Here is a 144179-nt window from a genome sequence, read left to right on the forward strand (position 1 = left end):
GGGCCTTGGCCTGGGCCCCACCTGTTCCAGCACACAGCATTCCAGGACAGGTCTGTTGAGGCCACACCTGTCCTCAGACTCCTCTCAAACCAAGGAGGAGAATAGTCTTCTGAAGCTGACACTTGAGTCACCTCAAGGCAGCTCTTGAGGTGGGGAGGAGGGAGGGGGAGGGCAGCTCTTCCCTCAGCCCCTACGGCAGACCCTCAGTCAAGCCCGAGCCTACTCCACTTTAATCCAGCACCCACATGCTTTCTGAGTCAATGCTCTGAGTAAACAACATCATAAAAATCAACTTTTGGTGTCTACTTGGTGCTGGGTTGACTTCTAGAGTGTGGTGTGATTTTCTATTCAGACTGACCTGGATGAGGGTCCCATTAAGCAAATTCCTTAACCTCTCTTAGCATCAGTTTCAACATCTTGAAATGGAAAAACAAACCTACCTTACTGCATTGGTGTGAAATGATATTATAAAGTACCAGACACAGTGTTCAGCACAGACACAGTTTCCTTATCTTCCTTTATCAATCCACAAATTCTACTTTTCCTGTGCCAACCTGACTATAAGGGGCTACCCAACCAACCATTCATCCAGCCATTCACTGTTCCACCCATCTACCCATCCATCTACCTATCGATCTATTCATCCATCTACTCATCCATCTATTCATCCATCTACCCATCCATCCATGTATCTATATTACATCATTTTTTGAGCACCTTCTACGTACAAGCCACTGCAAGTTGTCCACAGAAGTAGATATAGTAATATACAACCTAGAAGCGAAAATTAAATATTAAGACCAAGATACAAATGACTTGGCAGAAAATGAAAAGTGTCTTAAGGGAGGTACAGAGAAACTGTTGGGAGATTAAACATTCCCAGACCTCTCTTCAAGCTCCAATAGAAGGCAATTGCCAGGATTACATCTGATTTCATAAAACAATTCCTTCTCTAATGGACACCACTAGGACATTTTTCTCCTCCTGCACAAGGAAGAAGCCTCAGAGTCTCATTTTCCTAACCTGGGCCCTGGCTTTGTCTCGGCTTTCAGTTTACTGTGTTCAGCTCTCAGTTGCTCCACTGAGGACAGTGTACAGAGTCCAGATTCCTTCCAAGATTTTAATTGGACCGTCCATGAGGGAATTTGAAACTACCAGGAGGTAAATGAGGAGATGATGGATACATTAAAGACAGCTGCCTCAGGCTAGGCATTCCCTACACAACAGCCTGCCAGAGAGTCCATTAAGTGAGGGCTTTGCAGCACCTGCAGCCAGCCTCCACCTCCTTAAAAACTTCTCCCTGCTAGACATTTCTCCAAAGAAGATATACAGACTGCCAACAAACACATGAAAGGATGCTCAACATCACTAATCATTAGAGAAATGCAAATCAAAACTACAATGAGGTATCACCTCACACCAGTCAGAATGGCCATCATCAAAACATCTAGAAACAAATGCTGGAGAGGGTGTGGAGAAAAGGGAACACTCTTGCACTGCTGGTGGGAATGTAAATTGATACAGCCACTATGGAGAACAGTATGGAGGTTCCTTAAACAACTACAAATAGAACTACCATATGACCCAGCAATCCCACTACTGGGCATATACCCTGAGAAAACCATAATTCAAAATGAGTCATGTACCAAAATGTTCATTGCAGCTCTATTTACAATAGCCAGGACATGGAAGCAACCTAAGTGTCCATCAACAGATGAATGGATAAAGAAGATGTGGCACATATATACAATGGAATATTACTCAGCCATAAAAAGAAACGAAACTGAGTTATTTGTAGTGAGGTGGATGGACCTAGAGTCTGTCATACAGAGTGAAGTAAGTCAGAAAGAGAAAAACAAATACCGTATGCTAACACATATATATGGAATCTAAGAAAAAAAAAAGGTCATGAAGAACCTAGGGGTAAGACGGGAATAAGGAGGCAGACCTGCTAGAGAATGGACTTGAGGATATGGGGAGGGGGAAGGGTAAGCTGTGACAAAGTGAGCGAGTGGCATGGACATATATACACTACCAAACATAAAATAGATAGCTAGTGGGAAGCAGCCGCATAGCACAGGGAGATCAGCTCGGTGCTTTGTGACCACCTAGAGGGGTGGGATGGGGAGGGTGGGAGGGAGGGAGACGCAAGAGGGAAGAGATATGGGAACATATGTGTATGTATAACTGATTCACTTTGTTGTAAAGCAGAAACTAACACACCATTGGAAAGCAATTATACTCCAATAAAGATGTAAAAAACAAACAAACAAACTTCTCCTCTCCACCTGAGTTCTGCCCAAACTTAAGTCAACCCCTGGAAGAATTAGGGGAAAAGTACCTCCCTACAGAAGTGCCTGATAAACAGCGTGGGGCAGCATTTCTCAGATGATAAAAGAGGAAAATCTTACAAATTTTGTTGCCACAGTGAGAAACAAGGACCCATCAACATGATGAACGAAACACCCCATCATCTCCGCAGGCCACTACCCACCAGGAATTTGATCGCAAGATTCCAGCAGAGACATTGCTGAGCAAATGCTGCCAAATGCGGCTAGTGGGGTTGTTCAGGGTTTTGCAGATTTAGAGACAGAAGACCCAGTTCTGCCACTTACCAGCCGTGTGAGTTTGGGCAAGGCCCTTCACCTCTCTGAATCTCCATTTACTAGCGGGTAAGTAGGAAAAGCACTCACCTCGCCTACATCAGCCGGCCGGCTTGCTTGCGAGGGAGCTCTCTCCGGGCGCCAGCTCACCGGGGCGGGAGGCATGGTGGGGACGGCCCTCCCATCTCTCGTGAGCTCAGTGACCTCGGGCAAGTAGCATCCCTTTCCTGAGCCTCCGCTTCCGTGTTTGTGTAGATTACAGGTTTGCGTGTGGATTTTAAATGAGACGCGTGGCGCACGCCAGGTGCTCATTGGTTTTTGTTCCCTTCCCCCGCCCCCCTTCCCCCCCACCCCCGTCTTTGCTGTCTACACTTAGCGGAGTCCCCTCAGCCTAGAACAGGAGGCACAGGGTTCCCCTGGATCCCGAATGCTGAGGCCAACCAAACACTCTCTGGTGCCCCCCTCCTTGACTAACACCTCTGAGGCCTTAGGATGACTTCCACTTGGAAACCAAGCCAGGCTCAGTAGCTTACGGCTCCTAGAAAATGATTTTCTGAAACCCTTTCTCCTTTCACTGCACCACCAGCCACCAGTTCATGCCCCAGTTCAGCATCCTTTACCAGACTTGAGAATCACTTTCATTCTTTGTGCCTCAGCACAAAGAGATCCCCTTCTCCTCAGAGGCCTTTGTGGTAATGAGAACCAGACGCCCCTCTGAGCAGATAAAGGCCAGACCAGGGCGACTGGTGGAGTGAGGCTGCAGTGTCGCCCCCTCAGCCACGAGCTGGCCACCCCCATGCAAGGCGCAGAGCTGCCACATCACTGTTCCTGTTCCTTCCGCTTTCTCCCCTTCCCCCTCCCCTGCCTCCCTCCAGCGGCCATGTTAGCGGCAGCTGACACTTATTGAGGGCTCGCCAGGAGCCAGACACGCTGTGCTCCGTTTTTCCCGAGTCATGTCTCTTCTGATCCTCGCAAGCCTCCAAAAAGAAGTGTGTGGACGTGTGCCCTTTTCTTCAGCCCAGCACCCCTTCTTCACTTCCTTGCATCATGGTACTGCCCCCCATTTCCTCTAAGAAGCCCCTCCCCCATGCTGCATGGTTCTGGGGGGCTGCCCTGGTAGCCTTTGCCTCATGTCAAGGTGATTGAAATCCTTCCTGGGACTTCACATGTGGACCCTGAAGAGAGAGGCCCTCTTTTCTCTGGATTGAGAGCTGTAAGGGTATGACCCTGTTGCTGTTTGCTGGTGGCCATGTCCTCCCCGTCACATGAAGGAACCTGAGGACGAGGCCAACACCCAGACAGGCAGGGATGAGGGAGGGAGGGAGACCAGCCTGCACTGCTCCAGTTTCCAGCAGCTCCAACCCCAGATGTCTCTTTTTGTATAAATTGGCATAGATTGGCTTTCTCTCACCTGAAAGCAAAAAAGTTCTGATTATTCGTAGATAGGTATATTAGATAAATTCTATTATTATCCTCAATTTACAGGTGTGGAAGATGAGGTTAAGGTTCTGAGGTCCAGAGGCAGAGCAAAGATTTTTGCATGAATATGTTTCATTCTAAATGAGTGCCCAATGTGGCCATACACTGGATGCTGTGCAAATACAACAGTGGAGAAAGGGTTGTTCTTCTCTTAGAAGTAACAGCCTAGGGAAGAGGTGTAGTCACAGTTACTGATATAACCCCACTTTATTCAAATCCACGTATGCAAAGCCATATTTACGGTCTGCATGATGCTGCAAAACAACTCACAGCAGAGTTGCCCGAAACAGTGGATGCCTGAATAATTCACAGAAGCATGAGTCTCTTATGTCTCTTTTGAAGCCCATTAGGAGTTGGCTGTCATGGGTTTTCACTCTGGCTCAGAACGAAATCTGTGCATGAATCATCCAGGGACCCTTTGGTCACCAGCAACAGAAACTGCACTCAAAGTAACTTAGCCAAAAGGGAATTGGTTGGCTTGGTGACTCGGAGCCCAGGGGTGGAGCTCCCCTCAGAAACCCCAGGGACCACAACATGGTCAGCCTGCTTTTGCACCTTTCCCCCACCAACATCTAAGAGATCTCCTCTCTCTGGATGTTGACTCCTGCTGCTGCTGGGCTCCATGTGATGGTGGCTGGGTGGGTGAGGGAAGATGAAGGGAGGGGAGGGGCATGCCCACAGACAGTTCTGGGTAAGCAACATCCCAAACCATCTTGGAGGAAGGAGAGCTTCTCATTCCCCAAATCTGTATAAACTCTAGTAGGAAGCTTGGCTCATTGGCCCACCTCTGTGGCCAGGAAAATGGGTCCTGTGACTGGCAGCCCCTTTTGAACTACATAGAGGGGCTTCACCAAGAAAGGTGAGGAGGGAGGGGATGGTGAACAGACAAAACATGACATCGCCTCACTGTCAAAGTGGATCAGAGTTTGTGGAAGGCTCAGTGGAGGACGTCCAGTCCAGCCTCCCCGCAACAACACCCTGCGATGGGGGCACACAGCTGCTTACCATCTCCATTCCTAGCAATTCCACTTCATACCACCTGTGTGGCCTCGGTTCCTTGGTTTCCTCATATCTAAATCCAGCGTTTGAACTTGGCAGAGTTGTCTGAAGACCCTCCCAGCGCTGATCATCCAAGGACTGTCACAGCGACAAGACATGAAGCCCTCCTGGGAAAGGGATCCCTGCCACAGCCTGAGCCCCGAACTGTGCAGGAGCTGGTGCTCAAGTAGCTAAAGCGGGGGGCTGGCCAAAGGCAGGGGAAAGGGCCAAAGCCAGGACCGGAGGCCAGCCCTCGCAGAGCAAAGATCAGGAAGCAGCTGGGCTTGGCATCACTGGAAGATCAAACTGCTTGTGGGTGAGGAAGAACTGGCGTCAGACTGTTGGAAGTGGTGAAGGTGCTCCAGGAACTCGGTCCTCAGTCTGCCTGGACTATTGGGGAGAATGTGGGGCCGGGATGGCAGGGATCTGGAAGCTCCAGGAGGGAACCAGAGAGGGTAAAAGCTACATGTATAGAGGAAGCAACTCAGCTTCAGACCAAGGAGGTTGGGCCTCTTCTTACTTGGCTGTTGTGCTGCCAGGGCCCAGGTGGGAAGTACAGAGAACATCTTCAAGCTAATGAGAGACCGAGTCCCCAGGGCTCCCAGGGGATGGTGACCTCTCTGAGTTGTCACCTGGGACCTCTGGTGACCACAGAATCTGGGAAGGAGTCACCATCGGACTAGCTCCAGGGGAGATTGTGATGCCTCCATGTCCCTCGCTAGGTAGACAGAATTGCCCACCAACCCCTGAGCCTCGGAGAAAGGGCTGCCTTTAAAACCTGTGAAGCCAGTTGAGAACAGGAGTCGACTTCACATAAGGAGGAACCAAGAGATAGATGTGGGTTGATTCCAAGTGGTCTGAGAGACAATATCATTAAGAGAGCCACAAAAATCTACTGAGAAAAGTCAGAAGAAAGCAGAAATGGCCTCAAAACACCCTTGGAGGTGACCTGCGGCCTCCGTCAGCAAGACTGTGGGAAGGAAGGAGTCTGGCCAGTGACTGTAGGTCCTGAACTGGCCACTCTGCCCTGGAGCCTGCCCGCCAGTGAGTGTCCTTGAAGCATGATGGCTTCCCCAAAGGCAAGATGGCATTTCCAGCGCTGCCCTTTAGAAAAAGGACACAACTCCTAGAAAAAGGAAACTATTCTTTCTTCCAGCTCATTTATTTTCTGGCTTGTCAGTTCTCACACCAAGGGGAAAACTGGGAGAGTAGGGGAGAGAAAAGGATCATCTTAGCAAGTATTACGGTCTCTGGAAAGTCTGCAAACAAGGTACAAGTAATTTCCACTTAGACCTGGTGCTCAAAAATCAGTTCAGAAAAAAAAAAAAAAAAAATCAGTTCAGGTTCATTATTTCCAACTAAGTTAATCAATCCCAAGAGGAGGGGAGGAGAGAAACAATTTCTGAATACATAAAAATTTATCATCCATTTCTCTTTTACTTAATGACCCTGTGTGAAGTGGCTCCACCTGGAACTCAGTGTCTGATTGAGAAGCTCTGTGGTCAGAGGTGCTGGAGGGCCAGGAGGCTCACCCTCCAGGACGGCTCTGCCACCAACCAGCCATGAGGTCATCGGCGCATCACCCGCCCTCTGCATCCTGTGGAGGGTGATCTTGTTCATCTGTGCCAATGTTCAAGTGCTCCGCTACCCTTCCCGACAGCACAGAGGGAGAAGTGTCTGCATGGGGCCACATTAGAGTCCCCGCTCCATGGTGTCAGTGACCCAAGTCCCCAGGGAGCTCATGCTCTGTGCACAAGTCTTTCCTAAGAAACTACTCCATGCCTGCTGTGCTGAGGTCCTGAGTTTTTAGTTTAGTTGGGTTCAGTGGAAACAGGATTACAGAACAGAGTGGAGTCCAAAGAAGCTATTATTTGGGAAAGAGAAGGAAAGAACAGAAGCCAAGACATGCTTTGAGAAAAAACAAATTAAATAATAGTAATAAATTAACATTTAGACAGGGTGGGGCTTTGAAGATGGTAGGCTGAAGAGGAAAGAAACATCAGCATCCCAAAGCACCAAATCCTTGCCGTTCCCAAAACACACTTTTCAAAATGAGTTTGGTCCAACTTTCCCCTATGAGGTAGGGAGGACAGCCAAGACTCCATTTCCTGGCTTTCTCTGTGTGGACACATGACTTGATTCTGGCCAAGAAGATGTAAGTGGAAGCAATGTGTACAATGTCCACGATTTCTTAAGGCTAGGAACAGCATCCTTACACATTCCTCCTTCCTGCTGCCTGAAATGTGGGTGCACTGGATGGAGCCCCAGCAGTCACCTTGGGCCATGAGGGGACCTCGGGAAGAGAAGCCAAGCACAGTAGAGACACAAGCTTGAAGAATCAGGGTCCCTGATGCTCATACAGCCACCTTACCTAGTCTTCCTCCCTCCAGATTTCTTTCACATGAAAGAAAAATAACTTCCACCCTCATCTACTCATGTCTGATGATCTTTGGCGAGTCGCTTATCTTCTCTACACCCCAGCTTCCTCATTTCTAAAATGAATAGTATTTACCTAACAGGTTGAGAATAAACTGGGTGCCAGACACATAGCTATTATTACATCTTATTGAAGCTACCATTTTTAACAGCTTTATTGATATATAAACTTACATACCAGTTTGCCTGTGTGAAGTATTCAACTCAGCATACTTATAGAGTTCTTCGATTATCACCATGATCTCATTTTAGAACATTTTTATCATCCCCTAAAGAAAGCCTGTACCATTATCAGTCGCTCCCCATTTCTGCCTCTGCCTCCCCAGCCCCAGGTACGTTTTGTTTTTAATAGTAAATTCTCTTTTGTCACAATTTTAAGGGTGCTTGAAGATATTCTGTAATATTAGATAGCCCTTGATTTAAGATAAGACAGTCATTTTCAATTTAATATTGATTTTACCAAAGCAATATAGTTTTAAAAGATCAAATTGGAGCATCATGAGGTTTATAATAAAAAATACCAGTCCCCCCTCTCAAAGCTGCCCTGCTCACTTTCAGCTCTCTTAGAATCCTCTAGCATTTATCTCCATATTTTTAACATGCTTATACTGCTATTTCTTTATTTTCCAATTTTAGACATTATCTTACAGAAAGAGTGGCAGATTTATTCTCTTACACCCTTCATCCCAAATATAGTTTGTTTGTTTGTTTTACTATTTTTCTTAAATCAGTTGTCGGTGTTTATCACTAAATGAGTAAAATTCGTAGTTAGGATAGGCAGTGTACTATCATGATACGGTTTTGATATTCCTGGAGTTAATAATCCCGCCCCCTTTCTTCTCAATCGCTCTTCCTTTGCAGCTATTATTAACTCACCCCCACGCTCCCCTCACTGCACTCAAACACGGCAGGTCCACTCGTCACATTTCTTCCTCGAGTCCATCCTTCTGGGGATTCCCGTCCTCGACCTGGTTGCTTTATGGACTTACTTCAAGCTACTATTTTTCAATCTTGAAAGTTACTTCAGTCATAGCCAATTCTGAAGGCAACAGCCCGCTTTATCTCATCCCCATTGCCCCTAAAACCTAGACTTAAGCTCACGGAGCTGAAAGAGGCTTGGAAGTGCTACTTTGGTCTGACCACCTTGCCTTTCTTTCCCTTCTCAGGTAACCAGACTCCCCCATTCTATTTGCTTGGAATTCATTGGACCTTTTTTCTCCATGTCTGATTCTAGTGAAAGGGCCACCAAAAGGGTTTCAGGGAAAAGCATTATCAATGAATATTTCTAGGCCTCAACGTACTTGTATGCTAAGATCACAGCTAAAAATAATAAAAAATAAAGCAGCAAAGTGCTCTGTTGCTGATTAGAGAATTACGAGCTGGATGACTGACATGGCACTTTGAGGAGAGCGGGTATCACCTCAGGGTGGCTCTTTGGATGCTGGCTTAGACTAACTGCAACCAAGGCTTAAGCCCTTTTATAGTACCTATGAAAAAAATCATTTGTTTTTAGGTTGGGGCATTCACCTTAACCCTACTATTCTCTGTACTCTGCACCTGCCTGGCCCTGAAGGTGTGGCATTTGAGAACTCTAAAAAGCCAACCCCCTTAAATTACAAAAGAGGGGAAATCCAAGGAGGGGCAGTTTCTAGTCACACAGCTAAGTGGCCAAGCAAGGGCTAATCCAACTCAAGCAGCCTTCCTGATGCGCCACATTGCCGCTCACTTTAACTCACCCATATCTTGACCTGTGCAGGCTTACTCAGCACTTTACTCACTAGGCACGAATTCAGAGCACAGCGGTGGAGAAAACCTCCGGGGTTATTCCCCACAGGCTGGATAAAACTTTCCTGGCTCAAGAGAGAACATACATAACCTCCAAGTTAAGTGATCCGAATATCTGAGTGTGCCAGATTCGGTGTCCTGCTCCAAACACTGTTGACATTTAATTCCATCTCCTCATTTTGCAAGCTTCTGGCTGACTGTCTCTATTCTCATTTAAACATAATCCTTTGTCCAAACGGTTCAGTGTAATCCCTTGGCCAGACAGATGTTGGCATTTGGTGACTGGTGAACTTCTGAAAGAATGCAGCTGCTGAGCTCCTGTTTCCTTTGGGGTATCAAGCCCCAGAGAGCAGCCATGTAGTTGCCACGAACCAGACGGGTGGCAGGGCCCCCGGTGGATGCTTCTTGCTGTGTCCACAGCCCCGAGAGAGAAGCCTTCCACGGGAGAACCAGCTTCCACAAGAGAACAGACATAGTACTTCTTAATGTCTGCACCACAGCTCCCGTCTTCCTTAACTCCTGTTGCACTGCCGACATCACTCATTCTGACACTAAATAATATTTAGAAAGATTAAATTTGTCACATGCGCATCTCAGATTCCTAACAATATTTTAAGCCTTTAAATGCAAAGAAAAAAGGTACGGATTTTGGAGACACACTGCTTGGGGTTCAGACCCCAGCTCTGGCACTTACTGGCTGGGTGCCCGGGGCCAGTTACTCAACCTCTGAGCCTCGACGTTCTCATCTGTGAAGCGCAGGTAATAGAAGTACCCACCTTTCAGTATTGCTGAAGAGGACGAGTCTTTTGAGGAGCCCAGCACAGCACCTTGCCATTTTCAGATATTCACAAAGTATTTAATGTTGCCAAATCGCGCATCTACTTTGTAATATTAAGGATTCAATGCGGAAAGTCATTTTCATGATGGATTTGGCTGAGCCAAACAATGTTTAGCAACAAAACATCACATTAGAATTGATAATAAACATGAAGTCCTGATCATTATGTGAAGAAAAAACTGATAAAACACATCTTGCTAGATGGGCAATGCACCATAAAATTTCAGATTAGTGGCTGAACTGAAAGTAGTTGCACTGCCTTAATTAGATTTAACTATACTTAATCTGGTTTTTAAAACGTATTAAGATTATTCATAAAATTAAACTGCTAATTATAACAGATAAGTGTCAACAAAATTCTAGGAAATAAATGCAACAGTAATATTGTGATAATACAGTTTAATCCCTATGGTCTCATTTACTGGTTGATTCTGAACACTGAGGAATTCACTGCCATTGTTCTTTTGCTAGAATAAGAAATTGTCCACTGACAGAATTATCCTTTCTTCTAAATTTAACAAGTTTAGGGAGTTTATAATTTTCTCTCTTTGAGGTGAAGCAAAGGCAGCAGCAGTCTGGTCTTCTATTTACCAAGTCTAGAAATAGGATGGGAATGGTCCAGTGAAGGCCACCCAGCATCCAGTATCATTCATGCCACTGCTGAGTTCCCCACATAGCTGGATGAAAGATGTGTGTGGGCACTTGTTTGGACAAACCACACGCCAAAGCAAAAATATGCTAACATACATTGAATTTGGATCATGTTCTGAATGTGGTCTGACACAGGAAACACTGTTGCTTCCAGGACCGTGGGAAAGCTGCTGTGTCAAAGGCAAGGCGAGGGCTCCCCATTTTCCTCCTCAAAGAACAGGAGGCATTGCTACCTGCAATGAGACAGTGTCTGCAAGGGACTACTTCCTCTGGATACCCTGGCTCTGTACCACAATGTTCACAGACACCTGAAAGCTGGCCAAATAGGTAAATTCTGGAGCAGAATAATAAGAGAAAGCAGTGGCTCTGTCTGTCAAGGGAAGCGGAGTGGGGAGAACATCAGGCAGGAAACTATTATTTTAAGTTGGGCTCCACTTCCAGTTTTAGTCAGAAAATATGTGCAGCATTCTGGGCACTTTCGTCATCTCTCCCGGCCACACCCTATCTCCTTATCCCAAACACACTGACCGACCCTAGGAAGGCAATAATAGAGATTTCCTTTGTATATGAAAATTCTCTTTACTCATTTGTTCTTCCCCATAAGCTGATTAACATGGTTTAATTTATTTCAGACCAGACACTGGTTTTCCTTCTGACTATTCTGCACACCAGCTTAATCAACAGAATATAACTAACAAGCTTAAAGAACCGCTCAGCACTGAATCAGCAGCTCATACCATATGCTGTGGGTAAAAACATACTTCCCAAAAAAGCTAAATGCAGAAAGACTAAGGATAGAAGATGCATTTAATACTCATGAAGTCTAACAGGATGTGCTTAGTATGTGGAACACTGAGATTTTACAGGGAAAAAGTTATTCTTTAAATATATCCTAAAACATCTTCCTTCTGTTCTAATTTTTACCCTCAAAAGAGTATTTTAAGGAAAAAAAATCTAACTACAAAAACAATTGCATCTTGGATGGATTCTTAGTGCTAACTTTTTTAAAATGCAAAAACGCCATGTATTTTCTCAGAAACGTGGTTATGTGGCCAACAGATTTCATGGTAACAGTATGGCTGAGTTCTAAATCTTGGATAATATTTATAGATTCGGCTTTATTCTGGTATTATCCAAGTTCGTGTTTGAGTGGAGAAGGAAAACCAAGCCACACTGCAATTAGAATTTTAAAATGCAACTGTCTTTTGACAGGTCAGAAATTAGTTTATCTTTTGCTTTACATCTACCATTCCAAAAGGAAGGAGGCCGGTTGCTTCATTAGCATATTCATGTAATAAGCACAGTTTAAGTCTGAAACATCTTAAACAACGGGTCTATTATGTTTTTTTCACTTTCAAAAACATCTTAGAACTAAACATTAAGTCTCTTTTAGAGAAATGAAAGCAGCCTGATTTATCAGAGCTTGAGAGACTACATGTTTTCTTAGAATCAACAGCTCCCCCCCCTCCATTTCTCGTAGCCCTAACAACTAAAACCATGGGCTGATCTCCATTTTATACATGCTTTTGTACAGCAATCTAAAAACACGCGCTCATAGCTAACCAGGGGATAAAATATTTCACTAGAATTTTAAAATTGCCTTTTAAATTATATAAAAAAGTCTTCCGCTTATAAGCAGCTACGTGATTTTGTTAAACCAATAAAAATGTCCACATTTAAATTTTTTCTCTGTTAAGTCTGCCTTCTACCCAAGCATTCGACAGGCAGAAAAGAAAAGCTGATGTATCTTACTCTAAATTATCAGTGATGAAAAACAGTGTGGTAAATCAAGATGAGCATTTTAAAGGGTTTACTGGCATTAAATTTTCATTTGTTCTCAAACCAAATTAAGCGCTTAACACATAATTGCAGAGTTTAGCAATAATCATAAAGCAAGCACCTGCATAACCACCACTCAGGTCAATAACCAGAATGCTGTAGCACCCCAGAAGTCCTCTAGAAGCCCCTCCCCATCAGCACCGCCACCACTCTCCCGACTTACATAGTCAAGTTCTTGCTTTTCTTTATCGTCTCACCCCCATGAATGCACCATAAAACAGTATTTTACCTATTCTTCAACTTCATATGATTGGGAGAAAAATGGTATTATTTGTTATCTGTCATTTCTTTTGCTTACTGTTTTTAAGATTCCATCTATGTTATTTTGTGTAGCTATAGTTTGGGTTGTTTCCAGTTTGGGTCTATCACAAATATTCTCGTATACCATCATCGTACAGTGTGTATACGTATCTCCACAGTATGCACCTAGGAGCAAAACTGCTGGGTCATGTCTGTTTTCAACTTTACGAGCTAATTATTCTCACCAGCAGTGTTGTGCCACATCAACAAATACCACCAATAGTTGGTATTGTCACATTTTAAAGGACTGTCAATCTGATGGGGAGGGCAGAGTCAGGAGGGTGTAACCCAGAATAGTTTTCATTTTCATTTTTCTGACTGGTGATTGAAGACCTTTTCATGTGTATGGATCATTTATATTTCTTCTCCGGTAAAGTGCCTGAACTTCTTTTAAAACAAGTTTTGTTGGAGAAAAGGGAACTCTTCCCTACACTGTTGGTGGGAATGTAAATTGGTACAACCATTAAGGAAAACAGTACGGAGATTCCTTAAAAAGCTAAAAATAGAGTTGCCATATGATCCAGCAATCCCACTCCTGGGCATATATCCAGAGAAAAATAATTCAAAAAGATACATGCACTCCAATGTTCATAGCAGCACTACTTACAAGTGCCAAGACATGGAAACAACCTAAATGTCCAACAACAGATGAATGGATAAAGGTGTTGTATATACAATGGAATACTACCTAACCATAAAAAAGAATGAAGTAATGTCATTTGCAGCAATATGGATGGACCTAGAGATTATCATACTAAGTGAAGTCAGAGAAAGACAAATATCATATATCACTTACATGTAAAATCTAAAATATGATACAAATGAAATTATTTACAAAACAGAAACAGACTCACAGACACAGAAAACAAACTTATGGTTACCAGAGGGGAAAGGGCATGGGGGAGGGGTAAATTAGGAGTTTGGGATTAGCAGTTACAGACTACTGTATATAAAATACACAAACAACAAGGCCCCTACTGTATAGCACAGGGAACTAAATTCAATATCCTGTAATAAACCATAATGGAAAAGAATATAAAACAGAATATATAAATATTCTGTTTGAGTGGAGATATATATATATATAAAAAACTCAATCACTTTGCTGTATACTAGAAACTAACACAACATTATAAATCAACTATACTTCAATAAAAATTTTAAAATTAAAAAATGTTTGAAATATAATTTACATTGTACAGTGCACCCATTTAAAGTGTATACTTCAATGGTTTTTAGGTATATTCACAGATATGTGCAACCATCACCAATTTTAGAACATTTTCATCTGAAAAAGAAACCCCATATCCTTTAGCTATCACCTCCCTAGCCATCCATGCCCTGCCTGCCAGCCCTATGCTAATCTACCTTGTTTCTATACCTTTTCCTATTCTGGACTTTCACAAGAACGGAATTATATATTACGTCGGCTCTTGTGCCTGGCTTCTTCACTAATGTTTCCAAGGCTCATCCTAGCTTTAGCATATATCAGTCCTTCGTTCCTTTTATGGCCAATTAATAGTTCATTGTATGTGGCTTCCCTGGTGGCACAGGGGTTAAGAATCCACCTGCCAATGCAGGGGACACGGGTTCAAGCCCTGGTCTGGGAAGATCCGACATGTTGTGGAGCAACTGAGCCCGGGTGCCGCAACTAAGGGGTCCTCGTGCCTAAGAGCCCGTGCTCTGCAACAAAAGAAGCCACTGCAATGAGAAGCCCGCCCACCACAACAGAGTAGCCCCCGCTCGCCGCAATTAGAGAAAGCCCGCGCACAGCAACGAAGACCCAACACAGCCAAAGTAAAAATTAATTTAAAAAATAATAATTCTGCTATAAACATTTGTGCATACGTTTCTGTGTAAACATGTTTCTCTTGGATATATATCTAGGAATGGAAATACTGGGTCATCTGGTAACTCATATGTTTAACTGAGGAAATGCCAGACTTTTCCAAAAGTGACTGCACCATTTTACGTTTTCATAGCAGTGTAGGAGAGTTCCAATTCCTCCATATCCTCAATACTGGTTTATCTGATTTGGTTTTAGTATCCTAATGGGTGTGAAGTAGTAGCTCACTGTGGTTTTTATGTGCATTTCCCTGATAACATCTTGCATCTTTTCATTTGCCTATTTGCATATGCAAATTTTCCTTGGAAAATTATCTATTCAGATCCTTTGCCTTTTAACTGGGTTGTCTTTTTGTTAATGAGTTGTATTAAGAATCGTGTCTGTTTAGTGATTTTTATAGTTCTTTCTATATCATGGATATAAATTCTTTGATATTTTATGTGGTACCAATATGTTCTCCCATTATGGATCTACAGTTGACCCTTGACCAACACCGGTCTGAACTCTGTGGGTCCATTTATACTTGGATTTTTTTCAATACATACTGCAATACTACATGATCCACATTTGTTTTGAATCTATAGATGCAGAACTGTGTATATGAAGAGACTGTAAAGTTATATGTGGATTTTCGACTGTGCAGGGGGTCAGTGCCCCAGACCACTCGCTGTTCAAGGGTCAACCGTACTCTTAGAACTTTGTGATGCCTTTTTATGAAAATAAGTTCCTAATTTCAATATTGCTAAGTGTGTCAAACTTTATGAATGGTGTTTGTGACTTAAGAACTATCCTTCCCAAAACCAACTTCATATTTCCTATATTTTTATAGTCGTAAAAATATTTCTCTATTTTATTTTCTACAGAACTACAAACACTAAAACCTTGGTAGTGTTGCTTTGTACATTTAGGTAAAAAATTCACTGGAGTTGATTTTTCGTATAGAAAAATATGGATATGGAATAGGGATCCAATCTCATTTTGTTCCTATATGAATACCCTATCATCCCATCACCATTTATTAAAAAGGCTATCCTTTTCCTCCCATGTTCAGCAGGACCAGCCACTATACTCTTAACCTCTCCATCTCCCTGTAAAATAAAAGTAGACTAAATCAGGGCTTCCCTGGTGGCGTAGTGGTTGAGAGTCCGCCTGCCGATGCAGGGGACACAGGTTCGTGCCCCGGTCCGGGAAGATCCCACATGCTGCGGAGCGGCTGGGCCCGTGAGCCATGGCTGCTGAGCCTGCACGTCAGAGCCTGTGCTCCGCAACGGGAGAGGCCACAACAGTGAGAGGCCCGCGTACCGCAAAAAAAAAAAAAAAAAAAAAAGGTAGACTAAATCAGCATTCTCAATCTGAAAGATTTTGTTAAAACCCAGATTTCTAAATCTCATCACAAACTTGGGGTGGGAGAATGGCAGATGGGCTGGAGGATTACACTAGGACCCTGGATTTATAGTAAGTTCCTTGGCTAACGCATATGCAGCCAACCTGGCTCGTGCCAACAGATGGACACTGTGGGGAATCACTGGAAATGGGTTCCATGCTTCCTTCTAGCTTTAAGACCCCTTACTTTTTTACAAAGTCTCTGGGCTACTTGTTTCTTCCACACCATTCGGGAATATGTGTAAAAGTCTTATCACAAAGAAATACAACACATATCAAATTCTAAAAACTACATGATTTTATTTGTAAAATTCAACATATTGCCTACTATTGCCCATGTCCATTTAAGTATTCCTCAGTTACAGCTCTCATTTTTCAAAATAAAGATCTTTGAAAATATACTCAGGTAGAGCAAGGTATACTAAGTATTTTATTAACTTGATATCCCATGGACATCAATTGCTAACACTATGGAAAAAGGGTTAATATAAAACAGTACAAAAGCATTACAGACAACAGCTTATCAATACTATCTTCATTCCATTAGTGGAATTTACTCATGTAGTTACCTTTATTCTTGAAATTATTTCATTTACAAAACAATTATTCTTTGCTATCACTTCAGCTTTCAGCTGTTTTAACTTCATTATGATGTTTTCTTCTGACATTTCAGTAAAGGGCACTTGCTTCACCTTGGATAAAAACTCTTGAATAATTTTTTCACCTTGCTGAAAAACATGTGAACGTTTCATTAGTCTTTAAAATGACTTTTCTAAAAGTCACATTAAATAGTAATGAATTGTCCCATTATAATTTCAATCTAAACACTCCACCCAATATTTAAACAACATTCTTTAAGTTTTAAGTGTGCACCATCTAGAATTTATAGCAAAGACCTTAGTTGACTGTATTTCTTCATAGCAAGTCATTAAAAGGATATTTATAAATATATTTTCAGCTGCTAATGCCAAAGAAACTGAATATTTTAGTAGTTCCCAAATCCCTCAGCTTTTATAACTGATATATAAACTTAACCTTCTGGGGGAAAAAGAACTCAAGGTTTACAAACACTATAAGGTATAAACAGTCACTGAAAATTTAATACTCATACACACATGAGATGTTTCTTCTTTGTTTATTTTACTGCCTAGTTATTGCCATTCTAAAGAACGTGGTTATTGCTTGCTATGTGACCCGTGGGCTAATTCCTTAACACACATTCCTCATCCGTAAAATGGGGACAATAATATTACCAACCACACAGGGCTGTTGTGAGAATTAAAGAGTTAAAGCATGCAAAGTGCTAAGAACAGTGCCTGACAAAGGATATAATGTTTATTACTGCATGTGAAGCTGAACTGAAAAGTCTGCTTTTTACCAGGGAGCCAGTTAGTAATATGTACCTTAGAGGTGAAAGGTAGATAATCCAAATGATAAGATAGAGAAGAAACACATCTCTATTAAATAACAAGTGCCTCTTTTTCCCAAAAAAATAAAATCTAGATTGAGTAACATCGATAATTCTGTTATATGTCTCCCTTAGCTTAAAATTTTTAAAAAATTCATTGTAATTAATATTATCAATGGTATATGACTTCTATTCTAATTGGGAATCATTTACATAAAGGAGCCTACCTAATCCTGGATCATGGATAGCTGTGGGGCTGATACCAAGACCGTTTCATATCCAGGATGGCAACCTTCCCTAGTTAAAACTAATAACAAGTTATAATACATATCTCCTGCTTGTATAGGTACAACAGATAAAACCTTATCTTTTAAGCCCCAAAATCATACACATCATCTATTATTGTAACATCATCTATCCTTCAAGTAAGAACAACAAAAAATTCACCAGGTAAAAGCTAACAATGTGGGCTTCTCTGGTGGCACAGTGGTTGAGAGTCCACCTGATGATGCAGGGGACACGGGTTGCTGCCCTGGTCTGGGAAGATCCCACATGCCGCAGAGCGGCTAGGCCCGTGAGCCATGGCCACTGAGCCTGCGCTCCGCAATGGGAGAGGCCACAACAGTGAGAGGCCTGCGTACAACAAAAAAAAAAAAAAAAAAAAAAAAAAAAAGCTAACAATGTGACAAGAGGTTGTCACAATGCATAATCACAGTAAGTGCTGCCAGGACCTAGATGTAAATTAAGATTCTTTTATTTTCATTATTACAAGAAACTAATAATCCTTTAATTTTTAAAAAATCCACTGGGCATATGCTTATACCTTTCTGTGTGAACATCTAAATTTCACCCACCACTCAGAAGGCCTAACTTAAGATCCACTGCTCCCACAAGAACTGAAACATCCTGCCCACAGAGAGCTTTCCTGAGTAAACATTTGTCATAATTCTCTATGACATGCTCACTATTACTACCTCCCCAACTAGTTTCTAAACAACTGGAGGGAAGGAACTGTGTTCATTTCTTCATCATCTTAGCTAAGCACTGAGTAAATATGTGATTTAACTGAACTCGATCTATTTGTTTACAAGTAATCAAAGATATGTGCATGGACCTCTATAACTCCTTTGAATTATGTATTTTAACCTATACTAATATTCCTATCCTCCTACTTTTGAAATCTGGTACTTGAAATGCTATCTTTCAATTGTACAGATGTGTGCAGTGGTGAAACCAAAATGATACAGACGGATTCTTTACAGTGCAAAGAAATGTAAGTGGAAACCAATAATGAATGTTCAATAAGTAAACAATAGAATCATACAGGAAAAAAACAACTACAAAAATAATTTGACAAACCTCTCTTTCCAGATAGCACCTCTTTGCGGCTGGTTCCATTTCATCATATTCCTGTGGTTTCCCAATATTCTGAAATTCCTCTAGTTCCAGGGCTTTTTGTTTAGCACACTCTATTACATGCCTGGGGAAATTAGCAAGCTCGGCAACATGAATCCCAAAACTCTGATCACAGACACCTGTAAGAAATTTGAGGCACGTGAGGGACAGGGTAGGAAGAGACAGCAATTTATGCAAATGGAACTTACTTTCTCACTTTGTCATTAGGAAACTTAACTTTGTATTATTTCAAATACATTAGCCAAATGTTTCAGAGTAACTTAAGGAAATTTTAATTAAGCCTCCAGTGAAAAGTGGTTATGACTTGGCACACAGTGCTATATTTTATCCTCGACAAATGTAGTAGGAAAAATAAAAATAGCAGAGAAAAGCCTTGACAGATAGTCCTCAAAAGCCTAGACAAATATCTGAATCGGAAGAAAAATTAATCAACACAGTATCTCTGAGGTTTTCTCATTTCATAAGGGAGGAACTAAAGTACTGTGGGGAAAAAAAAGATAAATGTAAAGTGTCACTAATTAGAAGGAGTATTTAGTTCAAAATGTATTTCAAATGACAATGAAATTTTTGACCCAAATCTAGTCTAGTAAATTTTTAGACTAGGTATGTTAACTTCACCCACATTTGCAGAAAATAAACTGACTTAAGACATTCCTTCTAAATGTTAAATACCAGTGATGCTCACAGTGTTATCATGGAGCTCCCATTTTTGCCTCAACCGTAAATTTTCCTTTAGCCTAGTTATATATCCCATGCATTCTGGAGCTGGATATTCCGCACAGCTTAGAGAAACAAAAATAAAATAGAAGCAAGTGCTTGATAAACATCCACAGTGAAGGAGGAACCTGTTCCTATCGACTCCTAATTTCACCTGGTCTTTTTTAATACTTTGAACCCATTTCTTTTTTCTTTCTTTTTTTTTTTTTTTTGTGGTATGCGGGCCTCTCACTGTTGTGGCCTCTCCCATTGTGGAGCACAGGCTCCGGACACGCAGGCTCAGCGGCCATGACTCACGGGCCCAGCCGCTCCGCGGCATGTGGGATCCTCCCGGACCAGGGCACGAACCCGTGTCCCCCGCATCGGCAGGCGGACTCCCAACCACTGTGCCACCAGGGAAGCCCTGAACCCATTTCTTTCTCACACAAAACACCTTTTAAAAGCAAAACCTCAACTTCATGCTAAATGCCATGTCCAACCAAGAGTATCTATATTCTCTATCAACAACAATGCAAACAGTAACTCAGAAGGATTCCTAAGAAGCATAAGCAACAAAGAATCAAAAATAATCTCATTTATCTGCAACCAACTGATGCAGAAAAATGCATTCATGGAAAATCAGAGAGCCATCTGAAAAAGCTATTCTGATGACTGGTGAAATGTTAAAGCAATAAAAACTTTACAGTATGTTAATCTCATCAACGCAGTCATCTGATTAGCTGCCAGGTCCACTAATGACAAACTTTTCTCAAAGGATGAAATGCCAACAAATAAGTCATTCCTTACCTGATAACTACTAACAATTTCAAGGTTTCTGGAGACCCCAGCTTTAAATGAACCTGTTACATAACACATTCTTAAAAATATAATCAGATGATTATGACAGTTTATTGAACAGTAACAGCTAGAGCCTCAGAACTTCAAAGCTTATTGTTACTATCAAGTAGCTAATTTGACAAGAAAACATGCTGCCATGGGAGGTAGAACAAAACCCCTGTGACGATGTTCAAAAGTGCAGATCATTCTTTCTGTGACCTTTTTAAAATGAGTGGTTCTACCATGACACATAGAAATATAGATAACACACCACGTCCCTGTCCCCAGTCTGTAAATTAAGAGGTAAATGTGTTCTGTAAAAACATCAATAATTCATCCTAATGCAGAATAAGGCAATTACTAATGATTCCAAGGATAGGAACACCAAATTTACAGTACACCAGTGGTATGCACTCACCTTTCTTCACCTGATAAAGCATAGTTAAGGTCTCTTCAGTAGTTAGTGCTGTGACATGTAGATTATTAACAGTTGGTATCTGATTGGCCAAGGCAGTAAGTTCATGAAAATGGGTTGCAAACATGCAAAAAGCACGGATCCTTGTTGCAATGTACTCTGATATAGCCCACGCTAACCCAAATCCGTCATAGGTAGAGGTTCCTCTTCCCAATTCATCTATGATTATTAAAGAATCTTTGGTTGCAGACCTGAAACACGTAATTATATGAAAATTTCCCATGATATAGCATGTGGTAATGCAAACAACAAAATTAAGGCAATACAATGGGAAAGATGTGCCACAAATGTAACAGATTAATTATCTTAATATATACAAAAATTCAATGAGGTCAATGAAAAGCACTAAAACTTCAGTAAGAAAATGGGCATGGACATGAACAAACAACTAACATAAGAGGAAACAAATGGTGAATAAATATTTTTTAAATTACCAATCTCATTAGCTGTAATCTAAAAATTTCCAAATAAAGCAGCTATCATTCATTTCTTAACAATCAAATCAGTCAAGATTAAAAAAAATAATTCCACAAGAAGATGGGACAGGGTGTGGTGACACGAACACTCGCATACACGGCTGGTGGTCACGTGAATCTGTGTGCCTGCCACAGCCCTACCAGCACCAGATATTAGCATTTTATTTTCTCTTTAACCAAATGAAAGGAGGGGAACTTTTTTTTAATTAGAGAATTTGACAGTTCTTCATATGCTTATTGGTCATTTCTTTCCTTCTCCATGAAATGCCACTGACACCTTTTGCTTATTTCTTTAATTTTTTAAGTTATGCATATTAACTTATTGACTAATTACTGAACATTTGTATTGCTTCTATAATTCCCCACAAACAATAATCAAAGCATAATTTATTAAGGATCTACTATATGCAAAGTACTTTAGAAGACTCCAAGAAATAGAAGGCATAGCCTCCCTGTCTTCAAAGAAGCTCCTAAAAATGAAATAAAGACAAGAGATTTCATAAACTCTAAAATTAAAAGCTAATAAATTACAGGCATGTCAAAGAGTTTGAAGAAACACCCATGACCTTAGGCACACGTGACAAGGAAAGTCATCAGAGAAGTAGAATTTCTGTCATTACGGGCCTGTAAAGAATAGAAAGGACTTGGGTAAACAGCAGGGAAGGACCATTCCGGGTAGTGTGAACAGCGTAAGCAAAAGCATGGCAGTGGGGAGATTCATAAGGTGAACAACTACCAGAAACCTTAAGAAGACAACATTAAAAATCAAAGAAGCTTTCCACAACTATCGCCAGTCACCCTTTTAAAATAATATAAAGTGCATAAAGCTCACAGGAAAACTATTAAACTAGATAAAAGATCACAGATGTTTTATAGATGAACCTGCAAATTTACTTTTCAAAGGACAGAGACATCCATTTCCATTTTCAGGAGACTGGGAAATGAACTCACCTGAGAATAGAAGCAGTTTCTAACATTTCAGCCATGAATGTGGAGACTCCTTTCAACTGACTGTCACCAGCCCCTACCCGGGCCAAGATACAGTCCACAATGGACACTTCTGCTGACTCACATGGCACAAAACACCCAATCTGGGCCATGAGAACTACCACCCCAGTCTGGCGAATATATGTTGATTTACCTCCCATGTTGGGACCTACAAAACATGATATCAACAAGCAAGATTATTAACTTATTTTTGCAACTAATAAATTGAATATTACTCCTAAATTGCACATCGGTGACTAATTACCTAGGTCATGTGATATGACATACAAGAAGCAGACCACAGGCTGCCCAAAGGCATGAACAGAGTTCCTGCCTTATACTAGTCCCTGAAACAATGCTATTTTCTCTTCAGACAAGCCTATGCTGTCCCCTTCTTCAAGAGGACCCATGAAAAATATATCTTACCTATAATTTGACTATGGTCTAGAAAGAACATACAGACCACTTCCCCACAGCTCACAAAGCTGCCTGCAGGATAATTTTATGACATTCAGAAAACAGTACAGGCCTAACTGATTAATTAACTAAACACTATAATTCATTAATAAATGCATCTATCAGAGAATGAATCAGTATGATCAAGTCCTTCAAATCAAGTAAATTCCACACTAAAACCCAAAGACATGACCCTACTTTTGGAAAATGTGCAATTTACCAACTAATGGTGTTAGATTATATGAACAACTTGAAAATCCATTTGGGGAAATAAAATACAATCACTGACTGTTTCCCAAACACATTTGCCCAAAGACTCCTATCACCCCTGCACCCTAACACTTTTATTTTCTAGAATCTCGTTAAGATCTCTCAAAACCCTTTAGTTTGAGACAAGCTACCTTAGTCTATATACAAGTCTACTTTTTTCGAGTTTCACATGAATATAGTATCATGTCTTTTAAAGAATTGCTACCCTAAGCTGAGGTCATTCCAGCACCTAATTCTGTTTGACTTTCAATGACCTCACTATTGAAAGGTTTGGCCCAAAGGTAAGCTTGGAGGATGAAGAGATGTTCATTTTTAAATGCACTGAACCCCTGGAACAGAGGTTTCATTCTGTTCACATATATTCATTCATTCATTCATTCATATATTATTAATATACTACTAACTAGAATGAACAACGTTCTTTTTCTATCATCAAGGACTAGGATTTTCTTCATCAACTTAAAATATATTTCCACTCCAACATAATAAATGGGAAACATTACCCACAAAAAGCCCATAAACTAGGTTTTTTTACCAGTAATGATGTGGAACACCTGTTTATCTTTTTCAAAGTGAACATCATTAGGAATAAATGCAACTTCATCTTGAACTTCAACACAAGCATGTCTGGATGCTTTCAGTATAATTCTCCCTTGTCCTTTCTCCAAAATGACCGGCCGTACATATGGAACAGGTGCTCCATTGGACACGTGAGCAAAGCTGACAACAGCATCTAGCTGAGCTAACACATCATTTAGTGTCTGCATCGGTTCTACATAGCCTATATAAAAACAGAAAAGGTACACAGGAATATTGGATAAGAAAAAATACATATAAGCAGCTGTAAGAATAAATTCAACCCTCCTCCATTTGGGAATTCAAAAACCATTTCCTAATTTATATAATTTTTAAAAACTAACCGAGGTTTGCCATAACTAAACATGAAAGGAACACCTAAAACTTAACATGAGGTTAAAATGTGTTGTCACATTTTCCCTTACTATGAACAGATTTCAAAAATAGAGTATGATGCCCTCCCTTACCAAGATCCATTAAAATATAAAAGTGCATAGATGCTTGGACTTCCCTGGTGGTGCAGTGGTTAAGAAACGGCCTGCCAATGCTGGGACACCGTTCAATCCCTGGTCCAGGAAGATCCCACATGCCGCAGAGCAACTAAGCCCATGTTCCACAACTACCAAAGGCGGCGTGCCTAGAGCCCGTGCTCCGCAACAAGAGAAGCCACCACAACGAGAAGGCTGCACACTGCAACGAAGAGTAGCCCCCAGCTCACGGCAACTAGAGAAACCCACACGCAGCAAAAGTTAACATCACCAATGATACGGCAAAAGACATCATGTGCCCCTTAATATGAATCCACAGACAACAGTAACGTCTGCGTATTCCAGACAAAACTGTATCACCTGAAAACAATCATGAGGAAACATCAGACAAACTCAAACTGAGAAATGTTCTACAAAATAAATGGCCTGTTCTCAAAAAAAAAAAAAAAAAAATGTGCATAGCTCCTTATATAAGGAAATGAGGTAGAGGTTAAAAAAAAAAAACTAACAAGAAAAAGCTTCTATGGAAAAGCTTTCATGATATATTGATAAGGTAAGAAAAGCAGGGTGCAGTGATATGTGAGGCACAATTCTAAATTTTAACAGTCTGAAACCAGGATGGCATTTCACAATTATCCTAAGAAACGTGCAAACACTAGGTAATAAGATATAATGTGACTGTCAAGATTGTTACTTGAGGTTTTTCTCCCATGCAGTTAAATTTTAGCATAAATTTAGTTCCATAACTGTTTCTTAAAACACTTTCAACAAGATTCCACTCTGCTAGAGCAGTAAAACTAAAAGCTATTAAACAGTCCCTGACACATGCTAGGCAAAGCATGATTAGGCAATAAATATGGTCAAAATTTTCAGAATAGATTCTAAAATTTTAATAGGTCGGAGGGGCTGGTATAACAGACACATGGCTCACACAGAACTATCACATGGACATCAATGTGTCAAAAGCTTCAAAAGACAATCAAGAGAACACTGTTTAGTTTTAGAAAAATACAACATTATGAGTTTAATCAAATGGCAGAAAATCTGACTAATCTCTGATTCCCTTGTTCCCCATAAAAGTGATAAAATATTTTTTGAAAATAAAAATTAACTTATGAATTTAAACCACTTTTAAATTTATTCCTGTTTTACCTAACATATTAAAAAGGGGGAGGAGGGGGAGAGTTTATCATACTACCCTACCATATAGCAATAGGAACCTGTGAGAATTACTTAAATATTAGTGGAGTACTTACATAATTACTTTAACTCATAAAATTTCTAACATACCAACAAGAATAGGTTTATAATAAAAGAAAACCAAAAGCCTCTTAATCAAGAGTCTATATTTGGTATCTCACAACACCTGGCTCTTCACAGCATCACCTTTTCTGGTTTAAGAGCAAGATAAATTACAAAAATGATCTATTACATTTTTAATAAAGATAGTTTATAATGTGTATATTAGACCAAGAAGAGGTTTCATTTAAATTCAAGGTGAATCCAAATACAAAACCTTCAATTTAAATGTTAAAATCTAGCAGCTTTAACCTACTAGGTATTTAATGAATATTAGTTAATATTATTTTGGGTTTGAATATATGTAGTGTTTTTTAGGGTCCTTACAAATGCAATCTAGGCTAGGAACATAATTCAACTAGAAGATTACCATGCTACAGCAATCTGATACCACCAAGCAAAAATGTAATCTTTACAAATCTCATTCATCTCAACACAAATATATAAAGTATACTAAAATCCTTTAAAAGTTTTATGTTTCTTTCTGATTTACTATAAAAATTCATAATAGTAAAACAATTTACAGAATTATACATGTTTATACTTTTTAAATGACTTGCTACCCCTAAATAATCCAGCACACATAACCTGAGAACAAGGACATCTTCCTACTTAATCACTATGCACACCCAAGAAATGTGACACCAATATCATATTATCTCATATTAAACTTTGCCAATTTGTCCCAATACTGTCCTTTATAGCTAGTCCCCAATTCCAACCCCTAGTACTAGATCCAATCAAGGATCATCCTCTGCCTTTGACTGTTCTGTCACTTTAAGTATCCTTTAATCTGGAACAGAACCTGCCCATTCCTTCTTTGCTTCCATGACACTGACATTTTTAAAGAGTGCAGGCCTTAAAAAGTATGTGCCACAATCTAAATTTATCCAATTTTTTTTCTTCTTGTTACTATTCAGGTTAAACATTTTTTTTTCTTTTTTCTTTTTTCTGCGGTACGCGGGCCTCTCACTGTTGTGGCCTCTCCCGTTGCAGAGCACAGGCTCCAGACGCGCAGGCTCAGCGGCCATGGCTCACGGGCCCAGCCGCTCCGCGGCATGTGGGATCTTCCCGGACCGGGCACGAACCCATGTCCCCTGCATCGGCAGGCGGACTCTCAACCACTGCACCACCGGGGAAGCCCCAGGTTAAACATTTTTTTTCAAGACTACTACAGGTATACCTTGGAGATATTGCAGGTTCAGTTCCAGACCACCGCAATAAAGGGAATATCACAATAAAGCAACACACAAATGTTCTGGTTCCACAGTGCACATAAAAGTTACATTTACACTATACTGTAGTCTATAAGCAATAACAAAAAAAGTATATACCTTAAATTAAAAAATACTTTATTGCTAAAAAATGCTAACCATCATTTGACAAGGTAGGGTTGCCACAAACCTTCAACATTTAATGTATTGGTTCTATTAAATTTACCTGAAGAAATATTGACAATTTCTTTAACAATGGCATCCTGGGCTTCCTCATATTCGGTTTTATTTTTGGTATACTCTTCATTGAGAGAAGTCAATTTACTGCAAATCAAGATAATGGTATTATTAAAAATATTAAAACATCTACTGGAGATAATGTGCACTATATAAAATATATCCAGAGTATTATCCTATAAAGCATCAAAACAATTAAAATCGAAATATCAGTAGAAGATGGGCAACTCATTAGGGGTGGATGTGGCTAGAATTCAGTGTATTAACATTTATGCTGTTTGGAATGGCCCAATGGCACCAATAGTATTCTTGCTATAACAATTATTCCCTTGAGTAAAATTCTGGTCTGTGACCTTTTCTAAAATATTTAAATGGAACCTAAAAAATAAAACAAATGAATGTATACAGCAAAACAGAAACAGACACAGATATAGAAAACAAACTAGTGGTTACCAGTGGGGAGAGGGGGAAATTAGGGATATAGGATTAAGAGATAGAAACTACTATGTATAAAATAGATAAGGCAACAAGGATATATTGTACAGCACAGGGAATTATAGCCATTATCTCATAATAACTTTTAATGGAGTATAAACTATAAAAATACTGAATCACTATGCTGTATTCCTGAAACTAATATAATATTGTAAATCAGCTATACTTCGATTAAAAAATAAATAACACACACCTCCACACACAGTTTCTCTCATTACTGTAGGAAACGGTCTTTGATACTGAAAGTTGTCGAAGTAAGGTAAATGTTTTGAAAACAATCTTACTGAGCAATTTGAAGAGTAAATGAAAATTAAAGGTTGAAATAAAAATTGCTGAAGATGAGAATAGAGAAAAAATATTCACTGGTATCAAAGGAAGGGAATGAAATTAAAAACAAAAAGACAAGATGAGGGGGTCACAGAGGATACAAGAAAGAGGGGGAAGTACTTATCAGAAGGAGGGCGGTATTAGTCAATCAAGGCAATAACTGTGAACATGATGGAACCAGCGAATGCCATAACATGCATATACAGCTTGAGAACAGTACATTGGCACAAAAAGACTATGAAACAGGCAACTGGAAAGAATTAAAGGAAGAAAAGAAGCAAAGACATTATAAAAGTGAGACTGCTGTGTGACGGGGAGAGCTGACAGAGAGAAAAGAAGAGGTGGGCAGGAATCAGATTGTACGGGTTATAGTAAAGATTTAAAATTTTTCTGGATGACAGACACTGGAGGTTTTTAAGAAGGACAATTATATGATCTCAGAGTCAGATCCACAGCAAGCAATCTGTTGACAACAAGCAATGAATGAATGAACGAATGAATTTTTCACAACTTTTGGAACCACTGTGGTCAGTTCAACCTCTATATATATTTTGGCTTAGGTAAGACTGAACTTTTGAGGTGTTATAATCATCTTCCAGTCACCCATTGGTTAATTATAACATATATAAATTTCTTGAATCAGGGATATAGTGTGATTGAGAAAAGCAACTAATAAATTTGGCAACAGAAGATCCAGGTTAGAGTATCTATTGTTACTAGCTGTCCAATCCTGGGGAACTGGAGTTTCAGTTTCTCCATCTAAAAAGTGAGAGAACTTTAACGTGTCCTGTTTATCTCAGAGAGCTGTTATGAGAAACAAACTAAACAGACCGACTGTTTTCATTACTAGGTTGTCTGAACACCTAGAATAATGTCTACATGTAACAGACACTCAAAACACTTACTAAATAAATGGAAAGAGGATCATATATACAAAAGTTAGCTGTAAATACTAAGAATATTCAGGAGGGTGGGAGTAAGGCTGGCCATAAGTTCTAGAACATTACAGAAGAGAAAGGATAAATGCCCTCACTCTACTAGTCACAGAAGATTTATTTTTAAATAATTCTTTTTTCACCCATGAATAATCTGCCTCAGGAACTTCCTAACATCAGCAAGAGAAAACGCAGAAAAAAACTGGTAAGATTTTTTACAACATGGAACACATTTTTTTTTTTAAAAAAAAGCTGTAGTCTAATGAATGGCCTTATTAAGGCTGGTAGACATCTCCCTAAACTAAATGATACAACCAACTGATATACCAGAAGAATTTAATGATCAAGGATAACAAAGTTTTCTTAGAAAAAATAAATGTGAAAATAACTAACAGAGATATGAAGGGGAACTAACTGTAATAGATATGGAAACATAAAATAAATGTAATACAATGTATTTCATACTGATAAAAGGATGGTAAGAGACATACATGAAAGAATAATCTTAAAAATAGACCCAAAGTGCCATTTCAGTCAATGAGGAAAAAATGAATTACTTAACAAGTGGTGTTGGGATATCTGACCAACCTCTTGTAAGGGAAAAAAAGCTTCAATCTTATCTTATGCCTTATATTAACAATAAATACGGTAAAACTTCCTTACCATAGAACATTCACATTTCATCAGAGAATAGTTTCATGGGGCTAGTAAAGACTTAATTTAACATAGGCTTACAAACCTGTTCGTAAATTTAACACCATTCTTCTGGATATCTACTGTACTGAAATTTTTATTATTACGAAGGACTTTTTCTTCCTTGCATGTTACGCGAAAATAATATCCAAATTGTGTGTTGGAATCCAGTTTAATCTGTTTGCCAGGATCCAAGCCTTCATGATCAGGAAAAAAAAGAAAAAGTATGTCATAGATATCTACAGCCATTTTCAATGTAAGTGTTTAAAACACTTAAATCTAAATAGTGAAAAATACCCTTTTATTACATGACAGCATACTGGAAATTATTAATATTATCCAACTGGGAAAGATGCACATCCTACTTCACTTACTTCACTCAAAAAACTACATGAAAATACTTAAACCCCCTTATTAATGTTAGCTTCTGATGCGGAGGCCTTTCTAGGTAAACCCAACCAAGGCTGCAGAGCACCAGCAGTGGGTGGCACACACTGTTCTAAGATGCTGTGGGCATGAGGGTAGATAAGAAATGGTCACTGTCCTTGAGGAGTTCTGCTGAGGGTTCTTTAGTTAACCAAAGCATTTCTCTGGAACTAATATAGAGTATAATTAAAGAAAACAAATATACTTTCCAAACAAAAACTTGAGACTCTGACAATGAAGCCCTAGAAAAACTAGGACATATACTTCATGTTAAGTGTAGGAAGCTTCACAAAACAAGCAATGACCAATCAGCTAGACTTCATGCACCTAAGATTTTTGAGTTTTTATGTTTGTCCTGTCCTCATAATCTCATTCATCATTGTGATCTTTAGACCCCAAACCAGAAGAGAGAGATACTGTCTACAAATTTATTTGCTAAAGCATGACTATGGAATGTTAGAAGCAGCGAACAACTAAAGACAGACCTCACTTGACCAGAGAGGAAAGAGACATAGAGAGAACATGGAGAGAGCTATGAAATGAGGAGGGTAAATTTCAATATCCTTCAAGGCAAAGATTCTTAAATCTAGGATCTAGTTCATATAAGGACTCTCCAAGGAAACTATTTGTAAAAATTTTTATATATATTGGTATGGGCATATACAAGAGTACTGCTGCTCTGAGGGGTCTTCTACTATGCTAAGATTTATCTGTTCAACATACATGTGAGAGAGGCTCAGAACAAAGAGGTTTATAAATTCAGAGCAAAAGAGGACAAAACAGTGTAAGACTAATTAGTGAACCGATAATCCAGGGAATTTAAATCTAATAATTTTTTTTAAGTTGATATTAATGAAGTGCTTGGGAACCCCAAAGCCAAATCAATGAACTATTCCTAGTAGAATTAGGTTTACAGAGGAGGTAACATTTAAAACAGGTCTTATTTAAAAGACACAATGCAAGGGCATGTAGGGTGATTTGTCTGGCAGGAACGTGGGATTAGGGAAATTAGTAAGAGAAGAATCTGAAGGGGAGGCCAGGCTCCAGATGTAAAGAACCCTGTATGTAGACTTTATGGGACTGTAATTTTATTCAGTAGAAACAAGGAAGTGGCATGATCAATTGTGTCTTCTAGGAAAGCAATTCCGGCTCCAGTATGGATACTGTGTAGACAAAAGAATTATTCAAACTTCCAAGAACCCATTCTTACCTAGTTCTCTAGCTGCACTTATTAATGTTGACTGCATCTTCTTTTCTAAGTCATCCATTATTTCTCTTAATTCACTCAAGTTAGGATCAAATGAAGGTTTTACAAGGAATTCATGGTTTTCCACCTAGAGACAGAACGAAGAGTAGCTAAATTTTATCAATGATGGGTAAAGATGGAAGTCATGAAAGTATTTTGCTTAATTTAAAATTCACTAATGTTTTGAGTTAAGTGATTCACTATCCATAAGTTACTCAGTCACACTATAAGGAGTTTCTATATATTAACAGATATAAAGAGTTCTGTTTATTAGGAGCTTAGGTCTCTGGATATAAAAAATTATTCATATGAAACATAGTGCTGATGATAATTTTGTCCCTAACAGTATTCTTTATTTTTATTTATATTTTTCCCTAAGCAATATTTAAAGACTGTAACAGAATGTGTAGTTTTTGCCCAAATCAAGGATCCATCTTAGGAATCTCGAAAAGTTAGCTCTTGAAATCCCTTTTTGAAACAAAATGACTAAAACTTGAACAGACAAATTATGAAAGAATATTTTTTAAAAAGAATGAATCCTATCCTTATAGACATTAAGAACTATTGAAAAGACCTAATTTTATGTAAAAATATGAGTCAGTTTTCTAAAACAAGATTTTTAAAACTTCAGTAAGTGAGATTGATATAAATTCCTCCCAATCACTATTCACTTAATCAGAGCACACCTTCTTCACATACCAAAATTGAACACAACACCACAATAGGGAAATAAAATCACAATACAGAAAGCTAGCAAAAAAAAGAGAATAAAACGTTAATCAAATAACTTTCTCAATTTAAACCAACAAAAGATTTAATTATATAATACACTAAAATTTAAAATTTCAAATAAACCTAATTTTTTAAAAGGCAAAAGATTTGTCAAAATAGCTTTGCAAAATATAAAAATGTAAAGGTTGACATTTTCTTTTATAAAACGGCACTTGTTTGCATGTATGAGAAAAACATCAAGTCATTAAATGGGCAGGCATAAAAACACACAACTCACAGATGAGAAAATAAGTAGTAAACTAAAGCCACAGAAAACTGCTAAAGCTCCATAATAATAAAACACATGAATATTTAAGCAACCTTAAGATATTATTCTATAGCTTTTTTTTTTTTTTGCGGTACGCGGGCCTCTCACTGTTGTGGCCTCTCCCGCTGCAGAGCACAGGCTCCCGCTGCAGAGCACAGGCTCCGGACGCGCAGGCTCAGAGGCCACGGCTCATGGGCCCAGCCGCTCCGCGGCATGTGGGATCTTCCCAGACCGGGGCACGAACCCGTGTCCCCAGCATCGGCAGGCGGACTCTCAACCACTGTGCCACCAGGGAAGCCTATAGCTATTTTTTTTAAGGAAAAAGAAAAACCCTATCACCAAATACTAATGAGGCTATAGTGAAATTAGTATACTCATTCATTTCTGGTGGGAATCTAAGTTGTTATAACCTTTAAAAAAGAAAAAGCAATATGAGACAAGACTCAGAGATATTTGTTATACTCTGACATAGCAATTCTACTCCTGGGAATTCAATCTAAGGAAATAATGCAACAGAAGCAAACAACACAGGGATGAATAAAATCTCTACAGATTTATCTGTTACAACAAGACCTGGAAATAACAGAACATCACAATATTTGCACAATCATACATCACTAGAATATTATACAGTTATTTAAACAAACAATGAAGATGATCTAGAAACAAGGACCAAGACTTATGATAATCCAAGGAAAAAAATAATGCTACAATGGTGGATTGACAGTGTTACAGAACTGCCTTCTTCCAATGAAACTTAAAGAGAAGTGAGGCTGAGCCAGGCTTAGTTCCCATCCTCACTCCCACCTTCCAGAAATCCTCTGGTGAGTCAACAAAACCCTGAGAAATCTCACTAAGAATCCCAACCTGGAGAGTAGAAAGTTGAGGGGTGCCCTTACAGTTTCCTTCCGCAGATGGGGGAATACTATTCTGAAAATGCTGCTGGGAGACCCCAGTGAAGCAAGGGAAAGTGATGACTGAGCTCTAACTTAGTAAACACTCTTAGGTCACACACCAAATGGAGTATCCTTCATTAATGCCTTACTCCTCCCAAACAATGGATAAGAAAATATACCACCCAACTGAGTGTTCTAACCTAGAACTGAGGTATTCTAACAAACACAACATAATGACCTCTACGAGTTGTCTTTCAGATTATCACCCACCTAGCTCCAGAAACACACACACCCATTACACCAGACTACACAAAGGAAATGGAACAAAATAAACCCAGGCTTAGAACTCCAAAACGGGATAATGAAATCAAGAAGCAAGATAAAAAGAATAAGGAAGGGAAGTTAGATCCTAGCAATATCATTAAAATACAAATAAATACAACATAACAAAGAAGAGGAGAGATACTGTTGAATCAAATTACCTGTACTGACATAGTAGAAAAGACTTGATATAATCAGAGAGAATTCACATGAAAGAGATTAAAGTAATTAGAGAGGAGAAAGTAAGTATGGAAGATACTAGAAATCTTCAAAAACTCCACTATCCTAGAAATACTAGATAAAATATTATAAGCACTTTTTCAAATAAGTGTATAGTTGAGTTAGGGAAAACTATGTCTGAGCTCCTGCAAAATGGAGAGTCCCCAGCATAGAGCAAGGCTGGGGGACCATGTTAAAAACCTACCTCATGAGATATGGTAACAATTAGGGAAACGTGCCTCTATCAGCCTGGGCCCCTGGAAAAAGGAAGGCAGGGGCAGAATCTCCTCTCTGACAATGTGTGACTAAAAGCCAACCTTTACTATATATAAAATAGGTAACTAATAAGAACCTACTGTCTAGCACAGGAAACTCTACTCAGTACTCTGTAATGACCTATATGGGAAAAGAATCTAACAAAGAGTGGATATATGTATATGTATAACTGATTCACTTTGCTGTACAGCAGAAACTAACACAACACTGGATATCAACTATACTCCAATAAAAATTAATTTTAAATAAATAAATAAAAGCCTGCCTTCACTGGAGTTGGGATTTCAAATGTCTGCTGTATGTCTCAGCAGTGAAAAAGGCTGCTGGGTATGGCCATTTCTATTATCCCCTCCTTCTACAGTGACAGAACTGACAATTTTTCATGAGACACGTAGCTACTAAGAACAAAGACTACATTTTCCAGCTTTGCTTGCAGCTGGTGTGGGCATGTAACTAAATTCTGACCAACAGAATGTGAGCAGGAATGATGTGTACCATTTCCAGAATGTGTCCTCATCTTCCCCTTTAGTCCTCTCCCATTGGCTGGAATAAAGATAAGGTAGTAAGCCATCCTGGACCTTGAAGATGAAGGCAACACCCTAAGGATGCTAGAGAAGTAAAGGGGAGACAGGGTGCAGAGACAGTGGGGCTGCCCTGCCAGCCCTGTGCTGCTATGCCTACACTGTCGTGATAGAAAATGAAACCCCTATTCCTGTTTAAGCCACTGTTATCGATTTATTTGAGGTTTCTTTTTCAACAGCTAAATCTTTGCCCTAACAAATGTAGAAAGCTACAGGCTGAGAAATAAATGTGTTATTGGGTTAATTACATTTGTAGGGTATAAGGCAAAAGCAAATTTTATCTGAGAGGATATATGATTTGCACAGAAGGAACCCAGATAAATGAGAATTCATAATCTAAACATACATAACAGACAAGGAAACAAGCCACCACGAGTAAGAGAGTCAAAAAAAAAAAAAAAAAAAAAAAGGGGGAAAAACAAAAAAAAAAAAAAAAAAAAATTAAAAAGAAAAAAATTTTCGAGATGGAATATTAAGAATGGGAATGGAACACCTGAGCAAAGAACAAGCTACTACTTAAAAAAAAAAAAAAAAGACTAGGCAGACTTAGAAATGAACCAAACAACCTCTATAAATGAAAAATATAATCATTAAAAAAAAACAAAACCCGGGCTTCTCTGGTGGGGCAGTGGTTAAGAATCCGCCTGCCAATGTAGGGGATATGGGTTCGAGCCCTGGCCCAGGAACATGCCACGGAGCAACTAAGCCCATGGGCCACAACTACTGAGCCTGTGCTCTAGAGCCTGCACCACAACTACTGAGCCCACGTGCTGCAACTACTGAAGCCCACCCGCCTAGAGCCTGTGCTCTGCAACAAGAGAAGCCACCACAATGAGAAGCCTGTGCACCGCAACGAAGAGTAGCCCCTGCTCGCCACAACTAGAGAAAGTCCACGCGCAGCAACGAAGACCCGACATAGCCAAAAATAAATATAAATAAAATAAATTTATTTTAAAAAACCCAATGGGATTGTTAAACAACATATTAGAGCTGAAGAATGAGACCATCTGAAATAATCACAAAGAGAGCAGCACAGACACGTGGCAGAAAAAGAATGCAAAAGTCTGACACATGTCTAATCATAGCTTTAGAAAAAAAGAGTAAACACAATAGTCAAAGAGATAATGACTAATAATTTTCCAGAACTAATAAAAGACATGAATTCTCTGATTAAGAAAACACAGCAAATCCAAATAGGAAAAATAAAAAAGAAATCCACTTTTGGGCCCAGTGTAGTAAAAGGAACCAATATCTGGGATCAAAACTTGTCAACAATAATAGTGCAAGCCAGCAGACAATGCAACACAATCTTACAGGTACTAAGGAAAAGTAGCTGTCAATGTGGAATTGTACACTCAGATAAAATATCCTTCAAGAACAAGGGTGACACCAAGCAGGGGTTCGGGGGTGGGATGAATTGGGAGATTGGGATTGACATATATACACTAATATGTATAAAATAGATAGCTAATAAGAACCTGCTATATAGCACAGGGAATTCTACTTCACTCCACTGTACAGTAGAAACTAACACAACATTGTAAAAACAACTATACCCCAATAAAAAAAAGAACAAGGGTAAAATACAGACATTTTCCAACAAACAAAATCTGACTAACAGACTCCCCCCCCATCAATAAAGGAACTCCTAAAGAATATCCCGGAAGAAGAAATGAACAGCAAAGAAAATGGTAAGCAGATGGGCAAATCTTAACACTGACTATAGAGAAATCTAAGGGGTAAAAAAGATAGAACTAAAATATCAACCAGTAATGAAGAAATATAATCTGATCTAAGGTATTCTAAGGTCCTAGTATTCTGGGGGAGAAGTAAGAAGATGCTGACAACGTTTTTGACTTTGATGAGTTATGTATACACATTTTTTTTAAAAATTTGTGAAGAACTTCAAACCAGTGTGTGTGTGATAGGATAGAGGAGGAGCATAAGAGGGAAAATGGGAATTTTTAAAACCCAATCAACATAAAATTAAGAAAGAACAGGTAAGGGGAACCAGGAACGATAAGAATCACAAAATAATTCGGTAGAAATAAATCCAAATTGCCACTTTAAAAAAAGAGATTATCAAATTAAACTTTCTTTTTTTTTTTGGCTGCTATGGGTCTTCGTTGCTGCGTGCAGGCTTTCTCTAGTTGCGGCGAGCTGAGCCACTCTTCGATGCAGTACACAGGCTTCTCACTGCGCTGGCTTCTCTTGTTGCAGAGCACAGGATCCAGGCACGCGGGCTTCAGCAGTTGTAGCTCATGGGCCTAGTTGCTCCACGGCATGTGGGATCTTCCCACACCAGGGATTAAACCCACCGCCAGGCAGATTCTTAACCAATGCACCACCAGAGAAGTCCCTATCAAATTAAATTTTTTTTAATTTTTTAAAAATTTATTTATTTTATTTATTTATTTTTGGCTGTGTTGGGTCTTTGTTGCTGCCACGGGCCCCCTCCAGTTGCAGCGAGTGGGGGCTACTCCTTGCTGAGGTGCACAGGCATCTCACCACGGTGGCCCCTCTTGTTGCGGCATGCGGGCTTCAGTAGTTGTGGCACACGGGCTCAGTAGTTGTGGCTCGTGGGCTCTAGAGTGCAGGCTCAGCAGTCATGGCACACGGGCTTAGTTGCTCCACGGCACGTGGGATCCTCCCAGACCAGGGCTCGAACCCATGTCCCCCGCACTGGCAGGCAGATTCTCAACCACTGTGCCACCAGGGAAGCCCTCAAATAAAATTTTAAAATAAATAAAATCCAGCTGTAAGTTTTTACCTAAACCAAAAAAACTCACGAAGGATGGGAAAAGATATACCATGTAAAAAACAAAAAAGAAGGACTCTGGCACTGCTTTCTTATGATCAGACAAAATAAATCTGAGGCAAAAAGCATTACATAATAATAGCATTACTATTATTTAAATATCCCTAAGAATGATAAAGGTTCAATTGCCCACACACACACACACAAAATGACAGCTCTGTGCCTTGAAAACATATGAAGCAAAAATGTACTGAATTTATGAAGACATCCACATTTCTCTCAGTAACTCAGCAGATTAAAATTAGCAAGTATCCAGACAATGTGAACAAAACAACTAAAGCTTTATCTAATGGACATATAGAGAACTCTGCAACCAAAATTAGGGAGCACTCATAATCCACACACACATGGAGAAGTTTTATGAAACTGACACACACCAAGCTTGGAAATTTAAAAACTTACTTCTAAACAAAAACTTACTTCTAAACAAATGACAAACCAAAGAACAAATAAATGATAATGGAATAAAGGACTTAAAACTAAGTAAGAAATTGTACCTCTCAAAACGTATAGGATTCAGTCAGCTAAAACAACACAATGAAAGGAAAGTATAATCTTAAGTGCTTACTAAAAAAGAAAAGGCTGGAAAAGTAGTGAACGCTCAACTAAAGAGGCTGAAAAGAGACCAAATTTAGATGAAATATATATGTAAGAATGGAAATTAATGGGAAAAAAAAAACCCAAAGATACAAAAAAGGATTTTAAAGGTAGATTTAGACAAGTTGATTCTCTAAAAAACAGACAAACTATGGAAAGGAAGAAGTGTCAAGGAAGGCACAAACAAATTATATTAAAAATAAACAGGAAATCTATCTGCAAATACAGCAGTCCTTTTAAAAATAATAAGCAATCACTATGAACAACTTTTAGCAATTGGAAAACTCAGAAATATATATCTACTAGAAATATATTCAGAATATAAATAGAACACTTACAACTCAACAACAGAAAGACAACACAATTTAAAAATGAGCAGGGCTGCGCTGGTGGCGCAGTGGTTGAGAGTCCGCCTGCCGATGCAGGGCATGCGGGTTCGTGCCCGGGTCCGGGAGGATCCCACGTGCCTCGGAGCGGCTGGGCCCGTGAGCCATGGCCGCTGAGCCTGCACGTCCGGAGCCTGTGCTCCGCAACGGGAGGGGCCACAGCAGTGAGAGGCCCGCGTACCGCAAATAAATAAATAAATAAAAATTTTTAAAAAATGAGCAAAGGATCTGAAGAGACATTTCTCCAAAGATATAAAATGATCAACAGGTACTTCCCTGGTGGCACAGTAGTTAAGAATCCGCCTGCCAATGCAGGGGACACAGGGTCGAGCCCTGGTCTGGGAAGATCCCACATGCCGCAGAGCAACTTAGCCCGTGCGCCACAACTACTGAGCCTGCGCTGTAGAGCCTGCGAACCACAACTACTGAGCCCGCATGCTGCAACTACTGAAGCCCACACGCCTAGAGCCCATGCTCCACAACAAGAGAAGCCACAGCAATAAGAAGCCCATGCACCACAACGAAGAGTAGCCCCCCCTTACCGCAACTAGAGAAAACCCGTGCACAGCAACGGAAATCCAACGCAGCCAAAAATCAATCAATAAAATTTAAAAATAAAATAAAATGATCAACAAATACATGAAAAGATACTTATCATTAGACACCAGGGAAATGCAATTCAAAACCACAATCAAATACAACTTCATACCAACTAGGATGGCTATTAAAACAACAAAACAAAACAAACAAAAACCACAGAAAATAACAAGTATTAGCAAGAATGTGGAGAAACTGGAATCCTCATATATTGCTGGTGGGAATGATAAATGGTGCAGGGACTATGGAAAACAGTGTAGTGATTCCTCAAAAAGTTAAACATAAAATTACCATATGACTCAGCAATTTCACTCCTAGGTATATGCCTAAAAGAACGGAACAAATTACTTGTACATGACTGTTCAAAGCAGTACTATTCATAATAGCCAAAGAGTAGAAACAACCTTTAAGTCCATCAACAAGTGACTAGATAAACAAAATGTAGTATATACATATAATGGAATATTACTGAGTCATAAAAGAAGCCAGTCACAAAAGGTCACATATTGTATGATTCCATTTACAAAAAATGTCAAGAATTGTCAAGTCCATAGAGATGAAAAGTAATTAGTGGTTGCCAGCATCTAGGGAAATTGGGAAAAGTAAGTAACTGCTAATGGGTATGGGTTTTCTTTCGGTGGTAATGAAAATATTTTAGAACTAACTGGTAGTGGTTGCACAACAGTGTAAATGTACTAAATACCAATGAATAACACGCTTTAAATTGGTTAATTTTATGTAAATTCCCCTCCAAAAAATGTAATCATTGGAAAGAAAAAAAAAGAAAAAATATATTTATGGATAGAAAGACTCAATGCTGAGAGGGAGGAGATATGGGGATATATGTATACGTACAGCTGATCCACTTTGTTATAAAGCAGAAACTAACACACCATTGTAAAGCAATTATACTCCAATGAAGATGTTAAATTAATTAATTAACTAATTAATTTTAAAAAAGACTCAATGTTGTAATGATGTTGATTCTCCCCTAAGTTAATCATTAAATTAAATGCAATTTTAATCAAAATACTTAAGACAATATTATTTATAAAGTTTAGAAATAACCAATAGCACATATTAATGATATGATGAAAATATTAACATTAATGAAATGCATGAAAATTATAATAAACACCAATTTCAGGATAGCATGTAATTCTGTGGAGGGATGTATGCAAACAGGACTTTATAGTGTGCATACAAATGTTGATTATATTAGTATGACAAGTATTTTATAATCAAAATTTTAAACTTTTAAATACCTCAAAAAGGGGGAAAGTGGATGGAGAAATTAACAGGAGAAAGAATGTGGATAGAAAGAAGGGGAAAGGAAGGAAAAGGGGTGGGAAGAAAGAAGGAAAGAAAAAGAGGTCAAGGCCCAGAGGGGGCCAGACAGAGGAAAAGGGGAAGGTGAAAGTGGGGAAAGATAAAGGGGTGAAGGAAAGGGAACAGGAACGAAGAATTCTTCAGGCATCCAGGCAGAGCAGATTACCTGGAATGCGGGGATGGGGAGGCGGGTGGGAGGACAGGGCGGTAGTAAATCAAAGTGATAACAGACATTTCATTGACACTGAATGTCAGAAGATAGTGGTGCATCACCATTAAAGTTTAGGAAAGCTGTAACTATAATAATAAAGATTTGCTCGAGAATAAAGCTAAAAGACAGATATGCTTATCAAGCATGAAATAATTCAAGGACTATAATATCCATCAACCTTTCTTTTTAAAAAACCCATAACACCTGAAAAACAGATCTAGCCAAATAAAAGTGGAATCAAGCATTTTAAGGCCAGGAATGAAGAAGCCATGGTAAAAGGACATGGTAAGCACTGAATCCATTTACATATAAACATGAACATTAAACAGCCTGGAAATTGGAATTAAGGCTACAGACATGTTGTGCATATTTTAGCCCTGGCCAGTGTAAAAATATAACTATTAATAAATACCAAGAGGTATGAAGGGAGTTCTACAGAAGCACATACAAGAGTGGTTAACTGCTCAACTTTCAGAGCAGGTAATTAATACTCCAAAATTGAAATATGTCCTTCAAAGAAATCTCCAATCTCCTCATATTTTTCCTAATGTAAGTTTCTTTAACCTATGTTTTAGATTATTTTCCCTCTCTTATGGTAAAAAATTATTCATCTGAAGTTCAACAATTCCCATAATTTTTTTTTTCTGTTACACTGAAAACCATTAGGTTGGACCCTCTTAAAATTAGAAATTACGTCTATAGTATAAGCTCATTTCTCTATCTATGCATCTGTCTGTACATAACCATAAAAAGACCATTAGCTGTACCATTAGCTGTGTCTCAATGGAGGCACTACTAGGATTTTGAGTGGGACAATACTTTATTGTAAGGGACTAAAACACAAAATTTCAACATCTGTCCTCTAAACCTTCAATACTGCCCATACTTGAGAAAAGACTAAATGTTAGTTAACAGTTATTTCTGGGTGGTAGATGTGGAGGATATTTTTAACTACCATCTCTCTACCTTTCTGCATTGTGTGAATGCTATTTTATATAGGTATCAGTTTTACAAAAACAGTGTTTTGTTTTTTATAGGACAACAATAAGAAAAAATGCCAACATTTTGACAGTTAATTCTAGATGGAAGAATATGAATACTTCCGTGTTTTGTATTTCTTTTTCGTTTCCGAGTACAAAAACTTTAAAGTATTTATATTTAATTTAAAGTTATAGTTAATTTAAAGTTATAAAGTATCTTTATAACTTACATATACTTATACAATAATGATATAGTTGTATGAGGATTATTTAATTGTGGTTTTTTAAAAACTATTTCAATTTCTTCTGTCCCAGTATTTTCAATAAAAATTTATCTAAAGTCATTACTTTTCCAATAGTAGATGAATTATCAGTAATAAGTGTATGTAAAAACTAAGATTCAAAGATAAAATGGTCCAAATACATACAGAAAGGTTTAAAAATTTAATACATCTCACTGAATCACCCAATAAACAAATATTGTTTACATTTTTGTGAAAAATCATTGTTTTTTTTGAACCCTGTCTTGGGGTAGTTTTGCTCTACATTTACTTCAAAAATGGAAAACCCGGGGCTTCCCTGGTGGCGCAGTGGTTGAGAGTCCACCTACCGATGCAGGGGACACGGGTCCGTGCCCCGGTCCGGGAAGATCCCACATGCCGCGGAGCGGCTGGGCCCGTGAGCCATGGCCACTGAGCCTGAGCGTCCGGAGCCTGTGCTCCACAATGGGAGAGGCCACAGCAGTGAGAGGCCCGCGTACCACAAAAAAAAAACCAAAAAAAACCTTTCTATAAGATTTATGGAAAGCTGCCACAAAAAACACCCAACACATTTATATAAAAAGCTAAGCCTAGGAAAAAACAAAAATTAACCCAACCACTCATATAAATGACTGCTCCTCTCATCACATGAATTCTTAAGTGCACAGGTAGAAAATATGAAATCATACATGAAATGATTGATATCCTCTTGAGGTTTTCTCAAAGTGGTTCTGAGTCACGTAACTGAAATACCTAAATTCACTACAAATATCTACAATGACAGTGAAGGTTTGAATTCACCTCATAACCTGAGCTAAGTTTAAAAGTTTGTAACTGAGAATAAAGACAGAATCTTAGGAGACACTCCTGGTGGTCTTACAACAGTTATTTCCCTCCTTCTCCCTTCCCAGTAGTGCTCTTATTTTGTGTATCTCCAACTAGAGAAATAACCTACCCCTTGTATCTTAGGCCAAACATCCCATTCTATTTCTCTGGCCACAATCATTGCTTAAATAGTCCCATCAAGGCAAACTTCAGGACTCTTTCTTGGAATATGGCATGAACTGCTACTGGTAGGTAGCCATCCTAGAGCCAAAAGAGGAACCAGCCTTAGGTCAAAATTTAAATCATAAAAAAATAGAAGAGATCAAGAAATTAGGTCCTTTGGATGGCCTCACAGAGCTGCTGAATAAAGCGACTCTAAATAAAGCCTACCGTATCTCTAGACTTAGAATTTCATGAGCCAAGGTATATTGAGAGTTTAGATTACCTGCAAAAATAAAGAGTCCTAACTGATATTAAGTTTAACCACAAATAATCTACTCAGAAAATTTTAAAAAAGCAAACCCATAACTCACATCTTACTGGCACAGTACTTAATGTTGAAGGGGTCCACAACATGTCACTGTGGCATAAAAATTATATTGAGATGAAAGCATGAGAGTAGACTTTGTTTCTGAACTCTCTTATCTCCCTAAAAGCAGAGCCTCCCCAAAGAACTCAATTGTCGTTAAGTCCTTTCCCAGGGAGATTCACAACCAGGGAAGTCAAAACTATCATATCTTCCATCTGTTCTCCAAAGAGCTCATTTATCTTTCCTAAAAGCCATTTGTTTTACAGTAAGTGCCTTTTCTCCCACTCCCCTTCCCCTAATATTCCCAAATTCTAACAGCTTCCTTGAGTCACATTTTTCTGTGAACTCCAAGTCTGTTCTCTTGCTAAATTTTTTTTTTTTTTGGTCAGTTTAATTACCAGTCCCCCAAACAATGAACCTAAGAAAGGACAGGAAAAGTTTTCTTCCCCTACAAAGTTAACTACTTAATATTCTACTTTCAGATTTAAAAACTGGGGCTTGTCGTATCTAAAGTGACAGCAATGAAATGAGGACAAATGACCTCTTCTTTTGCAGTCTATATCCAACCAATTATTGCACTGCTTACCTTCGCAATCCACTCTTCCCAGACATTTATAAAATCTTATAACGCTCTAATCCCATAGCGTCATTCAAGAGTGAACACTGACTACTATTTTACAGTCACAGCAAATTCTAGTTTAACAGATATGTGTCAAGTATTTCAGAGCAAAGTAAAAATCCTTAACCCACAATAAGGATAATACAATGGAGCTGAAGAAAGCACACCAGGCTGTTAACATTGTTCATCTGAAAAGAGGGAAGGAGAAAAATCAAGGACGGTCATTTTTGACTCTGTATTTCTTTCCATCATTTTGTTTCACTTGTTCTAATACTATATGTTCCATTTATAAGTAGAAATGCACTAAATAAAGAAAAACAGTTTAAAAATTTATATCCTGGTATTTTAAATCTCTTTCTGGAAAACTACCCACAAGCACACTAACCTACAAGTAAATGAAAAAGACTGCCCTATCACTGACAAAATATTACCAGAAAAGAAGCATTTATACCTACACACACACAGACGACACACACACACAAACACACGCACTCACACACATTCATGTGCTTCTAAAATCCAAAGATTTTAAACATCTGGATACTGCTGCCCCCTTCTTCCCAACAGGTGAGGATGTGGCCTTACCTGTGACTGGGCAGAGTTGGATATTTGTAAACATTCCTTTAAATGAAAGCAAGTAAATGTGTAGCTCTTGATGGTCAACAAAAACTCTGACTAAAATCGAGGTGGGAAAGCAAGAACTGAACTTTTCCATGTCATTACACCTATTTACACACTTGAAGGAACCCCGAGGCCAGGCAAAGCTCTGATGAAATGCTGCAGTTGATTTTGCCCTTTGTGGCCAGCTTTATTAGAAACTTCTAAGTTGCTATCTCCATGCCTTAATATTGTGGGTCTCAAACTTAATCATGTATCAGAATCACCTGGTGGGCTTGTTAAAACAGATTGCTGAGCTCCCAATGACCTAAAAGTTGGGCACCTAAAATCATTCCACTAACAGCAACATTACAGAGGAAACAAGAGCTAAAACACAAGTTTTCCTAAACAAAGGATGAATGATGCAAGTTTTCTGACTGTTTAACCTACAAGTAAATGGAAAAGATTGCCCTATCACTGACAAATTACCAGAAAAGAGCATTTATACACACACACACACACACACACACACACACACACACGTGTGCTTCTAATATCCAAAGAGCACAGAGTAAACGAGGTTTAATTTCTTTAAATCTGTTAATGATCCAGTAAAAACAAAATAAATCAACATCATATATGGCAAATGTTAACTCCACTTAATCCAGTTATCAAGAAGAATGCAAAGAATCTAACTATTCTTTAATAAGAATAATGTAAGCACATATTTCCTGCATGATTATATTTAACAGGAAAGTTAGTGTAAAAAATTTCAAAGTATTAGTATTTAGAGTCATGGTTAACTTTTTAGTATACAACCACTCAGGAGATACACCCATACTCTAACCTCCTCCCCCAAAGACCTTCTCTATGTGGAAAAAAAACAAGAGAAGCTGACTTCTCTTACGTTCTATGTTTACCTCTATACCTTTCCCTTTTCCAGTGACTATAACTTTCCTTCTTTCTTGGAATTAAAACAAAACTCAGCTTGCACATGTGAAATCTTTTATTTATGAAATTTCCTTTAACCAGGCCACTTATGCCCAACATTCACTTCCTCTGTTAATCTTTCTTAATTTTCGTCCACTGAAATGATTGTTATTAAAAAAAAGTTTAAAAACCTTTTCCCATCACTTAATCTTACATCCACTGTCTCAAAGGTGCCTTACAAAAGTGCCGAAATTAAATATAAAAAAGAGAAATCTGGAAAGTTTTCTGATGTGCCTTTGCTTTTCAAAACTATTCTGCCGCTTGTTTTAAAGAGTATATTGCATACCTGATCCATATCTAAAGTTGTTTCTATCATTTCCTGAAACTTGGAGAAATCAGAACGAAGATCAATAAGAGGAGTCACAAAAACTGCCAACAACAATGCCTGATGTTTTCCTAAAAGAAAGCAAAAAGTAAATAAATAAATAAATAGGTCCTATATTAAAAATACAAAACTACAAATCATGAAAATTTGCAATAATGAGCAGCCTTTGATCCCAAAAGCACAAACTGTGTAGCAGATCTCTGAAGTTACTACTCACTCAGGTATCTTAATTCAAATGTGTTTAGTACTTATATAGTAAGGGAGATGATCTGGCACTCAAAGTTTCCTACTAATAAAACACTGCCTGCCCTGCATGTCTGTTAATCGCCTTCAGAAGAGGTACTATAGATGCAGAAATGTGACATTAATTACAACCAAATGAATAGCGTTTCTTTTTAGATTTAATAACCCAAAGTTGAAGTCATTAAAATAAAATATCTAACTTACCTTATAAATCCCTAATTTCCATTAATAATACAGTGCTCCAATTAACAGAGGTTAAATCAAGCCACAAGTAAATGGAACTTCGCTTGATGCTGTTCAAGAGCACATGCTGGGGAATTATGTGAGGAGAAGTAAGTGAAGCAACAGGGTCTATAGTGTGAAAGGCATGAGTAGAGAGACCTGGAAGCCAATCCCTGCTCTGGTATCTATGGCTCTGTGATCTGGAGCCTCCTTTTCCTTGTCTATTACAATGGGAGTAATAACAACAGCTACCTAGAAGATGAATAAATAAGACAACTATGCTTAGTATATATACAGTAGTTGACACAACAGAAGCTCAGCAATAGTTACCACGCATTATTATTGGTTATAACACAAGGATTTTCTTCTGATCTCCAATAAATTCCCTTAGGAGAATGCTGCAAGTAATCTCTACCATACTGCATTTCACTCCAAAGCAACAATTCCCAACATTTTCCAGACGTATTGGTAGCTCTTGATTGAGAAAATGATGAAAACGTTATGATGGCAATCAGTAAAACTATTGAGAGAATTCATATTTTATTATTAATCACAACAGCATCTAGACATATTTAGAAAATAGTACATATGTGTGAAACATTAGACAGTCTATAAACAACTTTGCCCACATAATGTCTGTTGTGCTACAATGCCTGGTTCTTTATTCTGAATTAGCTCATATGCTATTGGTAAAGAGGGGAATGATGGCAGCAAAACATGGTGGTGGCACTGGTTCACGAATGATTTTTCCCCCAGCCCATTAATGTCTTGAAGAGATCAAGGGAAAGCTTTCACACAATTAAGAGTAAGCTTAGCAACATACAAAGACCTCAGAGTAGCTGGCTTAATGACCATTATACTTTCCACTATGTTAAGGTATGTGGAAAGGCTGAGTATAGATGAAGAGTACAAAAACATTTGCCACTGTTTAAAAAGAAATTTTTTATTCAACTGAATTCTATATACCCAGTTCAGATTTTTAACTTTGTTGAAACTGACATTTGAAGCAAATGCCCTCAAAGGGCATCTCGAAGGAGGAAATGAGCCCCAGACTTTAAAGCTGCAAAGTGTCACTTGATGCTGGCTACAAATGCAATGGAGATTTAAGCAGGCTATTGTTTTTATTAAAGGTTAATGCTTTTGTTATTAATCACTTAAAATTTTTCACATTTTGAGGTCTACCTTATCTCTATTTTTTTCTGTAAGTTCTGTTTTCTAGCACATGACTTCGAAGAAGGTAAGGTTTTCCAAGAAAACACAAGTAGTATTATTACAGAAGTACCTGTATAAACTTCAGAACATGTCCTCTAGCCCCTCACACCTTGCTGCAGCTCTTCTCAGAGTTAAAGTCCCTTCCTCTGCTCACTTGTTCCATATCCTGCAAAGCCTTCAATAGCATCTTGAATTCCTTCCCCTACTTGTAATTTGTACTGAGTCCCAGTTGGCAATTTCCAACTGGGTTTTTTTTTCCCCCAATTGGTTATGGTTTTAATTAAAAATAACAGCTCTATTGAGATATAAATCATATACCAAACAATTCTCCATTTTAAAGTGTATGATTCAATGGTTTTTAGTATATTCACAGATTTGTGCAACCATCACCACCATCAATTTTCAAACTCTGTCACTGCCCTCAAAAGAAACAAGGAGCCCTGTACCCATTAGCAGTAACTTACAATTTCCTTCCAACCTCCTGCCATTCCTCCAAGCCTAGGCAATCACTAATCCACCTTCTGAATCTATAAATTTGCCTATTCTGGTCTTTTCATATAAATGGATCACATTATACTGTGACGGCTTTTTTTCACTCAGCATAATGTTTTCAAGGTTCGTCCATGTTGTATCATGCATCAGTACTTCATTACTTTTGACTGAGGAACAATATTCCATTGTATGGATATGCCACATTTTATTTATTCATTCATCAATTGATGGGCACCATTGGGTTGTTGTTGTTTTTTTAAAAATCATTTTTGGTTTATTTCTAGTAACAAAATAACATACTTTTCAGTACGATTGTTTTCAATTACAGAAGTACAGAAACTAAAATAAAATCTTAATAACACTATTACCTAAAAATATGGAACGCTTCACGAATTTGCATGTCATCCTTGCGCAGGGGCCATGCTAATCTTCTCTGTATCGTTCCAATTTTAGTGTATGTGCTGCCAAAGCGAGCACCACCATTGGGTTTTGATAAACTCCATCTTCCACTAGTTACCACAACCTAAAAAGCCTTACATGATCTATCCCAGGGTCTTAAACAAAGGTCCATAGATCCTTGAATTCAAGGTAGTACATAAACAAAGAAGAGAAGTAAATCACATCTTCATTTTCTCTAACCTCTAACTGGAATCAAGCATTTTCTTCCATTGTTAATGTAAGTAATAAACCACTGTAGTATCATCAGTACTTGTGTCTTTGTCATCAATTAAAATTCCAGATATATTTTCATATCATATTATAGTTTTTTGGAGATAACTTTAACATTTAAACTCATTAGTTCAAAATTAAAGAAGTTCGAACTTCACTCAGATCATGTTATTTGATGCATTAATAAAAAGGACTTATTTCTCAAGAATTTCTTTTATATTTTGATAAGTGTATTTCAATATAATTGGCTTCCTATTTAACTCTATGTGTTTTATTTTACGCATTTGAAAACACTATTCTGACAAGTGGTTCACAGACTTTATTAGAAGCCAAAAGGGTCCACAGCATGAAAAATGTTAAGAACCTTGGATAGGCCTCACCTCTCTGGCCTCACCTCCTAACAAGCGCGCCCTTATTCTCTATCGCTATGCTTGACAACCCTAGCTTCCCTTCACTCCTTCAACAAGTCAAGCTATAGGTACTTATACTAGCTGGCCCCACTAGCCTCCCCTAGATCTTAACAGTGAGCTCTCTGTCATCATTTGAGATTCACCTGAGACAGCAATTCCATAGAGAGGCCATCCTTGACCACCATGTCCAGCATCTTCCTGGCCCAGTCAAGTCACTCTGTCACATCAAAATATTATGCTTTCTTTGTTGTACTTACTACTCTTTGAAATTCTTGCTCATTTATTTATCTCTCTCTACCCTTCCACTGTTACTGAACCTCCATAAGAAGAGGGACCTTATCTGTCATATCTACCATTGTAGTTCCCAGAACAATGCCTGGCACAAAGTAGGCAATGGATAACTCTATGCTGAATGAATGACATTATGAAGGGAGCAAGGGGCTTATGAAGCAACCAGTCACTGGTCATTAGTTCTGATACATGCAACAGTCACCTAGGAAAAATACAAAAGATCACACTGGGAAATAACTGTTAGCTGCTGCTGCTTTTTTTTTTTTTAATAATTTTTATTTTTTGGCCCTGGCATGCAGGATCTTAGCTCCCTGACCACGGATTGAACCTGCAGTGGAAGCACAGAGTCTTAACCACTGGACTGCTAAGGAAGTCCCTGTTAACTCCTTAAATGCATCAAAATGGGGAATATCTAAGCAATCAAATTCAATAATTTCACTAAGAACTCTAGATTCACTGTCAGCCCCTAAAGATTCATTTATAACTCGCTGAAGATTTCATTTTTGAGAATGCTGCTGAATATTCAATGGAGAAAAGACATTCTTCTTCAATAAACAGTGCTGGGAAGATTGGATATTCACATGTAAAAGAATGAAACTAGACCCTTATCTTGCACCACTTACAAAAAATTAACTTGAAATGGATTAAATACTTAAATTTGTTAAGACCTGAAAACATGAAACTCCTAGAAGAAAACATGGGAGAGAGACTTCCCTGGCGGTCCAGTAGTTAAGAATCCACCTTCCAATGCAGGCGACGTGGGTTCGATCCCTGGTGGGGGAACTACGATCCCACATGCCGCAGGGCAACTAAAGCCTGTGCACTCTAGAGCCCACGTGCCACAACAAAGAACCCTTGCACGGCAATGAAAGATCCCACATGCCACAGCGAAGGTGCTGCATGACACAACTAAGACCCAACACAGCCAATAAATAAATAAATAAATTTTTTTTTTAGAAAAAAGAAAACATGGGGGAGAAGCTCCTTGACATGGGTCTTGGCAATAATTTTTTGGATATAATACCCAAAGCACAAGTAATAAAATTAAAAATAAACGAGTGGGACTACATCAAACCAAAAAGCTTCTGCACAGCAAAAGAAACAATTAACAAAGTGAAAAGCCAACCTATGGAAGGGGAGAAAATATTTGCAAAACATTTATCTGATAAGGCACTAATATCCAAAATAGATAAAAAACTAACAACACAACTCAATAGCAAAAAACCCCCAATTAATCCAATTTAAAAATGGGCAAAAGATATGAATAGACATTTTTCTAAAGAAGATATATGAATGGCCAACAGGTACATGAAGAGATGCTCAACATTAGGGAAATGCAAATCAAAACCACAATGAGATAACACTTCATGCCTGTTAGAATGGTCATCATCAAAAAGACAAGAGAACAAATGCTGGTGAGGATGTAGAGAAAAGGGAACACTTGAGCACTCTTGGTGGGACTGTAAACTGGTACAGCCACTATGGAAAACTGTGTATGGAGGATCATCAAAAAATCAAAAATAGAACTGCCATATGATCCAGAAATTCCACTCCTGGGAATATAACCAAAGAAACCCAAAACACTAATCAGAAAAGGTATCTGCACCTCCCATGTTCATAGCAGCATTCTTTACAATAGCCAAGATATGGAAACAACCTAAGTATCCATCAATGGATAAAGGGATAAAGAAAATGTGGCATGTGCGCACACACACAGACACACACACAAAATGGAATATTATTCAGCCATTAAAAAAAAAAGGAAATACTGCCGTTTACAACAACATGAATGGACCTGGAGGGCATTATGCTAAGTGAAATAAGTCAGAGAAAGACAAACACTTTATTTTTTTTTAATATATTTATTTATTTATTTAATTTGGGCTGCATTGGGCCTTCATTGCTGCACGCGGGCTTTCTCTAGTTGCGGTGAGCAGGGGCTACTCTTTGTTGTGGTGTGCGGGCTTCTCATTGCAGTGGCTTCTCTTGTTGCAGAGCACGGGCTCTAGGCGTGTGGGCTTCAGTGGTTGTGGCCCCGGGCTCAGTAGTTGTGGCTTGCGGGCTCTAGGGCGCAGGCTCAGTAGTTGTGGTGCTTGGGCTTAGCTGCTCCACAGCATGTGGGATCTTCCTGCACCAGGGCTCAAACCCGTGTCCCCTGCACTGGCAGGCGGATTCTTAACCACTGCACCACCAGGGAACTCCAGAAAGACAAATACTTTATGATCTCACTTATACATGAAATCTTAAAACAACAACAACAACAAAAACAACTCATAGTTAAAGGGATCAGATTTGTGGCTGGGAGGGGAGGGGGATTGGAGGAAGGTGGTCAAAAGCTGCAAACTTCTAGTTACAAGATGAATAAGCACTGAGGATATAATGTACAGCATGACGACTACAGTTAACACTGCTGTATGATACGTATGAAAACTGTTAAGAGAGTAAGTAAATCCTCAGAATTCTCATCACAAGGAAAAATTTTAAAAGAATGCTGTTATGTGCCTCAGAAACTGCTGCAATGTTTAGGTCAATAAGCATAAGTACTTACAATTCTGTAACAACCCAAAGCATAATTTAATCACTATCAAACATTTCATCATCATTTACTATGATAAAAATTATAACAAATTTCAGGATAACCTGAAAGCCCATAAGTCTATCAAGAGTAAGTGGTTCAGGGACTTCCCTGGTGGTCCAGTGGTTAAGAATCCGCCTTCCAATGCAGGGGACGCAGGTTTGATCCCTGGTCAGGGAACTAGGATCCCACATGCTGTGGGGTAACTGAGCACATGAGCCACAACTACTGAGCTCATGCGCCGCAACTACTGATCCCGCACGCCACAACTACAGAGAAGCCCACGCACCGCAAGGAAATATCCCGCATGCCGCAACGAAGAATCCGCGTGCAGCAACTAAGACCCGATGCAGCCAAAAATAAATAAATAAATAAATATTTAAATACTAAAAAAAAAAAAGGTAAGTGGTTCATTAAATATACTCCTGGAATGATGCCCTGGCCAGCTTTAAATCTAAGCCTTAACTGGTGTATTAACACCAGTTTGGGGACTTGTTTTCTCCATCTTGCCTATGTTCATGCTACTTAATCATCGATTGAGAGAAATACTATGGAGACTATCCTTAGTGAATTTAGAAAGGCTAATTTTCAGGGGAATTCCCTGGCGGTCCAGTGGTTAGGACTCAACGCTTTCACTCCTGGGGCCCGGGTTCAATCCCTGGTCAGGGAACTAGGAGCCCGCAAACCGCATGGCTACTTGTCAAGTGGCAAAAACACCAATGAAAACCACTTTGGCATGTGCACTGCCCCAAAATAAAATGTTGCACTTTCTTGATATACCACTTTAGAATTCTCCTTTTATGACATCTATCAAAATTATATTTTTGTGTGACAGTCATTGTCTAACGTCTGTTTCCCTCACATGCTATAAGGGCAGAGACTGTTTTGGGGTCCTATCACAGCCTCAGCAGCTAGCAGTGTCAGGAACACAGTGAGTACTCCAAGTGTATGCTAAACCTTCTCGCTGTTTCTGCTTCTCCCTTATCTGCCCTAACAACCTCTGGGTACCAGTCCTTTGTTATGATGTAAGCAATGAATTAATCAATTTTTGCTAACATACCTTTATTAGTATAGACACTAAAGTAAAATAAAGAACACCGTAAGCTTTCAGGACCTCTTAAATAACAATGGTAAGACAAAGCATCTTGAACCCCTAGCACAACCATTCATCACTAAGTACTTTCCCATTCTTTTACTGCTTTTCAGTTTCCTTTCTGACACATTCTCTCTCCTACACTAAGTGGTATTTTCTCATTCTCCCAAAAGAAGTTTCTGAAGGCCTATTACATGTCAGCAGTTGGGCTGGAATACTTGTTCCCTGGGGACATACCGTACACTCAGGTGTCAGGGAGAGATGACACAGTCATTAAACTAATTACTAAGAAGGATGGCAAGTATAATGACAGGGAAATACAGGGTGCTTTGGAAACGCATAACTAGGACAGGAGTGTACTCAAATGTAGGTCTAACCAAAGAAATGACTTTGAAGGTGAAAATCTAAAGATGAAGACAACAAAGCCAGGTGAGACAGGAAGGGATAAATGTCTGATTCTAAAGGAACAGCACATACAAAGGCCAAAGAGTGTGCAGTATATTTGAGATCCGGAGAATGTTCAAGTTCACTTGAACAGATGCAAAAAACAAATGCAGTTTGTTCTTTCAAATTGCAGACTTTTCTCCATCATAAATTTAATAAATCTTAGCATTTTTCATTGAAAAATGTCAAAGTACACTGTATTGTTTCAGTTTTACATATTATTTCAGCTTATACAATTTATTATATAATTATTTCAGTTTTTATATATACCATGTATACATGTTGTTAAAACAGACAACAGGCCCCAAATGGAGTCGCTTATGCTAGGCCTCATGTCCCCAAATCGAGGCTTACCTTAATTACAGTTTCGGCTCTCCCAGAAATGGAATCTTAAACCAGCCAATCAGGAATCACCTGATCAGCACCAGTTAGGTAATACACCTGACAGACCCCTACAATACCCTAAAGGAAAGGAATCTTACAATAACCAACCTGCTTTTTATAACTTCCTTGTTTCAGCTCCCTTCTGCCTATGAAAGTCTTTCATTTTGTACAGCTCTAGAGAGCTCCTTTCTATCTCCTGGATGGGATGCTGCCCAATTCATGAACTGTTCAATAAAGCCAATAAGATCTTTAAAATTCACTCAGTTGAATTCTGTTTTTTAACACTGCATAGACACACCCATGGGTATGCACTAAGTCAAATGAAAATGTGTATCTTACTGTGAGACATGGTCAAAAAAGTCTGAGAAACATTGGCAATGAGTCCTAGGAGGGAAAGGATAGACAGACAGATAGGCAGAGGCAACAATTTATGAGGGGCCTGTCAAACCCCAAAACAGCCCTGTCTCTGCCCTTATAGCACGTGAGGAAAACAGACATTAGACAAGTAATCGCACAAAAATATAAGGCAGTGAAATATAAGGGCAGTAAATATATAAAGGCAGTGAAAAACCCCTGAAGGGTTAACAAGACATTTATATTTTTATTTATAAATATATTTACATATTGAGAAAAACAGCTGGCTGAAGCAAAGAGAAAGGATTAGAAAGAGCCAAGACAAGAGACAGTAAAAGCATTAGGAGGCTGACAGGTAAGAAATGCTATAGCCTGTAAGAAATGTCAGGTAAGAAATGCTATAGCCTGGACTAGGGTGCTGGCAGTGGGCTGGAAAGGTGTCCGAGGTGAAGAATATATATGATGCGATACCAACAGGACTTGGTGACTGAGTGAATGCAAAATGGGAGAGGCAACAGTTAAGGCTGATTCCCAAGGCTTAGACCACTGGGTAGATAATGGGGCCATTTACTGAGAGAGAGAACACCAAAAGCAGAGTTTAGAGGGAGGAATTCAGAGTAGACTTTGAAACATGTGTCCATATGAGAAATCCTCAGTCAGAATTCCCATTCAGTGATAATCAGGTAGTCCAACCAGCAGCGGTCCACTTTAGTCAGACCATGACTTCCCCAGCTCATCAGAATATCAGCCCGCCATTCTGCCTCATTATCTGTAAACTGACGGGCCCCTTCAGGCACGAGCTTGCAATGCCCGGTCTTATTCACCACAGGCAGACACCAACCACACCACAGGCCCCCAACTTCCCACCACGAGAAGACTTTCCCAGATCTGTGTCTGGCAAAATTGAGGTTGCTGGGTAAATTGGCTGTAATTGCACCTAAATTATTGATACTCACTGGTAAACGTCTTCTCTCTCAAATCATTTACATTTTATTTAATGTAACTGAGAAGTAACTGGAAACGGCTGGCAAAATAATTAAGAAAAAGACACTAAGATTTTCTAATCAAGTTAAATGAGCAAGTAACACTAAAATCAAAATGAACTATAGGAGAGTTCTGGGTAACAGATATGAGGTGCCTCCCTACATGTGTCCTCCAGACACTAACTCAGGTCCAAGGCCTACCACTAGTCACAAATCTGCTGAATCAGACTTTCCAAATAGAATATGACTGGAAAAACCAACCTAAAGTCTAAATTAATTATCAAGTTAGTATTAACATCCTTGTTCTAGTAAATATTTTGGTAAATGATAATAAAAAGACATGAGTTTCAATTAACAAAGATTTAAAAATTTATTCTATGCCCACGTTCCCTTGACTAATATAACGTAATTTCCTTAACTCCAACCTAGAAGTTTTATGAAGTACAATTAAATTTTATCTGACCCTTTAAACATATTTATGAAATGGATTTAAAAATTCATGTAAGTGGAAAAAAGGCTAGCAAGATGCTGCTAATGAAAGTTTACAGTATTCACACAAATATGAGGCTGGAGCCAAAACATTACCAAATTAGCAAAGAAGCCAACAGTTGAAATGCAGTCCATCATGGTAAAAGATCAAAATAATTCAATCGCTCTGAATAACAACCTTTAGCACAAGGGCATCTCCGTTATTCCTCCACCACCGACAAGCCGCCCTATAGTTTTGGCCTCTTATCCTCCCTCATGGCCCCCGCCCTCTCTTCCTTTTCAGATTCTCGGGTCACGTCACCCCTTTTGTTGAGCACAGCCACCTGTTTCCGTTCCTTCATTTGCAGGTAATACTTTCCCTGACAATATACCTCATTTTCCTTTCTTACTATTGTCATTTTGACAAAACAGTAATTTTCTTTCCTATGCTGACTTTCTTTTCTGATTCCACTGATTAGTTATGAGTATCATTTTACACCATGCTAGTCTCTGTGAGATAAGAGAAAATGTACTGGTCTCTGCTCCTGGTTCCTGACACAGAGTTCCTAAAACCCTTGTAATTTCCTAAGTGACAAGAGCACTAGGAGCATCTCTTGTTCTAATAAGGTGACCCGAGATGAGCTCTTGAATGGGGGCTGGTCACCAGAAAGACCAAGCCATGATTAGGAGCTTGGAATTTTTAGCTCTACCCCCACTCCCCTATCATCCAGAGAGGGGAAAGGGGCTGGAAATGGAGTTCATAATTGATCATGCCTACGTGAGGAAGCTTCCTAAAACCCCAGTAGTGGTGGCAGGGGGCATGTTCGGTCCAGAGAGCTTTCAGGAGGGCAAACACGTCCACCAGCAGGGTGACGCAACTCAACTCTACAGGACAGAAGCTCCTGTGCTCAGGACCCGCCCCCGCCCCAGACTTGTCGTATCTCTTCATCTGGCTGTTCATCTGCATCCTTTATCAATAAACTGTTAAGTGTAAATAAGTGTTTCCCTGAGTTCAGTGAGCTGTTTTAGCAAATTGATTAAACCCAAGAAGGGGGTCATTGGGACCTCATCTGTAACTGGTTGGTCAGAAGTACAGGTAATACCCTGGGCTTGAGACTGGGTAGAGAGGTTGCAGGGTACCAGGCTTGTGGGATTGAACCCTTAACCTATGGTATCTGATGGGAGACAGTGTCACAACTGAGTTAAACTGCAGAACACCCAGTTAGTGTCACAGGAAATCACTTGGTGTGGGGCAAAACCTCCACACATTTGGTGACCAGAAATGTAACTGATGAAGTTTCTGAGTGTTGTGCCTTGACCTCTTTTATCTCGTAAACTAGTTTTTTATTGCACAGTTTTGCACAGGGATGCATATGTTGCATTATAACAGAACTGGCTGTATGCAAAAGTGTAACAGAATATATTGGGATAAAAATGTTCTAATTATACATTTAATAAATAAATAGTACTGATTTTACAATAGTAAAAATAGTACTAATTGTTAGTTGCCATAATTTAACCTCTATGACTTGACACTAACTGGGTAAGTCAATTATACTTCCATGAAAAAATAAATAAAATTAAGAAAAGAGATAAAAAACAAAAAAAAATTTAAAGGGCAGTTTTACACATGTTAAATTAAGTTAAATGTATAGGAAATACAAAAATACTACAATAAATAATGCATTTTACCTCACAAAAGACTTGAAGTTTGCTTGTGGAGGTGGACTTCCAAAAGGCTGCAGCTTGTAAGTTACTGTGAAATGGTGAGTCCTCTGAAGTGCAGTGAGTGCAAAGCTGTAACACCACATGCAAATGAGTGTGGCTCATGAACACATGGTGGATGTTGGAGGTGTGTGTCTGTGTACATTTTGTGTATGCCTACACTGCTCAGTTCAGCTGGGTGCAATTTTCTGCATTCACCCAGTGTTTCCCATGGGCAAAATGTGCATAAGCAACAAAAAATTCACATTATGCTCAAATTGTTTCCTAATATATGAACTACATTACAACAAGTCTTCCTTGTCAAAGAAAGTGTTAAGCATAACTGACCTTCTATAATTTTGCTTAAAGAATGAAACAACATAAAGCAAAATATTAATAATGGTTACCTCTGGATGGTAGAATAATTACTACAAAGAGTTTACCTTGCTTTTATAAACTGATAAAGACGAAATTTAAAGAAAATATCTCCAAAATACAAAATCCAACCAGATCTTAAATTGCAACTTTATAGGCTAAAGTTTAAAAAGTGCTACATTAGTAAAGCAGATTCCTTTTCAGAAATGCCAAATTGCTTTCATATTATCTTCTATTTAGAAGGAAACTGAGCAATCAGGTTAAAAGGGGGGATTATTATTAGACTAACTTACTATGTTATTTAGGGTTAAAAAGCAATGGAGATAAGCAGAAGGTGCTATGGAAACCAGAAAACTGCATGAGGAGGGCAGAGAAAGCTTCACAGAAAGGGTGATATTTGAGCTCAATCTTAAATATTAGTAGGGTTCCATCACGTGGACAAGGTAGTGAAGGGCATTTAAGACAAAGGAAAAACATGGGGAAAAGCATAAAAAATCAGAGCAGTCTGGAGAACCAGTACAGTGAGGAGAAGAGTAGGTGAGGGAGTATAAGGGAGGCTGACTGAGAAGTAACAGCCAGCCAGGCACAGGAATGGGGCTTCTTCTGGTAGGTTATGGGAAGCAAATTAATGTGTTCATAACCAAAAGTGAAGAAATGATATGATCAGACGTGCTAAGAAAGATTACTATGGGTTCACTGAGGAGGATGCAATGACCAGGGGAGGGAAAATAGCACATGTAAGGTTTTTAAATATACTGAAACAGAAAAGGATGATTACTTGGATGTGGGCAGAAGGAAGGGTTACATACCTCAGTGTGATAGCTGTTACAATAAAATTCATCAACAAAATCTAGATACTTAGAGTTGTTTTAAGCACTATCAGAAATTTGCTCCAAATGCAGAATACCACTGTTTTAGGTTGTGCCTCCATTTTTTAAAAAAATTTTATTGAACTATAGTTAATTTACAATGTTGTATTAATTTCTGTTATACAGCAAAATGACTCAGTTACATGTATATATTCTTTTTCATATTCTTTTGCATTATGGTTTATCACAGGATATTGAATATAGTTCCCTTTGCTATATAGTAGGACCTCATTTTTTATCCATTCTATATATAATAGATTGCATCTGCTAACTCCAAACTCCCAATCCTTCCCTCCCCGACCTCCTTCCCCCTTGGCAACCACAAGTCTGTTCTCTATGTCTATGAATCTGTTTCTGTTTTGTAGATAGGTTAATTTAGATTATTTTAGATTCCATATATAAATGATATTATATGGTATTTGTCTTTCTCTTTCTGACTTACTTCGCTTAGTTTGATAAACTCTGGATCCATCCATGTTGCTGCAAATGTGTGTCTCAACTTTTCAATTTTAAAAGATAAGGAATAAGGGAGGCCAAGTACATTTTTCACATAGCCTTTTTTTTTTTTAACAGGAGAAAGATAATTTAGAGTAGAGCTTTTATCACTCAATGCAAATCTACTTTCTAAACTGTTGCTGCCCTCTGCTGTCACTGAATTTACTTTTTTTCATTTTTTTCCCAGGAATAACATTAAAATAACATTAAACCTAGATTTAATCAAAACCAAAATATCACAAGATGGCAGAATACACTCAATTTCTAGTAATATACAAATATATTTTTAAAATCTTTTAATGATTTTACTTTTAAGGAGAGTGCATCTGGTTTTTCCTCATAAATTAGCCTCAGTTTTGACTTTCTCCATGAAGTCAGTAGGCTAAGGAGCTATGCTGAACTCTGCAAAATGCCATTTTAAACTCAAGAGAGGCACATGAAAAGATGCTCAACATCGCTAATCATCAGAAAAATGCAAATCAAAACCACAATGAGACATCACCTCACACCTGTCAGAATGGCTATCATTAAAAAGACCACAAATAAGAAATTGTTGGCGAGGATGTAGAAAAAAGGGAACCCTCATAAACTGTTGGTGGGAGTGTAAACTGGTGCAGCCACTGTGAAAAACAGTATGGAAAAAAAACAACTAAACACAGAACTACCATATGATCCAGCAATTCCACTCCTGGGTATACATCCGAAGAAAATGAAAACACTAATTCAAAAAGATACACAAATCCCAATATTCCTATCAGCATTATTTACAATTGCCAAGATATGGAAGGGATCTGTGTCCATCAACAGATTAATGGGCAGAGAAGATGTGTGTGTGTGTGTGTGTGTGTGTGTGTGTACATATACATACATATATAAAAAATATATATATGGAATATTACTCAGCCATAAAAAAGGATGAAATTTTTGCCATTTCCAACAACATGGATGGACCTGGAGGGTATGATGCTTAATGAAGTCAGACAGAGAAAGCCTAATACTGTATGTTATCATTTATATGCAGAATCTAAAAAATAAAACAAACAAATGAATATAATAAAACAAACAGATGCACAGATATAGAGGACAAGCTAGTGGTTACCAGTGGGGAGAGAGAAGGGGGGAGGGGCAACACAGGGGTAGGGGATTAAGAGGTACAAACTACTATGGGTAAAATAAGTTACAAGGATATATTGTACAGCATAGGGAATATAGCCAGTATTTTATAATAACTTTAAATGGAGTATAATCTATAAAAATACTGAATCACTATGTTGTACACCTGAAACTAATATTGTAAATCAACTCAAGAGAGATTAGTTAGGTTCCCAGTGACTAGGATATATCTAGATTCTCCAGTGTTCCATGTTATTGAAAGAAAATACACACCTCTAAGCACCACGAAACTTGGAACAGTCTTCCTCCTTTAATATTTTCTAGGCTGGGTGATTTCAAATACCTTAACTGGACATCAGTTATCAAACTGATAATGTAAAGCATTTGATTTACATAATGTTATGATATCTCACAGGACTTATACTAAGTGTAACACCAAAAAAGTAGGGAATTACTAACTTGTTGAAAACTCTCAAGTACATTAATCTACACATATGCAGAGAGGTTCATGAAGAGAGCCAAGCCTTTCAAATCCAATTCCTAACTTCCATGCTTATCTCAGGGAATAAGAAAGATTCCCCAGAGAATATGCAGAGCAATATTTCTTACATTTTTTTGGGGGTGGTGGTGGTTTACATATACTTTTGAATATCTGATGAAACTTGCAGATCCTTTACCCCTCCAAAAATACATATACACAAAATTTTGCATAAAATTTCAGGATACTTTCAAGAACTCATTCAAAAATCCCAGGTTTAAAGTTTCAGGTACTGAGTGAAAAGGGGCCCAAAAATACAACTGGGGATTGTGGGATGGGCGTGGGGTGACTACACTGAAGAGGATGGCAAAAAATATAAGGATCTAGCAATTCCAGTTCTGGGTATATATCTAAAAGAAACAAAATCGTTATCTCGAAGAAATATCTGCACCCCCCACATTCACTGCAGCATCATTTACAACAGCCAAGACACGGAAACAACCTAAGTGTCCACCAGCGAAGGAATGGATAAAGAAACTGTGATACATATGTACAACGGAGTATCCTTCAACCAAAAAGAAAGAAATCCTGCCATCTGCAACAACATGAATGGACCTTGAGGGCATTATGTCAAGTGAAAAGAGTGAGACAGGGAAAGTCAAATACTTTGTGATCTCACTTATATGTGGAATCTAATAAAACCAAACTCATAAACACAGAAGAGACTGGTGGTTGCGAGAGGCAGGGGGTGGAGGAAATGGGTGAAGGTGGGCAAAAGGTACAAATTTCAAGTTATAAGATTTAAGTCCTGGCAAGGTAATGTACAACATGGTGACTGTAATTAAAAAACAAAAATAAGGGCTTCCCTGGTGGCGCAGTGGTTGAGAGTCCGCCTGACGATGCAGGGGACACGGGTTCGTGCCTGGGTCCGGGAAGATCCCACATGCTGCGGAGCGGCTGGGCCCGTGAGCCATGGCCACTGAGCCTGCGCGTCCGGAGCCTGTGCCCCGCAACGGGAGAGGCCACAACAGTGAGAGGCCCGCGTACCGCAAAAAAAATAAAAACAAAAAACAAAAACTGTATTGTATATTCGAAAAGCTGCTAAGAGATTAGACTTTAAAAGGTCTCATCATAAGAAAAAAAACTAAGTGAGGTAACGATGTTAACTTATTGTGGTGATCAGTTACGTAGTATATATATACATATCAAATCGTGTTGTACATCTAAATTTATACAATGTTATATGTCAATTATATCTCAGTAAAACTGGGAGGAAAAAAAGCCTGTCACACTCACCAGTGAAACCTAGTAAGATAAGGACTGGACTGTGTTCACTGAATTTAGCAACAAGTAAGTCACTTAGCAAATGCCATTTCAGTACAGTGGTCAGGGCTAAAGCCAGTGGAGTGAATGGAATATGGAAATGTAGGCTTTCAGAAACTTCACTGAGTACAGGTACAAGAGGAGGACACAGGGACAAGGATGGCTTTTTTACCTCATGAGGGAAGAGATGTGAGAGATATGTTTAAAACAGCTGATGTTAAGTGGTAAGAGTAAATTGTTTAGAGAGCCTATCTCCATGATTACATCCCTAACACCTGTCAATCCCCTTGTGCTTCCAACTGATCCCGTTGGAATGAGGCCAGAGGAGACAATCAGAAAATGGTAGCAGTAGAAGATATTCATTTACAGGATGAGGAAATTGAGGCACAAAGGAGGGAAATTAAGCCACACTAAAGAAATGTGAAACAGAAAAGATTAAAGACCCATTTTCTTTAATTCCACTTTGGTGGGACTAAATTAAAATCTAGGGCATTTAAGCCTCATCAGTCTAATGAGGAGCCTTGACTAGAATAGCAATACTTTTCATACAGTGGTACTCTGAAACGATAAGCAGTTAGCTCTTCTTTTACACTCTGTTAGATAAATAAGAGGGAAGGTTACCATAAAATTTAAATTAAATCTATACTTATTTTGTACCAGTCATCATAGCTTTTTAAGTCTGCCTACAAAAAAATTCATAAAGCTTTCTCATAATATTGAAAGGTTTGTTTTCCATAGCTCCAAGAGATGTTGATTTTTAACTCTGAAACTTAAAATGCTTTATGTATTAGACATATAACTTTGTACTTACTAAAATATTTGTTGTAGAAACTAATGTTCACTTAAAGTTAAAAACTATGCTTGTAAGAGCAAGTTGATTTTATCCACCAATACTATATTGATTAACTAATATATGACTTTGCTTACTTTATAGTAGTAACTACCCTCTGACTTCAACTGTTACCACCAAGACCTTCTGTCTTAACTTTCTTTCATAGGTGTACTGGAAAGGTTAATTCCAGCAGGCCTGGAATTAGCCTCCGGTGTTTTCTTCAAGTTCCTGCATGGCAATGACCCCTGGTCAAGGCATGAAACATACTAATCGTGTTGTTTTGTAATCTCTCGTCCCAGGAGATTCAAGGTGGTTCATTCAGCTTAGCACCATGTGATCGATGATTTGCACCCGGTCTCACTGAGGCCCCAAGAGGGCTCTGCTGTAGAAACTAGTTACAGAACAGGAATACGCCCACAAGACCAGCAAAATATTAAGAAGCCCAGCAAGACTGTTTTAGGCTCCCTGGTTCCAGGGTGTTCTGTATACAATAATGGTCCCTGATAGGAGAAGGTGCACCTCACCAAGGACCTTTTTATAGGTACCTGCACCTGACCTCCCCGGCCCCCTTGTTGTGACAGCCTTTCGCTGTGATGCATTATCCTTACTTTAGTGCGGCTGCTAGACTGTATCCTTTTCCAGTAATAAACCATGTGTTTGTAAGCACTGTCATTTCGGGTCCTGTGAGTCTTTAGCAATCAAACCCTGTTTAACTGCCACTGTTAGTGCAAGACACCTATTAATAAACCTCGTAATCCTAATATTCATTTCTAAAAAACAAAAATTCTAAATTGTCTCATGACTTCTGTCTGTGATACAGCCAGAGGGCAACACAAACCTATTAGGAAAACGTAAAGATGAGTCACCAGAACCAACTTTAAAAGGACAGAACACTTGCTAAGTATATTGAGAGTGAAGGAAAACAAAAACAAAATCATTTTATTACCTTCATATTTTTCCAGAGCCTGAATAACATTAGGGAGTTGATTTATACCCTGATAGAGTCGATAACAATCTTGTAAGTTTGCTGCTTGTCTTTGAAATTTCTTGGCAAGTCGGTTAAGATCTGGAAATCGACGAAGTAAATCTTCTTGTAAACTCTGCCTCAATTCTGCATCTTCTACAAAAGCTTCCACTAAATTTAATCTGAAATAAATTATACTAGAATTAATCTTAAATATTTTAGTGTGAAACTAAAATTTGGCAACTAGGTGCATGTCTCAACTCAAAAACTCCATGTAAGAAGCTTGAATCTATTCTGAAATGTTAGTTTTTTGTAGAGGATGGAAAGCTCCATAACACTGTGATGTAAGCAGTTTGTGATTAGTTAATAACCAAATTAATGTTTAGTTAAGTAGTATCATATGATACTGAAATATACCCAATTTTGTTTGCCTTTCATCAAATTGACATTTCTTAAATAGAGGAATCTCATTATTGGGACTGTTGATATTGACACATTATTGCACATGGAAACAATGATCTTTAATGAAACAGAATTACAATTCAAGAATGTTGCCAAATTCAATACTTATTCTATCAGAAAGTCTTATAAGTTCAAAATGTATTCTAAAATTACCTCATGATAGTACAAAGCCAAAATGATCTTTAATGAAACATCTTTAACGAAACAGAATTACAATTCAAGAATGTTGCCAAATTCAGTACTTATTCTATCAGAAAGTCTTATAAATTCAAAATGCATTCTAAAATTACCTCATGATAGTAAAAGCCAAAATTTTCTAATTAAAAAACTGAAATAAGTTTATTGCTTCACAAAATCAGTAAATAAAATCTTAGCTTGTTTCAAGAACTATAAAACACACAGTTTATATTGCTTTTGTAATTTATTGGAATCAGTGGCTTTCCATTTTTTTCCCTGTAATCCACAGCAAGAAATATAGTTTTACATCATGACCCAGCACACACATGCACAGATACTGTAGCGGGCAAAATAAGCCACCTCAAAACATGCCACTCTAGTGTCCATAAGGACTACTTTGGTCCTTAGGGACTATTTTTAGTTGAGGACAATTGAGAAGGAGCAGAAAGAAGGAAAGCTCTTTGCCTTCTCCCTATTTGCCCAAAAGCAGGACATAAATTTACGAAGGTGCTCCCCCTTCCTTCTTTACCAGGAAGGACAACAATTAATCTCAACTTTAGACCCTTAACAGCCTGGAGATGGCAACAGAGGAACGTACATAACCCTACCAGCTAGCCTTTCTCTACCTTTAGTTTCCATACATTTCCCTTCCCACAATTTGTAGCCCTAGGAACTCAAAGTCCCTTTCCTTTGTCTTGTCACTTCTCTGAAAATTTATTGTTCTTTTGCTAAGATGCTATATAAGCCCAAGTTCCAACTAACCCTAGAGTTACTCATCTCTGAGCGCTCCCACATGTAAGCATAAACATGTTTGTTTTCTCTCTTGTTAATCTGTCTTTTGTCAGTCCAATTCATAGGGCCACAGCCAAAGAACTAGGAGAGTAGTAGGAAAAAGAAACTTTCCTCCCTGACAACATATAATTAAAATAGGTTTTGCAAGACAAAACTTAACTCTTACTATATGTGGTGCACTCTTTTATTTTTCTCTTGTATTTAACTTTTCAAAAATGCTAGTTATCACCTGCTACACTAACTTCACAACCCACCACTGGGTCACAACATGCACTATGAAAAACTATGTAGTAGATGGTATTGAAGTAATAGCTGAAAGGTAAACTTTAACATTCAAAGGTAGGGGAAATGGCGTGGGCACAGAAGACGATCCTAGGTTTAGAACGCTATCAGATGAACAACCATTTTCCTTACATTTGTAAATTATATGAGTAGTAAATTAATCCTCAAATTGCACAGGAACAGGAAAAGGAGCCAAATCAGCTTTCTAAATTTCTTAACTATTTACTGATCTCTTCATCAGCATTTACAATTCCTGCATCATCATAATGTTCATCTAGCATGTCATATGAAGGGAAAAATATGCTGTCCCTGTAGTTATCATATAATGACTACAAATATTAAAGCAAGATTTTGCAACCTTAGTATGTGGCAGCCTGGATGGGAGGGGAGCCTGAGGGAGAATGGATACATGTTTATGTATGGCTGAGTCGCTTTGCTGTGCACCTGAAACTATCACAATATTGTTAATCAGCTATACTCCGATATAAAGTAAAAAGTTAAAAAAAAAAAAAGAAGATTTTGCAACCTTGGCAATACTGACATTTAGGCTAGATAATTCTTTGCTGTGAGGGGTTGTTCTGTGCTGTTTAACAGCATCCCTGAATTCCACCCACTATACTCTTTCCAGAGTAACAACCCAAAATGTCTCCAGACACTGCCAAATGTCCCAGAGGCGGCGGGGGAGGGGAGGACAGCCCCAGGCTAGGCCACTGGTTTAAAGGACCTTGAATCACTTTAAAAGATGAAAGTAAAGAGAAAAATAACAAACTCTATAGAATGTCAAGATAATATTCAGGGAGTTGGTAGTAGATATATTTGTTGTAGCAAATGCCAAATTAGTGGGGAAATAATCTGCTACCAAGCTTGTATTACCAACCAGTCACAGGCTATATAAACAAGCCATTATTCAGGCACTCACTGCTCCAGAAAATATTTCTATGGCTTGTACTCTAGATTTTAAAAACAAAGCAAACAAAACTGAGTCAGGGATGCAGCCAAATCACAGCAAATTTGGGCCTTCCTAGCTAATCCTCTGGCTCTAACTGGGCTTCTCCAAGTTTGATCCAAGATTACCCATATTAAAATCACTTGGAGGTGGAATACAGAATCCCCAAGGTTGGGGCCCACCTGTGAAATTGCAATGAGCTTCTCAAGTGATTCTTCGGCCCAGAACAGTTTAAAAAAGTGAGTTCTAACAATCACAAGAAATTTCTGAGTTCTCATGATAAAACAGGAAGAGAAGTTTAAGGGGGTCAGGAAAAGGATGAAAGAAACCTGATGTTGGCTTCACCTACCTCATCTTTCTTTTCCTCTTCTTTTCCTAAAACTCCTTAGGCCACTCTCCATAAATGGTAAGTATTCACAGAGAAGACATCTCTGATCTAGAATCTCCCTATGCTTCTTTCCTGTTCCACCAAGTATCTTATCACTGTTTCCTCTCAAGCTGACCACAGAATCATAAGTAACCAACATTGTTCAAGAGCATAAAGTTCCACAGAATAGAGAGCCCAGAAATAAACCCACACACCTACGGTCAATTAATCTTCAACCAAGGAGGCAAGAATATACAATGAGAAAAAGACGGTCTCTTCAGCAAGTGGTGTTAGGAAAGTTGGGACAGCCACATGTACATCAAAGAAGTTAAAACAGCCTCACACCACACACAAAAATAAACTCAAAATAGCTTAAAAGGGCTTCCCTGGTGGCGCAGTGGTGGAGAGTCCGCCTGCCGATGCAGGGGACACAGGTTCATGCCCTGGTCCGGGAAGATCCCACATGCTGCGGAGCGGCTGGGCCCGTGAGCCATAGCCGCTGAGTCTGCGCGTCCGGAGCCTGTGCTCCGCAACGGGAGAGGCCACAGCAGTGAGAGGCCCGCGTACCACAAAAAGAAAGAAAAAAAAAATAGCTTAAAGACTTAAACATAAGACATGATGCCATAAAACTCCTAGAAGAGATAATAATTTTGTAAAACATTCTCTGACATTCTCTGAATGTATATACATATATATAACTGAATCACCTTGCTGTACAGCAGAAATTAACACATTATAAATCAACTATACTTTAATTTAAAAAAAAAAAGAGCATAAAGTTCCAGAAAGAGTATTAAGTAAAACAGCAAGGGAATGAAAAAGCTTCTAAAACACATAGCACAAGGCAAGATACACAGCCCCCTCAGTCTTTGGTCTGGATATCATTAAAAGTCTAATAATGGACTTCCCTGGGGGCGCAGTGGTTAGGAATCCGCCTGACAATGCAGGCAACACGGGTTCGAGCCCTGGTCCGGGAAGATTCCACATGCCACGAAGCAACTAAGCCCCCGTGCGCCACAACTACTGAGCCCACGTGCCACAACTAACTACTGAAGCCCGCGCAGGTAGAGCCCGTCCTTTGCAATGAGAAGCCACTGCAATAAGAAGCCCGTGCACCGCAGTGAAGAGTAGCCCCTGCTCACCGCAACTAGAGAAAGCCCGTGCGCAGCAACGAAGACCCAATGCAGCCAAAAATAAATAAATTTATTTTTTTAAAAAGTCTAATAAATTGCTAGTTTCACAAGTCTATTCGACATGCCATTTCAGAAATAATTACAGTATTAGTTTGTGCTCTGGCTAACAGAGGTTTTTTTAAAAAAAGACTGCTTTACTGTTTCCATGACAATCCCACTTTCAAATCACAACTTCAGAAGTACCAAAGTTAGTGTTGGCAAAACAGAGTATACCTGTCAATTCTACTCAAAATTACTCAGCTGTCACAATTTGATACATTAATGCAAAAGTTGACTGGAATACAAGATAATTTTTAGGGTCAGTTAATCTCTAAAATTCCAAAAGAATAAATTATAAAATTAGTCATGAAATTTTTGATATTTTAAAATCACCATTGTGTTCTTTAAAACCAGCACTTCTGATCTCTCACTGTAAAAACAGTTGACTGGAATTTCATGACAGCTTATTTATATGGCTGAGAACAAATCTGGTACCTAAATACAAGTTTTTGAGCCTCTTCTTTACCTGTTCTTCACATGGTTTAACGCAGACAGAACCACTCATTTGATACATTAAATAGCAGATAATCTGCTACATAGGCTTGAGAAAATTAAAAAAGAAAAAAGAGTATGGCAAAATATAAGAGAAAGGAACATGCTTTCAAGGAATTTTCAATCTAGTGGAGGAGAAGGACATGTTGCATCTTACAGTTAGTGCTGAGTAACAACCAAGATACAAAATGCAATGAAATGTGATACAAGTAAGAAAGCAGAGAATTCCTATGGGAGCTGGGGAACCTCATTTTGGGGTATTTCATTTGCCTATATTCTAAATAGTTGGGATTTAAAGAGATAGGATCTTGAGGAAAATGCTTGGGTGGGGAGGGTGGAGCAGCAAGAGCAGAGACTTGAAGAGAGAACAGTACAGGATGCACCGGAAGAAAACTGAAGCAGAGAAGGAATAGGGAAAAAAACTATAACCAAGGCAAAATGGAAAGGTTGCCTTTGGAAAGGAAAGCATTATTTCCTCTTCTGAGAAAGAGCCAGGGAGTAAAAGACTGAAAATACAGGTACATTTTGAGATTGTAAGAATCAGGGAGGAGATCATCTGCTTACACGTAGGAGGCAGCTGAAGGGAAAATAAAAAATGTTGGTCATTGGTCACTGAAATGAGTCATGTAACAAAAGTAATACCAGGCAGCAGTGAAAACTAGATAGCTTGAAAGTACAGTGGAACCTTTTTTTTTTTGCGGTACGCGGGCCTCTCACTGTTGTGGCCTCTCCCGTTGCGGAGCACAGGCTCCAGACGCGCAGGCTCAGTGGCCATGGCTCACGGGCCCAGCCGCTCCACAGCATGTGGGATCTTCCCGGACCGCGGAACGAACCCGTGTCCCCTGCATCGGCAGGCGGACTCTCAACCACTGCACCACCAGGGAAGCCCCAGAAACTCTTAATTGAGAAAGAAAGCTAAGGAGAGAGGGGCCAGTATGACAAAGAACCAATGGGGCAAGAAATTCTATGGCCCCCATGAAAGCACTGGAAAGAGGGTTGCCTTTGTGGTGCAGACTGGACAGGAAGGCAAATAAAATTCAAAGGGACTAGCAGATCAGCCCAGAGACCAGAAAAAAGGGGTTTCCACTAAACTCGATTTGGAAGCAGAGAAAATGGTGGAAAAGCAGTAGAGTGATAGCCCTCCTGTTCTTCCTCTGAGGCCAGAGCAATGCTTTGCTGTTTTAAAGAAACTGCACTCACTATATGACCTCCAGACCTCTCTGTTTCTACAGAATACAGACTACTAACTAAAGACATCCTTGCACAAAAGGATACTTAATATAACCTGGAAAGAAGTCTAGGTCTAAGTCTTAATATAACCCTGGAAGTACACTGCCTCAAGAAGCATGATATATTATCACGTAAGCACCACCACCATTTCTACATTTATAGGAACCACTTTTTTTTAAAATAAATTTATTTATTTTATTTATTATTTTTGGCTGTGTTGGGTCTTCGTTGCTGCACACGGGCTTTCTCTAGTTGCGGCGAGGGGGGGCTACTCTTCGTTGCGGTGCGCGGGCTTCTCATTGTGGTGGCTTCTCTTGTTGTGCAGCACAGGCTCTAGGCATGTGGGCTTCAGTAGTTGCAGCTTGCAGGCTCTAGAGCACAGGCTCAGTAGTTGTGGTGCACAGGCTTAGTTGCTCCGTGGCATGTGGGATCTTCCTGGACCAGGGCTCGAACCCGTGTTGCCTGCATTGGCAGGCGGATTCTCAACCACTGTGCCACCAGGGAAGCCCAGAACCACTTTTATTTGGAGATACATATTTCTAATAAGATTGCTACATTAATCATATTAAATGTCATAGAAAAAGAAATACTTAGTTTTGGGCTTCCCTGGTGGCGCAGTGGTTGGGAGTCTGCCTGCCAATGCAGGGGACGCGGGTTCGCGCCCTGGTCTGGGAAGATCCCACAAGCTGCAGAGAAACTGGGCCCGTGAGCCACAATTACTGAGCCTGCGCGTCTGGAGCTTGTGCTCCGCAACAATAGAGGCCGCGATAGTGAAAGGCCTGCGCACCGCGATGAAGAGTGGCCCCCCCTTGCCACAACTAGAGAAAGCCCTCGCACAGAAACGAAGACCCAACACAGCCATAAATAAATAAATAAATAATAATATCACCCTTGATTAAAAAAAAAAAGAAAAGAAATACTTAGTTTTAAACTAGAAGGCAATAAGAATACCAAATTCAAAAAAAAAAAAAAAAAAAAAGAATACCAAATTCAACATATGCAAATGATATCATCAGCAATTTCACAAGTGAACTATTTCATATGCTAACATATATTCAATGTTCTTTAAAGAATTGTAACTTTGAAAAAACATGGGAAAATTACCAAGGCTTCAGATGAATCTATGGAAAGACTAAAAAACAAAAACAAAAACAATCCCAGAAGATTAAAAGTAACAGTAACAGTCCTAGTGTATGTGCAAACATGAGGACTCTTTGGACCTATCAGAAAATAAGTGCAAAAATAGTAATATGGACAGTGTTCTTATAATTCCTAATTTGATTGTTAGATAAAGCACAAAAGGAAGAAATACCCAGAAACTCACTTCTAAAAGGTAATAACGTATCAATTCTCTTTGGAGATTAAAGTATTTAAGCCATTAGCTAAAAAGTATTTGTAGTCTCAGTGCAAATAGGTTTTAATGAATGGAAAAATGAGCATTAGAACACACAACGCAATTCCATGGATATAACTTAAATAAAAGCCAAAATAGTACATTTCACTTCTGATGTTAATCCAACTTGGATCAAATTAAATACAATTGACAGAAACAAGAAATACAGTACAGGGACTTCCCTGGTGGCACAGTGGTTAAGAATCCACCTGCTAATGGTCTGGGAAGATCCCACACGCCATGGAGCAACTAAGCCCATGCGCCACAACTACTGAGCCTGAGCTCTAAAGCCCACGAGCCACAACTACTGAGCCACGCACTGCGACTACTGAAGCCCGCACACCTAGAGCCCGTGCTCTGCAACAAGAAGTCACCACAATGAGAAGCCTGAGCACCGCAACAAAGAGCAGCCCCCGCTCGCTGCAACTAGAGAAAGCCTGCATGCAGCAACGAAGACCCAACGCAGCCAAAAGTAAATAAATAAAATAAATTTATATAAAAAAAAGAAATACAGTACAGCGTTTAAGGGCATGGGCTCTGGAGTCAGGCCAGCCTGGCTTTAAAGCCAGCCTCCATCACCACACAGCTAATGAACATGAGATGCTTAGCACAGTGCCAGGCAACCTGTCTTCTCTTCCTCCTAAGAGCCTGACAGTAACTTAAAATAATCCTATTTTCATCATTGTTCCTGAACCTAGCACTGGGCTATAGTCCTGGACAAGATGTATGCATCAAACTCAAAGATCTAGCCATAACTGTCCCTATGTCTGCTCTAATAAAAATAGAAGAAAAAGAGAAATCTTTCCTTTCCTTAACAGAATTCACCGCACAGCCACACACTTTAAAATTAACTCCTCACTTACTGTTTAAGAGGGTGGAGTAGAGATTTCCACCACTTTCTCTGTTAGAAAATCATCCCAAAACAATGACAGTAAAAAACAGAAAAAACTGGGGACTCCCCTGGTGGTCCACTGGTTAAGAAGCCGTCCTGCAATGCAGGGAACGCCGGTTCGATCCCTGGTCAGGGAACTAAGATCCCACATGCCACAGGGCAACTAAGTCCGCATGCCACAACTAAGACCCGACGCAGCCAAAAAATAAATAAATATTAAAAAAGAAAAAACTTGATTCAGTGTGTAATCCTGAAGATCAATCTTAAATGCTTAGAGAGGGAGTTAATAGACTTGCCCTGAGAACCCCAGGAAGGCATTAACTAAAAAGCATGAGGTATCACAGCAGGTGGAATTGAGAAACGGTGATTAAAAAAAAAAAGAGACTGGGGCTTCCCTGGTGGCACAGTGGTTCAGAGTCCGCCTGCCGATGCAGGGGACACGGGTTCGTGCCCCGGTCTGGGAAGATCCCACATGCCGCTGAGCGGCTGGGCCCGTGAGCCGTGGCCGCTGAGCCTGCGCACGGAGCCTGTGCTCCGCAACGGGAGAGGCCACAACGGTGAGAGGCCCGCGTACCGCAAAAAAAAAAAAAAAAAGAGACTGTTCCAATGAAAGTCTGCCTTAAGGAGTATAACTTTTTCTTCCTGGTCTATGGAATTTCAGCATTTGGCTTTGAAAACCACAGGCCTTAGTAACTGCTGGTTAAAAAAAAAATTCTCCCCAAGATAAAAAGGGGAAAATATTTCCTCTTATCTTAGTAGATCATATTTTGACTAATAAAGCCTTTCTCGCAAACGTTATTTCTAATTAATAAGTCTTATAAGGCCACCAGATTTTGGAAATTATTGCTATGTCCTATGAAAATAACCTTTACTTACAGTCAAAAAAAATTAATTTTGATATCTTGTCTTCTAAATAATTTGTTATTCTGGTAACAGTATGTAAGGTTTTTGAAGGGTTTAAATACATGCAGGCTCTAGTTGTTAAGCCGGAAGAGGACCACTGACAGGTGCCCTGTTCCCACAAGCCCAAAGTTAAAAATAAAACCAATGACCTAGATCTTGGGAATTATTTAAATTACCTAATATTTCTTTTAAGAAACAACTAAAAGATGAGAGAGAACGGACATAAACTTTTACTTGTTTAGGCACAGGCTTTCCATGGTAGGATACTCAAGAAACTGATTAAGACCAGTTGCTCCCAGGGCAGGTGTTGGCAATTCACAGAGAGTACAATAAGAAATGTGTCCCTGGAGCTGTGCAGAGGCCCTGAGAAAAGAGTACTGAGAAACTGGAAGACAAGAGTAAGAGACTCATCACTGTATATCCTTCTGTTCTGTTGGACTTTTGACACACGTTAATGTAGTTACTTACTCACAAATAATTAAAATAAAAAATTGTAAACTGCCTTAATTACTTGCAAATATCCAATCCTTCCTATTTCTTATTTTATTTTATTTATTTTTTTGTGTGTGTGTGATATGCAAGCCTCTCACTGCTGTGGCCTCTCCCGTTGCGGAGCACAGGCTCCGGATGCGCAGGCCCAGCGGCCACGGCTCATGGGCCCAGCCGCACCGCGGCATGTGGGATCTTCCCGGACCAGGGCACGAACCCGCGTCCCCTGCATTGGCAGGTGGACTCTCAACCACTGTGCCACCAGGGAAGCCCTATTTCTTATTTTAAGTTACAAAATTCCACTTTTCTTCCCCAACAAAACTACCTTCAGAAAGTTGCCTTAGCATTTCCATTTTTGCATTTTCAATGATATATCAACATACCCACGAATCACTGACTTCATAAGTTATTTTTATTGTAAGACCCTTGAGAATCCACAGGATCAACACTTAGCTTGGTAGTTATCTGCAGGGTGTCTTATGATACTGATCAACTATTTTACGTTTGCCTGGCATACACAGAGTCCCAAACAGTCAAGTGATCACCATGCTTTATACCATCAGAATTCAGTAGATATTCAACAAATTCTTGAACAATCTGACAACACAAAATCCATAAAAATACTGACTCTCTTTTACCTATCCTGGCAATATATCTTAATTTACCAAATCGAAAACATTAGGTATAGGGACTTCCCTGGTGGCACAGGGGTTAAGAATCCGCCTGCCAATGCAGGGCACACAGGTTTGAGCCCTGGTCCGGGAAGATCCCACATGCCGCGGAGCAACTAAGCCTGTGCGCCACAACTACTGAAGCCTGCGTGCCTAGAGCCCGTGCTCTGCAACGAGAAGCCACCGCAATGAGAAACCCGCGCACCACAAGGAAGAGTAGCCCCTGCTCGCCACAACTAGAGAAAGCCCGCACGCAGCAACGAAGATCCAAAGTAGCCAAAAAGAAATATAAATTAATTAATTAATTAATTTTTTTTAAAAAATTAGGTATACCATAAGGTCACATGAAATAACCTAATTACTGAAAAGGTAAAGTATATCCAGTCAATAAATTATGTACTTATTAAAAATGCTGAATATGAACATAAAACAACACTAAAAAATGCTTATGATAATGTAAGCACAAGTGGGAAAAAACAAGGACACAAAACTATATCAGGATTACAATTATGTTTTTAAAAAGACTATCAAACATAAGAGTGCACTATAGAAAATTATTTTATTTATATGCAGTTCAAAAACAGGCAAAACTAATTAATCTATGATGTTAGAAGGACAGTAATTACTCTTGAAATGAGGAGAGGTAGTAACTATCAGGATAATTGAGGGGAGTTTCTGGGATGCTAGTTATGTTGTTTCTTGACTTGTGTTATTACCAATGTGTTCACTTCGTGAAAATCCATCAAACTGCACATTTAGGAGTTGTGCTCTTATGCACAGTATACTTCATTTAAGTTTTAAAACTTGTATCTAAAACAAAAGATAAAAATAAAACCTACTCCAATGCTAATTATAGTAGGACAGCAGCATTATATAACTTTTATTTCCTCAATTTTGAAGATTTTCTGAAATACATTTAGGCTGCCTTAAATCCTTTCTAGAATAATAAAGCATAAGTGCTTCCTATGTGCCAGACCTTGTTCAAAGTACTTTATACACATTAGATCATCTAATCCTCAGAAAATCATCAAATCCTCATGACAACCCTAAGAAGTAGGTGTGTTATTACTGTCATTTCAAAAGGGAAGAAACTGCCACACAGAGGTTGAATAACACCCAATATAACACAGCTCCTAAGTGGTAGAGCCTTAACATGAACCAAGGTCATCCGGCTCCCAAGCTCATGCTGAGACATTATCCATAGCACCTCCCTAATAAAATTTTACTTTTTCATAGTGGAGGAAAAAAAAATAATTAAGAAAATAAGTTATTTAATCAATCTAAATCATTACTACTCTATTACTTTATTAGCTTTCTGTGCAGCTAGATGCTAAAATATAGGTGCAAAATTGCATGTTACAATAAGTGGTATAATCATATGGAGTGACTGGAAGTTACTCAGAGCTTACAAAAGAATATACTAGTAATATACCTCTCTTCTATTCTGTTCTTGTCCATGAGAGGCTGCTTAATCCATTGGTTAACCAGTCTTTGTCCTTGAGGGGTTTTGCATTTATTCAGCAATGCAGCCAGAGACTGAGAGCCAGTAGTATCTTCAACGGAACCCTAGTGAACAAAAAATAAAATAGAAAAATGGCATGCTCATTAGTGAAAACTTTACTATGCCATGAATAATGATTAAGTAATTTGGGGAACAAGAACACTTAACACTGGGAATTCCCTGGCAGTCCAGTGGTTAGGACTCTGTGCCAACACTGCCGAGGGCCTGGGTTTGATCCTTGGTCGGAGAACTAAAATCCCACAAGCCACACAGCCAAAAAAAATTTAAAAATAACCAACCCCTACACTCCCCAAACTTGTAAAAACAAACAAACAAAAAACACTTAACATTCTTCAAATATTAAATAGAAATGTACACAAAGGTTCCTCATCCGAAAATCAAACTTTCAACCTGTTAATCTGATTTTCTGCTGTATATTTTTCCCCAAACCAAAACCACAAAATTACTGCAGTTCTAGACATAAAACTTCTTAGAATGTAATTTTTAAAAACTGCTATTAATACACAAAATTATTCATAAAACCAGGACAAATACTATTTATATAGCTTGCAATCAGAAAAATACAGTAATTCAAAACTATCTCTTTTAAGTATAATATTTTTAAATATTTAAGCTCCTTAGTAAGAGTCTTTTATATATATATATAGAGAGAGAGAGAGAGAGAAACATTTTTAACCACTCAATATTTTTAACCCATGTATTTTTTTCTTACCTGGAAAAGGTTAAGGGCTCTGACTGCTGCAATATCCAATTTCATGTACTGGCTGAAGTCAAAAGTAGTCAGTTCAAACTGTCCAAAGTTTGAATCATCTGATAAGAGTTCTAGAAACTTGATTACTGCACACAATGAAGAAACTGCAACCTAAGATTAAGAATTTAAAATAAAAGATGACTATCACCAGAATTCCAGAGATTTTTTAAAAAAACAGATGGCAAGATGAAAATAAATTTCAAACACTATCATTTTCCCTGTTCTTTCCCAATCCAAAGCAAGAAAATCAAAGTTTAAATAAACCTAAGACTAAAAAATGATTTTCAGAAAGTGAAAATTTACTGTAACAGCAACATTATTTATAATAGCCAAAGTAGAAATTATGCAAATGTCCACCAAGAGTAAAATGGATACAGCCTGGCATGTTCACATTGTGGAATACTACACACAACAACAGATATAAGCACAAACAATCCACAACAACATGCGACAATATAGATAAATCTCACAAACACAATACTGAACAAATCAAACACAAGAGCATGAACTGTATGAGTCCCTTTATATAAACTACAAAAATAGACCAAACCAATCCATACTGTCAGGTAAGAAGCAGGGTTACCCCTGGTGGAGGTAACAACTGGAAGAAAACAAAAAGGGTCTTTACGATCCTGATACTATTCTGTTTCATGGGTGCTGGTCATGTGGGTACTTATAATTTATGAAAATTTAGTTATACACTTATGATATATGCACTTTCCTATATGTGTATTTAAATAAAATGTTTAAATAAACTGCCTATATTACTACTACATAAAATAAAGAAGCTAAGGACATCAAACTGATAGCCCAATGACAAGTTCTACTTATACTCGATACCAGATTCATTGTGAATGTGCATATATTTCCTAATTGATAACACAGTCATCTATCTGCCTCTGCCAAACTCTAACAAATATATAAGGTTGTCACAAGAATCTCCTGCTACGTCACCACAAGGCACAGATGATAACACCTTTTAGTAGCCCTAAAAGCTTCTTCCCATTTTCAACGCTGAAGTAAGTTTCTCTAATACAGATCTGCCTTGACTTATGATGGGGTTACATCCCAATAAACGCATCATAAATGTAAAATGCATTTAATACACCTAACCTACTGAACATTGTAGCTTAGCCTCACCTACCTTAAATGTGCTCAGAGAATTACATTAGCCTATAGTTGGGCAAAATCATCTAACAGAAAGCCTATTTTATAATAAAGTTGAATAACTCAAAATTTATTGAATATTGTGCTGAAAGTGAAAAACAGAACGGTTCTATGGGGACAGCATGGTTGTAAGTGTATCGGCCATTTAACCCTTGTGATTGCGTGGCTGATTGGGAGCTGCTGCACGCTGCCCTGCCCAGCATCATGAGAGAATTGCACTGGTATTGTTAGCCCAGGAAAAGGTCAAAATGCGAAGTATAGATTCTTCTGAATGCATATCACTTTCGCACCATTGTAAAGTAAAAAAATTGTAAGTTCAACCATCATAAGTCAGGGAACGTCTATATTGGGATTATTGCTCATACACAACTGCTTCTGATTCTGTCACACAAGAAAAGTAAAACAGGTAAACTTAGCTTATAAGGATCAAACTATCATGTGATAAGCAATCACTGCAAAATCATGATAGTAATAATAGTCTGTTTATTGTAGTTTGAAATCAATTTTCAAAATTATAAGCTAGAGCTTGCTCTTATTTAAATATACAATTCTTCATTTTACTTATCAGTGATCCACAAATAACCTGTCAAGAGTTTCTAATATTTTATCATAAAAATACATCCCTCAAACCATACTTGCCTCAAAGATTTGAAAAACTGAAGATAAACTTCAACCACTGAAAAATCCTATAAGAAGTTACATTGTTTTCATATTCATTTCTACACTGAACATACATAACCAGTGCCAATTTTTGAATTGTTTAAATGTAACATTTATTATGCAATTATTATGCACTGTATATACTTTCACCCTTATTACTTCCTAATCTCCACAACGATCCTTTAAGACAGATAATGAAACTGAAGTAATTTATTAAAAACCCCACAGCTCGTACATTATAAAACTTTGATAGGTCTTTTTCCCCCTAAACAACTAAGCTACCTCACCTACTTAGGTGACAGTAATCAGGCTCTTTCAGGTGAAACCAATAAAACAATAAACTCTTCCTTACCCCAAGGATACATATTGTGTAAATAGAATGAAATTATATTTAAGGTTATGTTTAAATTTTTCTAGTCAGTCCTTGAGTTTTTCACAAGCTTCTTCATAGATTAAAATAAGCTTAAGTATCAGTGATCTAGTTTAGGCTTTGAGATACAGATGACAGAAGCAGCCTTCTAAAAAGTCACTATTTAATGGTAAATTCACATTTGTAATCCACATACCTGATTCTCCATTTCTGGCAACACAGCACTATTCACCTGTTCTCCCTTTTTGCCTTTCAACAACCGGTTGAGGTCCTGATAAATATCTTTTGTGGAAAAGTCAGCTTTTTTTCTTTCTGTGATCAGAATTCCTCCTCTCTGAATAACCTATTTTACAAGAAATATTTTAAATTACTAGGAGAAAAGGAACAAGAAAAGCAATAAGGAATGCTGTATCACTGACAAATATAAAGTGACAACAGCTTAACAAATTATTAACCCACATTAAATTTTTATACAACATGCAAGAAGACACTGGTAATATATGTATTAACATGTATTTTTAAAATCTGTAAATGAAATTTTCATGGAAATTTAAAATTAGGCTCACATAAAGCTTTCAAAAAATAGTCTAAATAGTAAAAACTCTTAACAGAATAATACTTGTGGAAAGTTGCCTAAATACTATTTATGCTAAAAATGCCCATCACAGATATGCTAACTCTCAAGTAGTTCTTATTGTCTTTGAGGCTCATGAGAAGAAAAGAATCCTTGGGGGGAATACAACATCCCTTAAACATCTAAATAATAAACCATATATCTATACAAATAGCAAAATCGAACTTTGTTAAAATAAAAGAATCAGTAAAATAATAAGAGGCTAGGGCTTCCCTGGTGGCACAATGGTTAAGAATCTACCTGCCAATGCAGGGGACATGGGTTCGAGCCCTGGTCCGGGAGGATCCCACATGCCACAAAGCAATAAGCCCGTGAGCCACAACTGCTGCGCTTGCGCTCTGGAGCCTGCGAGCCACAACTACTGAGGCTGCATACCACAACTACCGAAGCCTGTGTGCCTAGAGCCCGTGCTTCACAGCAAGAGAAGCCACCACGATGAGAAGCCAGAGCACCGCAACAAAGACCCAACGCAGTCAAAAATTAATTAAAATAATAATAATAATAGGCTAAAGTTCCACTTGAACTATTAAAAATTAATCCTGAAGAACTGCAACTTATTTGATATATCCAGGCTAAATACAGTCATAGTTTTTTTTTCTTTAATGGCCCTAAATCACCTCTTCCCCACCCTGCACCCCCCAACTGTGAAAGCACTCCTTTTATCAATTGTGATCTCTTTAAAATGGCACTGAGTTACTCTTTCGGGAGGTGGGGGGAGGGGGATGATCTGAGGTAGAACAAGTCTTAAACAAGAAACAGCTCCTTCTGAAGTCCTATTAAAGATACAAAGTTTCTATCAAAGATAAACATCAAGACATTCCTCAAAATCCTGTTGTGATTAGATTTAAAAGGTTTTGCCTTTAAATTTTTTTTCCTTCAGTAAAACAGTATTATGTTAATTTAGAGCCATTCCTAGCCTTGGATCCTCCTCTATCTCTACACTCCATTTCCTTACCTGCCTCAGTTTTCCCACGTCTCCAGCAGTCTCTCCTCCTGGTAAAACACATTCCTTTGGTCCAATCTGAATCAGGAGAGCCTCCAGATTGGAGAATTGATCATTATCAGGAAACTCACACAGTCCTAGCTTCCTCTGTATGGAGTCAACATACCCAACTCCAACCTGTCTTTGGCCATCAACTGTAGACATTTTAACACCCACAACACCAATGGAAGCTGACATATCGTTGTTACCAAAGAGAATGTCTTCAAACTGAGCAAGATTACCTGGAGAAGCCTAAGCAAAAATAAAGAAAAATTTTAAGAAACTGTTGAATGTACTTTAAAATTTTACTAACCAACAGAAATTACCCAACCTAGATGAATTTTATTAATGAAACGTTTTCTTACCAAAAAAATTACTTATAACCATATAGTCCAATTAACATTACCACACTTTCTATAAAGTATCCTCTCTACTTTTCCAATTAATTTCAGAACACTTGGGCACATCTAAAAATAACAGTATCAAAAGCGATTTTCAGTTTGAAATTTGGCATCTAAGTTTACACTCACTCACACAATCACTGAGGTACCCAAGGTGATAACCCTCTCAATGGTATGCCTAAATCTCTACACTCTGCCAAACTACCTACTGGTTGCACATATCAGAATTTTCACTGAGTAGTTATACCACATAGAAAAACAGTATTATTAGCTTAAATATTAACCTTGGATAGACATCTCTCTATATCAATGTATTTATTTGTAAAATGCAAAGATTCTTCTAGATCAATGATTTCCAAATAAAGGGTCTTTGACAAATTTTTTTTTTTTGGGGGGGCTGTGCCGGGTCTTAGTTGCAGCACACGGGATCTTTGTTGCCACATGCAGGATCTTTGTTGAGGCATACAGGATCTTTAGTTGAGGCATGCGGGATCTTTTAGTTGCGGCATGCGGGATCTTTAGTTGTGGCAGGTGGGATCTAGTTACCTGACCAGGGATCGAACCCGGGCCCCCTGCATTGAGAGTGAGGCGTCTTAACCACTGGACCACCAGAGAAGTTCCTGACCTATTTTCAAAATTTCAAAAAGATTAGAAATCTCTTTAAGACTGTACAAAGTAAGTAAAGGGTCAAGTTTCTTTGCTTTTGGCGCCACCTGTGTCAAGCTGGTGGGTAACAGTACTTCAACATGATCAGAAGCTAACAGGTTGCTGTTAACGTGAGGCATTTCTGGGGCAACTGATGGACCACAGTATGAAACATGAGATAGTCAGAAACAGTCCAAATGAGCACAGTGACAAGCCAAATTTAAGCAACCAGTAGCCATCAATAGTTCTCAAATGTCTTTAGCATCATAATCATGATAATCATTTATGTTTTCTCAATATGGTTCTGAATATCCTGTAACTATGTATGGATTATTGATTAAAATCTGGATCAAAAATGAAATGGAGGAAGTTCCCTGGCGGTCTAGCAGTCAAGACTTTGCACTTCCACTGCAGGGGGCTTGGGTTCAATCCCTGTGACCAAAAAAAAAAAAATGGAAAGCTAGTATTACCTGATACTCAAATTTAAAAAGCACTGATTCAATCACAAATATGAACATCATATTTTCACATACATGCTTTGGATTTACACGCACAGGTTATGCACACCTTAAAAAAACCCTCAGAAGTGAACTAGTAGCTAGCTTATCAAGTAAGATCCCACAAGCCGCACAGCAAGACCAAAAATTAAACAAACAAAAAGTCAATTATAGAGGTCAACTATCCTAAATATCACTAATACTTTACAATAGAATCAATAAGCTAAAAATTAAAAGATAAATCAGTTTTAGCAGTTTTAGATCTGAACTTCTTAAAATAAATATCAGGATGAAGATACTATCTTTTAACCTGATAAAGATACATATTTGAAGATTTTTTTCCGCCTGACCTAAAAGGTAGGGGGTTTAAAAACAATGCATCTCAAAGGATTCTGATGACACAAAGGAGTGAGGTGTGATGGGCTGATAATCCAGTTAATCAGCTGAACTCATGATCCCACATTTTGGTGTTGTTACTAACTGAGCTCTGTGAAGAATGAGATAGAAAAACATCACTTTGCGGTACCCTCAATTTTCTATTAAAATCTTTCAAAATGTAAGATAAAACTGTAAGTCCCACTTTTCTCAGTAAAGTAGCAATGAAAATTCCGAGGAAATTCCATAATAAAGAATAAATGATCTCAGATATAATCTTCAGTAAACGTCAACATTTACAAAGGCGGGGGGTGGTGACAGCAGGCAATATGGAAGGAATACTGAAGAATATTCTATTTGGGGCAACACCAACATCAAATGTTGAAATGTTGTATTAAACCTCACAAAAAAACTTTCTCAGGCCTTTCAGGTCAGAAAACATCTTAAAAACCTTCTAATTTTACTGTTTAAAGAGAAACAGATACAGGAGAAGGCTGGAAAATTTGCCAAGGTCATGCAGAGGGACAGAGGAGAAATGAGATCAGCCAAATACAAGGCCAGAACACTGTTCCGCCTTACCACACATTTATTCCCTTTCAAGGATAAATCTCACCTCCCCAACATTTTAACCATTATCCAATATTTATTTGAAGGTATTGTGTGTGAACAAACAGAAACATGATTTTACAGACTAAAAATAAAGATAGTCCTTAAATAAAACAATAGTACCCCCATCTCCATGAAGGCATTAGAAGCACATCAATAAGCCCTTCTAGGCACACCTAGGAATATGATCAGCATTAAACAAAGTTCCACACTTCTAAAAACATTACAGTCTAATGAAAGAGAAAGGAACATACAAATATCCAAACACATTACAAACGTGTATAAATAGATGTTTGGGATATGTAAATTTGCGTGATATTACTTCAGAAACAGTAAAATCAAATATTCTTTAATGCTGGTATTCAACTTTATGTAAAGGCTATTTATTATTTAGGTTTTAGGGACAGTGACAAAGCTCAGAGTATTCATACTCATAATAAGGATTTACTGAATTTCTGAATTGCTATTAAACTGTTATGTTAAAAACCACATGCTAAAGAATATTAAAGCTTCTCACAGCATTTTACTATCACAACCTGGCTAAAATATTAAACCAACACAGAATTCTCTCATGTTTTTATTTTGTCTACTCTTAAACACAACTAAATTTAAATGGAAGATAATTACCTTAAATGCCAAATACCAATCATTCTCCTTGGAGGCCTTACTTCCAGCTCTGTTCTTATAAACTTCAACTCTGTACTGACGAACTAGAAGAAGATCTTTTACAAAAGACTCAAAATTCATTTTACTAAGTACAACACTCTCCACAGTCTTTGCTCCTAAAGAAAAATATTTAAAATACATGTTACGGATTTGAGGATTTGAAGTCATAAGTGTTGAAGACCTAACACAATGCCTCCCCCCAAGCTATGTTGTTTTCCCAGTAATTCATTCACTCAATAAACTATTTATCAAGCACCTATTACACGTCCTAGATACTTTAGCAGATGAAGGGTATAAAATGGTGGATAGACATAACCCCCTGCACCTGTGGAGCCTACACATCAAAATAAAAAATTGAGAAGACACAAAGACAAAAGAATGAGTCAATATACATACAGCTAATCCTACTTGTCCTTTTTTATCATTTGTTTTTCACAAGTTTGAATAAAACTCTTATGTAATAACTACAATAGTATTTGTATAGGATTTTTTTCAAAAGGTCTATAAAAATAAATTAGTTATTATTCATTATAAAATGTTCTAGGTAACATAGTTCAAAACTTGAAGGTTCAGGGACTTCTCTGGCGGCCCAGTGGCTGGGACTTGGCCTTCCAATGCAGGGGGTGTGGGTTCGATCCCTGGTCAGGGAGGTGGGATCCCACATGGCTTGCGGCCAAAAAGCCAAAATACGGAACAGAAACAATATTGTAACAAATTCAATAAAGACTTTAGGGCTTCCCTGGTGGCGCAGTGGTTGAGAGTCCACCTGCCGATGCAGGGGACACGGGTTCGTGCCCCGGTCCGGGAAGATCCCACGTGCCGCGGAGCGGCTGGGCCCGTGAGCCATGGCCGCTGAGCCTGCGCGTCCGGAGCCTGTGCTCCGAAACGGGAGAGGCCACAACAGTGAGAGGCCCAAGTACCGCAAAAAAAAAAAAAAAAAATCGTCCACATCAAAAAAAAAGAAAAAAAACCGAAGGCTCAAAAAGGTACATCAAAAAGGAGACTTGCATTCCACCACTGTCCCCTACACATCCAGTTCACCACCCAAGTTATCACTTTATAGAATATATTTCCAAACATAGTCTAGGCACACACAAGCAAATATAAGGCATTGCTTTTTTCCTCTTTTACATAAATAATTGCACACTATACACACTGTACTGTATCTTTTTTTTTAACTTTGATATAGTATTTTGGAGATTGTTCCATCAGTACATAATCAGCTTCTTTCTGTTTACAGCTGCAAACGTTCCAATGAACCTAAGGAATTTCTATAATTTAGCCTCTTCCCTATGGGTTGTTTCCAATCTTTGTTATTGAAACAGTGTTGCATGAATAACCTTGTATGTGCTTCACTCTCCAAATATCTGAGTGTATCTGTGAGACAAAGTCCTAAAACTGGATTTTATCAAAGGATGATATGTGTGATTTTTATAAATATTGCAGACTATCCCCCTTGGTTGGCTGTACCAATTAACACTACCACCCGTAAAGTATGAGTGCACCTATTTCCCCTATCCAGTCAACTGAGTTTTCGAACTTCCTGGCCTTCATCTTACATCACTGGTTCTCAAAAGGGAAGATCTTGCTCCCTTAGCGGACAATTGTCAATGCCTGTGGGGCATTTAGGTTGTTACAACTGGGGAAAGGGAATAACAGAATCTAGTAGGAAGAGGCAGGGATGTTGTTAAATGTGCACAGGATAGCCCCTCACAGTAACAAATTAATTCTTCGGTCCAAAATATGAATAGTGCCAAGGCTAAAAAATTGTCTTAGATGGAATATAGTGTCTCACCTTAGTTCTGATTTGTAAATAACAATTTCTTTACAAAATAAATAAAATCACCCACATCATCAAATGGAATTAAAGTTCAATTTTCATATAATATAGGTAATACAAATTATTCACTTAAAGGTAATTCAGATTATACTTGTAGATTATTCTGACAATTCTGGATCTTATGAAAGATTTAACCTAAATTTAACAATAGATCACATCAAGTACAAATATCAAATACAAATAAGCATAAAGATTAATTAAATGACATAATACAATTGTTCTGTACAGCAAAACGCAGCTGATACTTTCAATATCAGTTCACTAGTTATAAGTAGTAGACAAGAATCCCTGCTGCCTGTGTGCCACAACTACTGAGCCTGCACTCTAGAGCCCACGTGCTGCAACTACTGAAGCCTGCACGCCTAGAGCCCGTGCTCCACAAGAGAAGCCACCACAATGAGAAGCCCGCGCACCGCAACAAAGAGTAGGCCCCGCTCACCGCAACCAGAGAAAGTCCACGCACAGCAACAAAGACCCAACGCAGCCAAAAATGAAAATAAATAAAATAAATAAATTTATATTTTAAAAAAAAAGGTTATCCTCCGAAGATACTATTTCTCTCAAAGGACTGTTTGTGACACACTGGATGTTCCTGGTGAAGAGCCTGGCTGTATGCTTTAAGTCTGAAAGCTGGGAAGTAAGACTGAAGGGGAACTGGAAGAGAAAGCTACCCAGCCTCCACGTGGTGCAGAAAAAAAACCTCAGGTTGATACAAGATTCTCCTCTTCAAGAATAATTTGGAGCCCCCATCTTCATTCAGCTGATAATGTGTCTGCTTACATGTGGGCACTGTGCCAGGTGCTGGGATTCTAAGGCAGAGACTGGTTAAGACAGAGTTCCTGCCCTCTGGGAGCTTTCAGTATATTGGCATAGAGTAAAATAAATGCTGTGTCTAAGGTAAGGAGAAGGTCCTAGGGCAAGGAACACATGAGAGGGGCAGCTAACCAGGCAGCCTTAAGATGGGAGTTAAGAAAGGCTTCCAAGAGGAGATGCTTCTAAGCTGAGTTCTGACAGCAAAAGAGGCAAAAGATAAGGAACTTCCTTTTTTAGGGACTCAGATTCCTATCTATAAATTGAAGCTAGGTACTAACCCACCTCACAGAGCTTTATTATAATAATCTTTTTTCTTTTTTTTTTTTTTTTTTTTTGCGGTACGCAGGCCTCTCACTGTTGTGGCCTCTCCCGTTGCGGAGCACAGCCTCCGGACGCGCAGGCTCAGCGGCCATGGCTCACGGGCCCAGCCGCTCCGCGGCATGTGGGATCTTCCCAGACCGGTGCACGAACCCGTGTCCCGTGCATCGGCAGGCGGACTCTCAACCACTGCGCCACCAGGGAAGCCCCTATAATAATGTTTTGATAGTTGTTGAAAAGTAAGAGAAAAGTAGCTAAAAGGATATGAATAAGTCTAAATGCCAAAAGAATGAGCCAGAGAGAAGAAATGATCAACAGCAAAGCCATCTGTGAGACGAGGAGAGGGGATCCAGACCACAGCAAAAGGCTCATCTCTTCACTGGCACAACAGGGAAGGAGAGAATGGGTACAGACGACATTAAAAGTATTGGTTCAAGAAACAGCCCAAAAAAAAAAAAAAAGAAAAGAAACAGCCCAAATGTCCATCAACTAACGAATGGATTAAACAAAATATTGTATATCCATACAACGGAATATTTGGCAATAAAAAGAAATGAAGTACTGATAACACAGATGAACCTTAAAATGTTAAGTGAAAGAGATCAGTCACAGAAGACCAATGTTATAAGCAAATCTAGAGAGAGAAAGCAGATTAGCAGTTGCCTGGGTTTGGGAGGACTCAGGGGAAACCCTGTACCCTGCTAATGGGTACAGGGTTTCTCAAGACTCAAGTGAACTTTAACCTCTCTTATAATGCCTCTTCTGATGGCTCCAGTCTTTGGCAATCCTGCCTCTGCCTCTTTGGCAACTTGTTATGGAGCATCCTCCATAGGTCTTCACCTGGAATTGGAATTACTTCTGCCTTGCTCTCCACAAGGGGGAGCTCTGTGAAGGTGGGGATACTGCCTTTTTTTTTTTTTTTTTTTTTTTAACAGTACGCGGGCCTCTCACTGTTGTGGCCTCTCCCGTTGCGGAGCACAGGCTCCGGACGCACAGGCTCAGCGGCCATGGCTCACGGGCCCAGCCGCTCCGCGGCATGTGGGATCTTCCCGGACCGGGGCACGAACCCGTGTCCCCTGTGTCGGCAGGCGGACTCGCAACCACTGCGCCACCAGGGAAGCCCTGGGATACTGCCTTTTGATCTATGTACTCCCAGTGTCCATAACCCTGCCCGACAAGGCAGCACTCAATAAATGTCTATCTAATGAATGAAACAGCTTTTGTCAGTAACCTTCCATCTGCATATGGCAGAGGCAGGACTAAAATCCACAACTCCTTACTCCTTCTATTATGTTCATTCCTAGGAGCCAAGGATAAAAGAGATTAACATAAAACTCGATGTTCAGAACATCTAACTACAAGAGGGTGAGAAGTTTGTAGCTTTCCAGGGAGAGATTATGCTAGAGAGATGGGGATGGGTTACCGAGGGCACTGAATGCCGAGCTGAGGCAGACATACATGACTAGCTCAAGGCCACACAGCTGGTAAGTGGAGGGGCTGCGACTTGAAGCCAGGCAATCTGGCTCCAGTTCGAGGTCCTGACCACTTGGCAATACTGCCTATTAACAGTAGACACTACAGGTCCCTGCGCTGAACAGCGATATAAATGACGTTCGCTAAACAGGCAAAATCACGCTGGCGACATAAATCGGTCTCCCTAACCCCCTTCTATTCTAAATCTCAATCCTGGACTGGCGTTTGTGATAAAGAGGTCTGGCGGCGTTTGTGATGATATCCACAGCGCCAAGGCTGGAGCGAGAAGCAGACACCCACGCGGACTGCAGCAAAATTAAATAGAACAATGTGTTAAAACGCCTCGCACGAAGCGATCGCTATTAGGTCTGATCCGGGGCAGCTCCGGAGGGACAGACTCAGGATGGAGGCAGGGCAGGGGGCGGGTGGCGTCCCATTCGGCCAGGCAGGGGCCGGAGCACGCGCAGTGGCCCCACGAGGCACCAGCGTCCCCGCCCCCGTGTCTCCCTGCCCGACACCCTCCCACTTCCTGAGAGAAGCCAACTCCGCGGGGTCCTCCCCTGAGCCCGCGCCGTCCCCGCCCTCACCTGCCGGTCCCATGTATTTGACCACCCCCTGGGTCTTGAACACCTCCCGGGCGGCCAGCAGCGCGTCCTCCCGGTGCGCCGTGTAGAAGTCGCCCCGGTCGAAGAGGCGCACCGTGGTGGTCGGCTTCTCCGGCATGCCCTGGAAGAAGCGCACGAAGCCGACCTCGGCCGCACTCTCCAGCTGCAGCGTCTCTTTCGGCTGCACCGCCATTTCGGAACCTCTCCGCCGCCTGCCTGATGGAACTGCGCGACCCTGCACCCACTAAGCTGTTTCCCGCCTCCCCTCCCTCGCCCCCCGTGAGGCGTCCGGCCTCTGAGGAGACACCCAATCAGCATCCAGCGCTGCGTTTCGGTGGGTGGGAGTGCGCCGCGACAGCCAATCATAATCGGACGCGGCCGAGCTTCCCGCGCACGCTGGTGACTCTGTCTATTGCGCATGCTTGAGCCTAGGTCGCAGGCCGCCGCGGCAGACACCCGTCCTTGAAAGAATACAGTTATCCAGGTTTTCTCGGCTGCACTGGTGTGGGTCCCAGGTGTATGGTTAGCTAGTTTAGGTGACCAGGTGGAAAGTTCTGGCAGGTTTTGAGTTTGTTATGTACCCGGAAGCAAGAGAGTGCAATCAGAAAGAAACTTGAAAACAAGGAAAAACTAGCCTTCCTCCCTATCACAGTATTTTTTTAACCTGTGCCCCTCTCTCTCCAACTGCCTCAGTTTTCGTTTTTAAGCAAATTGCCTGCATCAAGCTTACACGTTTCTTCTCCACAGCCTCCGTCCTGGCCAAATTCTCGTATCGTCCACTCCTTGATTGATTCATACATTCAAAAACAGAAGGCCTGCTATGCGCCAGACTTCTAGGATCTGAGGATCACTAGTAAAGAAGAGAAAAACCACTGCCTTTGTTGAACTTACATTCTAATGAATGGATTCAGATAATATCCTAAGTAAACTTAGAGTAAGTAAACTGCTAGAAGATAAGTGTTTAGGTAAAAAAGATGGGGGGGGTGATTTTTTTTTTTTTAATGTTGAGCAAAGACTTGAAGGAGGTCAGGATACGTCCTGCACAGTTACCTGCCTTACAAAAGGTATTGCACTCTCCTGTTTGCTCACCCTTCCCCCATAAAAGCAGCCCCAAACCCTGATACAGCAGCAGAATTACCCCGGGGGCTTTTCAAAGGTGTTCCTGGGCCCCACCCATACATAATGGGTTGGAATTTCTGAAGGTGGGATCTTGGGATCTGTAAGAAAGCTCCCTGGACATTCCTGACAATCAGCTCAGTTTAGAAACCACTTAATTCAAATAGTTTCAGAAGCAGAAAGTTTGAACCATCTGACTGCTGACTACATCTCCCACTTCCTGTAGTGCCCCCTCCTCTCACCCCAGCTCTGTGATCTGGAGCCATAAACTTCCCCTTACCTTTCAATACCTGTGGCTCTAACACAAACCTGTCCCTGTGCTCTGGAATGGGCTTGCCCTGCCCTTTGTGTAGCAAACTACTGGTCACTCTTCAGTCCTCAGGCCTGAAGTATGCCCAGTTCCCCCAAGTGTAATTAGTTGGATTATCTTCTGGAGTATGATTTTGTTCATATCTCTATTATATTTGCTGCATTGTTTTAGAAATATATGTTCAGGGACTTCCCTGGTGGCGCAGTGGTTAAGAATCTGCCTGCCAATGCAGGGGACACGGGTTCGAGTCCTGGTCTGGGAAAATCCTACATGCCGCGGAACAACTAAGCCCGCACACCACAGCTACTGAGCCTGCGCGTCTGGAGCCTGTGCTCCGCAACAAGAGAAGGCCGCGACAGTGAGAGGCCCGCGCACGGCGATGAAGAGTGGCCCCCGCTCACCGCAACTAGAGAAAGCCCTCGCACAGAAACGAAGACCCAACACAGCCAAAAATAAATAAATAAATTCATTTAAAAAATATATATATATATCTTTTCTTTAAAGCCATGTGCATATATTAAATGTTTATGATAATTTCGAAAGTTATGTCAAATAGTTGTCTTATAGAATTTTTTTATATTTTCTAGTCCTACAGAGGAAACTATGAATTTCTAAAAATAACAGAAAAGAGGGATTTTGCAAAAATATAACTGGAAGACATGGTACAATATTATTGATAGGGTGCAATAAAATCATTACCACCAGATGGGTTTTAATTTTCTCATATTTTCCAAATTCATAATGACTGTTACCTACTTATAATCAGAGTAAGTAAGTATTGGGCAAAAAGGCACATGTACCTAACAAAGAGACTCTTCAAAGAAGTAATAATTAAGATTTTTAAACAACCAAAAATAGAAGTGTTTAGTAAATTTTAAAGTGTTTAACTTAATCGTTTTTTCTGTAACATCTTTATTGGAGTATAATTGCTTTACAACGGTGTGCTAGTTTCTGCTTTATAACAAAGTGAATCAGCTATACATATACATATATTCCCATATCTCCTCCCTGTTGCATCTTAACTTAATCTTAAAAATAAATTATTGCTAGCTCAGGGACTTCCTTAGTGGTACAGTGGTTAAGAATCCACCTGCCAATGCAGGGGACACGGGTTCAAGCCCTGGTCTGGGAAGATCCCACAAGCCGCGGAGCAACTAAGTCCGTGTGCCACAACTACTGAGTCCGAGTGCCACAACTACTGAGCCTGCACTCTAGAGCCTGCGAGCCACAACTACTGACCCCACGTGCCACAACTACTGAAGCCCACGCACCTAGATTCTATGCTTGGCAACAAGAGAAGCCACCGCAATGAGAAGCCCATGCACCACAACAAAGAGCAGCCCCCGCTCGCCGCAACTATAGTAAGCCCGGGCGCAGCAACGAAGACCCAATGCAGCCAAAAATAAAATAAATAAATAAATGTATAAAAATAAATAAATTATTGTTAGCTCAGTTTTCTATGATAATATGCCCATGAGAAATTCATATTCAACACTAATTTTGCCACCACTCTCTAGTTTCTCAAATTTTTGTAATTTGGTTGTATTATTCCATTATTAAAAAATGACAATAAGTAAAGTGCTGTCAACAATGTCAGAAGCTGCAGTTGCAGAGAAAGGATGACTAAAAATGGCCCCTGGAGCTCAGTATTAAGACATCTTTTTCTTTTTTAAACAGCTTTACGGAGATATAATTTACATATTGCATAATTCATCCATTTAAAGTATATAACTCAATGATTTTTGGTATATTAACAGGGTTGTATAACCATCACAACAATCTAATTTTAGAACATTCTGTCACTCCAAAAAGAAACTCCATACAAATTAGCAGTCACTCCCTATTTCCTACTCCCCCTATTTCCTGGCAACCACAGATCAACTTTCTGTCTCTATAAATTTGCCTTTTCTGGGCATTTCATATAAATGGAATCATACAATATAGGGTGTTTAGTGACTGGATTCTTTCACTAAGCATAATGTTTTTAAATTTCATTCACGTCATAATATGTGTCAATACTTCACTCCTTTTTATTACCAAATAATGTATTATTGAATGGCTATACCACACTTTATCTATTCATTCATCAGTTGGTGGACATTTGGATTGTTTCCACTTTTGGCCATCACGAACAATGCTGCTATGAACGTTCATTTACAAGTTCTTATATGGACAAATGTTTTTATTTCTCTTCGATATATACCTAGAAGTGGGACTACTGTATCATACTTTTAATATATGTTTAGCTGTAGTCCTCATGTTAAACTATAACCCATATGTTTAACATGCTATGTTTAACATTTTGAGGAATTGTAAAACTTTTCCAAAATGCCTGCAACACTTTACATTCTCTTTAGCAATGTATAAGTGTTCCAGCTTTTCCACATCCTCACCCACACTTGTTGCTGTCTTTTTTTTTTTTTTTTTTTTTGCAGTACGCGGGCCTCTCACTGTTGTGGCCTCTCCCGTTGCGGAGCACAGGCTCCAGATGTGCAGGCTCAGCGGCCATGGCTCACGGGCCCAGCCGCTCCGCGGTATGTGGGATCTTCCCAGACCGGGGCACGAACCCGTGTCCCCTGCAACGGCAGGCGGACTCTCAACCACTGCGCCACCAGAAAAGCCCCTGTCTGTCTTTTTGATTCTAGCCATCTTAGTGGGTATGAATGGTATCTTATTGTGGTTTTGATTTTCATTTCCCTAATGACTAATGATATTGAGTATCTTTTCATGTGCTCTGTATGTTCTTCTGAGAAAATATTTGCAAATTATATATCTGACAAAGGACTCGTATTCAGAATACATAAAGACATCTTACATCTCAATAATAGAAAGATAAATAACCCAATTTAAAAGTGGGCAAATGATCTGAAGAAGTCATTGGTTTTTGAGAAAGCTCTTTGGTTGGTTGATGTGGGCAACAGAAGCTCTATGGATTGAAATTTTCATTCTGAAAACAAAATGTGTTAGTTCTATTTAAGAGGTTTGTTAAGAAAGGAAAAGAGATAGAAATGGCAGCTTGTTAGGGAAGCAAGGTCAGTGGGAATTTTTAGAGGGGTTGGGGGGCCATGTTTTAGGATGATGGGAAATAACTGAAATTATGTTGTATCTACAGAAACCGTTGTGTTTATTGAGGAGGGAAAACTTTTTCTCTACTCTCTTAAGTTCAGTTACTGGTAGTATGTGAATTAAACTAATAAAAGACAGATTAATGGGGGGAAAGGCACAATTTTTATTAATATATACATGCACAGGAGTTCACAGAAAAGTAAATATCAAAGAATCGGTTAGACTCAGGGTCTCACATATCCTCTTAACAAAGGAAAGAGGCTTTGGGCTTCCAGAGATGACAATTGTGGGGAAGTAACCAGGAAATATATGGGAGAACTAATGGAAGATAAGGGCTGTTGTAGTAAGGTCTAGTTATGCAAACTCATCTCAGTGTCAACTCTCTCTCTCTGGTGATGGGTCGGGGGAAACACCTTCACAAAGGGAATTTATGCCCTGATTTTAGGCAGATAAGTGGAGGGCAGAGAACTCTTTCTGCATCTGTTGATTCTCAATTGCCTTTAGCTCAAAAAAATCCTTATGCCAAAGTGGCATATTTGGGGGTAGCATATCCTGATCTCCTTCATGTTGAAAGAAGTAGAAAGAGCTGAGACTAAAGTGTTAAGAAAGGCTTCATGAAAGGGAATCTTAAGCTGGGCCTTGACTAAGTAGAGGATATTCCAGATGTAAGAAAGAACATAAGAATATAACCTTTCACACACCATTGTAAAGCAATTATACTCCAATAAAGATGCTAAAAAATATATAAACTTTAAAAATTGTGAATCACTATGTTGTACACCTGAAACTTATATAACATTGTACATCAACCATACCTCAATTTTAAAAAAAAAGAAAAAAGGGCTTCCCTGGTGGCGCAGTGGTTGAGAGTCCGCCTGCCGATGCAAGGGACACGGGTTCGTGCCCCGGTCCGGGAAGATCCCACATGCCACGGAGCGGCTGGGCCCGTGAGCCATGGCCGCTGGGCCTGCGCGTCCGGAGCCTGTGCTCCGCAATGGGAGAGGCCACAACAGTGAGAGGCCCGCATACCGCAAAAAAAAAAAAAAAAAAAGAAAAGAAAGAACATAAGGAAAGGCATGGTCAAGCCCAAGCAAAGTATAAAAGGACTGGGGAACAGGAAAATTTGAGGAATGGGAAGGAAAATCTTGAATGCAGCAAAGTTGGATATATTGAAGTATAATGGGAAATAAGGTAGATTGTGACCATTTTCGTTGTTCTGGGAATAATACACAGGAAGGATTGAGAGTGAAGAGGAAGGAAGCCAGAAATTACATCTAGGCAAGTGGTAAAGTTTTGGAGCAGGGTATTGGCACTGGAGACAAAGGAGGAACCAAGAGAGGCCAGGCAGAGTGACCATAGCTAGAGGCCTGGGATCCCACTCGTGGAACACTCCTGTGGCTGCCATTGGTCTCACCCCATCACTGCCCTTGAGAGTTTTCTCAACTGTTCTTTGTTTTCATCACAAGATTCCAAGTCCTAGGTGGAGGTGCCTGTACCCTGATGCTCAGAGCAGAGGGAGGATAACCACCCTTAAATTTCTGCAGAGGGAGTTGGAGAACTGGCTGCCAATACCACACACAGGAGGATTCTCCCCAAATGGAAGAGGAGATGGGAAGCTGGGCAGCCAAAAGGGGAAACAGCACCCAGTGCAGGGCCAGACTGGCAGGGGGAAGGGGCAGAAAAGTGCTATGATCAACTTTAAGCAAATAATTCTGGGAGCAACGTGGGATTTGGTTTAGAAAGGGAATAGATTGGTGGTGAAGAGATCAGTGAAAATGTGTAAGAGAGGCAAATTAGAGGCAGATTTATTCCTGAGGGAGAAACTCAGGGCCTGATGACTAAAAGAATGGAGAAGTTAAGAGAGAAAAAAGAACTTGGGACTTGGTACCTGGTGACAATGCCATTAACTGATTCTGAGAATATAAGAGTTCACTAGGTTTTCGGAGGAAGATGATGAGGTCATTAAAGGCTAGTTAAGTGTAGAACTCAGGGTGAGTTACAAGAATGGAGATTGGGGCTTCCCTGGTGGCGCAGTGGTTGAGAATCTGCCCGCCAATGCAGGGGACACGGGTTCGAGCCCTGGTCTGGGAAGATCCCACATGCCGCGGAGCAACTAGGCCCGTGAGCCACAACTACTGAGCCTGCGCGTCTGGAGCTTGTGCTCCGCAACGAGAGGCCGCGACCGTGAGAGGCCCGCGCACCGCGATGAAGAGTGGCCCCCGCTCGCCGCAACTAGAGAAAGCCCTCGCACAGAAACGAAGACCCAACACAGCCAAAAATAAATAAATTAATTTTTTATAAAAAAGAACGGAGATGGTATTTCTGTTATCATCAGGACTTGGATGGTAACTAAAGCAAGGGAATGATGAAATCCTCCCGGAAGAAAAAGAGGAAAAAATAGAAGAAAGGATAAATCCTGGGAACATCAGTATTTCAGAGTCAGCAGAAGAGAAAACAAAACAGAGGAGAGTAATGCCAGCGAAGCCAAAGAAGAAAATCTGTAGGCAACATACTGGGGTAGGATATGGGGCATTGTGGTGATAAGCTGTGGAGAGATCAAATGATTCAATACCGGGGAAACTGGCAATTAGCTGGTCAGTGCTGACTTTTGGCAGGAGTAGCTTCAGAAGAGGTAGAACAGAAACTAGAGGGCACTGGGTTGAAGAGTTACTGATTTATTACCTCTTAGCTCCAAATTCACCCTTTGTGCATGCTCTGAAGCTTTGTCGGTAGAGGGCGCTGGAGAGACACTGCAAGAAGAAAGGGTATTGTTTTCCCTGTGGCACCTGCTGCTTCCCCAGTGCCCAGCTCCTGCAGCACCCAGGGCTTCTGCAGCCCTGGACAGCAGATGGCAGCTTCCCGGAGCACCAACTGCTACACCCCAGCTATAAAAGGCAGCTTTATACAGTGCCGTAGGTGTCGGGCAGGACACCTCCGTATGAGGAGCTATCCCTCAGCACCCTAGAGCAGGCGTCAGCAAACTTTTTCTGTAAAGGACCAGAGTAATAGTTAGGCTTTGCATTCCACTGGCCCGGTCTGTTACAATTACTCAACTGCCCTTGTAGTGCAAATCAGCCACACACAACACATAAACAAATGAGTGTAGCTGTGCTCCAATAAAACTTTATGGACACAGATTTTTATTCCATGTAATTTTCACATATCATGAAATGTTCTTTAAATTTTTTCAACCATTTAAAATGCAAAAACCATCCGTAACTCCCAGACTGTTTAAAAACAGATGGCAGACCAGGCTGCAGGTTATAGTTTGATGACTCCTGCCCTTAAGAGCAAATTTTTCCAGTAGGTTCCACAAGAGAGATTTTCAAAAAGTTCTGCCAGTGCAGCACCACAGCAACTTCTCTGCTCTTTATCAAACCATAATGCCCTCTCCCACAAGGTCTGGATTCCAGTCCAGGGTGTGGGGCTTGGCGGAAGTAGAGGGTCTCTTCTCTGGGTACTGTCTCAGCCCTGGGGTGGTGGCTGTTCTCTGTATCTGCTATTCTGTCTTTAAAGTTCTCATTACTTTCTACTACTAATTTTTGTTGCTGTGTAACAAATGACCACAAATTCAGCATCTTAGGACATTTTCACTTTCTATAGGTCTGGAGTCCAAGCAAAGCGTGACTGGGTCTTTTCCTCAGGGTCTCGAGACTGCAGTGAAAATGTCACCAGGGTTGCTCTCATCAGGAGCTGAGGTCCTCTTCTGAGCTCACTGGTTGTTGACAGAATTCACTTCCATGGTTGAGGGACTGATGCCCTCAGCCACTAGGGTCGGCCTGCCATTTCCTGATAGGTGACTCTCTCCAAAACACGGCAGTTTGCTTTAAGGTTAACAGGAGAGCACGTCTATTTCTGCTTTTTGTCTCTTACTTTTAGGCACTCTTTTGTAATCTCCCTTTTAATTGAGTCAAGTGATGAGGGATCGTAACTGCATCTACAAAATCCCTTCACCTTTGCCATATAACAATCTCAGGGGTGATAGCCTATCATAGTCACAGATCTTGCCTACACTCTAAGGGAAGAAATTACATAGAGCATACACATCATGGGTAAGAAATCTTAGGGGCCATCCTAGGATTTGCCTACTACGGAAGGGACAAAAATCATATCCCTTGTTTAAAACATAATATTAAAAAATGTTAAACATATGTTAAACATATGTTAAAAAACATATCCCAATGTTTAAATCTAGTTTTTATATTTTCTTTAATGTTCTTTTCATAGTGTTTTTAAAAATTTCCTAAGAAAAGCAAAACATTTCAGGATACTTTAACTTCATATAAAATGTGTTTGTACCATAATTATTCAGTTGAAAAAAATGGTGCTTCTAATTCAACCAACCATGGAATTCATGGTTCACAACATTCTCCATCAATTCTATTAAGTGTCTGTCAAAATGTCACTTTGACTAAAATAGAATCTTAGATGCATGCAGAATAAAATTGTTTGGTTTTTCTGTGTAGATGTTACACACTACAGGGACTTCCCTGGTGCTCCAGTGGGTAAGACTCTGTGCTCCCAATGCAGGGGGCCCAGGTTCAATCCCTGGTGGGGGAACTAGATCCTGCATGCCGCTAAGAAGTCCACATGCCACAGCTAAAGAGCCTGCGTGCCGCAACAAAGACCTGGCGCAGCCAAAATAGATAAATATTTTTTTTAAAAAGATGTTATTAAAAAAAAAAGTTACACACTACAGGTTATAAATTTTATATTGAATATACATGATTATAAGGACTCATGCAAATTCTAATTTGTAGCTAGGATTCAGAGCATTTCTTAACCTATTATTTGTACACTATGAAATTTGATTCAATATGATTGAAATGAAGTTAGGAAAGTCATTTTTTAAATCTTTTATTTCATAGTTCATAAAAAACATTTATATGTACAAGACTCAAAGCAGACAGAAAGGCAGCTATTTAATCACAAACAGACGAGACAGTAGTCACTCAGACTCTACTGTGGAAGCATATTTAATGCATACCCTTCAATGTTAGGCATAAATAATTCAAACTATGCAGTTCAAATTCTGGGTTTTATATCAGATCTGCATATATATACTTGTGGTCAAACTTTAAGATTAGTAAAGTCAATTTCAAACTGCTTATATTTTGAGTACAGGTTTAACTGTTACAAATATATGTTAACTAACACAATAGTGGTCTTCAAAGATCTTCTCTTTGCCCCATGTTCATACGTTTGTAATCTGAGTCTGTTTGCTAATTTCCCTTCTTGTAGTTACTCTTCAAATGAGTGTTATGCATTGAGTTCCCTATGCATTTCACCCATCTCCTTTATCTGAAATAGAGGGAAAAAGAAAAAATTAAAATAATTTTGCACCCAGTCTTTTGTTTATTCTGGAAATAGCTTAAAAAACAAAAAGGAACGCAAGAAAATTCTCTTCCACATTTATGACTTATTTAAATTTTTTTTAAAAAAGGTATATTACAAGGAAACACACATTAAGTACATGATCCAAACTGCTTTTTAGAGATAAGATGGCCAAAGTGACAGAGAAGTAGCAGGTAAGCTAAATCTTTAAGAATGGGTAATATTTTTGTTAAATGTATACCATTTTTAAATATAGGAAGAACTAATTCATTTTCTATTTTGAATCATTTACTTTATGGGTGAGGAAATTGAAGTTTAGAATTAAATGATTTGTCTGAGATCACACAATTAATTATAGGCAGAACCGAGACAAGATGACAACTACTACGGATGGCAAACATCTTGCTGTGCGGCAAGCATGGGATCGGCACTTTACACAGATTACTTTATTAAATCCTTACGATGGGTCTGCACTATTATCCCCGTTTTACAGATAAAGGAAACATGGAGGCTTAAGGGAAGTTAAATAACTTGCCTAGCCAATAAGTGGTCAGAATTCAATATAATCTGGTCTGCTATAGAACTCGTGCAAGAAAATTTAGCATTGTGAGACTCTCCCTAAGACCCTAAGGACTATACTATAAAGGGACTCAAGTGTAATTGAGACCTGTCAGTGTCTGGAAGGTATAGGGATTATTACAAGTAAGAGATTAAAACAAGGGCCTTTTAATTAAATAATCCACTTACCTCAGCTTTCTCATATTTTGCCATTCTTTTCTTTCTGGAAACAACCTATATGGAAGAAAAATGATTACTATTTGAGGACTGCTACCCAAACAAAAAGTTAGTCTAAAGTGACACATATGCTTTTAATGAACACAATTCTGATATGAACAAATTTAATTTTAAAATCTATCCGTAGACATTGTTTCTCAAATGCACTGAGAAAACAATGAATAATCTTGAGTGAAATGTAACAGCGTAGTGGGCATTCTTCCACATCTTCTTCCATCCTAACACAAATATATGAACATATGCATGTAAGTTTTAGGGGGTCTCAAAAAACAAATGGGATCATGCAGAGTATCATTTCCCTCTTTGCACAGCCTGTATCCACATCACAGGAATCCTTCCAGATCAAAAGCTATAGATTGAACTCCTCCTTTTTTTTTTAACTCCTTCTTTTTAATAGCCACTTTATTCCATGGCATGGATACCCCCCAGTTTACTCATCCATCCTCCGCTGGATGTACACTCAGGTTGTTTCCAGATTCACCTTACTAGCAACGCTGGAATACATGACCTTGACCATGCTTCCTTATATACTTATGCTTTCATTTCTGTAGAACAATTAGATTTCTATGATGAACCTTTCATGTGTTTATCTGCCATCTGGAATTCCTTTTCTGTAAATTGTCTATTCACACCTGTCACCACTCTTTCTTTAGTTTCCTCATCATTTTCTAAGAACCCTTTATATAGTATGCATAATAATCTTTTGTTTTATGCGTAGTGAATATTTTCCCCAAGCCTATCACTGACATTTTTTTCACTTTACAGTATCTCTGCCATACAAAATATTTAATTTCAATGAAGTCAAATATATACTTCTTCCTTCACGGATTCCAGATTTCCCACCTTACTTGGTTTCTTTTATCACAAGGTTGTACAACATCTCCTAAATTAATTTTGAGACTTACTTTATTCTTTAACATTTTGAACTATAACCCGTCTAGAATTTGTGTTTGAACATTGGTATACTGCCCAACTCCTTTCACGCTGCTGTGCTCCAAAACGTGCTATTCACACACAGTTGAGCAATACGGCCAGCCCTGGTGGGGTGAAACAGGAATCCAACTTTTGTTTTCTTCCAGATGGATAGCCAAGTGTGATAATGCTGCTGAACTGAAAATATAACTTCTCATATATCATCAAATCTATTTCTGAATTTGCTGTGTTGGTAAAATTTCCTGATGCTGAAGTACCCTTACATGTCTAGAACAAATGCTGCTTGTTCAGGTGATACAGTCTTCTTCTGAAGCACTGCTAAGTTCAGTTTACATTAAATCTTTTATTTTGAACTGTTGCTTCACACTTATCCCTTTTAATTCTTTTTTTATGCTAACATTAATTTGTGTTCTGTAGTTTCATCTCACTGAATGGTTTGGGAATTCAGGTTACTTTGCACTAACCCTGGCAACAGTGTTGAACTGCACTCCTGTGTGCAGTGAGGACAGCTGAAGGACGTTTGCTATTTGACAGCAATGTAACCAACCTGTGAGGTGCTCAGCTACAAGCTTTTCTCAGATCAGTATCCTTTCTTGCTTCATAAGGTTGACTATTTTATAAAAAGGGACCGGAAATGCAATAGATTCATTCAGCATAAAGGATTACAAAAAATGAAGACTTGGTTTCATTAACTTGTTTTGGCACACCATTGTGGCTTTTTCATATTATCACCTTTTCTTCAAAGAAGAGACCCTGAAATGAAATTTTACTTGTCCTATGCTCACCAGCACAGCAATTCCAGCAGTAATTGCTACTGCCACAACCACAATGACAGCAATTATACCAGCTTGTAGACCCTGCATTGAAAATTCAGGTGGTTTTTCATCAACATAGTAAATTGAAGTTCGACTGGGATCCAGATCCAGTAGTTCCCCATTTACTCTCAGGTCCATCCTGTTGGACTGGAACAAGGATTCATCTTTAACCTACATTGAGAAGGAGAAAAGCAATTTAAAATAGTTAAGAAAACCTACCACGGCCACATAGAATTACGTGCCAATTATGTACCAAAAGCACTGCTGCCAAGAACCTTTACGGTTTTGGTGATAACAATCTCATCCACTGAAACAGAAGAAAGAAAAAACAAAAAATACCCACCACTTTAATGACAGGCAAATTTCAAACATATACAAAAGTAGAAAGAAGAGAATAATGAGATCCCATGTACCTGTTAAACTCAGATTCAATAACATCAACACATGGCCAACCTTATTTTATCTACTCTTCCTTCTATCCCCACCCCCCCAGCCTCTCCCAGCCTGGTTTTTTGTTTTGTTTGTTTGTTTTGTGGGGTTTTATTTTGTTTTGTTTTGCTGCATCGCTTGGCTTCCGAGATCTTAGTTCCCTGACCAGGGATCGAACTCAAGCCCTTGGCAGTGAAATCGCAGAGTCCTAACCACTGGACTGCTAGGGAATTCCTTGGCCTTGTTATTTTGAAGTGAATCCCAGATTTCATCAGGAAATAATTCACTTAAGGGACTTCCCTGGTGGTCCAGTGGTTAACACTCCATGCTTCCATTTCAGGGGGCACGGGTTCGATCTCTGGTCAGGGAACTAAGATCTCCCATGCTGTACAGCACAGCCAAAAAAACTTTTTAAAAAAGAACAAAGCCTCAGTGCCCCTGTGGTTACTATCAAGTGGTCTAACATACACGTAACTGAAATTCCAGGAGATGGGCTCAGGAAAAAAAAAAAAAAGAAAATAGCTCACTTCAGTATATTAAAGTTTAAACAAACATTTTAATCACACCAGTTACACAGCTTTTTTTTTTTTTTTTTTTTGCGGTACACGGGCCTCTCACTGTTGTGGCCTCTCCCGCCGAGGAGCACAGGCTCCGGACGCACAGGCTCAGCGGCCATGGCTCAAGGGCCCAGCCGCTCCGCGGCATGTGGGATCCTCCCGGACCGGGGCATGAACCTGTGTCCCGTGCATCAGCAGGCGGACTCTCCACCACTGCACCACCAGGGAAGCCCCACACAGCATTTTTTACATAGTCTCTTGTTAATGGAAATTATAGTAGGGGAAGGCTACACTCACAAACTAAATAACTGCCAGGGAGGTAGTAAGAATCATAGGAGAGAAGATATTCTAGGCAGAACAATGTGATAAAAAGGCATAAATATACAAGCAAGTAAGAAAGGGGTATAAGAAAGGTGAGTATGAACGACAAGGAGGACAAAATTAATTGCAGCATGAGAACCAGTTGGAGAACAGTTATTCATACAGTTGATCTAAAAGTAGAGAAACAGGTGAAAGATCTTGAATCCACTGAGGCATGATAGACAACATTACATTTCTAAACACAGGAATAAAATGAGGGAGATTATACTCACATCTTTTTCAAAATAATAAGCCACATCAGCTATGTCTACATCATTCTGAGTTTTCTGAGAAGAATTTTGTACCAGGTCAATAACGATAACATCATTCTCATACTGGGGGAAAAATTGAAAAATACAAATTAATATTACTATAACCGAAACTGTATGAAAATATCATTGTTCAATAATCGGAATATTCAGTGTTTGATTTTCTGTAATCTGCATGTGTCAGTGTTTCTTGCCATTAGTGGATAATTGGGTTTATCACTAATAATTTCAAAATCTTTGGGAGGTTTTAAAAATCTATCCGAAGGAATTAAAATAGCAATGCAACCAAAGATAATTATAATTTTCTTTTCAAAAGAGAATTTTTAAAAGATTTTAAACAAGATATTAAAGTACCTTATTTGGTTAGAACTACTTTAATGCTAAAATGCTAAAGAAATGCAATCCAAAACGCAGTGGCATTTACCATGTTCTGTTTTTAGGAAGGAAAAAAGTCTGTCCCTACCAAAAAGTCTTTTAAAAAATGACAGCAATTTTCTGCCTTGAAAGAGTTCCATCACACTATTCAAGCATTTTTCAACCAAAGTTGAAAGAGTTAAGGAAGGGCTAACTGGTTAAAGACTAGCTCCTGAAACCAGAGAAAACAGGACTACGTAGCATCCTAAGTATTGCCAAAAACAACCACAGAGAGAGGTTTTCCAAGGTGTGAAGACTGGCATGTGTTAGGAATAGTAAGAGATACTACATTTTCTTTAAGGGTAAACTGAGGTCTTCAAAGACTACGGAAGGAAAACAATAACAGGGGATTTGCAGGATTAAGTGCCCAGGGCTTAAACTGTTATTCAAATGCAGTTTAACCACTATCAAAAATCATACCCAAACCAAACTATCCGACCAATTTTCTGTTAAAGCTCACTTGCTAAAAAAAAAAAAATCTTACCAGAATATTTGTGATATATTTTGGATCCAGTTGATAACGACTTGTGATTACCTCCTTGAGTGCACTGTAAATAAAAAATTTTATGCCATTTTGCAACTATCATCATAATAATTGATACAAAAACTGTTGAGTTCTAGTTTGACTAGAAACAGGATATTTACACAGTATCCAAGTATCTACCCACAGGTTATACTTATTAATTACAAAAAAGAAAGTGGTAACTCCATAGCAGAGAAACCTGGTGGACACCACCCTGACCAGTTAACATCGCTAGTAAAGGGACAAGCTGATGTTATGTGCCTCCCAATGTGAAGTACTGAGACGGACACAAGATCACTTTAAGTAGCTTTCCTGTCAAAAATGAATTACCTGTATTTAATTATGAGGAAACATGAGACAAATCCAAAATTGAGGGACATTCTATAAAACAATTTGCCCATACTCTTCAAAAATATCAATGTCATGGTTTATAATTCAAATATTAATTAAAAATTTAAATTTTATTGGAGAAACAAGACAAAGAAATGCCAAAGCAATGTTCCATATTTAAAGAGACTGAACAGTCATAACAACTAAATGCATGATCTTAGACTGGGTCCTGGGTCAGAGGGGAAAAAATTGCCACAAAGGACATCGGGAAAACTGGCACGATGTGGTTTAACATTAAATTTCCTGAATTTGATAACTGTATAGTGGTTATGTAAGAGAATGCCTTTTGTTCCTAGGAAAAGATACACCACAGTATTTAGGGGTCAAGGTGCATGACATCTAGAACTTGCTCTCAAATGGTTCTGGGGAAATAATATTTATACATGCTCAGATATAGAAAGTACACACACATATGCATACACATATAAAAAGAAAATGTGGCAAAATGTTTACTGGTAAATCTGAGCGAAGGGTACTACAGGATACAATTGTACTACAATATACAATTCTTGCACCTCTATTTTTTTAAAAAAGTTAAAAATATTATTTACAGTATTTTATTTTTCAGAAATATGAAAATGAATTGAGACTTGTTTTAGTTTATCTAATGGTGTGGGATGGAAGTTCTGAGTACCAACTGTGCAAACATAATGCATTTAATAGCACTTACGCCTGCAAACTTTGAACATCATAAGGTTTTTCTCTTGTCTTGTGTTTTAGTTCAATGATGATCCAGCTATAAAGTAAAAAGACAGTATTGATTGACCATAACAACTCAGCCTTTTATATTATTTTCTTAATATGCTAATACCCAAATTCCCAAGTGGAATTACAGGAGAATTAACAGAAAAAGGATCTATACAAAAGATATGCCCTTCATTTCTTCCTTGGCCCTCACACACATCATTCATAAAGAACTCAGGCTTTCTAACATGGACCCTCTGGCCTCTGGTCACCACACTCAAGATCACATATTACATATTCAAAACTAAATTTAATTAAATGAATCCAAAAAGCACGAAAACAAATAACATATGGGCAGCTAAGGCTTAGTTGGTCATGTTGGGTCACGTTCATGGGAAGAGACAAAAAGGCTCTGAGAGAAACAGAAAAGTGGCCACAAGGCTCCAGAAGACAGAAGTGGAGAGAGTGTCTGCCTTGGTCTTTCTAGTCCTTTCCAATAAAATCTTTTTGGCTTAAGCTAGCTGCAGTGTGTTTCCATTCCTTTCCATTACCTAATCCCTGAAACAGTCATACCTCGCTGAAGACACAATAAATGAGCAAATATATACATAACTTAAATCATTCATATACATTTAACACTAATCGTACTTTAAAATACTGAAGAGTGTTAAGTAAAAATAAATTAAGGAAAATTATGTTTAGTATGCTACCATAAGAAAAAAATTTAAAAATAAGAAAAACTACATTGCTAGTAAATTCACAGATCTCTGGAAGGTTATGGCATAAACTGATGACATCTGTTCTACGGAAGTAAACTGAGTAAATGGGGGATTGAGATGGGATGGGGGCTTGTCACTGTCCACTCTCTTCTATCTTTTGAATTCTAAATCACAAAATCATATTGCATGTTCAAAACTAAATTTAATTAAACAAATCCGAAAAGCATGAAAACAAGTAATTTATAGGCAGCTCAACTCACAAGGTCCTCACTGGCTCGGAGCAGGATATTTCACTGTCCTTATCGGTTCTCCTGACCCCAGCAGTGTTCACACACCAGCACGTGGAGGTGCCATTGCACTGCTTGGCTTTAAAGAGCCCCTTGTCGTCACACTCGGGATCATAGAGCCCGTCATTATTCTGGATAGCGCCCTCTGGTTTCACTCTTCTCCCAGCCTTGGAGCCACTCATTTCTGCCTTCATCACCAAACATTTGGAAGCCACTGAAAAGAAAGCATCACGTCAAAGTGAAAAATAACTGCTGTTGTATGCTTAAGGAAAAAATTTAATTTACTCCAAACTTCCAGGGCCAAAGATTACCGTAGACGTATAAGTTCCCAGGTTTACTTTCTAAATCATAAGAAACTTCAGAGATGAGATAATGTTGACAAAATAACATGATTCAGATTTAAGCCAATTAAACGCTTCCCGACTCAAGACAAATCAATTAAAGAAGTATAAGTCAAAATAAAACTTAAAGGTAATGAGGATATTCTACTCACATTTTGTGCAAATGACAGAATGTTGTGTACCGATTGAAGTACACTGGCACTGACCATGTGCATTCACAGAGCAGTTTGTGGTCAGTTTGTAGTTTTCACACACACATCCTGCAGGGGAAAAAAATCCACTTTAAAAATGAGGATCCAGGGCTTCCCTGGTGGCGCAGTGGTTGAGAGTCCGCTTGTCGATGCAGGGGACGCAGGTTCGTGCCCTGGTCCGGGAAGATCCCACATGCCACGGAGCGGCTGGGCCCGTGAGCCATGGCCGATAAGCCTGCACGTCCGGAGCCTGTGCTCCACAACGGGAGAGGCCACAACAGTGAGAGGCCCGCGTACCGCAAAAAAAAAAAAAAAAAAAAAATGAGGATCCAACTGTCAACTCTGATGGTGGATCAGCTAAATTACGTTCTGACAATAATGCCCAAGTTACAGGAACATACAGCCTTAAAAAGTGGTCCTGAATGTGTCATTTTTCACCTATAATTGGAGTGGCTGACACTATGCTAAATAGTTTGTACATATTATATAGACAGTCTAATTTGCATGCATTCCAATTTTTGTGCCTTAAACCAAGAATAAACCCTCCAAACAACAGATTCAGCTTTGCCTTCATGATACTCCCAGACTCAGCTTCTTCCCTCCTCCTGTCCTGCTAGATAAACATTTGTCTGTCGGTCATGGAGTCTTTTCCCCAAAATCAACAACACACTAGTATACATAAAATAGATAACCAAGGGACTTCCCTGGCGGTCCAGTGGTTAAGACTCCACACTTCCAGTACAGGGGCCGTGGGTTTGATCCCTGGTCAGGGAACTAAGATTCCACATGCCACACGGCATGGCCAAAAATTCTTTTAATTTAAAAAGTAAAATAAAATAAAATAGATAACACGGACCTGCTGTATAGCACAGGGAACTCCACTCAATATTCTATAATAACCTATATGGGAAAAGAATGGATATATGTATAACTGAACCATTTTGCTGTACACCTGAAACACATTGTAAAATCAACTAGATCCCAATATATAATAAAAATTAACTTTAAAAAAGTACCAATTCTATGATCAGTGAATAACTCACATTACCTCCCTCTTCCCACCTCATTTTCTTAATAAGAGATGCTTCTTGAGACTTAATGGGAACATATTCAACCCTTGGACAATTTCGTATCTTAGAAAAATGATACTTTCAATTGAATTTGGAGGTACCTCTGGATGTGCGTTTCCTAACTAAATTAAATCCTAGAACCTGATTTTGAAAGTGCTATTAAGCAGCCCATCCTGGATATTGATGTCAATTTAATAGTTATATCTTCGACTATCTCAAAAGTTCTTTTTTTTTTTTTTTTTTTGCGGTACGCAGGCCTCTCACTGTTGTGGCCTCTCCCGTTGCGGAGCACAGGCTCCGGACGCGCAGGCTCAGCGGCCATGGCTCACGGGCCCAGCCGCTCCGCGGCATATGGGATCTTCCCGGACCAGGGCACGAACCCGTGTCCCCTCCATCGGCAGGCGGACTCTCAACCACTGCGCCACCAGGGAAGCCCTCAAAAGTTCATTTTAACTTCAAATGGCAAGCACATCTAATTTCTTCGTCTAGCTAAGAGTGCAATCTTTAAAAACAAAAACTAATTACAACAGACCAAAGAATTTATATATTGCTCCTTCATATCTCAAGTTGGCTTTAGTTTTTCCCTGTTTAAATATAATCAATACGAACCACCTATATAATCTGTCCAGCACTAAACTCAGTATTGGGGTCATAAAAGGAGAAAGTATAGAGCGGTCCTCAAGGAGTTAAAATCTTATGCAGCACTACACTATACCTGCTCAGAGCACATATTTATGCTTAAACAATGTGAAATTTAAAAGAGACCAATCAGACTTTCTGAACATACTCCTACAGCAGCTATCATCACTTTAAAGCAATTTAAAATTAAGTATTTGGCCTCAGACTGAAGTTTAAAAAACATGAGTTGATTAAACTGCATTATTTTGAAAGTGTAGTGAATTAGGCTGAGCCCTGCTGGTGAGACTACAAAAGCCTTTCCACAAAACTGTGGCTAACTGACACTTCACTGCTAGCCACGACCTTACAAATAAATCAAGAGATGGCAGCCAAGATGTTTATTCCAGAGTAAGAAAAACTGGAATCAAACTACATGTCCAACATTAGGATAATGGTGCGACCTTCCAGGCTATAGACTGTTTTGCACCATTTAAATCATGCTTTTCAAGACTAAAGGAAACGCAAAACTCTGGATATTATGTAGGGGGAAAAAAATCAAGACATAAAACAATGTGTTTAGGTTTAGGGTAATGTTTAGAGCAATATCTAAAAGAAAAAAATACCCAATTATTAATTATGGGATTCTCTTAACGTGGTTCCAATATGACTTTTTTTTTTTTTTTTGCGGTACGCGGGCCTCTCACTGTTGTGGCCTCTCCCGTTGTGGAGCACAGGTTCCGGACGCGCAGGTTCAGAGGCCACGGCTCACGGGCCCAGCCGCTCCGCGGCATGTGGGATCTTCCCGGACCGGGGCACGAACCCGTGTCCCCTGCAGCGGCAGGCGGACTCTCAACCACTGCGCCACCAGGGAAGCCCCAATATGACTTTTTTTTACTTTTTACGATTATCGATATATCTGGGTTCCCTACAATAAACTTGGCATTATTTATATGATCCTTGAAGAGAAAACATCCACACACCTCGTAGTTAAGGCCCTCCTCCCCGCGCACAGGTGCGTAGCGGCCCAAGAGGCCTCACCACAGCCGCTAGTCCCCGCCCGAGACCCACATCCGGGGCCCACCGCAGGTGCCCGGGGAGGGGCGGGGCCGCAGGTCGCAGTCGCAGAGTCCCCTCCCGGCCCGGGCAGGTTTCCACTTCGCCAAAACCCCAGTGCGCAGGGGCCGAAGAAGGTGGGCGCGTCGAGGCGGCCGCAGCCGCTCTGCTCCCCGCCTGCCCCTGCGCCCCTGCCCCGGTCCATATCCCGAGAGAGGCGCGCAGAGCGCCAGGCGAGGCTGCTCCCTCCGGCCCGCGCGAGTGGGCGCCTTCCCGCTGCCTCCCACCCGCACAGAGCCTAGGCAGCCCCGCGCCGTCCGTCTCCGGGCGGAGAAGCGCGGCCGCCCGCCCAGTCCCCGCAGGTTACGTCTAGGGCGCCGAGGGCCGCCACCCCTTGGTCCTCCTAACCCCGCAACTCCGCTCCTCACCTTCCTGGGCCGCGGCCACCGCCGCCGTCGCAGCGGCGAGCAGGAGCCCGAACGCAAGGACGTGGGGGGGCGCCATGTTGCGCGCGCCGAGGACAAGGGCGCGAGGGGCTCGAGGCGGGCCGGGGGCTCGCGGGAGGACGCGCGGACAGAGTAGGCCGCCGGGAGCCCGCTGGCCGGCGGGAAGGCGCGAGACCTGGGACGCGCGGGTCCGCGTCGGGAGGACGACAGCGAGGTGCCCCGGGGCCAGGAGCACGGTGCGAGCTGGCCGACGGGCTGCGCGCTTTGGACGCTGGGCGGGGCGGAGCAGACCTTCCAGACCTGGCGGCCCCGCCCCCGGCCCCTGCCCGCGGCTGCTCACCTCTGCCGGCCAGTTCTCGGCTATGAGTCACCGCCGGGAGGCGGGGTGGGGGGAACAGACTCCCCTCCCCTCCCCCACTCGGAACGAGGCCGTTGGGATACCATCCCCCCCAGGTGCGCGCCGGGTTCGCCAGGTGCTTGCTCCTGCGGCCGGTAGGGGCGGGGAGGGTGGGAGCCTGGGTGGCCACGGAGAAAGTTTGAAAATACCGAGACTTCCTTTTTACCGGAGGGAGCACGGCTCTGAAACCTCGAAGAAATTGGACCTGGAGGAAAGAGTGAGGGGGCCGGGAGGATGAAGGCTGAAGGTAAAATGGAATACAAAGAGAAGCGGAAGACCGTCCCACGCACAATAAAAAAAAAGACCTTCGAGCTTTACCTGTACGTTTAATTGTACTCCTTTGAAACTAGAAAGAAAGGAGAATCTCCCTAGCTCTCGGGATGACAAACTCATGTGATCTTTATAATTATTCTCAATAATTCTTTCCTTTTTTTTTATAAGCCTTTTTAGCGCTTGAAGGTGTTCCCATAGAGCGAAATGCTGGAAACTGAGATTACCAGGGTCGATTCATATTAGAGAACAATGTTGATGAGTACTTCGAAAATAGAAGTAGAAACGAAGGACAATAATTTATTTCAGTGCAAATGAATTCAAATTACAACACGCTGTTGTTACACTCAAGTGTAGTGACTTGAAGCTTTTAATAATTATTAAAAGTATTAAGTGTTTTTAATGGTATTTTTGTTAGCTGTAATATTATTATGACCTGTTTTTAAAAGTCTTTTTTTTTTTCAGTTTAAATCATCGGAGAAAGAGTTCAAAAGAGGAAAAGTGAACAGGCAATTTAAAGATTCAACTAAATTGGATTAATTTCTACAAATATATATCAAGTCATGGATTATGCTTTTATTGAGCAATAATTTAAGTGTGTTGTATCCGCCTATTGCCAGTTGATTAATGTAAATAATAACTTTGTTGCAGTAAATACCAGTATAATGTGAATTTTAGTTGGACGTTAAATAAGTTATTTAACTATTTGATTATTGACACATTAAGGAAATCCTATCAGTATTTTAAATCTGAGCTAGACGTAGTTCTGGAGCTTGGTGATCTGTTCAAAAATTTCTTTAAATGAAGAGAATAGTACTATCAAGTCAGGAACAACTATCAACCAGATTTTTGTTATCTTCTGCATTTTGGATGTTTTCAAGAAGTTACACACTGCCAGCCCCCAAACTGCACACACTTTTCCCAAGAATAAAACTGGTTATTGTGGCTTTATTTGCAAAATGTTCCTTTGCCAGGTCTAAATCTGTTACCTACCTAATCAAGAAAAACCTCATCTTTTTATAACTTGACAGCTGTTTATTAAATGGTTCATTTCAATAATGTGAATTGAAAAAACATGATTATTAAATAAATGACAAAACGCCACACTAATCTGACTCATAGTATCTGAGTATACATCCAAGATATTATTTATTTTTATAGCTCTTTAACACCTTCTCAATTTGTCACTGCTCAAAATTGCTCTCATTTTATGCTTTGTGAATCTTTTTTAGTTCCAGTGCCATATTTAAGAACATTTCGTAAAATCTTGGTAAGATTTCCTACCTAAGTATATTCTTTAAATTGTTCTTAAAATTTACAGGTGTTGCTTTTTAATTTTCACAGTAGTCAGTTTGATATATACTTGACTAAGAAAAAATATGACACTACTAAAAATTGTATTTAAACTTTTCTGACCAAACTCTTGCAGTCCGTCAGTTAAGAACCCAATTAAAAAACCAACATCAAAGCTAAAGAATGGATAGAAAAGAAGAGAAACTAGTTAAGAAAAGATATAATGGGTAGTGCAAAGTATTGCTAGGTTAGGGATTTTGGTTGTGACTTTCTCTTGAACGTTAAGAGATACTTCTAAATCAAAAAGATAACATGTTAAATATAAATAGTATTGGAGAAAAGTTAAGTATCATGTTCCTTAAAAAGAAACAATTAGGGGTACTATTTAAGAAAATTACTTATTTAGTATTCTATAGTATAGTTTCTTCACATAGATTTTAGAGTATATGTGTGTAATATGTAAAATTTAATGAAACCTTAAATGGGATGAATGTTATTCTTGCAGATGGCTAGAGGAGAGTGTAATGTGTAAACATTTGCTATAAAGGGCTACTAGTTCTTAAAATTTTAGTTATTTCATGAATAATACATTAGTAGAAAACAAAAGTACATTATATAGAATGAAGAATGAAAGCTTTTTGACCACTATTCAGCAAACCCCTCTCTCCTAGATAATCCTTGTTAACAGTTTGGTATTCATGCTACTTGTTCATTACTTCTCACATATCCTAAAGAACCTGGTTACATAGGTTACATAGGTTACATGTACTCTCTGCAGAGTGGGAGATATTATTTAGTTTGGTTTAGGTTTATAAAAATAGTCTGTATATTCAGAGTCCACCTTAATACGTATGCATATGTGTGCATAATTTTTTATCAAGTGTCATTATGTTTGTCATTAAAGTAAACTTTGTCTCCAAAGCAAAATGCCTAACCCCTACCATGAAAAAACCCTTGTCATATCTTTCTACCCCTGAAATTATTTTATAAAATACAAAGCACCACATAATAAGCACTTAGTATACTATTTAGTACATTAATATCAATATGTACATGCTTATTAAGTGATATCTATTATAATTAAAATAATACAGTAAAGTTTTACTTTTATCAAAGAAATGCATGTACATAGTATAAAAGTCAAGTAGTACTATAAAGTTTAAAATAAAAAATAAGAGCTTCCTTCCTGTCCTGATTCTTGTTCCTCCAGAGGCAACCACTTTCTTAAGGTGTCTTTCATCCCCAGCATATGGTCTGTCTTGGTGAATGTTCCATGTGCACTTGAAAAGAATAACAATTTTGTGAGGTGGAGTGTTCAGGTTGGTTGATGGTATTTTTCAGGTCTTGTAAATTCCTTTTGATTTTGTGTCTACTTCTATCAGTTGTTGAGAGAAGAGATCCAGCCTTAGATTATACCATTAATGTGTTACTGTACTTGCTTCATCACATAGCTATCCATTTATCTACTCATCTGTCTTATTATTTTGATGCATTTCCAAGTCAACTGCAGGCTTCATTACACATTTTTCTCCAACTACTTCAGTACGTATATCATTATGTAGAGATCAGTGTTTGCTTAGAGGGTTTTTTGGTGTGGTGAAAGAATAAGGAGAAAAAAAATGTAAGTGTAACATTAAATGAGTTTGACAAATTCATGCACCTGTGATATGGACTCTTATCAAGGTAAATATAACCATCATTTTCAGAAAGTTCTATTTTTCTCTTTCAAATCAATCCCTGCTCCTTTCAGATGCAATCCTAATTCTGATTTTTTCCACCATAAATTAGTTTGCCTAGTCTAGCACTTAAGGCCAGCTTCATGGTTATACAACCTGCACGGTCACATAGGACCCCATGCTTAGAAGGGCCCCATACTTGGTATAATGCTCTACTGTAACAATATTGAAATTCTTAATATTTTAATAAGGAACGCATATTTTCATTTTGTACTGGGCCCTGGAAATTATGTAGCCAAGGCAATGAGAGAAATAAGGTAGTAACCTGAGAGACATGAGGGCTCAAGGAAGGGTCTTATTAATCCGAGGGATAATATAACATGTTTCTATGGTGATGGAAGTGGTCCAGGAGAGAGGGGAGATTGACGAAATAGGGGAGATGTGGAATAACCAGAGGAGGGACAACATAGAGAAAGGGAGAAAGGAGAGAGGATGGGACCCAGAGTGGAGGGGTGAGCCCTTGAGAAGAGCAGGGACAGGTTTCCTACTGTAACAGAAGGATGGAGGCAGATGCAGATACACTAACTAATGTGGTGGTGGAGAATGAAACTGTCCTGACCATTTTATTTTATCAAGGATGTATGAGGTGAGGTCACCAGCTGCAAGAAGGGTATGAGGATGAGGAGATATGAGTTATTTTAAATTTTATTTTGAAATAATTTTAGATTTTATGAAAGAGATGAAAATATGGTATAGAGTTCCCGTATGTCCTTTACCCAGTATCCCCTAGTGTTAGCATCTCACGTAACCATAAGAAGTTAACATTGGTACAATATTATTGACTAAACTGTTGACTTTATTGGGAATTTCCCAGTTTTTCCACTAATGATCTTTTACTGTTCCAGGAACCAATCTAAGGTCCCATATTTCATTAAGGCATCATATCTCCTTAGTGTCTACCAATCTGTGACAACTTCTCAGTCTTTCCTTTTCTCTCATGGCCTTGACACTTGTGAAGAGTATTTTGTATAGTACAGTTTTGTGGAATGTCCCTCAGTTGGGGTTTGTCTGAGGTTTTCTCATGAGTAGTCAGAGGTTATGTGTTTGGGGGAAGAATGCCACAGAGGTGTTACACACTTCTCATTGAATCATATCGGGGGTACAAGATATCAACATGATTTATTACTTGGATCATTTGTATAAGGTGGTGTCTGCCAGGTTTTCCCACTGTGAAGTTGCTACATTTCCATTTTCATACTCTATTCATTTGAGTCACTCTATCCAGCCCACACTCAAGGGGAGGAAAGTTAAGTATCACCTCCTGAATGATGAAGTATAAAAGAAACTGTGGACAGATGTTAAAACCATCAGGGCTTCCCTGGTGGCACAGTGGTTAAGAATCCACCTGCCAATGCAGGGGACAAGGGTTCGAGCCCTGGTCCGGGAAGATCCCACATGCCACGGAGCAACTAAGCCCGTGCACCGCGACTACTGGGACTGCGCTCTAGAGCCGGTGAGCCACAGCTACTGGCCCGTGTGCCACAACTACTGAAACCCGCGTGCCTAGAGCCCGTGCTCTGCAACAAGAGAAGCCACTGCAATGAGAAGCCTGTGCACTGCAACAAAGAGTAGCCCCGCTCGCGGCAACTAGAGAAAGCCCGTGCAGCAACGAAGACCCAACGCAGCCAAAAAATAAATTAATAAATTTAATTAATTAATTAATTAAAAACATCAGAGTTGGGGGTTTTTGTTTGCTTTTTTTTTTTTTTTTTTTTTTGGTCGGGGGTGGTCATGCCACGTGGCTTTCGGTATCTTAGTTCCCTGACAAGGGCCCAAACCAGCAGTGAAAGCACCTAGTCCTAACCACAGGACCACCAGGGAGTTCCCTGAAACCATCAGAATTTTAATAGATATTCTGGGGGAGATACTTTGAGGTTATGTAAACATTCTATTTTTCCTTAAAACTTCGCAATGTGGGAGATTTTGAGGAAAAACGGAGAAAGTTATTTTAGAGTGGGAAAGTGAACTTTCCCAGCAAACTTGATAGTATTTGCCAGGCAGTGTGCAGTGTCCATTTGAGGTTCATGATCACCAACTCAAAGTGAAATCTATCAACTACTTTGTGTGATTTCCTCCAGCAATGACCAGCTGCTTGGGTGCAGGCTCTGAGAAGGTAGGAAGTTGGGTTCAAAGAGAATGGGATATTTCAGGCCAATATGACAGAAGAGAGAAGGACAAGATTGTTAGGGAAGATGTTTGCAGAAGTGGGATGAAAATGCTGGGCCATGGGACCTAAGCAGGGTTTGGAAGTGAAGACGAGAGGAGAGAAAAGCAGCTACCAGACAAGGTTGAAGGGCTGTGACAATGGGAGCTCTTGAGTAAGTGATGTGGAAGGACAGGAGGTGATAGGAGGGACTTCAAAGGAGCTGGATGTTTAGAAGGAGGAGAGGAAAGAAAGAATTTGGGAATGGCAAGCAGCACACCTACTATACCCGCTGGCCCTTAGGTGCCTGGGACATGAGTACCTCCTACCTGAGAGGGCTGCTTGGGAGATGGGATAATCAGGGACCACCAGTTTCCCTTACTGCCAGGAGATGGAGGGAATGTTCAACGAAGAGGAGGTTACCAGGATGTTTGATGGGGACGGATCTGGAGTTGCAAAGGGAACAGTGGAAGAGTTCAGGGAGGGCAGGGAAGGGTTGGATCAGATTAAGTGATGAACTCAGGGATTCTGGGATGAGTGTCCGGTGTTGATGCTGGGTCTCCTAGAGGGCTTGTTTTCCTGGCAGTGACTGAGGCAAATGAGATATAAAGCATGACAGGATTAACCTGACAGGCTCTTGGAGGGAGATGGGAAATCAGCCCGAGATGTGTGGATTTTGGATACTTAGTAGGAAGGTCCAGGAGCTTCAGGATGACTGCCCACGACCGCAGAGTGTAGTGGTGGTGACAGTCTTATGGACAGGGGTGGCTGTGGTCTCTTGGAGAGTATGGTAACATAGGGGCTATGGAGTGACCAGTCTTAGCTCATAACCACCTGAATGACTGAGTCATGATCATTAACAAATATTGGGCATTTACTTTGTGTATGAGTAAATTCAACAGTGTAAAAAGAATACAGTGTTCTTAAAGACAGCTGAGAGAGGAATCAGTTGGTTCCAGAAATTGTATTCTGGCCTAGACAGAAGGAAATAAGAGTGTAACAAACAGAGATGGACCTTAACCTTTGCCTTATCCGTATCAGAGAGGGGTGGGGTCTTTATGATGGGTCATTTATGGTGTTGGCAACAGCCTTGATGAAACCTGAGAGCTTTTTTCAGTGTTCATGTTTAATGACATCTCTGAAGCAACCAAGTATACATACGCAATTCTGAGGAAGTTCCCTGTCCTGGTAACTAGACAGGGCCCAACAAGATAGTGGCCCCGGGTTCTCATGTTGCTGGTTGAGAATGAATGCATTGGCAGTTTACAAAGCATGATAAGGAAACAACAAAGGATAAAAATGCACACTTAGATTGCTTTCCTTTCTGGAATTATCTGTATGTCCCAAAAGGGACTCCTGAGATGTCCCTAGAAAATCAAGATGTGTGATAAGAATGAACTAAATGTCACAAACTTAATTTCATTGGTACTCCTACTCAGGATGAGTGAATTACCAAGTGTCACAGTCCAGCTGAACCACATACAACACACATCACTGCATATAGTACTGACTCAGAAGGTACTCGGTTTGATAATGTTCCAGGGAGTCTGGGCTGTCCCCTGTCCTAGTGCTAAGGATCAGCAGTCACTGAGGACCGAGTAAGAGGGAGAATGATTGCCTTGAACTGGTAGAAGGAAGTGAGAGGAGGAAATAACTAATGTGGATAGAGGAGAGGGGAGGGAGGGCACGTCATCTCTTTGTTGGTTCCCTGTTTGTAAAAAACAAAAGAAGGGGAACTGCCAGGAGTTTGTAGGGAAGTCTTGTGATAAAGTAATGACCACATTATCATTTCCACAAAGGATTTGTTAGGTGAACAAGCAGCAGGTTATAATAGGGGTGGTGTGATGATGGTGATGATACAAAGTCCTGTAGAGAACAAATCTACAGTTAGCATTTTCCCCTGTGGTCAGCTGCTGACAGAACTTGCTGGAATACAGCTAGGAGCTAATGCGTGGTGAGTTGAGTCACTTACACAGTTGGAGTACTGTTAGGGACCAATTTTTATCTCCTCTTTGGTCAAAAAGACAGCCCAGAAAAAATAGCATGCGGGTCTTAATGCTGCCAATAGTTAAAGAATATCTCAGACTGATGAAGGGTTAGTAAGCCATGTGAACATGGAGGACATCACACTCTGCTTCTATCCTTAGGTCCAAAGGGCTTTGTAGGAGAAAGCTGCAGGTGTGTTGAATGGAGATCGCTAACCAGTGGAATTTCACAGGTATAGATAAGGACACAGCTGTAGCTCAGCTTATATGCCATCCAAGCTAGTTCACCCCGTAGAAATAGGTCCATCTGAAAGCATAGGTAAATTCATTTGGAGGCATAAAGTGGGGGCAAAAATGCGAAAGCTGGCCAATGAGTAAGCCTTAAGGGGATCCAAAATTACCTAATGATATTTCAGAACCAATTGGAGGGGAGGGGAGGGGAGATTAAAATGATTCAGAACCAATTGGAGGGGAGATTAAAATGATTCTGTTTTAATCAACAATCAAACTGTGGGTCTCCATTCTGCTTCTGTGGAGATCCTGTTTCAGTAAGACAGAATTCTTAGGGTTCTCAGTCGATGAGTTTCCAGCTTCAGTGGTGAGACATATACCCACACCGATAACTCCAGTGTGTAGAATTAATAGGATCTGGATTGGTCTGGCTACTACCCAGTTCTAGATCATTGTAAATGTTAATGAAACAGGCTGTTTTCGCTTTTTCAGCTTATTTTTTTGGATTCTTCTTACCCTCAAAAGTTTTCAGAGCCTTATTTGGCTCCTGGTCAGAAATCTTCCTTAGTGGTTTGTTAATTCAGCTGACCATTTAGAAAGGAAGAGAAGAGAAAATGAACATTCGGTACACACTCAAAAGATGCGTTCTTCACATTATCTTATTTAATCTTCACAGAGCTGTATCACTTATTTCCATTTTACAAGTGAGAGAACTGGTTAAACAAAGTTAAGTAATGCCCAAAATCTCCTTAATGAATGGTGATGCTACGGCTGGCTTGACCCTAGGTCTGTGACACCAAAACCTATACTCTTTCCCCACGTCAGGTAGCTTCAGTGCTATCAACCCCAAAGCTTATGTCTTGGTTGTCAAAACTTAGAGAAATAAACATTTGTGTATCAGATAAGCTCGGGCACTTCATAACTTTGGATTAATTCCCAAAGGAGCTTGTAGTCAGGTGTTCATCTTTACAGGGGGCCTTCATTCTTTAAAACAAGATGTCATACTTTCTAACTGAGAGGCTATACAATATTTTGTACTTTGCTTATTTCTTGTAAAAACGCCCATAAGAATGAACATAACAAAGCAGCCAAGCCCTTACAACCATTGGAACCCTCCCTGTCTGCTTCCTGCTGGGGGTTGGTAGAGGAGAGAGGACCCTGTTTGTTAGCCATGGTCTTCCCACTGACTTTGGGAGGCTGCCGACTTCTGACTCCTACACCACCCTAGCAGGAAACTTATAGAAAAAAAAAAAAATTGGAATTATATATGTGGAGGCACTTGAGCATAGGTATGTTGCACATGGGCATGTATGTTTATGAACACATGGCTGAGAATTCAGAAGCTATATTGGTTGTGGGTCAAGGGCCACACCGCATCGACCCATCTCCCCATGACTCTTGAGGGCTTGAGTTAATAAAGCCCCCTGGTTCCCTCCTAAATTGTTTCTCCTCTGCTCTCCTGCTTTGGTTCTCTTTGCAATTGCAATGAAATCAGCACTTATTTCTGAAAGTAGAACAGCCTGCAAAGAGCACTGACCCAGCTTCTAGTCACCACTCAGACAACGCTCTTGGACCAGTCATTTGTGCCTCTTGGTCAGATGGGAATTCACTCTAATACTTGGTTCATACCCAGCAGCGCTGTGTTACTTTGCCAAGGCTCTCTGCTATAGCTCCATTCGGGAGATGCACTTTGGCCCCGTTAGGCATTCCCGGCCCCACCCCACCGGTGCCCAGCCCAGTGGACTCCTGCTCTATGCTCCACCCCTCCTCTGTCACAGACGTGGTTGGGGTACTCCATGTAATCTGCACCCCAAAGTTGGATGTTAGGTTCTCTGACTCTTTCCCTGGACACAATCCTAGGCCCAAGCTCCCTGCTAGGAAACTATTAAAGACAATGTGCTAGTGAGTGACATCTCCAAGGTTAGATATTTACATTTTAATTCAGGCCTTCTGGAGACAATTGTTATCCAAAAGAGGCAAGTGATGATAGGAATCTTAGGCATAGAAGCATGTCTTTGAGGGAGGTGTTTGAGGTAGCACGGTTTTTCCGTACCTGTCAAATCGCTGCCCTCAAGCACAGGGCTGGCTTGGCATTAAATTGTAACTTGTTTACTTAATACATATATACTAAGTACTTAAATTATTTAAGTTATACAACACTGTACTAAGCTTTAATGGCATCCAAGGAGTAATTAATGGCGTCTAGGAAGAAAAAGAAAAAGAGCCTGTTCGCAAGAACTTCCAGCCCAGCTGGGAGAGATCAGACACACGCGAAGTTAAAAACTAAGGAGCTGCATATTAACACCAGACAATAATACTAGCATACAACATTAAGCTTTCCAGAAGAAAGATACATTGCGGTACCCAAATCCATCATGAGACTGAGGTCTGGGGAGTTCATGAACTAATTTCCAGAAGAATCTTTCAGGAGAACTTAATTGCTTTTCTTTCAGGGCTCCAAAGTTCAGTCTGGATACTGACCTTCTCCTTAACAGCAAAGAGAATGATTCTTATTTGAACACATTCATGGCAGACCAATGGGTAAGCATTTCAGCTGAGAGAGCATTTTGGTTAATAATTAAGTACCATATTATTATATTTTAATTTCTCATGCAAGTCCAGTTTTAAGAAATTGTAACAATTTAGACCTTAAGCTACAATATTTCAATAATTTGTGAAATCATTGATTGGATATATGCATTAACCCACTGAATGCAGATGTCAACCCTAAAGTTTATGTCTAAGTCATGAAGACTAACAGAAATGTTTATTTGTGGGAATTCCCTGGTGGCGCAGTGGTTAAGACTCTGTGCTCCCAGTGCAGAGGGCCCAGGTTCGATCCCTGGTCAGGGAACTAGATCCCACATGCGTGCCGCCACTAAGAGTTTGCATGCCACAGCTCAGATTTTGCATGCTACAACTAAGGAGCCCGCCAACCGCAACCAAGGAGCACACGTGCCACAACTAAGGAGCACTCCTGCTGCAACTAAGACCCAGCACAACCAAATAAACAAAATAAATATTTTTAAAAAAGAAATGTTTATTTGTGTATCAGATAAACTTTGGCACTTACTAACTTCCGGCTGATTCCAAAAGAAGCTTGTAATTGAATGCTCATCTTTACAGGGGACCTTCCTTCTTTGAAATGGGTGTTAAGTGTTACCATTACTGCCTCCATTTTATAAATGCATGCAGGGCAGTCAGGTAGCTTCCCAAGAGTAGAGAGAGCGGTAGAGCATAGCAGAGCCAGGCTGGAACCCAGGGAACTACACCACTTCCCCATGAGCTAGCTCTGCCCAAGATAGATGACTGGCTGGCAGAAGCACAGTTTCCTAACTGATGCTGCTAACTTATGCATCTCCAGTAGATGGGAAGACTAGAGGTGAAGGTGGCATCAGCCGCCTGCTGGGCAGTCAGCTTTACTTGATGGATCTCACCTCCACATGGACTTCAGCTTCCCCTCAAACCTATGTGGGTCAAAAAAACCCCAAAAAACAAAAAACAAAACTGGCTCTTTGAGGAAGACACGATCGCCCGTCGCTGCTGCAACGGAGACCCGGACTGCCCGCTTCTCTGACTCACCGCTGTTCGCTCTCGCGGAAGGAGTTGGTCACGAAGCCTCGCCACAGCCTTGGCTTTTAAAGATACCAGAAAGACTCCGGTGGAGCCAGAGGTGGAAAATTCACCGAATTAAAATTATTCTAACCAGCTGCAACGTGAAGTCTTTGGAGAAGGTCTGTGCTAACCTGATCAGAGGTGCAAGGAAAAACAATCTCAAAGTGAAAGGACCCGTTCGGATGCCTACCAAGACTCTGAGAATAACTACAAGGAAAACTCCTTGTGGTAAAGGTTCTAAGACTTGGGATCGTTTTCAGTTGAAGATCCACAAGCGACTCATTAACTTGCACAGTCCTTCTGAGATTGACAAGCAGATTACTTCCATCAGTATTGAGCCAGGAGTCGAGGCTGAAGTCACCATTGCAGATGCTTAAACCAACCTTTTTAATATATTGATAATCAGATGTTAAAAAAACTCCAAACTGATTTATAATTATGAAAATAACACACACTTGGAGGAATATATAAAAGCATAAAGAAGAAAATCATTAAAAAAGAAGAAAATCATTAAAAAAGAAGAAAACCATAATCACTCATAAATCCACATATACTTACTTTTTCTAGAATATCTGCTTGTATTCATATTTAGAATGATATAGAACATGTAATTTAAAAAATTAGATCACATGGTATATAGTGTTTTTTTTTTTATTTAGTCTTCGTTGTGGTGTGCAGGCTTCTCATTGCAGTGGCTTCTCTTGTTGGTGGAGCACGGGCTCTAGGTGCGTCGGCTTCAGTAGTTGTGGCACGCAGGCTCAGTAGTTGTGGCTCACGGGCTCTATAGAGCGCAGGCTCAGTAGTTGTGGTGCACGGATTTAGTTGCTCCGTGGCATGTGGTATCTTCCTGGACAAGGGCTCAAACCTGTGTCCCCTGCATTGGGAGGCAGATTCTTAACCACTGCAACACCAGGGAAGCCCTGGTATATAGTTTTATACACTGAATATTTAACATTATATCATAAATATTTTCCATGCCATTAATTATTCTTCAAAGACATGATTTTAAAAAATTATTGCATAATCTTCCATTGTATGAATATGCTATAATTAAGCAATAACTTCCTTATTCCTAGACATTTAGGTTGCTTCTTTTTTTTTTTTTCAGTATGAGATGGCAAGACAAATATATTTGCATATAAACCTTTACAAATATTTCTCTTTTCTTCATAGGATGGATTCTTGAAATGGAATTAGTGAGTAAGAGGGTGAGAGCATTTTTAGCCCCTTGATACTTATTTACAAATTGCTTTTCTGAAAGTTATTCTATTTAAGCTTCTTCCTGCTGGGCATGAGTGTGTGATTCATTGGACCCTCATTTTCATTGACTATTACCATCTTTTTTTTTTTAATATATATACTATTTTTTTAAATAAATTTGTTTATTTATTTTTGGCTGCGCTGGGTCTTCGTTGCTGCGTGCAGGCTTTCTCTAGTAGCGGTGAGCGGGGGCTACTCTTCGTTGTGGTGCGCGGGCATCTCATTGCGGTGGCTTATTGCGGAGCACGGGTTCTAGGTGTGCGGGCTTCAGTAGTTGTGGCACACAGGCTCAGTAGTTGTGACTCGCAGGCTCTAGAGCACAGGCTCAGTAGTTGTGGCGCATGGGCTTAGTTGTTCTGCGGCATGTGGTATCTTCCTGGACCAGGGCTCGAACCAATGTCGCCTGCATTGGCAGGCTGATTCTTAACCACTGTGCCACCAGGGAAGTCTGACTATTACCATCTTTTAAATCTTTGCCAATTTGATAGGCAAAAAAATAGTACCTAATCACTGTTTTAATTTGTATTTTTTGATAACAAATGATGTTAATTTATTAACTGTTACACTTCCTTTTTTTTATACTATGTGTAGGTGTACTTTGTATATTTTCTGTTGAAATCTTAGTGGTTTTTAAAATAAATTTTTATAAGCACTGGGTGAAGGAGGGGGAATTGGATGCAGGTGGTCAAAAGGTACAAAATTCCAGTTATGAAACTGAGCAGTACCCTGTAGGGTCTTCCTGGGGAGGGACCACCCCCCGTATCCCCTACCTCTTGTTTGTAGAAGAGCTTTAGCCTCCTAAGCTTTCCCCAAATTCCAAACAGCAGATTTAATCAGAGACATGAGAAAATGCAGAAACAAAGGAAAACAGTTAAGTGAGACAAAATAGTAATAGTGTAGCCATAAAACAAAGTCAGTGACTTTTAGTTCCTCCTCAGGGGCTACAGATAATTTTCTGAGACATATCCTTGAGTTGTTTTGCAGATACTAAAACCCCCACCAGGTGGAAGAAATTAACTGCATGCTAACCACCAGCACGTAGACCCTAGACAAATTGGAGCCAGAACGCTGATGATTGAGATTACTGAAACATAACCCTGTTACTTCACCATCAACCAGTCAGAGAACTGTGCACAAGCTGATCACATATACCTCAACCCTCTCCCTCATACTGTCTTTATTTTTCTTTTTTTATAAATTTATTTATTTATTTATTTATGGCTGCATTGGGTCTTTGCTGCTATGCATGGTCTTTCTCTAGTTGCAGAGAGTGGGGGCTACTCTTCATTGAGTTGCACGGCCTTCTCATTGTGGTGGCTTTTCTTGTTGCGGAGCACAGGCTCTAGGTCTGCGAGCTTCAGTAGTTGTGGCACACAGGCTCAGTAGTTGTGGGTTGTGGGCTCTAGAGCGCAGGCTCAGTAGTTGTGGCGCATGGGTTTAGTTGCTCCGTGGCATATGGGATCTTCCTGGACCAGGGCTTGAAACTGTGTCCCCTGCATTGGCGGGTGATCCTTCACCAATGCACCACCAGGGAAGTCCTCTCATACTGTCTTTAAAAACCCTTCCATAAAAGCCACTGGGAAGTTTGGGTCTCCTGAGCATAAGCTACCTGTTCTCCTTGCTTGGCACCCTGCAATAAACGCTGTACTTTCCTTTACCACAACCTGGTGTCAGTAGATTGGCTCTACTGTGCATCAGGTGAGCAGACCCAAGCTGGGTAACAGTTATAAGATAAATAAGTACTAGGTATATAATTACAACATGATTAATATAATTAATACTGCTCTATGTTATATATGAAAGTTAAGAGAGTAAATCCTAAGATTTCTCATCACAAGGAAAATATTTTTTCTTTTATTTTGTATCATATAAAGTGATGGATGGTCACTAAACTTATTGTGGTAATCATTTAATGATATATGTAAGTCAAATCATGCTTATACCTTAAACTTATACAGTGCTGTATGTCAATTACATCTCAATAAACCGGGAAGAAAAAAATTTGTAAGCACTTAGGTGAAAACTCTTTGTCATATTTATAGACAAGTGTTCTTCCCAGTTTATTGTTTGACTTGTAATTTATGATTTTTTTATTTACAGAAGATTTATATTTTCATGTGATCACGTCTATCAGCCATTTCAGGTTTTTTTTTTTCTATTACTGTTATGCTTAGAAAGAGATTTCCTATTCAGAAAACAAATAACTATTTGATAAATTTTTCTCCTAGTTTTTTTTTTTTTTTTTTTTTGCGGTACGCGGGCTTCTCACTGCTGTGGCCTCTCCCGTTGCGGAGCGCAGGCTCAGCGGCCATGGCTCACGGGCCCAGCCGCTCTGCAGCATGTGGGATCTTCCCGGACCGGGGCACGAACCCGTGTCCCCTGCATCGGCAGGCAGACTCTCAACCACTGCGCCACCAGGGAAGCCCTCTCCTAGTTTTTAAAAATGATTTTATTAAAAAAATAATAATAAAAAAATAAAAATGATTTTATTATTTGCAGTAATTCTTTAACTCATATGAACTTAATCTTGGGGCATGGCATGAGGTCAAGACCTTAAATTAATATATTTTTAAAATAACATATATTTCCAATATCATTAAATGAATTACCCATTTCATTCCAAGAGACTCATGATGCTTGTCTTATTAGTAAGTTCTGGTCTTAGTCTAATGGCATTTTACTAATTTCCATTCACTTGAATATAACTCTACATTCCTTTTGCATTTTTATTTATATACTAGCTATTTTTATCCAATAGTAAAATTCTTGACTAAAGAGGCTTTCTTTTCACATAATCATCTGTCTTTCCAATCAACGTTTACTGGATTCACCACAGTGCTGGGCACTGGGGATCTTAAGAGGGACAAGACATGGTCAACCTGCTCAAAGACTTCATAGTCAGGATGAGGGCAGGTCAAGATGACTACAGTAGAAGCTAAGTAGTGTGGTTTATAAATGTGAAGGTGCTATGAGAGCACAGTGAAGGCTTTACAAAGGAGAGGGTGCTCAAATTGTCCTGAAGATGAACAGGAATTTGTCAGGTCAGCAAGTGGGGAAAGGGCGTTCGGAACAGAAGGAACATCTCCACAAAGGTCTAAAGATGGGGAAACTGTGTGACAAATTTGGGAAGCTAATAGTAGTTTAGCTTCCCAAACTGAGTAAAAGGGGCATACAGGGAGATGATGAGAGATGGATGAAGTAAAGGCCAGATGTTAAGGGAGTTTGATTTTATCTAAGTGATGACTAATCCTGAGAGTGGTGAGGTCAGATGCGTGGAAAAATTCCTTTGGTAGTGCTACAGAGGATCGATTGGAGGGGCAGAGGACTAAGGCAAGGAGACCATAAAAAAGGGTAGAGCAAACAAGGGCTTGAACTGATACTGACGGGGAGAAAGTCCCAGAGAAGAGGGTGCAGACCTATGAGGTGCCTGGGAGGTAGAGTCAACAGGATGTAGGAGATAAGAAAAAGACAGCAGTTTGGGATGAGTCTAGTTTTCTAGACTTGGTGACAAGGGAAATGGCTGTGTCATTTACAGAATCAAGGAGTGAAGGGGAGGGAGCAGGTTTGGAGGTGGGTTCTAAGAAGAGGATGAGTTCATATTTGAGTCTGAGGTGTTTGTTGTACATCGAAGTACAGCTATTTAGAGCACTGTTGAAAATACACATCTGGAGCTAAGAAGAAAGTTTTCAGATGGATATATGGATAGATATTAGAGTCATCAATACCTAAGGTCATAATTGAAATTGTAAGTTTGTTTGAATTAATCAGCCAGGAAGAGAAGAAAAGAAAGCTGAGACTGGATCTCTAGGAACATCAATTTGAGGGACAGATGGAAGAACCAGAGTTCTTAAAAGATTACTGAGGGCTTCCTTGGTGGTGTAGTGGTTAAGAATCTGCCTGCCATGCAGGGGACACGGGTTCAAGCCCTGGTCCGGGAAGATCCCACATGCCGCGGAGCAACTAAGCCCGTGTGCCACAACTACTGAGCCTGCGCTCTAGAGCCCGTGAGCCACAACTACTGAAGCCTGTGCACCTAGACCCCATGCTCTGCAACAAGAGAATCCACAGCAATGAGAAAAGCCTGCACACCACAATGAAGAGTAACCCCCACTCGCTGCAACTAGAGAAAGCCTGTGTGCAGCAATGAAGACGGAATGGAGCCAAAAAAAAAAAAAAAAAGAAAGAAACTCTATAAAAAAAAAAAAAAAAAGATTATTGAGAAGAAACAATCAGAGGATTAAAGTACCAGAACAGGGAGTTCCCTGGCAGTCCAGTGGTTGGGACTCTGTGCTTTCACTGCCGAGTGTGTGGGTTCAATCCTCGTCAGGCACGGCAAAAAACATTAAAAATAAATAAATAAATAAAGCACCAGAAGAGAGTGGTGTTGTAGAAACTTGGGCAGAGAAGTTTTCGAAAGGGAGGAACAGTTGAAAGAAACTAATGGGCAGAGTTCAAGCTAAAACAAGAACTAAAATTGTCCATCGTGTTTGGCCACCCAGAGGTTGCGGTGATCTTAGCAAGAGAAGTTTCACTGGAGTGTTGGAGGCAGAATGTAGAGGAGGTGGAAATGAATGGGGGAGGAAGGGCGGTGGCAGTGAGTATAGCTTTTCCCTGACCTTGGAGTGAAAACTGGAGGAAGATACACTTCAGGTCTACAGACATTTATCTGAGAGCCTACTATGCATCTATCATCAGGCTACAAACACCGGGAGGGTGAGGAAGGGAGAGAGTGATGGGCACAGTCGTTGCCATTGTAAAGTGCTCATGCTAGTGAAAGAGACAATAATTATACACTTTTATAAAGGCTGGGGTAGAGGGAGAAATAGGGTAATGGAGACCTCCAAGGAGGAACAGAGAAGAGGTTGAAGGTGTGTGGGAGTGCTTGGTGTGAGACAAAGGTCCCTTAGTCAAGGGACCTGGCATCAAGCTGTATCCTGGTCTCCTCTAGCCACCCCTTCCTATATCCACTCATGTACCCCTTAGAGGTACTCATGTACCCCTTAGAGGTACTCATGTACCCCACTCATGTACCCCTTAGAGGTACTCATGTACCTCTTTCTGTACACAACAACCAGAGTAATCTTCCAAAACACAAATCTGATTGCCCCACCTCCATTCCATTGCCCTTCCGTTGCTCTAAGAATGAAATCCTAATTCCTAAGTGCCTCGTGGTTTGGTCCTGCCTGCCTGTCCAGCCTCGTGGAGCCCCTGTCATTCTAGTCTTCTCTCTGCTCCTCCCTTGCACGCTGTGCTCTCCCTTGGCCCTCCCCAATTCTGCAGGGCTTTGCCAGTGCTCTGTTCCCTGTCCAAAACGTCCTGGCTCCTCAGTTTTGTCTAATTAATACCTACTTATCCTTCAGACATCAGCACGATCATGGTTTCCTCAAAGGAACCCTGACTGATCCTACCAAATAGGTCAGATCCTCCTAGAGTCCTAAGTAGCTCTCCTTTATTGTACTTTTTACAGATGTAGTTCTGTACTGGGGGATTATTTGAATAACGTCCATCTCTCACAGCAGACCATGGGTTCTGTGATGCAAGGACCAGCAATTAGTGCAGTGCATTATTTATGTAGACAATAAATATGTGATGAATGAACGAGGGTCCTCATAAGAAATACACACGGAAAGGTATGTGGCTAGCAAAGGAATCCAGTGTTATAAGTGAGACTTTGGCCTCGAAATTCAGGTTCTAGGAAGATCCAGTAAGCAAAGACAGAAAATATGAAGAACTACTTTTGCTTGGGGTCAGGGTAACCTCAAGTCAAGAATCAAAACAGGCCTGTCTTTCCTCCTTCCCTGCTAATTTCTTACCTAAATCTTGGCTCATCCCACTCCAAGAGAGGAAAGGTCAGTGATTCAAGAGTGTGATAACTCCAGCAACAACCATGGTGTTTGCTCTCAGGTCAAGAGTGATACTTTTTCAAGATAGGCGAAATTTGAGCATATTTGGTGGCTGAGGGGGAGGAGTGGAGGAAGAAGGGGAAGATATAGGAAAGAGTGGTGGTTAATGCAGCTACTGCAGAGTAACCATAACTGCCTTATCCACATCTGGCCTTGCTGGACACTGCTGGAGGAAAACCACATCCCAGAACAGTTTGGTGCAAATGGCTGGATGCACACAGGGTTGGTGGTTTATAGACCTGATGTTCCAAATGGACAGGAGTGAAGATATTGTCAAAGTAAAATTTTGGGGACTTCCCTGGTGGTCCAGTGGCTAAGACTCCATGCTCCCGATGCAGGGGATCCAGTTTTGATCCCTGGTCAGGGAACTAGATCCCACATGCCGCAATTAAGAGTTCACATGCCACAACTGAAGATCCCACACGCTGCAACGAAGATTCCGTGTGCCGCAACTGAGACCTGGGGCAGCCAAATAAATAAATTTTTTTTTAAAAAAGTAAAATGTTCAAAATTTAAAAACATGATTCTGACACAAATATGAAACAAACATGTGTCAAAGGTTCATCAATTAATGAATGAACCAGTGAGATGGTAAAGATTGTTCTAAGAACACTGAGAAACTGGGTATTTATAAACAAACGAACAAACAAAATGCTAGAATATGTTTGCTAAGTTAGATACAAAAGTGGTTGATGGCCAACAGGGCAACAAACCCATAGTTTATCTTTCCCACTGGACAGAAATCATTTGCATCTCTATTGGACAACAATCTAAGTTAAGTGTAACTTCACTTAAGTGTAAGTTAACGTGTAACTTCACAGTGCCTGGGATGTAATCAATAGTAAATAGCAAAGTCAATCTTGGATTTTTTCTTCTAGATAACTAAATAATCATGGGTAAGCCTGTTAAAGCATGCTTAACATGGAAAGGACATGTAGTCATCCTCTTGCCTAGTTTCCAAGTTTGGAAATTGTTTTTTAACGGCATTGAAGCTGCAGGCAAGAAAGTCATTCAGGCGGTCTTCTATGAGATGCAGACTGGAAAAGAGATAAAGGGAAGCCAGAAGAAGGCTATGGACTGAGAAAAAAAGGAGCAGTCAAGGGCAGACAGTCTAGATCGGGTCCAGGAGCAGATGTAGTGAGGGGAAGGTAAGTAAGAGCATTTGTGCTGGGAGGTGTAGAGGTGGAGCAGTTCCAGGGATTTTCAGAGTCCAGGACTACTGGGTTTTAAATCTAAGGAGCTAGGAGGCTAGGTTTTATGTTGGATGCACTGCCTACTGCCTACAAGGAATATTGACTTCTAGTTCTTCCTGAATCAGTCAAGATTTGAACAGAGAAGCAGAAACTTTATGAATGATACAGAATAGGCAATGTATTATAAGGATTATATAGAATTACATAATTGTGGAAACTGGTGGAAGACAGCAAGGCTGTTGCCAGTGTATCTAGTGTTTAGCCTTCAGGCTCTATGGGTCACCATACTGACAGTCAAAAAAGAGAGCTGGACTTGAATGAGAGCAAGGACAACGGGAACTCATGAGGACAAACTAAAACCCAGGCCTGATGTTCACAACTTCCAATCTTGATGCTACGGGTGCCCTGCCAGAGATGTTGTCACCTTCACCTGGAGCCACACGCACTTGACCCGGACCGTGGAGAAGCTAAGGGAGATCTGGCGGGAGCTGGCAAAGCTGCGGACTGGATGTTGCCTCATGCCTATGAACTACTAGCAGAGCATGTGAACTGCCTCAGTGCCCCACACCTGCCTTCAGAGGATGAAAAACACGGCTGCTGCTCCATATACATCTTCCAAATACCACACAAATTTCTCTTGTAGCCAACGCATACCTAGAATATACAGGGAAGGGAATTCTGGGAACCATAGTTCCAGCTCAGCTAAGTTGACACAAAACAAAGCCATACATGCTCTCACCACCAAGCACAGTGCCTAAGATCAGCCTCCACACAGAGGGTGCCCAGTAAATTGTGGGCTTTTGTTATCAAAGTACCTTTAAAACAAACTGCAGATAACTGCAAAAACATGGATGCATCTCAAGAATATTATACTAAGCGGTAAAAGCCAGATTAAAACAGGACGTACTGTATGATTCCCTTTACATGGAATTCTAGTACAGGCAAAATCAATCTAAAGTGATAGAAATCAGAACAAAGTTGCCTTGGACAGGGGTGGGATTGGGAGGGGAGTGACTCGGAAAGGGCACAAGGAAATTTGGGTGGGGGTGGGTAATGGAAATGTTCTTTATTTTGATAGAGGTGTGAGTTACACTACTGTATGCATTTGTCAAAATTCCCTGAACTGGGACTTCCCTGGTGGCGCAGTGGTTAAGAATCTGTCTGCCAATGCAGGGGACACGGGTTCGAGCCCTGGTCTGGGGAGATCCCGCATGCCGCAGAGCAACTAAGCCCGTGTGCCACAACTACTGAGCCGGCACTCTAGAGCCCACGAGCCACAACTATTGGGACCACGTGCCACAACTACTGAAGCCCACGCGCCTAGAGCCCGTGCTCCGCAACAAGAGAAGCCCCCGCAATGAGAAGCCCGCGCAATGCAAAGAAGAGTAGCCCCCGCTCTCTGCAACTAGAGAAAGCCCACACACAGCAATGAAGACCCAACGCAGCCATAAATAAATAAATAAATTTATTTAAAAAAAAAAATACGTTGACAGATTTGGGATGAGAGAAATGTCCTAAAATTAGATAGTGGTGATGGTTGTAACTCCATAAACTTACTAAAACTCACTGAAATGTATGCTTAAGTTAATTTATGGTGTGTAGATTATACCACAATAAAGATGCTTAAACAAAACGAAACAAAAAAACCTCCCTGAACCTTACCCCTAAGATTTGTGCATTTTATTGTTTGTAAATTGTATCTCAATTTCAAAAAAGTGAAAAGTAAAGGAAAATGGCGTCCTTAGAGCTAATGACAGACTAATAAGCAACCAAAGCAAACATATGACGCGCCGTTTCCTTATATCTGCCTGCCGGGCCGCTTTCGAGAGCCTGACCTCATCAATGGACATCCTCACTCTAAGACTGGAAAAGGATTAGACGAGCCTGCAACTCCAAGATTCCTCTCCATCGGCCAGAAGATAAATCAGAGGGGAAGAGAGCAGATGGGAAACCAAGACAAAACCACTAATAAAAAGACTAGGCAGATAAACTCAACATCGAGCTGTAGAACTGGGATTTTTATTCCTTTTCTCCAAAATTTAATTTCATAGTCTGTTAAACAGAGATATGATTTCTAAACTGCATCTCGCTCTCAGTATGCGTGGCGGGGGGGCGGCCGGGAGGGGGCAGGGGGAGAAGAGAGTGAGGAGAAACTCACAAACACTCCAAATAATGAATATCGTCATCAATTTGAAGCTAGAGGAAATAGTTTCACCATACCCAGAGGAAATGGATTCCACGGCCATGCAGGGACCTGAATCTCAGTCCCGCTTTCCCGACCTGTTCTAGTCTGGCCTCATTATCATGATGTTTGCATGCCATACAACATCATGAACAACATCAAATAACAAATAAAATATCTCCTTTCCCACCACTTGGCTTTTCGGTGACACTCATTTGCACAGTTTCTCTTCTGTAACCAGTCGGCCGGGGCACAGGGAACGTAAGGCACAAACGCTCAGATGGTAGCAGGGAGAGGAGGTTTGCCTAGAGCTCCCGGGCGGGTGGGAGGGGAGACCCTGAGGGTAGGAGAGACCGGAAGGGAGGGGCGAGGCTCGAGCTTGTCACGAAAGTCTTTCTCGTCCGCTCTCTGGGCTCAGAACGGCGAACAGACTGGAGGAGCAGGGACCCTTAAGGATCCTCACAGCCTTTACAGACTCGAGTCCTCTTACCAGCTTGGGTTAATTTTTAACTTCCTTGGGGTGAGATCAAAAACAAAGGCAGAAACTCTCACCCGAGGGCTGGTTTCTACAGCTCTTTGTCCTCAAGTCTCCTCCCGTCTCCTTTGTCTCCAGGCCCCGGGGAGGCTGAGAGAAGGGTCACGTGGCACAAATGGAGCCGTGTGCCTCGCAGTCCCCTGGGATCCCTGCAGAGACCAGGATTCCTAGTCTTTCAGGCAGCAGCCCCCTTGTGTCATTTTCCTTTTGTTTTTTCGTCGATGTGGCTCTGTGTCCACAACCCTGGGATTCCCTCACCCTCCAGTATCCAATTTCGTAGATTTCAGTGTTTTTAAGGTCAGTGGAAACTTTTTTTAAAAAGCAACATCAAGCTAATCTATCCTTACTGCAGAAAGCAAGCTTAGTTCTATTTCTGCATAAAACTGCCACTCGCTAGTAGTTCTCAGATCTTGAAAGATGGGCGCCTCTTTACTTGTAGGAAATGCATGAGATCAAGGTGCTTTTAAAAAACAACCAGTCACTCAGGATCCTTCCCTTCCCTTTCTAGGATGATATCACTATTTTTAAGTCACCTTCATATATCACCCAAATAACTGAGGTATAAAGAATTATCTCCCTGGGATGTTGTTTTTACACTGGTGAAGTTGCATGACATGTATTTCATTAAAACTTTTTCCCCTTTTCATGACTGAGATGTCAAATCTTAGAGTCAGCCTGGGTAATTTTATACAGGAAAATGACCCTTCACCACTGTACACCCCTGTGCTAAGGGACCTGGGAGATGTCAGATAAATATTTATGAATGAATGAAGAACACTGGAACAAAAGAGGAAGCTGGTGATATCTAAAATGGGAGGATTCCTCCTAATCAAGAATTGAGTATTGGGCTGCAACGGGAGAGGCCACAGCAGTGAGAGGCCCGCGTACCGCAAAAAAAAAAAAAAAAAAAAGAATTGAGTGTCAATAAAGGTACACCTCTTCCTTTTCGCTTAGCTAATTACTGGGGAAATTTTCAGAGAAAAAATATTATTGGACACAGAGGAAGTTGTAGGAAACTGAAAAGCCTTTAGACCCCAGAACTGCTGGGATCCCAGGCCTTACGGTGCAGACAAGGCAGTGGTATTGACCTTGGTCCATCCTGCTCACAGGCTCAGAGTGGACACAGCTACTGATTATTTTATGTCTAGAAGAATTAAGTGGCTGCAGTATTCTCACCTTAAAAAGTTGCTATCAACCTGGGGAAGGGGTAAAGGGGGCTTGGTGTTTGGAACCCAACCAGTCCTGACCACCACTTTCTGCTATGGGCAAGAGGGAAGACAGAAACATTTGGTAAAATGTTGCCCAAAGCATCTCTCCCAGACTCCTGGCTGCTCTGGGGAGATAGTACTGGTTGCTCTGTTGACCACACAGACCTAAGTCCAAATTCTGTCTGTGTCCTGAGGTGTAGAGTCTGATAAAAGAAAAGTAGACACTGTGGGGCATGGTGTTAAGCTGTAAAGAAAACTCAGCCAATTCGTTTCAACCTTGGAGATTTAGTTGAATGAGAGCTGCTCCTGTGAAGACCAAAGACAAGGGGATTGGGGGTGGGGGGCAATGGCTGCAAAGTTGCCCAAAGAAGAGGGATCCATGGTTCAGGACTGGTTGGTCTCATGGGAGCTTGGCATGGCCAATTGCTGGGCCTCAAGTGCACTTGTTGAGGCTGATAGTACAGTTCCAAGTTCGCCATCGAGTTGCTTTTCTGCTGATACTGACCCATTTTTTTTTCTGGAAGCAGTCACTCCGGGTCCTTCTTTAGGAGCCCTGAGTGCCTGTGATCTTACACTTTCCAGGCGCGGCAGCATCCTGGAGCAGGCAGGTCCGAATGCACAGGCTCGAGATATTAAAATTCACTTTATCAAACACTCAGCATTACTGATATTTGGAGCTGGATCACTGTTGCAGGGGGGCTGTTCTGTAGGATTGTGGGGTAGTAGGAGATTTTGCAACATCCTGGCCTCTAGCCACTAGATGCCAGTAGCATCCCCCAAACGTGACAATCCAAATATCTCTTGACATTGCCAAATGTCCCTCGATGGCAAAATTGCCCCCAGTTGAGAGCCACTGCCTCAGACAAGTTACCTTCAGTGAAATTCTTCATAGAGTCTATTGTGATGATGGGTATTAGTTCAACCAGCTACCAGAACAAAACCAAGAAACTTAATGTCAGTACATGCTGAGTTTAAGAGTGTTCCTGCCCAGTTTTACCTTGGATAAATCTAAGGGTCAGTCAGCTTGGGGTCCTAGGCTTTAGAGGGTCTTGCTCTAGGCCTATCCCAGCCATGTCCCTTCCCATGGGACAAGGGACCAACAGGGCCAAGGGAATATGCCCACTGGAGCCTTCGCCTCGCTTCCGGACCACATTCTGGCACGTCAAAATTCCTTTCTCAAAACGGTCAAGTCTGCTTTCAAGGCTGACATGGTCTCTTCTCTGGGTCCCTTTTCCAGACCTGTGGGCCATGCTCCTGAAGAGGCCCACCTGGGGCCAAGGAGTGTCACTTATTGGCAGTGTGGATAGAGCTCGGACAAGCAGGCTGTATTTTTACCCTGGAAACTGCAAATGTCAGACAAGGGCCTGTCCCCTCCTTCTTACACCACCAGCTCGCGAAGAAAACGTAGTAGTTAAGGGATCATTCATTAGCAGTTGCACATCCCCCCATACCTTCTCCACTTCGCCACCTTCCTCGTCCTCTGCAGAAGATGGTGAGGAACATTGACTTTGAGTGGAAAACCAGGTAGAAAAAGAAGAGAAGATTCTAAGAGCCCAAAGAATTGCCCCCGATCAAGCAGGGGCTGGACAGCTTTATTCCTCTCCACAGAGCGGACAACACTACCTAATTGGTGGTGAAACACTCCCCGGAAAAACACCAGCATTCCTGGCAGATTTGCTTTCCCCTGTTGGTCTCTGATCACCTCATAAGACTGGTGTCTCCTCTGGGCTGTGGACTCCACAGTCAGGCATTATTTGGTGACATCTCTTCCACCCCCTCCTCCCCCTCTGAGGAGGGGCTGGCTGATCGTCTTCCAGGTGGAATGAATCACTCTCTTGATTTGGAGCCTCTGCAGCCTGTTAGTCACACTTTGATTAATCACTCATGGATTCCATTACACCTTGCACTCAGAGGAGTCCTGTTAGAAAGAGCTCCTCACAGACAGAGGGCATGTGACTCCTCCGGCTTTTCCCCAGTGGGCCTAGCACAGGGCCTCACACACAGCTGCTCAGGCCCACTCACTGAATCAGTTAACTTTAAAATTCGACCTGGTGGGGATTAAAGTCACTGAGTTTTATGGGAAAACCAGTCCAACCAGTTCCCTCCTTCATGGCTCTTATATCCTAAGGCTGGTTTATTTTGTCAGCTTAGAGCCCTGCTTTCAGCATTCTCTTCACACCTGGGCCCCCAGAGCTTTTTAAGCTTATAAAGACTAGGGACTGGACTTCCCTGCTGGCACAGTGGTTAGAATCTGCCTGCCAATGCAGGGGACACAGGTTCGAGCCCTGGTCTGGGAAGATCCCACATGCCGCGGAGCAACTAAGCCCGTGTGCCACAACTACTGAGCCTGTGCTGTAGAGCCTGCGAGCCACAACTACTGAGCCCATGTGCTGCAACTACTGAAGCCCTCACGCCTAGAGCCTGTGCTCCACAACAAGAGAAGCCACTACAATGAGAAGCCCGCACACCGCAACAAAGAATGGCCCCGCTCGCCGCAACAAAGACCACGCACAGCAACAAAGACCCAACACAGCCAAAAATAAATAAATTAATTAATTAATTTAAAAAAAAAGAAAATGGGGCTTCCCTGGTGGCACAGTGGTTGAGAGTCCACCTGCCGATGCAGGGGACCCAGGTTCGTGCCCCGGCCTGGGAGGATCCCACATGCTGCGGAGCGGCTGGTCTCGTGAGCCATGGCCGCTGGGCCTGCACGTCCGGAGCCTGTGCTCCGCAATAGGAGAGGCCACAACAGTGAGAGGCCCACATACCGCAAAAAAAAAAAAAAAAAGTGTATTTAAAAAAAAATTTTAATGTTAAAAAAAAAAGACTGGGGACGTCAGGGAAAAGAAAGTTTTAGAGATTATATTAGTTTCCTAGGGCTGCTGTACAAAGTATCACAAACTTGGAGACTTAAAATAATAGAAACGCAGAGAAAGACAAATATCATATGATATCACATATGTGGAATCTAAAAAAAATGATACGTATTTACAAAACAGAAATAGACTCACAGACAGAAAACAAACTTGTGGTTACCAAGAGGAAGGGGAGGGGTAAGGAAAAACTGGGAATTTGGGATTAGCAGATATACACTACTATATATAAAATAGATAATCAACAAGGACCTACAGTATAGCCCAGGGAACCATATTCACTATCTTATAATACACCTGAAACATTGCGAATCAACTATACTTCGACTCAAAAACAAGAAAAAAAATAGAAATGTTTTCTCTCATGGTTCTGGAGGCTAGAAGTCCAAAATCAAGGTGTGGGCAGGGCCGTGCTGCCTCTGAGGATCATAGGGGAGGGTCCCTCCCAACCTCCTCCAGCTGCTGTAGTGCTGGCAACCCTTGGTGTTCCTTGGCTTATAGATGTAAACACTCCATTCTCTGCCTCCACTGTCACATGGCATTTTCCCTGCATGTCCAAATTTCCCTCTTTTTATAAGGACACCAGTCACTGGATTTCGGGCCCGCCCTAATCTAGTCTGACCTCATCTTAACTTGTTTACACCTGCAAAAACCCTATTTCCAAATAAGGTCACATTCACAGGTCCAGGGGGGTTAGAACTTGAACATATCTTTTTAGGGGACATAATTCTACCCATTACAGGGATAAAAGAGCTTAATTCCCGCAGCCTTTGGTAAAACTCTGTCTTGGAGCATGTATGGCTCTAAGTCTATGTGAGTTTGTTCTCCCATCTTCTCTCTCCATGTGAGGCTTTGCCAGCTAGAACCCATGATTTGAATCCCAGTTCCATATGTGCAACCTTGGCTAAACCACGTATCCTAGAATACTTTCAAATGTTACTATACACCTCCATGTAAAATGTAAGTACCTCACAACAAAGTATTTCCATTTCTTCTCTCCCATCCTTTAAGCTAGTGTGATCACACATTTTACTTTGACATATGTTATAAACCCCATAAGACATTGTTATTATTTTTTACTTCAAATAGTATCAAACTTGGGAACATTTTGGCGATTCTTTTTTTTAAAAAATTTATTTTATATTATAGTTGATTTACAATGTTGTGTTAGTTTCAGGTGTACAGCAAAGTGAATCAGTTATACACATACACATGTCCATTCTTTTTCAGATTCTTTTCCCACATAGGTTATTACAGAATATTGAGTAGAGTTCCTGTGCTATACAGTGGGTCCTTGTTGATTATCTGTTTTATATATAGCAGTGTTTTTTAAATTTTATTTTATATTAGAGTATAGTTGATTTACAATGGCGATTCCCTTCTTCAAATTTTTTTTTGTGCCTTCTCTTGTTTTGGGGAGGCTCCAATTATGTTAGATCACTTGATATTGTCCCACAGATCACTTAGGCTCTGTTCAGTTTTTAAAGTCTTTTTTTTCCCTCTGTTCCACTTTCACTGGTTTCTTTTTCTGTGTCTCAAGTTCAGTAATCTTGTTTTTTTTTCTTTTGTAGTATATAGTCTACTGTTAGTTCCATCTCTAGAAGTTCCATTTGTTTTTGTTTTTAAGATTTTTTTGATGTGGACCACTTTTAAAGTCTTGAATTTGTTACAATATTGTTCTGTTTTATGTTTGATTTTTTTGGCCCCCGAGGCATGTGGGATCTTAGCTCCCCGACCAGGGATCAAACCCACACCTCCTGCAATTGGAAGGCAAAATCTTAACCACTGGACCACCAGGGAAGTCCCCCATTTGGGTTTTTTAAAAGTATCTTCCATTTCTCTTCTGTGTGTTCATGTTTTCATGGAGTTTCACTCCTCATGTATATCCTACTGTTCAGCAAAGATTCAAGGGGATCCCCAAACCCTTTCTCCTTTGTAACCCCACCTTCCCTGGAATTCAGCCCCACTAATTCCAGCTACTCTCAATCCCTGGCCCCTGAACTCTGATTCTCTCCTCAACTCAGCAAGACCACTGGGCTCTCCCTGTGCCATGGTCTAGAATGTGCCTCCAGGCAGAACCAGGGCAATGGTAGGTCTCACTTCCTTTGTTTCCTTCTCTTAGGGATCACAGACTTGTGCTGCCTGTCGTCCAATGTCTAACATTTGTCTTATATATTTTTGTCTAGTTTTCTGGTTGTTTACAGTGAGAGGGTAATTCTGATTCCTGTAACTCCGCCGTGGGCCAGAAGTGAAAGTTCTGGGTAAATTACTTAACCTCTCTGAGCCCAAGTTTCTTCTTCTATAGAACAGAGCCAATGATTTGTATATCGCAGAGATAATATGAAGATTAAATGAGATAATACATGCTGAGAGTAGTAGCTGCCGTTTGCAGAGTGTTTAGTATGCGCCAGGCCTCACTCTAAGTAACTCATATTATGTATCTCACATATATTTGAACTTCACAACAACTCTGAATGAAAGACATTATTAACCCCATTACATAGATGAGAAAGTTTAAGTAAATTGTCCACGGTCAAATGCGTGATAAAGGCAGAACTGGAACCCTTCTTATTTCAAAGTCCATATTAACCTATGGGTTATAAGAGCTTGAGGCAGTGCCTGGCACATAGTAGGAATCTGAGAATTCAGGTGTTAGATTCCCCCTTTATTATCCTCCCTGATACCTGGACGCTCAAGGGCTGTAGAACTGTAAGAGATGCCAAAGTTTATACCGGGAAATCCAATTTCTAGTATCGAGTCCTTTCTCTCCACATCTCCCTCAGGATGTTCTCTCTTACAGAGCTGCTAAATCCATCGACTTTCTTTGCCTCCCGTGCCACCCTTCTGGTACAGGGGACTGTCCTCTGCCTGGTTTCCCTGCACCTACTCTGGTCTCCCTAACTTATTCTTCTCCTCGTAGGCCAAGAGATTCTTTCAAAACGCAAACCTAATTAGGTCTCCTTCCTATTTAAACTCTTTGGAGAACCATTAGAAAGTCTGAAAGTCACAGAGTATGTACGGTTTGGCCTCCACCTGGTTCTCCAGCCACCTCTCACACTGCACTTGCCCTCAGTCTCCCGGCCACACACTGTCCTGTTGTCATTTCCCTAAATATGCCATCGCGCATCTGGGTTCTTACCTTTCCCTGTGGGTCTGTAGAACGAATTGCCATTCTAATAAAAATGTCTAGGTTGTTCTAATTTCTTTTTTTTTTTTTGCGGTACGCAGGCCTCTAAGCTCTTGTGGCCTCTCCCGTTGCGGAGCACAGGCTCCGGATGCGCAGGCTCAGCGGCCATGGCTCACGGGCCCAGCCGCTCCGCGGCATGTGGGATCTTCCCGGACTGGGGCACGAACCCGTGTCCCCTGCATTGGCAGGCGGACTCTCAACCACTGCGCCACCAGGGAAGCCCTAATTTCTGTTTTCAACCTGAGACTAATCGCCTAGGGCTTGCAACGCTTACGTCTGGATGGCCATCCAGGCAGGCTATTAAGCCTTGGTCCTTATGCTGACCCCTGCCACAGAATTCACAATGTTCTAATTGGCCTCATTAACTTGATAGGAAAACATTGGCTCCTGAGTGAGGCTTATCATCCGGCACATGCAAGTTTCACAAAATGGCCCTAGAATTATCAACTCAAAATGTTTCTACAGAGCACAGATTGATGGCCATGATTAACTCTTTTCTTATACCAGAGAAGGCCTGGAAGTTTCTTCCAGCCTGTTTGTTCCCAGATAGAATGAATCTGCTCTTCTGCCTTCAAGGCTGCTGTGGGACCTAATGAGACAGGGTTCATAAATGGCTTTGACCTCCTTGGTGAGAGCCAGTGCAGATGTAAATATTACAGCTGAAGTTTGAATGGGAGTGTGTCATAAAGTCTGGGATCACCCTTTCAAGCATGCAGTGTTGCTCAATGGACTGGGACTATTGAAGTGGCCCATTAAAAGTTCATGACAGGGCTTCCCTGGTGGCGCGCTGGTTGAGAGTCTGCCTGCTGATGCAGGGGACACGGGTTTGTGCCCCGGTCCGGGAGGATCCCACATGCCGCAGAGCGGCTGGGCCCGTGAGCCATGGCCGCTGAGCCTGCGCGTCTGGAGCCTGTGCTCCGCAACGGGAGAGGCCACAACAGTGAGAGGCCCGTGTACCGCAAAAAAAAAAAAAAAAGTTCAGGAGAAAAACATGGAGAGGGAAGGTAGCTCCTGGGAGGAGGGGGTGGAAAGCTTCACGAGGGATCATGGGTTCTTTGACTGTCCCCTCTTCAGAGTTTAGCCCAGTGTGGAATATACAGGAGCTGCTCTGGATAGAATGAGCTCAGGATCACTTGCAAAGGTTATCAGAGGTGATTCTGTGCTCAGAACAGACAACAGGGAATGCAGCCTCCGTGATGAGATCACCTGGGGTTCTGTGAAAGAGACAGTATTTGGCAGAGGTGGTGGCTTTCCAAACCTGGCTGGGTGTGTCTGGCCCTGCATTATCTGGTTAGATTCAAGGTTGGCTTCAGTGAGGGGTGAAGAGGCAGCTACCTATGTGGTGGTCTCCTCCACTTAAATATGTCTCTGCCCAAAGCTAGGATTCCCACTTTTAGACTTTAATTCCTTTGTGTATTTTCCCCTTGTTACAATGTGAACACATTACGTTTAGTTACAGACATGATTAAGAAAGAGTTTGGAAGCCATGACTGTCACCCCCCTGGAAAGCTGGGTCCGGAGCTAGGAGGCAGGACCTCAGGTTAGAGCAGCAGGTGCTTCAGGGACCAGAGATTCAGATTCAGACTCTACTTAGCTTGACCTGCCTTCAAGGTATGATTGATGTCAAGTGTGCTGGGAAAGCTCTCTGTCCCCTGAAATGTTTTCCCCACCTGCTCACCGACTCCTGACATTCCTTTTAACAGGGAGCTAAGAGTTGCATTACAGAACTAAAGAGCAAGCTGAAAATGACTGTGAGAGGAGAAAGAAGAGAGGGTATACATGACATTGAAGGAGACAAAGAAAGTCCAGTTCGCCCTGGCCTGGCAGGGCAGGGGGTTGCTGATGGAGGTGTGTAGGATGGTATAATTTTGCTCAAGGCCATCCAACGAAGAAAATTTTTTTCCCTCATGACAGCCACAGAATCATTCCAGAATTTCTTTAAGGTTTCCGAGAACTGGGAAACAGAAGAAAATAAGGCCTTTTCTTTTACACAAGTAACTAAGAATGTGAGGGGGGTGGGGAGTGAGGAGGGGACTCAAATTCTTTGTCTAAATTCTTTAATAGTTCTCAGACTGCCCCTTTGAAACGTAGTACTCCGCCTGCTGGCTACAGTGGGTATAGCTCATCAAAACCAAAGATGAGGGCTTCCCTGGCGGCGCAGTGGTTCAGAGTCCGCCTGCCGATGCAGGGAACATGGGTTCGTGCCCCGGTCCGGGAAGATCCCACATGCCGCGGAGCGGCTGGGCCCGTGAGCCATGACCGCTGAGCCTGCGCGTCCAGAGCCTGTGCTCCGCAACGGGAGAGGCCAAAACAGTGAGAGGCCCGAGTACAGCAAAAAAGCAAAACAAAACAAAAAAAACCCAAAGATGACTCCCAAGTCCTTTTCCCACAATCTAGGGAAGACTGATGCATTGACCCTCCACATGAGGTGGGAGAGAAATCAAATGTGGAATGGTTTTCCCATCACCACGCCCCCTCAGAAATCACCCCTTAGTGTTTTTTGGGTTTGCATTTAAACAAGTATATCTAGCTTCTCCAGCCTGTGCTTAGCAAAATAGGTCACATTGGTACAAATGTTCAAACAACAGTGGCTCCAAACCCCACCCACCTGATTGCAGGGTCTTGGCCACCTCCCAAAGCCTCCCTCAGAGCCTTGGCAGTGCTCTCAGGGTCTAGAGACACATGGTCTGGGGCTGTGGGCACCAGGGAGAGTCCGCCGTGCCCTTCTCGCTGGCTCCTGGCTCTACAAAGCCTCTTGGCCAGTTAAGCCCTTTGAAGTGACTTTCCTGCTACACTGCTGACTGGGGCCCAGGCACTGCTGATTCTCCGCTCTGCCACAGCTCCATTCCGGCTGGTGCCAGTTTCTGTGCAGACATAGGAAGAAGGGGCCCAGCAGAGATTTGGGATTTATTCAGATATACTTGTATGACTAAATAACTCAACTTAAATGCTCTCATTTGCCTGGTGTTATGTTTGGGTATTAAGCTTCCACGCTTAGGGGCTTTCTTTCATTCTTGGGAATTTCCCACAAATCAATTCTGAAATCACAGTGAAAACTCCCCTAGTATTTTCTATTTCTTTGTAATGTTTAACTCAAAATCTGCTTTTCTTTTCTTCAGAACTTTCCATAATGAAGAGTGGATGCTATACATCAAATCCCTTAGGTTGAGAAATGGAGCCTAAAAGAAAAGATGTTCCCAGCAGGGCTCTCCAGTAATCAGTGGCGTTAAGTACTAGGGTTAAATTTCACCTTGGGGGGCTTCCCTGGTGGCGCAGTGGTTGGGAGTCCGCCTGCCGATGCAGGGGACACGGGTTCGAGCCCCGGTCTGGGAGGATCCCACATGCCACGGAGCAGCTGGGCCTGTGAGCCATGGCCGCTGAGCCTGCACATCTGGAGCCTGTGCTCCGCAACGGGAGAGGCCACAACAGTGAGAGGCCGGCGTACTGGAAAAAAAAAAATTTTCACCTTGGGGAGAAAAAAAGAAAGTATGTATGGTATATAGAGCTTTCTCAAAGCACACTGGGAAACATGAAACAGGGGTCTGATTTCAGAGGCTGGCAAATGGAAGCATATCCAATTTCTAAAAGCAAATAAATGCAAGTTATTACTTGTGACACAAACAACCCAAACTCCCAAGACCCTGAGGTGCTGTTTAGCCTCTGGAAGAAGCTGAGGAAGTGGCAGTGATCTGAGTGTGAAGATGCTCGACCACAGCTCATCAGGCCGTCGTTGAAGTTTTATTATTAGAGTGGGAAGCTTCATGCCTCTCCTAATGCCAGTCTCAGAACCCATCTCAGCTCTGATAGGAGCAAGTGGGGCAAGAGACTTTGCTGAGAACACAAACTGAAAGATGTGTGCCTTGAAAGCCGTAGCCATGGGTGTGTAACCATTGCAGTCACAGTAACACATGCTCAGAAGGGCTCCAGGCTCAAAGGGGTCCCACATTTGGGGTTAATGCTCTGTGGCCACTGTCTTGAAGCTTTCACCTTTAATCACTTTAAGAATTATTAAAGAAGATAATTTTAAGAATACTTTCACCGTTCTTAATGACATTATCTTTGAATTTTATGTTTTGTATGTGAAGTCTGATGGGCCAATGAGCCCGGGCTTGGAGCCTCATGCATGCAAGGTCTGCTTCTTGCTGCCTCTCTGCCTCCCTGCAATGGGTCCTTGGCTGTCTGTTCCCTGCTCTCTGGCTCCCTGGGCCCTGCCTGGCTTCCTCCTCTCTGCTGCCTCCACCTGGGTACAGGCACAGGGAGAATTGCGGTTGAGCACGTGTGCCCTGCAGTACCTCGGAGAGAGGCTTAGTGGCAGCCTTCCCTACCCTGGGCTGTCAGTGCCACAGTGCAGTTGACAGGCAGCAGCAGAGGTGAGCCTCTCACCCACCCCCGATCCAGGTACCAAGCATGTCCTGGCACAGAGATTTAATCCTCTGGGGCTTTCCCACCCACAGCAGGGCATGTCAGTCTGGTGGCTGGAGGAGGAATCCCAGAGCTGGAGCAATCAGGGGGCAGCCACTCCCACCCCACCCCAGTGCCTGTGAGGGTCTACACTCATCTTACAAATATCCCTGTGTCCGAGGAAGAAGCAGAACATTATAGAGCAAATAAGAAACACCATGAGAAGGTGAAAGAAACCATGGAAGAAAGAAAAAAGTTTCATATTTAGTGACTTTAATGGCACTTTTCCTCTGCTTTTTGAACAAGGGACCCTGTATTTTCACTTTGCAGTGGGATTCATCAGTTAGGGAGCTGGCCCTGGCTGTGGCAGAGGGTAGGGACCATCCTTCTGTTTCTGTCTATATGGCATCTGAAGTTCCTGTGTCCTTATTAAAGCTGATTTATCAACTTCTCTAGGGGTGGGAGTCACACAGGTAGCCACTGACAACCTGAGAATAATGAATGAGAAGAAATATTTGCTGAATAAATTGCTGGATAAACAAAGGAATGAAAAAAACAAACAAAGGAAAACCACAAGGCATAAATGTGTGATGGGCTCAAATTATAATCCCCGTAGGGTTGTTGGCCTTAGAACAGAAAGCAAAGGCTAAGCAGGAAAAATCTGTGGCATAGAGAGCTCCTGAGGGCTCTGGGGGGAGGGCGGCTCCTGACTCTCACTGCAGAGGCTGCTCTGGGCAGTCCAGATCCTTGACTGGTCAGTCTGCTACAATTCCCTACACACTGCTTTCATGCTGATGTCTAGAAGACATTCATACCATACAGCAATTAAGACCCTGTGATGAGGGGAGCCT

General features: G+C 40.5%; 2 protein-coding genes, 1 non-coding gene and 1 pseudogene across 3 annotated transcripts; 1 reads left to right on the plus strand and 3 right to left on the minus strand.

Annotated features, from left to right (window-relative positions):
* Nucleotides 1-16473: 16473 nt before the first annotated feature.
* Nucleotides 16474-88507, minus strand: MSH2 (mutS homolog 2). Its single transcript, XM_027113177.1, has 16 exons — nt 88179-88507; nt 83109-83263; nt 79931-80209; nt 78538-78684; nt 76106-76255; nt 75304-75437; nt 63526-63725; nt 45512-45621; nt 31120-31243; nt 29530-29680; nt 27023-27120; nt 23755-24000; nt 22458-22662; nt 20974-21221; nt 18966-19141; nt 16474-16926 (listed from the first exon to the last, which is right to left on the minus strand). Exons 1-16 carry the CDS (start codon nt 88387-88389, stop codon nt 16756-16758), a joined length of 2805 nt encoding a protein of 934 aa, XP_026968978.1. The 5' UTR covers nt 88390-88507; the 3' UTR covers nt 16474-16755.
* On the minus strand, nt 48090-48196 carry LOC113624234 (U6 spliceosomal RNA). The gene has a single exon (XR_003434278.1). It is a non-coding gene; the product is annotated as a U6 spliceosomal RNA (small nuclear RNA).
* A 9022-nt stretch (nt 88508-97529) lies between the features above and the next one.
* On the minus strand, nt 97530-109177 carry EPCAM (epithelial cell adhesion molecule). Its single transcript, XM_027113178.1, has 9 exons — nt 108899-109177; nt 105691-105798; nt 105171-105411; nt 104178-104243; nt 103079-103142; nt 102145-102246; nt 100536-100736; nt 98770-98814; nt 97530-97989 (listed from the first exon to the last, which is right to left on the minus strand). The coding sequence occupies exons 1-9, from the start codon at nt 108972-108974 to the stop codon at nt 97948-97950; spliced, it is 945 nt and encodes a 314-aa protein (XP_026968979.1). The 5' UTR covers nt 108975-109177; the 3' UTR covers nt 97530-97947.
* Nucleotides 109178-117094: 7917 nt separating this feature from the next.
* LOC113624171 (40S ribosomal protein S20 pseudogene) lies at nt 117095-120963 on the plus strand (annotated as a pseudogene).
* Nucleotides 120964-144179: the final 23216 nt, after the last annotated feature.

This window comes from Aethalodelphis obliquidens, unplaced genomic scaffold (genome assembly GCF_003676395.1).
Source record: "Aethalodelphis obliquidens isolate GAN/ISIS:26980383/991018 unplaced genomic scaffold, ASM367639v1 scaffold12, whole genome shotgun sequence".
Classification (NCBI taxonomy): Eukaryota; Metazoa; Chordata; class Mammalia; order Artiodactyla; family Delphinidae; genus Aethalodelphis; species Aethalodelphis obliquidens.

Coding starts and splice junctions, on each gene's coding strand:
- MSH2 (XM_027113177.1), bottom strand. CDS start 88,389: ATGGCGGTGCAGCCGAAAGAGACGCTGCAGCTGGAGAGTGCGGCCGAG. Junction 83,264..88,178: donor CAAATACATGGGACCGGCAG/GTGAGGGCGGGG, acceptor ATTTTTCTTTAG/GAGCAAAGACTGTGGAGAGT. Junction 63,726..75,303: donor AAGAACAGAATAGAAGAGAG/GTATATTACTAG, acceptor AATTTATTTCAG/ATTAAATTTAGTGGAAGCTT.
- EPCAM (XM_027113178.1), bottom strand. CDS start 108,974: ATGGCGCCCCCCCACGTCCTTGCGTTCGGGCTCCTGCTCGCCGCTGCG. Junction 105,412..105,690: donor TTCTGTCATTTGCACAAAAT/GTGAGTAGAATA, acceptor CTTTCTTTTCAG/TGGCTTCCAAATGTTTGGTG. Junction 102,247..103,078: donor AATATATCACAAATATTCTG/GTAAGATTTTTT, acceptor TTTTTCCCCCAG/TATGAGAATGATGTTATCGT.